The 144,179-nt window shown below is 36.3% G+C and overlaps 2 protein-coding genes across 2 annotated transcripts; one reads left to right on the top strand and one right to left on the bottom strand.

Moving 5' to 3' along the window:
- Window positions 1–27,244: 27,244 nt before the first annotated feature.
- Window positions 27,245–128,660, bottom strand: LOC149795651 (WD repeat-containing protein 91-like). The gene is made up of 17 exons (XM_089965475.1): window positions 128,523–128,660; window positions 114,530–114,794; window positions 112,158–112,280; window positions 109,524–109,606; window positions 101,440–101,567; window positions 98,242–98,608; window positions 94,246–94,377; window positions 86,966–87,218; window positions 82,309–82,340; window positions 78,317–78,411; window positions 68,155–68,251; window positions 58,026–58,120; window positions 51,358–51,520; window positions 45,027–45,135; window positions 42,225–42,337; window positions 41,497–41,688; window positions 27,245–39,504 (listed from the first exon to the last, which is right to left on the bottom strand). The coding sequence occupies exons 1-17, from the start codon at window positions 128,643–128,645 to the stop codon at window positions 39,346–39,348; spliced, it is 2,529 nt and encodes an 842-aa protein (XP_089821601.1). The 5' UTR covers window positions 128,646–128,660; the 3' UTR covers window positions 27,245–39,345.
- Window positions 128,661–134,986: 6,326 nt separating this feature from the next.
- Window positions 134,987–139,185, top strand: LOC149795650 (omega-amidase NIT2-like). Its single transcript, XM_089965474.1, has one exon. The coding sequence runs from the start codon at window positions 135,032–135,034 to the stop codon at window positions 135,857–135,859; it is 828 nt and encodes a 275-aa protein (XP_089821600.1). The 5' UTR covers window positions 134,987–135,031; the 3' UTR covers window positions 135,860–139,185.
- The last annotated feature ends 4,994 nt before the right edge of the window (window positions 139,186–144,179 follow it).

Raw genomic sequence — 144,179 nt, 5'->3', positions numbered from 1 at the left:
CAGTAAAGAAAGAAAGAAAGAAAGAAAGAAAGAAAGAAAGAAGGAAAGAAAGAAAGAAAAAATATAGAAAAGTAAGACACTGTTTTTGGTTCTGTTATTGTTTGCCGTATTATAGGACAAATATAATTAAGACTATCATACATTCTATGTCAGAAATGATCATTGCTTTCGTTCATTCGTCAATTTCATAAAATAACATAATCCAAACTGTCTCTAAATTAATAATTTTTAAATAGTGATTTAGTCCGAAAGTATTATTGACCACTTTGTAATTAAGTGAATCATTTAAATAAATAAATCCTCTCAAATTAAAACTGAAAACAACTAAAAGACTGTTTCCACATCGGATGTTAAGACAGGAATGCGTAATTCTAATATAAACAACCCTAATACAAAATCTTAAGACAGGATGAGTATCATCTTAATGGAAACTTCCATGAAACTGTAAACACAATTTGCTTCTGGAATCTTCTAGTGTCAGAATCAGTGCTTTATACATAGAACTCAAAACCAATTATCATGTTTACCCTAATATAATAAAATCTTTAATATATAATTTACTATCATAGACGAAAATTAGCCATGTAATATTTTGTTTATCAAACAGACTTTAGTCAAGGCCCAAACTCCTACCCTAAATTATGGACAAAGTTCAATTACACAAAACAAATTAATTATACATTACATATAAAATGGACAAAAACCAACACACAATGCAAACTAAATATATATGACAGCGGTTTGTTAATTGTTGGGAATTTGTTTTGCTATAATTTCTTATTTAATAGTACTAATTTTAAGATTATACATGAATTATATCGAAATTATAAAGCAATAACAAAAACTGGAGATGTATTTTAAACATTTAAAAGCATATATATCTTATGTACAAATATAAGTCAAATGTAAACATGGAGTCTGAAATACAGAATTATACGATTTAAACACTTATTGCTCACATTTATTTTATGAAAATCTCATGAAAATCGGATAAGAAAAAAAATTGTCGTGGCTTTGATTTATGTATGTTGTAGCAACTGCATTTGTTTTAGGTAGCTCTGCGGTCTTAGCTTCTTTACACACAACTGAAGTAGGTGGGTGGAGTCGAGAGGGTATGCCACCCACTTACGGTGATTTAAAACGGGCAGTAGATCAACGATTTACTACTGTATTGGCTCAGCAAGTTATAACGATCAGCTAAGCAGTGACGTCAGCAGAATGTCAGCGTTTAAGCAATCAGCTGGTTGTCAAGCTTCTCGCGCCATAACCGTGTCATCAAGTCAAAATCAGACAACCATATCTCAGTAAGGAACAAATTTCTTCCATGACAGTTCTTTGAGAATTAACCTGTGAAACAAATCTTTCAATGTTGAGTCTATGCTTTCAACATAAAATAAAATATGTAAAAATATTCCATGAGTACCCCATATAATGTACCGTTAAATCCACACAAAGAGGGGCTTTAGGAAACACATTGCCGGGTATTGGGTTCTGTTATATATCTGTACGAAATAATGATGGCTGTCTAGTTTTGAGAGGGAACTAACCTTATTCATATTTATTGACCAAAATTTAGAGAAACTTCAGGTCATGTGCAGACAAATGCATTTTTTGAACTGGACACGAATGAAGACGCTATTAATACAAATTTAATTTCACTCTGTCATAAAAGTGAGGCTTTACCCAAAAATGTCTTATTTTATGAAAATAGTATCCTTACTAATTATATTGACAATTCTCAATTGTACTTGGCAGTGTTCGTTTTCTTTTCCCTTTTTTCAAGCTGAATATTAATGATGAAATCATCATTAAAGACCGCTCTGGTGGTCTAGTGGTTAGAACGTCCGCCTCGGATGCGGTAGGTCGTGGGTTCGATCCCCGGCCGAGTCATACCAAAGACTTACAAAAATGGTACTAAAACCTGCCTCGCTTGGTGCTCAGCATTAAGGGGTTAGTGTTAGGACTGGTCGGCCTGGTGTCAGGATAATGTGACTAGGTGGGACATCATGCTACATATCTGCGGCATGATGCCCCAGTGCTAGACATCACTATGAACTGTCACACTGCAGACATCGTAGCGATATGACTGAAAAATTGTTAAAGCTATGTTAAAAATCCAATCACACACACATACATCATTAGAGCAAAACTTATTTCTTTGCTTGACATATTTATTCATAAGCTTCACAGAACAAACATTCTGATCAAAAACAAATCGTCATTTTGCAACAGTGTTGACTGGCTTTTCTATCAAAAACAAATCGTCATTTTGCAACAGTGTTGACTGGCTATTCTATCAAAAACAAATCGTCATTTTGCAACAGTGTTGACTGGCTATTCTATCAAAAACAAATCGTCATTTTGCAACAGTGTTGACTGGCTATTCTCCTCAAAATACATGTATACTCCAGACATATTCGCTAGCCCAAGGTCATCGATCCATGCCGTTTCACATTAACTGTGCATAATGTGGACCGACCACACTTGGCTAGCGAATCTGCAGACCATTGCGCAGGCAACTCTGGATATAGGGTCGCTTTTCTCTGGACCGTTGCAACAGTGGAACTCGGCAGCTCCTTGGGCAACTGAGCTGAATTTATCAGGACAATACTGCTCACCTCTATAGAAAGAATAGAATGGGGAAGGGGATAGAAAAGGTGCCATAAACTTTGCCTGCTTCACCTTAACCCTGGTTAGTATACCGTGGCAGAAAACCTAACAAGAAATTACTTTTACTATGGCTGTCTACTGATACAAACTTTTGAGAATGTTACCGAAAACTTTTATTATCCAATTTCATTCTCGTGGGGAAAAACACGGATTCACCTGTTCTAATCCAGACTGAGAGAGACACTGATCGCAGAGCGAATATTGTTAGCGAACGACAGACGTGCGAAATTTAGTAGATGGCAGATATATATATATATATATATATATATATATATATATATATATATATATATATATATATATATATATATATATATATAATTATGACACGTTAATAGTCACGAAACAGTCATCTCTAAACAAAATTGCTTTTCTTTCCAGATGTATTTTTTGGATACATCTTCCAGGATTTGTAATAACTATTGTTGTTTTTGAACATTATGATAGTTTTCTAATTGTAATAAAGTACTTAATTTATTATATCATGTTATTTTATGTGGAATGAATTTTTTTTTTTTTTTACAATTCTCTGTACCGTTAAGGACAATCCACTGAATCAGGAAGAAAGTCCCTAAATGTGTGATAAATATCCTGTGAGGCAGCTGGACATGGAACACAATTAATTTTACTATATATTCTCTACATTTGTTTCTCAGTACAAAACTTTCCACTGCGTGACAATCAATACAAATGATATGTTAATCTAATATACATTCAAAGATGACTTCACGGTGAAGTTCTTGTACAAGGTTCACCGGCATTGTTTGAAAGGGCTGGGCTGTAAACAAACCAGCGTGCAATGGAACACAGATTTCACTTCCGGATCATCACCAAGACCTTATTACTCACTGTACACTGTTGCCGAAACACACACAGACAACCACACCATAATCTCATATTCTAAAGAATAAACAATTTCCATTAAATCCATACCAAGAATCCCTAAATATATCTCTTGTATCAACACCAAAAGGAATAAGGAAAAATGCTCTAATAATAGACTGGGACTACATTCGTGGGTACTGAACCGAAACTATTAATTGTGACCTGATTCCAACTGTCACGGTGTATCTTAACTAACCAGTCGTATCCTGGTTTTGATGCAGGAAACTAGTGAAACTGTTACCTCCCTTAGTATGCCATTGAGTAAGGCAATGGGTTATACTTCACGAGTTCTTTTTGATTTTTTTCAGCAGAATCTACATACACATATTCTGCAGTTTGCTTTAGTCTATGATACCAGTTTCAGTGTCGAGATATACATTATACATTATTCTAAAATATGATCTCTATCAGAAGATATAATGTATGCAACTTTAATATAAAATTAGTCTGAAAATATGCATTGTACTGTAACATGGCTGGCTAGGTAAGCACCATTTCCAGGACATTATCCAGCACGATGTTTGTACAAGATATTATTCCAACTTTCCACGACATTATTAAACACGACGTTTGTACAAGATATTACTCCCATTTTCCACGACATTATCCAGCACGACGTTTGTACAAGATGTTACTCCAATTTTCCATGACATTAACAAACACGACGTTTGTACAAGATATTGCTCCCATTTTCTACGACATTATCAAACACCACGTCCGTACAGGATATTGCTCCAGTTTTCCACGACATTATCAAACACAACGTTTGTACAATATATTACTCAAATTTTCCACGACAGTCAAGCACGACGTTCGTACAAGATATTATTGGTTACAATGAGTCATCCTGAGCAAGCTTGACTACTTTCAAGTCATATTACAACGCCGTCGAGTTAATATCCTCCTGAGACAAAATAGGAGACAGCATGCTTGAGAGTGAAATTAAAATCTACAATATCTGAATTAGGATCTGAACTATCCTCATCCAGCCTTGACAATAAAATAAAATAATTAAATAAATAGTTCGCCCAAATTTGTATTGCAGGGTAAAGCTACGACAACTTGTGTCATGAATTCCCGATGGCATCCGTAATGCATGGAACAAAACAATCACCATGCCCCTTTATAAACATGACTGGACCACACCCTTAGACCCAGATGAAGAAAAGCGAGTACTCACGTTTTGTCTATGAAAATAAGTCTGTATGTGTGATACCCGTTTGTAAATTTTAAAATAGTCACTTCATTTATAAGTTTATTTATTACAAGGAGGATTTATTTATCTTCTCAATTTCTGTACATCTATAAATTGTTGTTAAGGAAAAAGATAATATTGCGAAACAACTCAACATAAACATTTTAAATTTAAGTCCTACAGTTATCAAATTCACCATAAAAATCCGTGACGGTCTTGAAATCTCGTGATTGCATGTGTCAGAAGGTCGTACGATATGGCTTTTATCCTTCTAAATCTTTTTTTTTTTCTTGTCAATGACGAATATTGAATCCAGACACTGAACAACATCTTGGGTTACAGCACGAAGTGATTAATGTGTGAACTATGAGTGCCATAGCCGAGTGGTTATGTGTGAACTATGAGTGCCATAGCCGAGTGGTTATGTGTGAACTATGAGTGCCATAGCCGAGTGGTTGTGTGTGAACTATGAGTGCCATAGCCGAGTGGTTATGTGTGAACTATGAGTGCCATAGCCGAGTGGTTTAGATGGATCACATCTGAAATCGGAAGTCGTTACAATTTTTTTGGTTTGTTTTTTCTTTTCTTTTTCAATTCTCCATCGTCGTAGCGGAAAGAAAAGTCGAGGACCATCGTGTTAAGTAACAAAAATAACACTTACTTATAAGGGACCTGCGTGGTATCAAATCTGTATTTGCTTGTCGATATGGCTAAGTTGTGAAAATAGTCACTCACTTGGAAACAAAACATTTTGGAGGATAAATGAAAAGCAGAAAGAAGGAAAAAAATTAAGCATAGAACAAAGAGGAAACGTGAGAATATAAATCTACTTCACCTTTTTATTTAAAAAGGCATTGTAAAAGAAAATACTAAAACACAATAACAGAACAGCAGTTCTATTTTACGTGTAACAAACATCTATATTACATTCTCCCTTTTGACTGTTGGTAGTTAACATAACCCTTTGTTCATCCACCATTAATGTTTTCCAATCTCTTCATTCATTCTCAGGATCAAACCCTTCTTGTCATACACACAAGTACCTTGCAGTATTTTGTCAAATATTAAAATAACATCTAATAAATTTCACAAATCCTCTTATACTCAACTTGAAAGATTTTGTTTTTCTGTTTTTTAATCTTTCAAATGCTTCATCAAAAGCAATGTTCAGTTGAATGGGTACTGCATATGTGTTGTTTTGGGGGTTTTTTTGTGCAAAGCAGCACGTTCCTTTTTTCTTTTACTTATTCCAATAATTTATTTGTATAATTTATCCATGTGAACAATGTGAATACTTGTAATATAAACAATGCTGCCCACTGCAATGTTAATCTAAGATGAAATGTTTCACAGCTAAATTTTATACTACTAATCCAATATACCTTTTGTTTTGGCAACGTTTGTCTCAAATCCTGAAAGAATACTAAAAGTTTCCAAAACGTCGAAAACCGAATTAGCTGAAGAGTAGATACTATCAAAGATTATTGTTGTGTCCTCCAGCAGCAGATGGGGCGAACCCTATAACTTTTAGAAGCCTCCAAATGCCGAAATAAGCCCTTTAAAAAAACGCGTTGACGCTTTATTGTAAACGTAATTGTCGCCGTTGTTGTTGCGTTTTGTTGTCGTCGTCCCCAGAGGGGGCGAATCCCTCAACTTTTAGAAGCCTCCAAATGCCGAAATAAACCATTTATGGAGGGCTACCCCTATGCCGTTGTAAACACAATTGTCGCCATTGTTGCTGCGTTTTGTTGTCGTCGCCCCCTCTGCTGCTCTCTATAAAAACAATTTATCCAAAAATCGTATCTAACCCGACTCGATACCGTGTCCGAGGATCATGTAAATTTATTGTTATAAATCCGTGCGGGGTTGATTGGGCATGACTAAATAAATTTCTAAACTTAATTATGTCCATATCACCGCTGCACCAAGTCTGATGTATATTTCGTAACGTGTGTGTATCAACTCCGTTAAATACCACAAGGATATTGCAGTTATCCCTGATCACTTTAGGAATTTGAGTATATCGTTGGGTTACATAAATCACATCAGTGTTTTTGTGCCTGACTCTGGAAAATATCCTGGCAGGATTTGATTGTTTTTCCAACATCACATCATCATACACGACTAAATTATTAATGAATCCATCAATATCATCTATGGATGGTGCTTCATTAATGTCAGTTATAAATTCAACAACATCATCACCGTTTTCATTTAACGATTTTGCACTTTCATTAAGATCTTTTAACACTTCGTAGCATCGTTGATCATCTACGGATGGAGCTACCAGATACAACTTATCCCACTTCATCCACTTCATTGTTAAGTTAAGTAACAACTGCGTCTTACCACTCCCAGATGGGCCAATTATAATCATACGAACAGAGTTTGTGCTGCGTGATGCTTAACTGGTTCTCGTTTCCTTGTAGCAGAAAAGTCAGTGATCTCCATTAGATATATTATAAAAGAATATGGATTTATATTGTGAGAAATGTAGAGCACGTACTCCAACTGCAGACATAACAACCACTACAACAAAAAATAATCGACAAGCGCTTACAGGCAAGTGTGAACGATGTGGTACAAAGAAATTTAAATTTATCTCCCTGACTCCGTCAGGTGGAGCGCCGAAAAAAAAAAGCGAGGAGGTGATATTGCCGCCAAGTTAGCCAAGCTACCCGAAACTCCGTGGGCGAAATATCCCGGAGAAAAACATCTCCCAGGATATAATTATTGTGGTCCTGGAACCAGACTTGATATCAGGCTTGATGCCTTAAATCAGCCCAATCCAGGTGAGTATCCGATAAACGCTATCGATAAAGCATGTCATGTCCATGATGTGGCTTACCGAAGTAAGGATCTACAAGATAGGCATCTCGCGGATGTGAAATTAATTCACGCGTTAAATTCCATCACTGATAAATCTTTTAAAGAAAAGTTAGCTAGCTGGTTAATAAAATCTGCAATGAAATCTAAGCTTGTATTAGGCGCTGGTAATTAATTATAATGGAGTCAATTTATTATTCCCCAAGAGGATACAGGAGAGGTAGCGCAGCAGTCGGCAAGCTTGCCAACGCAGCAAAAGTTACGCGTGATACTGCTAAGAATTGGTTATCCAAACAGGCAATATGGCAAATTTACCAACCACCGCCTAAACAAATTCACTTTGCACATTTCAATGTTAGTGTGTCAAATGAAGTTCACCAAGCTGATATATTATTTCTACCACATGATACCATTCGTCGCAAAACATACAAGTACGCGTTAACTGTAGTTGATGTTGCAAGTAGATACAAAGATGCGGAACCGTTAACGACTAAAACAGCATCTAAGGTTGCTTCTGCGTTTGAACGAATTTATCAACGAGGTGGTCTGCGATGGCCAAATCTATTACAAGTTGATCCTGGCAAAGAATTTCAGGGTACAGTATCATCAACGATGACGCAACATAATATCACCATCAGACGAGGGCATACTGAGATTCATCGTGATCAGGCAATTGTTGAACGATTTAATCGAACACTTGCTGAGCGGTTATTTGGATATCAGTACGCGAAGGAGTTCATTCAGGACAAGAGATCACACGAATGGGTCGCAAGATTACCAGGTGTGATAACTGCATTAAATAATGAAATGACTCGAACAACCAACATGAAACCTATTAACGCAATTACCAAAAAACATATACCTGTACAACGAAGTGGTTTTTCAGCACAGCCAGTATTGGGTAATGTCACTGTGAGATATTTATATGAACTAGGTGAACTTGAAGGTGGTAAAAAAAGAGCGACTGATCCTATCTGGAGTATTACCACACACAATATATCTAACATAACTAGATCTACTGGTAGACCAGCAATCTACAGACTGGATTCAACTGCTCCTCAACGTGGATTCACACGTGAACATTTACAAGTAATTCCCAAGGACACACAATTACCGCCCAAATCACTTAATTAGCACCCAAGGCGCTAGCGCCTCTACGTCGATTACACTCAAGACAGGTCAGCATCACATTATCGCGTGTATGACCGCAATTGTTATCTTTTCTGTCTACGGTGAATTGTCTTGGATTTTTATTACACCACAACATTATACAATTACAGCTCGCACAGTGATTATTCTGCTGTTGTTTCAACGCCATGATAAATTTAACATCAAGGTCGAAATCGCAGTTATTTTTTTTTTTGTCACTGTTTGTAACCGGCGAGTTTTTTTCTTATTATATCATTGTTATTTTCATTATCATCAGCCATTGACTCTTCCAAGACAATTCTTCGCAGTTGAGATATTCTTCTGACTCTGGACACAGATAAGTAAACTAAGTTTGACCACTCGATGCGATCATCAACGATCCAAACAGTTGTATCACTGATAGGTAGTCCTTGAGATGAATGTATCGTCATTGCGTATCCTAGCGTCCACGGGGATCTGTTCATTTTTAGTGCATCTTCAACAGCGTTGATATCAACTGCAACAATATCATTTAATACTAAATTCTGTTTCCTTGACTGTCCTGGTATATCAACATCTATATTCTGTATTCGTGTATCGGCTGGTCTATAACACATTGGCACTGGCAACATTGGAAACTTTTCTCGTTGTAATTGAAATAACTGCTGTTGAAGTGTGTCTCTGACTATCTTTCTACTTGCCACTATCAAATCGTCTGGTTTCCACGTTTTCCAAAAGTCGCTCATTGAAGTCTCTGAAATTATTTTACGCATAATTTCACATTGAATTTTATTCGGTTGTAATCTGATTAGTGTTTTAAATTCCTTCAACGTTGCATCAAGTGCTCTATGATCATCAGACACTTCTTCATAATAATCAACAAAATATTTTAACCACAAATGCGGAGATGGACCAACAAAAGGTTGTGGCTGACCGTGATCGCCGCACATTATCACAGCTGTATTTTTTGTTAGCAGCCAATCTAGGAACAATTTTAATGTTTCTAACGGTACCGTACATATTTCATCCAAAATTATAATCCTCGGAATATATTTTGTTCCCATTCGATCTGGAGTCCATACACCGCCGCTGTATTTGAAAAAGCTGTGATAAGTACAAGAATTAACTCCTCGTTGTTTCATCTCCCTGGCGAGTCTGTGTGTAGGTGTTAGCACAATCATATCTGAATTTCGAAATAATTCAATCGCTCGAGTTGTCTTACCAGAACCACCCGGTCTGCTCAAATAAACGGTCTTGTGTCTGGTAATTGGATCATACACAGATGGTGCAGAAGACATTTCTGATAATTCTGATTTACAATAATTATCTTTGATAGCCACATCAGCGGATTCACAATAACAATGTAACATTTCCTTTTTTATTCTCCACGAACTCCATGATTCGTCGTTGCTTGTAAAACGAGCCAGTGATTCTGAATATCTTTTATTGATATAAAATGAATCCGTTGCAACTCTAACTGTGGTGTCGGAGAATCTATTTATCATTGATAGCAAGTTTATAGAAACATAAGCCAGCATCGAAGATCTTAAATGTGTGTATTGAGGTGATTCTCCATTATTATAACTTACAATTGTACCTAACTTTTTCCCGTCGGACAAGAAAGCGTCCTCCCGATTACAAAATATATTTCTCGCAGCGGCATCAGCAATTATAAAATTTAATTCAGCGTCATCGATAATCAATCGTGAGTGATGTAGTTTATGATCATATGCACCACCTTGAGTAAATTTACCGATTATTCTTCTCCCGAGATCCTTTGCTGTTTTTTCACTATTGCTGAGTTTAATCTTAAGAACTTTAGAAGCTTCTTTAATAATGACATCCATGGGAGTATTTGGACTCTCTTGTGCATATTTTTCAATGACTTCATCGAGGTTGATACGCTCCGGTGTCGGTAACCAAACCGAAGTCTGCGGTCGATATGATATGATTGCTTTACTGTCAACGATACCAGTATTCGGCTGTCGAGCATATATCTCAGCAACACTATTGGTACCCAGCGCTTTTCACTAAAGTGTCTGCCAAACCAAACGTAACGGCACGGATGAAGCTTTTCCGCGAACTCAAACGACGTCACACACGCAAATCCTGTCAGGGAAAAATCGGGTAAAGGACCGTTTATAGTAACTCGTGTCATGGAGTTCGTGGGATGTCCAAATCTTTTAAAGTATTCGTTACACTCGCCCATCCCGAGAAAGCTTCCCGGATAACACGCAATCATATCCACGGATATCATCTCGCTGTGGTCATACTTAGCATTCCACAAACCGCCGTGTCCATACTCGACACAACTCAATTGTATATCTTCGAGAAACTCACTTCGGGTTGGTCTCCATGAATTTCTTTCTCTGGCGGTGTGAGCGGCAACACTTGGAACTGTAAAACAATTAGTTAATAACTGCTCAGTGTTTTCTGAATATTTCTCTGCGAGTTTTTTCATTTGTTGTTGCAGAGACTCCGTCCGGTATAATTCACTGTTAGATCTTACAAATTGATCATACTCGCCATCTTCGGAGCTTTTAAACAACCACATCGACACAGGGTCGTTTTTGCTTATCTGTTTAATAAAATCAAATATATTTCCCGAATAATATTTCACAACACGATCCCGCGGAAATATCGTAACTGCGTTAGTCCAAGCGTGAGCGTTATGGTCAATGATATTTATTGGAGCTCCGTTTTGATTATAATTCGATTTGTATAATACTTCCTCTGTTATCGTTGTTACGGTTATGGAAAATCTTAGTGTTTTTTCTAGCTCGGCAACATCGTTTATTGATGCTCCTGTATTCTTGACTTTTTCAGCCCACGCTGCTATCTTGGAACGTCTTAGATCAGTTAGACCGTTTCCGCGCATCGCATTTTTAAAATGTTCCATTACTCGCTCGGCTACACAATTCAGCCTTGACAATCTCATTGGGATGAGTTTATTGATTTTTGGCGTTTTTATCGGATAGATTCCGTAAATGACCGTGGTCACATGATACCCTCGAGCGTAATATGGTTTATCAATCCCAGTCAGCATTCCTGGTTTGGAATCTTTACTTAACAGAATGGTTTTTCCATTAGCAAGGACAGGGTCATTTTTATCACGGATAATCCACGTATCGGAATCTGCTTGCACAATAAATTTTATTCTGAAAAAATATTTCTGATTGAGATAATCAATAATTGTTTTCGCTCGTGCATCATTCATTGTAGCGTCCTTGACAGTCAACATTGACTTCGTCAACGACACCTTCTGTGTCGCGTATTATTTTAAATGTAGACCATACGTGAGATGCACCGTCGTTACGAAATTCTTTTTTGGCATTTCTGATAATATCAAACAGATCTGTCAGGGCTTGTCTCCGCGAGTCAGGGGTTAGTCTGTCAAGATCGAATCTAGAAGCTTTCCCGGTGCCAATGGCAGATAATCTTTCAAACTCCTCCATATTATATTTAAGACAAACATTTAAATAAGAAATATTATATATATAATGAACCGGTGCAAGTGGCTTCAAGTTAGATCTGTAACTGTTTGTAATAAATCCTGCAGAAAAGAATTCTGCGGGAGACATTCCCAAAACGTCTGAAGGGGGAGTTTAGGGCCAATACCCTGCCTGCGATGTGGTGTTGGGGTCCGGGGTAAAACACAGTTATGTGCAAGTTTCGCGGGAAAGAGATACCGTGAACTTAAAAGATATTATAACAAAAAAAAACAAAAAAAAAAAAAACGATGTTGCGCTGAAATGTGAGCGCGATTATATTACTAAGTTTCCAGACAAATTATAAATTAGACAAATACATTATTATATAAACGAGCCAAGAATTTGTCCCACATCCTATCATTAAGAATTACGAAGCGAATCGTGAGGGAATAGTTAGGCAATGTAGATTGAAAAAACCAGTTGGTGTTGTTAGTAATGCTGTTTATCTTAGATTTACTGTTGGGAAAAAGAGGTATCATAATCACAGGGTCGTGTTCGAGTGTTTCTTTGGAGAGATCAAAGACGATCTTGTAGTTGATCATATTAACAACAACAAACTTGATAATTCTCTTCAAAATTTACAGGCTATCACACAACGCCGAAATGTTGCACGTGGGAATGCTGGGGGAAAGAGAGAGTCTAGGTCAGTTAAATCTTTCAACATAAGTATCAGTGAAGAAAAAATATTTCACTCAATGAACTTAGCTGCCAAGTATTTTGATATTTGTGTAGCCTCAGTACGAAAAGTCGCAGAAAAAATATACAAGTCTGCCATCTCAAAAACATGTGGACAAAAGATTGTTTTTCATTATTGTTAGGTACTTCACTAAAATCCTGAAGTTTTTTTAATGTAAATAGCATTAATTAAGGGAGATAACTCCGTTAAGCATATCTCATGCAATTAGTTCCCCCAGCCCTTGTCAAGGTGATTGTGCAACACTCCTTGAGATTGTGCAATACCCAGAGCGGTATACAATTATTTTTTTAACAATTGCTTCACAGTCTTTAACACTTCCGCGTTTGTCAGTACAAGTAAGTGTTATAGACTGTTAAAATTTAGAATTGTTAACGATATACACTACAACGGTAAACGGTTCTCCGTGTACAGGTAACACGGTCTCCAATTACTTCCCTTTTGACTTCGTCAAGGCGACTTTATCAAAAACTGTCAACACGCCCGGGCGTACAATAAGTAATATTTTTTTTCACAAATAAAATCGTTGTTTTATTACATTCGCTTGGTTTTATGGTTCAGCTGTATTTTTTCTGCGATTATATTTAAGAAAAGAAGTACAAAAAACCGAGTGAGCTATTTTTGAACTTCCAAGTTTCAGTCAGTTTATATACTATAGCGTCCGAATTATGTACGGGGTTTCGAAACCCAACAAAGTTGCACAACTTTCCGCGTTATCACCCTGACGGGGTGACATTTTACACCCCGCGGGATTGATTTTGGGGGAGGGTGTGCAACTTTGTTGAGCGTAGAATATAACCCCGTATCTGTCTGTGCCGTCCTTAGTTAAAAAATACTATATGTTGTACTGTCCTACTGTAAACTTGCTAAGATGCGGTGGCACTTTAGAAGCTTACAAATGTAAATACTATATGTTGTACTGTCCCTATATGAACCTGCTAGCATATCATTTGGGTAAGCTAGGGGTTCAACATGGGGAATGTTTCGTCTTTCGTAGACACGCCCTCTAGACTGTTATTTGACAGGTTAGGGGCTCACATGGAGGTTGTGTTTCCGCTCCTGAGTTTGGTAGCCTAGCATTTGATAAGCTAGATACTCAAAGGAGATGTGGTGTGCAATTTTTTTTCTTTTAAATATATAATATTTATAGGTATATGAATTACGAAAATATCAATGATGTGATTGTTGCTATTAAAAAATTAGAAGAGCGCGGATTTAATATATCACTAAATCCTGAAACAATTATGTCTGATTTTGAATCACTACATGAGACTAAATGCGCAGGGAGTTATATTCTGCCTGCTCAGTACCGATTTATAAAGATGATCCAGACGAGTTTATATAAATCGCTGGCTACAGTAGAAGAAGCACAAATAAATGAATTTGTTTCATTGTCTCGTGCAATTGAAAAGATTAGGTTGGAATTAGCTCAAGAATATGAAACAAGGAAGATAATAAATACTCGTGTAAGGAAGCTAAAAATTGTATGTCCGCTGATGTAATCAAGGAAGAGGAAGTAAATATCTGACCTTGATTTGAATACCTCACCTTGATGAAATCACCTTGATGAAATCAAGGATACCTAGAAATGAAATTGAAAGTAAAAAAAAATAATATATATTTTTTACTTCCTCATAAGGAGACTTGTATCAGTCCGATAATATTTTCCTTAGTCGGCTGGGTTCAATGCAAGAGTGAGCATAATTGAGAATTTGATCTCTGTCGCACACAACTGAAATAATATGCTCGCGTGTGAGACTATCTAACTGCTGCTGTGTTAGTAAGAAGTCTTCGTCTCCGTATTCGTCAATAATGAATTTAACGTTAATTTCTTCTTGTGCAAATGCAGCCCTAACTGTTTGCTCAAGCGCTTGTTTGTCATACACGAAAACATTTATGTGGTGGTACATATAGATTTATGAATCTAAGATCTAAATACGCGTATATATTCTAAAATGTGATGTATACCGCAATGCGCGATCACAATATGATCATTTTTTAGTCGCTGTAGTTGCGTATCAGTCAGTATAAAATCGTCATTACCGTATTCATCAACAATTATTTTTTCCTGGGTAACTTTTCCAACACTGACTGCTTCATCAAGAAGTTCTTTGTTATGTATGAAACATTTTACACGGTGGTACATATAGATTTATGTATCTAAGATCTAAATACGCGTATATATTTTAAAATTTGAGATATACTGCAGTACGCGCTCACGATATGGTGTTTTTTTAGTTGCTGTAGCTGGTTATCAGTAAGTATAAAATCGTCATCACCGTGTTTACCGACAACTATCATTTCCGGGGTAACTTTTCCGGTACTGACAGCTTCATCAAGAAGTTCTTTGTTATGTATGAAACATTTCACGCGGTGATACATTATATAATACTTGCTTCATTAATTGTGAAATCGTAAACGATTTTTCAGTAAAAAAAATATATATATATATATTTTTTTGCATTTTACTGTTCTGCGAAGACCGAAAATCGCAAGATTTGGGAGTCGAAGACTTCTACGATTGAAAGTCCTTAGGACTCTACTAGAAGACTAATATGTAGTGTTTCATTCCGTAAATCAAGAAGATGACCAGACTGGTCTGTCAGCGCGAAATTTATTCTGGTCAGCCACGGATTATGATATCGTAGATAGACCGGATTGATCGGCTCTTGCACAATCAGAAATCCAGGTGGTACATCTTTCGGACTAAATGAATAAAGAACAAATCCTTGCTGGGCTTGATTCGATACTGTCGTGTCCGTGCTGTAACTGCCATCAATAACATCACACACAAGACTGACCGCGACCACTTCAGTTATATTTACGATGCCCGGAGATACATGTCTGCCATCACCCGAAAGGCTATTGTTATGTCTGAGGATAGTTGGCTCCGGTAGTGATCTTCTGTAGTGTGCAAGTATGTCGTCAAAGGACTCATTGATTAGATCACTGACAGATTTCTTCAGCTCGGGCACGTTATATCCGGGAAATTTAGAATTCGGCAGAGTGGCTTCCGTCAGCGAGTGATCGGTTAGAAATTGTTGCTTAAGGTGAATGAAGTTGTCGTCAGTGTAATTGATTGTTGCCTGAATTACTCGCTGGTTAATATATTCCATGTCGGCTGCAAGTTGATTTAATATTTCAATCCGCGTGATGATTTCGCTGCGTGAACTTGTTATATCAAAAAGATGTTCTTGGAAGCTCTGCCGTAGTCGCTCTAGTTGTGTTTTATGTTTTTGATTAATGATTTTAAAAAATCTAATAATATCTGATAGTTCAAGACCAACACTACGACTTTCTCCGGGACCTCGTTCATAAATAAATCCCCACAGAATCCGGTCCTCACTGTGACCATGATCAATCTCACTACCCAACGTTGCACTTTTTATGTCATCCAGACGCGGTTTATATGATGGTGTAATTTCATGATATGATTATTTGTCAATGATACAATCAGACTTTTTAGGTTCTGGTGGTATTGGTGGCGTCGGTGGTGGATTTTGAGGCCACCCTAACACTGTTCTGATCGAAGTATTATGTATATCCACGGCGTAGTCTGGGGTGCTTATTTCGATGGCAGAAGACAGTGTTGGCTCATGAACAGTTATTGTTATCTTAGATTCTTTTGTTGTGATATTTTTTATTCGACGTTGCAATTCCTCATTGATTTCTTCGATTTGATAAGACCCGGTTGGTAACCCAATGACGTTCCAGTCGGGAGTACCATCGGGTTTATTTTTATATGCAAACACAAACGAATTATTTGCTGGCAATCCACCAAACGATTTTGATCTGATATTGGGCCAACTGTGATATACTCGTAATTGTGCTAACGCGATCTCGTTTACTGGAATCGCAGTTGGAAAATTAATACTGAATTCTGGTTTAGTTGAGGTTACTGTTATTAAAGAAGTTCGTTTCAGGCTTGTATTTGCGACTATATCAAGCAGAGCTTGATGGAGTAATTCCGTCATTATTTATCTTTTGTCGCATCAAATGACCAGTGTAGTCTTCATACATCTTTGCCATTTGCGCGAATTCGGAATCTGATATTGTTGTATCGTCAAGACTTGATGATATCAACGACGACAATTTCGAGTAGGTGCTCGTGGCCGCATTGTTTAACTTTTCATATTCGTGCAATTTTGTTAGCGCGCACGAGGATATTTTTTTCGCGATAATATTAGCAACTCCTGCAGTTGTCGTTGATGTTGAAACTGTAATTGTGACCGCGATTGCAGTTGTCACTGGTGTTAGCGCTGATAATAATACCCACGTAGATGCAACTAACGCGGACACTGAATACACTATTGTGTCTAGGATGATTACACGCCGCTTGTATTTTTTTATCTTTGCTGTGCATTCATTAATAGTATTTTTAACTCTGACTGCCATTCGCGTACTTGATCATATCTATATTGCTGCGCATCCGATGCTGACTTCATTAACGCCATTTTATTATTTTACGCAGTAACCAATTGAGGCGTTTCAGCTACGAATTCCAAACACCACCAGTACGATGTTGAGGTTAATTTCTTGTCGGCGGATTCCAGTATAAAGGTTTCTTCAGTTCCGCTATTTAATATGATAGTTACAACCCCGGAATACTTGTCGGTGGAATGTCACCAGGGATACGTTGTGAAAATTTCAAATTTTTCAGCACTGAACACAGACAGCCTGTATGCGCCAGTAACTGCTGCGGTATATTTGATAGTATTATTTTGTTTAGACCATGTTGCGAATCCAGATGATACTGTGTATACTATGTTGGTAATATGCCCTGGAGTAACTCCAGATGGGATTTTAATCAAACCGGTTTTGTTAACGATCTCAGGAATCCCCGTTACGATATCCTGCTGTGTTTGTTTGATCGTGTCAATGTTGGTCTTGATATCAGCAAGTTTTATGTCAACGGTGTGCGGAGTACCAAAGAACTTCTCTGTGGTCTCATCGGTTTTTCTAAAGTTTCTACGGAGATTTGTAAACGCGTTTACATGAACATCATACTCGGCTCGCAACGTGGATAGTTTACCGTCAACGGTGTCAACATAATTTTTTGTCGCGGCATCTTCCGGGGATGTTGGATCTCTTAATACTTTTATTTTGTTACCGTTCATGCTGAGTTCACCTGTCATTGTATCACCGGTCTTTTTTACACGTTCCCCTGCAGCTTTTTGCGTATCATCTCGCAGCGCCGCAATTGATATCAGCGAATCTCTGATTTTTCCGCTGTCATTGAACACAGGGATGTTACCCGGAGTGGCTCCAATAACCCTACGAATTATTTCATGCCATTTGATATCACTGGTTTTTAGTTTTCCGTGTCGGTCCTGAAAAATAACAACCTCATCTGGGTCTATCCCGGTCAGACTTAAAAGATTATCGATTTCATCTTTGGTCGCATATTTTGATAAATCTATATCAGCGCGCTTCACTTTTCTGTTGAGAAGAGATCTTCCGTAAATATCAACCATTATTTGATAGGAAACTGTTTAAATCGACCCGCGGTATACTCGTGCACGACTTTGTGAGGTGGTTTGGTTGACGCTGATATCGCATCAAGGACATTCAATACTTGTTGACCACATATCGGAGGATCAGTTAGTGTTTGTGTTGGCAGCGTTAAGTACCAAACTTTTGTCCCTGTCTTTGACGCGGGGGACGTCTTTTGTATATTTTAGAAATTCAACTGGCGGTGCTAACCCATACGAATCAAAATAAATAATTCCACGTGGATCGATCGCGAAGCAACCCAGTGAGTTCCTGGACCATCGCTGTTATCAAGATTGGTAATTCCGGTTTCTGGATTATTCGGTTGTCGTGGTAGCTGATCTCGCATAAAGACGCCTCTAAACTTTTTTTATATTTAATTGTTTAACAGCATCAAGCAAATCAAAATTTGACATCGGTAGAAAACCAGCGGTTTTCAAAACCGTTTTGGGTACCACGATGGCGGAGTTCCTGGAAGTCTTAGCCCGCGTCCCTTTTTTTTGTATCCTTTCCCTGTGGCCTTTTTCAGTGCCATTCCAGCAGCGGTTCCAACAGCTCCTAACGCGGCTGCTTTAGCAACAGCTGGGGCAGCAGCAGCTATCAGTGCTGGTATTGCTGCGAGAAGAGGAAATATACCACCGGTTTTAATCATGTCGCTGATGGCTTTTGGAGCTAAATCAAGTCGAAATCCAGTTGCTGACTGCTTTGCTTTATTAAAGTGATTAAGTTGTGTTTTAGTCAGCGATATCTTGTTTGGACCGCCAGTAATCTGATCATTTTTTAGTGTTATCGTTGCCCCACATGCGCTCGCGTTTTTCGATTGTAATTTCTTAGCCTGACCAGGAGTCAGTGTGACATTAACGTGACTGTATGACATTTTATTTAATACGAGATTGATCTAATTGTTACATATTTTCCACTGGTGCATCAACGAATCTCATTCGGCCGCCAGCACCTTCAAGCAACATTGCTTTATTGCTGTGAATGACCGCGATTGCTCTGTAATTAGCTATAGCTCCTGCTGCTGCTAGGTCTCTGTTCACGGTAGCTCGAAAGTGCACATCAACGACAGACTGTCTAGTTAAATCAAGATGCTCTAGTGAGAAGTAATAGATTGGATACTGAGATATAAAATCCAATTGTGATATTTGCAAACCAGTATCAATATTTAGATCACGCGCTAAATATTTCGTCAAGCGTTGATATTCACGTGCAACATGATTATTACCAAAATTTAACAGTATGTTCTCAGACGGTTCTTGATGTCCGTTTATTCTCAGAGAAACGTCAGTGATACCAAGTTGATCAAATATCATATGTGAGTATGTTTGTGAGCCTACTCGTGTAACATCCTGAAGAGCAATGAAAATATGTCGCGCTGCAGAAACTCCCTGCTGTGATGCTATGTGCCATGTAAATAAGCCGTTATTGGTACCTTGAATACTATCTGTGGTTGTTGTAAGCCACGATAACAACAATTTACCACCTTGATCCATAAAAGAAAGCAGTCGCTGTTCTTCAGTAATTGCAGGAGTCATTACCGGCATCCACAGTGATAGTTTTGTTATTTCTACCTTACCAGCGTCACCTAGAGGTCGCCATAAAGCATCATTATCGTTATTTTTTCTAACAAGCACGACCGTATGTTTTGCTCCAAAAATTACCTTTCTGACATCTCGGCAAAATCCAAAGATGTGCGATAGCGGAATAGCACATGAAAAATTTCTACGATTACCTTTCAACATTTGTCTATGTGCAGAGAAACCTAAATTAAATTCTGCATTAGCACCATGAACCACCGGCCACACATCAGCGTCAACGTTATTGGCATTATTTCTTGGTCGTCTAATATTGCACTGATCACTGTTAGGAAAATTAGATGCGTCCTTGGCAAACATCATTGATGGACCAGCTGATCTTGTATAATCATCAGAATATCTTGCTAGACCAATTATTGTTGTAGCAACATCGACATCCTTCTGAATCGATTCAATATTTTTTCCATCAATCATGTAGATAGCACTATCAAACAAGGCCATAATTCCGTTATTGACAAAGCCGATTTTAACATCATTCCCGTATACTGTATCATCTGTTTTTATAATTTCACCTTCTACTTCAATAAATGCTTCAGCGGGCAAGAAATATCTACTTGTATCTTGAACCTGTAATTCAATTCGTCCTCGTTTATTTGGTTCTCGTGCGTCATAAGAATAATACTGATAATCACGCACTGATTCATTTTTAAGAACCGGTTCGTCTGTGTCGAATGCTGGGTCGGATTCCCGTTTAAACATTTTATTATAGAAGTTATCGTCTAAAACGAAGACCACTTCCCGCCACCAAACTTGTGTTTATTTGTTCAGGATTTATCAGCGCTGCTAGTTTTTGATTTGCGGCTTCATTTATTACTTTACTAACATTTGCAGGCATGTCTGCGGTGGCTGGTAATTTTACCGGCGGAGTTTTTTAAGGTTTGCTAATTAATCGTGCTAGTCTGTCCTTGATTGCCAAGAATGCTTTACTGGCAGCGCTACCAACAGCCCCAGTATCTTTATCTTTAATAACGTCAATAGCTTTCATTGATAATTGTTTTGCGATTGGTATTGCTTTAGGTGCCATCCTCGCGAATAAACCCCGAACAACATCACCAAGTCCATTTCCATAAGTCATCCTATATACGGGTACTCGTGAGTTTACAACCCTGACCATAACTGGTCTACGATGAGAATTGTGTACGATCATTTTATTTAATTAGCTATTTATCTAATTAGTCGCTGTCAACAAGTTCATCAATAAGTTCTCGATAAATGTGAGCATCCATGATACCACCTTGAAATAATCGCTGACAGATATCAGCCGCTTCATTAATTATTTCTGGCGAGTTATTTCGAGCCCGCGCTCCTCCTATAAGAACTTCTAACCGTGATACATCATTAATGATATTATCAGGACAAGTAAGACCACTTCCCAAACCACTGCCAGTTGCTCCTTCTTCTGTTGTCTTCTTAAATAGTCTTAAGGGCGATTTTTCTCCTTTTGCTTTTTCAGACCTTTTAAGTTCCGACAGCGGTGAAGAAGACTGTTGTTGTTCTATCTGTTGCAGAGGTGGAGGAAGTTGATATGAAGGTTCCTGCTGGGGTTGTCGTTGTTCTAGTTGTTTCAGTGTTTCTTCATAAAGTCTCTTTACTTCTTCATCAAGACTTCTGTATTCTAAATCATCATCTCTGGCTTGTTCTTTTTTTTTATATACGATATATCCACTTAATAAGATTATCATCAGTTACTTTTTCATTTCCGGGTTTTGAGATACTAGATTTATTAAATATACCAATTAATATTTTTTCAGGCAATTCTTTTATTTTAGTATATCTAATATTTTCGACAAAATCCCCCCTAAATTTTGCAATCAGTCCAATATTTTCCTTCATTGGTTTAGACGCGAGTTCAGTACGAATTTGTTCAATGCCTTCGAGTATTTCTTCACCGGGTTGAGCTGCAGCTATGTCAGTTGGAAGGTCTCGTAAAAGTTTTTTTGTTTTTTTAGTTCTCGCTGCTATTTTTTCAGTCTGCGCGACAGTTTGTTTTAGCACGGGAAGAATACCTATTTCATCTCCCAATAAAGCTCTTTCTGTGACCGCCGCAGCTTTCTCAGTAGCTGTTGTGACGGGTTTAAATAATTGTTCTGCGCCTGTTGCAAATTCAACTTGTGCTTCTTGCCGCGCTTGTAATTTTTGTCTTACAGAATCTCTCACAGGAAGAAATTTTTGTATTGCTTCTAGTCGCTCTCGAGCTAATTTAGCGGAATGTGCTTCTCCAATGTTGGCCATTATTGTTAACTTAAATTTTTAATTCACAGCAGCAGAGGGGGCGACGACAACAAAACGCAGCAACAATGGCGACAATTGTGTTTACAACGGCATAGGGTTAGCCCTCCATAAAGGGTTTATTTCGGCATTTGGAGGCTTCTAAAAGTTGTGGGATTCGCCCCCTCTGGGGAAGACGACAACAAAACGCAGCAACAACGGCGACAATTACGCTTACAATAAAGCGTCAACGCGTTTTTTTTAAAGGGCTTATTTCGGCATTTGGAGGCTTCTAAAAGTTGTAGGGTTCGCCCTTCTGCTGCTCCTCCGTAAATTGTGATATTAAATATTCAGTATATCATCCGTAAATAAGTGTGACTGTAATATTAAATATTCAGTGTATCAGTCTTGGACCCTTTAATGTCTGTATTGTTTTATAAGAATATAACTTGATATTTATGCACATAACGCTGGGTCACCATGTCTGCACCATCAGTTAATGATCAACAATTAAGCAAGACAACCACGCTGCTGTAGTGCTTATATTGATAAAAGGTTTTAATCTAATGATGTATCATTAAACCCCAGAACTAAACAATGAATGGGCTTTATGAAAAACTCTTCGGGCAGGGATGAAACAACTGCGACATGGCATGGTTGTTTGAGCCGGTTGGGTCTCAGGGGGATTTTCACGGTAACGTCTATCACTAGATAGTTCACCCAGGACTTGTCCCATATTAAATGGGCTATAAGAGTTAATTTGCATGTGTGACCCTCAACACATACATTATTTTCGGTACTGGGTACCAGAACCGCGACAGTGGTGGTGATGGGTTTTGAGAGGGAAAGGGGCGGGACAGTATCGGGCGGCCTAAGCGAGGTGCGAAAGGTGTCGCACCGGGCCCGCAAATTTGAGATTTTGTTAAAAACAGAACATTTGAAAATAAATTTGATTTTGAAAAATAAACCTGTATTTTTCTATGAATATTTCACATAATTTCTTCAGTGATATGGGCTTAGCCTCCAAATCCCCCCAACTGACTTACAGTACATCCATGGCCCAGGCTTCTGGGTCCGGGACTGGAGAGATAATGGTGGGCCGTTTGCCATTCCACCTTAGTCGCAAACAAATTTATAATTTGACGCTTAAGTGTATAGACCAGACAGCCATGGAATGACGAGGCTTTGGTGCGGACATGCACAGACAGGTGTCTTACGAGATCCAGCTTCATCACGTGGTGCACATTTCTCTTAATAACCATGGCTATTCTAGCTGTGGATACTCATGCATGATCGATACCCGATTTGTAGGCTAGTCAAAATATCGCGAGAGATGCCAGGTATAGAACAGACGAAGTGCCGATCATTATTCGCAAAAACTTGGTGGTGGCATATTAAAACAAATATTTAAAAAACCTGTTATCCACATTGTTGAACAAAAATGTTGTTTTTTATCCAATGATGATAGCTCAGTGATAAACGTACACAAGTGCGAACGACATAGCGTGATTAAAATGAACCGAGAAAGCAGCTGTGGTCAGGGAGATAATGTTTAAGAGTTTCTTCCCTTGGCTGCATGTTATATTAGATAAGACAGACGAAATGTTTCACCATGTCGAGATTGCTGTTTAGAGGTGTGTGTGTGTGTGCGTGCGCGTGTGTGTACGTACTTGTATTTTTAAAACAGCTTTAACAATCCGAGTCATATTGCTTCAATGTCGGCAGTGTGGCAGTTTATATTGATGCTTAGCACTGGGGCATCATGCTGCAAACATGTAGCGTAATGTCCCACCTAGTCACATTATCCCGACACCAGACCCTACCAGTCCTAACATTAACATCTTAATGCTGAGCGCCAAGCTGTTAGTACCATCTTTCTTTGGTATGACTCGGTCGGGGCTCGAATCCGCGTCCTACCTCATCCGAGTCGGATGCTCTAACCACATACACCACCGAATCGGTTCGAGAAGACTCATAGCGTCTTAACATTACTGCGGTATTAAGATTAATTTACTCAAAGGATAACTCCTAATATGTGGTCGTCTACTTTGAATTTCCTGTACTCTCAAAGGATAAATCCTAATACGTGGTCGTCTACTTTGAATTTCATGTACTCTCAAAGGATAAATCCTAATATGTGGTCGTCTACTTTGAATTTCCTGTACTTTCAAACGATAAATCCTAATTTGTGGTCGTCTACTTTGAATTTCCTGTACTCTCATCCACAAAAGTGTACGGAATTTCGTAAAATCACACCATAATTCCATGCAACCGCACATTCCATGCGACATTTCGAGCGAAATGTTCCTTCCATGTATGTTTTCATTAATCAAACATTAATCGGCTGTGAATTTTATTTAATTCCCCTTCAAAGTCAGTTACCCTGCTGTATTTCACATTTTGTAAAAGGTTAATCACATGACCGATATGGCATTACGATTACAAAAAACAACACATGTAATATCTTTTTACTTGTACCTTTTAGGCAAAATTTGAGACAATACAACGTTTCAGATGTAAGATTTTACAAAATAGCCATAATTTGACTATTAATTTTCTCCGAGTTACATGTGACGAAATGACAATCGAAAAAATGTTGTGTAATTGTTCATTCATTAATTAATAATTTTCATTTCTATTTCATTATTTGAAATCAGATATTCAGAGCACATACTGATCAGTCGGTCAATCAAGCATAAAGTCCGAACATTAAAACACACTTTTTACTCATTACTCTGCTTTCCAGAAAAATACTGTAATTTTGTCTTTAATTCTGTTTATTCATTTTTTCAAGTGTACAAATAATGACATAACATGATTAATTATAATTTTCTCAGGCACCTAAAAATGTGCACAATTTTAGAAAGAATCTCGTTATTGGTGTCATAAATTATAGAACGAAAATAATTATAAATTGTATGGATCGATGGTGTACGAATAATGAGTATGACAACTTGGAGAGTGTACTAAACTTGTAGACTATACAGTACACTTAATAATCTTGGAATCTGACATGGTCAGATATTAACTTAAACACACCCATATACCCTGTGCTTCATATCTGAACCCACATCAACACCCATATACCATTTGCTTCAGATCTGAACCCACACCAACACTCATATACCATATGCTTCAGATCTGAACCCACATCAACACCCATATACCATGTGCTTCAGATCTGAACCCACACCAACACCCATATACCATGTGCTTCATATCTGAACCCACACCAACACCCATATACCATGTGCTTCATATCGAAACCCACACCAACACCCATATACCATGTGCTTCATATCTGAACCCACATCAACACCCATATTCACAGCCTAAAGCAAACAAGGCATATATAAACTCGAGTGCATGTGAGTGTCAGCAATTGTTTGTAAAGGCAGATCTCTGTATCTTTAGAATTCCAGTGAATGTTCATCTGAATTTAACAGAAAAAAAAAAGAAGATTTGCAGTTTTAAAGCATCGATCCTGGTGTGGAATATTTTTTTATTTCTGCATCATGCCGGTTCTGATGAAACATCTGATATCAAATGAAACTACTATGTTAACAAACATTAAATCTATTGTGATTTTGTGACAAAAACTGCTAGTGGAAAATAATACGTGCTTCACTTCTTGACCATTCCATACAATAAGTTTTATATAAACAGTAGTTTCTGGAAATGGCATTTCATATTGCAAAAATATTAATAGGCCAAAATGACACTGATGACATTGAAAAAGTCCTTACAAGTGGGACCTTGTTTTGGGTTTAATGCCATTTCTCAGAGCAAGAGAGGCTATACATGGCGGCCAGTATTATAGGTAGAGGCATAACCTGAGAAAACTCCGGTATGAAACATCAACCCACAAAAAGCTACTGGTAGCTTTCTTACATACCCATATTTACTAAGCCTGAGACTCCAACTTATGTGGACAGAGGTGAGATGACAGTAATCATTAAAGGCAAACACTTTTGACCACACTGGCCTGTCAGGCCCTACAAATGGGTTCTAACGTACCATCTTACTTCAAACAATGCTGATGTTAATTATATTTCAATAGAAAGGAAATGCCACATTTGGTGGCAGAGCTAACAAAATCCTATAGCTTGATGCCCGGAGCCCTTCTATTTTTTGATTGGGCCCGCCCTGTATTCTAAGTGAGGTGTCCATAGGGCTTGTTGAAGAATTTGCTTTTTTTCTGAGGAAACTGATCCGGTTGATTAAATGTGTAATCTAAATCAGATCACCAGTGTCCTACATGAAATTGAGATCTGAAATTGAAGCATGGCGTGTCATGCCAAAAATATGATTTTGTACTCCCAAAGCCCCCTACACAATCGTGATTCAAGAATACACAATTTTCAGTAATCTTCCAACAAAAAAAAAAAAAAAATAATAATAATAAAAACCCCACCCGATTCCGTATATGCATGTATAAACGGTAAACAGTCCTGATTGCAGCTGATGTAAAACTATCCTTGGGGCAGTTTACACAGTGGCAATTAATGGCAAAGAGGTCAGCTATAAACCACCACTTCGCATATTACTTAAATGGCTGACAATAGCTAGTGAGAATTATTTGAAGGCTGCAGTGAGTGAGTCCATTTTACTAATTTGCATAGGTATGATCAAGAAGTGGAACAACCCATTATAGGTAATCAACGAGATCCTAGACAGTGTACAAAAGTTATTACATACCATTGCTTTGATGAGAATGTTTAAGCCATACGTGTTATATTTCAGTTGTCAGAATAGTGTTCAATTTTTGAAGCCGATTTAGGAAGTAACTAGCTATCAGTAAAGCCCAACAAAAATAAATTTCAGGACGGGTAAGAAAATTTGGGAACTCCGCTGGGTTTGGGGTTATTTTTTACCAGATCAGTTACTCCACTCTAGTGTGCCTGGTTTCCCATCCTCTCTAGTATCTCCATTTTTGTCAATCATAAAAATATTTTTCATATTTATCTGAAAACCTAGCCTAGCCAAATCTTTCTTAGTAGTGAAACCAGGCCTGACACATACGACATATAAGACAAAATCAAAACAAAGGAAAGCAAAATAGATCAATGTGTATTTTTAATAACATGTTTTTGCTTGTAATAATAATAAAGTGACCCATACAAAAACATAATATTGCACAATAATTTAAAAACAAAGTTAACTTATCTTGTACAACTTTGAAGAAGATTTAAGTTGATCACTGATCATACGTTTTTCAGAGTTTTTGAGAAAAAGCAAATTTGTTAAAGCAAATTGTTTCTCTCCAAGAATATAAGCTTAATTCCTCCAAAATCCAACCATCCTAAAACGGTTAAATTCATCACTTCCATGCATATCATATAGACAAAAAAGGTCAGTAACTCTTTGCCCATTACCTCCCCTGTTGCAAGTTTTAAGCTGATTGATATATCAACAAAAAGTTTCGCATGGGGGAGAGAATGTAAAGTTTAAAGCAAGGTAAAATTAAATGTACATGTTTAATTTAAATTATAATTTAAAATTTGCTTAGTCATTCAGATACATTTCCTAATATCAAATACATAAAGATTACAGGCAAATCTGGTGAAAGCATTGTGCCCATGGGGAGGCTGTGTTGTCTTGAACTGGATCTGGTGGTCATCTGGGCAATAGCTAATGGACTGACCAGATTCAAATTTTGTCTCTGTGACTCTGCATCCCAGCCAAAAGCTTCTGTTACATCTTAGATCAAATTGTTAATCTAAAAATAAGGCTTACAGAGACTGCTCTAATTTCATGAGCTGAAATACCCATCAGGCAACTCTGATCTATTGAGTGCACCAAGCATATACCCCATGCCCCAATGACAGGGCTTGATATTTCAAACATTTTCACGAAGAGTCATTATCTTGTTTCATGACTTTTTCTGTGCATTTCAAGTAATGCTTGAAGGCATGGACAGGAACCCGTATGGTCGCTTCTCTCAACATGCCTACCAAAGTAATGCTTGAAGGCACGGACTGGATCCTGTATGGTCACTTCTCTCAACATGCCTACCAAAGTAATGCTTGAAGGCACGGACAGGAACCCATATGGTCGCTTCTCTCAACATGCCTATCAAAGTAATGCTTGAAGGCATGGACTGGATCCTGTATGGTCACTTCTCTCAACATGCCTATCAAAGTAATGCTTGAAGGCATGGACAGGAACCCATATGGTCGCTTCTCTCAACATGCCTATCAAAGTAATGCTTGAAGGCATGGACTGGATCCTGTATGGTCACTTCTCTCAACATGCCTATCAAAGTAATGCTTGAAGGCATGGACAGGAACCCATATGGTCGCTTCTCTCAACATGCCTATCAAAGTAATGCTTGAAGGCATGGACTGGATCCTGTATGGTCACTTCTCTCAACATGCCTATCAAAGTAATGCTTGAAGGCATGGACTGGATCCTGTATGGTCGCTTCTATCAACATGCCTATCAAAGTAATGCTTGAAGGCATGGACTGGAACCCATATGGTCGCTTCTTTCAACATGCCTATCAAAGTAATGCTTGAAGGCACGGACAGGAACCCATAGGGTCGCTTCTCTCAACATGCCTTGAAGGCACGGACAGGAACCCATATGGTCACTTCTCTCAAGATGCCTATCAAAGTAATGCTTGAAGGCACGGACAGGATCCTGTATGGTCACTTCTCTCAAGACGCCTATCAAAGTAATGCTTGAAGGCATGGACAGGATCCTGTATGGTCACTTCTCTCAACATGCCTACCAAAGTAATGCCTGAAGGCATGGACTGGATCCTGTATGGTCACTTCTCTCAAGATGCCTATCGAAGTAATGCTTGAAGGCACGGACAGGATCCTGTATGGTCACTTCTCTCAAGATGCCTATCAAAGTAATGCTTGAAGGCATGGACAGGATCCTGTATGGTCACTTCTCTCAACATGCCTATCAAAGTAATGCTTGAAGGCATGGACTGGATCCTGTATGGTCACTTCTCTCAACATGCCTATCAAAGAGAGAGAGAGCATATAACCACTCTGACGGTAGTCTAATCTTGGCTAAAGCGATCAGCAAACATGTCTTGTATGACAGAAGCTTCAGCAAGGTTCCTTGCTAAAGGTTTGAATTTATCTTAATTTGGCTATGTCAAAACCCATGAAAAATCCCAGTTTGAAAACAGGGTTAGGGAATTGGCTAGCATGTCTGATAGATCCTTATTATGACTAATATCATTTCTGCCATTATGCCTAAATGTGTCAGTTATCATGGAGTGGTAGCCTTTGATGGTAACTGGGCCAACAATTTCTCCCTGTAGAGACTGGGAAAAAGGTCTGCCAGTTGTGAGATTCAGGCACTCAAAGGGATGATGTTGCTGACTATGAACCAGTCCTGAATGCATGGCATTGTTCCTCATAAACCTTCAAAATGGAAGGCCTTCTTGCTCATGAGATTCTTTCCACAATCAAAGGTTTAAATTCTTTCTTTGCAAGGCTCCCTGACAAAAGCCAAGCCTGATGGAGAACTTAATCCAGACAGCAATGTAACACCTGTGACCAAAGTTGTTTGAGAAGATTTGGCTGGGCGGATCTATTGCCAGATCGAGTACATTGTTGATACAGGACTTGACCCATCTGAGAAGCACAACCAGAATCAGCTTGAAGTTCTGACCCCTCAACTTCTGTATTAATTTTGGTAACAAGACCTTGGGTGGGTAGGTAAAGGTCCACAACCCTTCTGAACTGATTGAAAGTGCATTAACAGACCAAGCTTTCTCGACCCAGAACTGGAGAGACTAAGGTGGGGAATTTGTAACTGCATCTTGTCACAGAAAGGTCGAACAAATCTGTTAAAGACCAATTGATGAATGAACCATTCAGTATGAATGATCTGACCCTTTCTTGACAGAGTTGGTCAAGATACTGAGTATGCCAGGAATGTGTCAATCTAAATTTTGATACCGTGTTGGAACCACCATTACTGAAACTGTCACACCAGAACATACAGGTCGGGTGATTTTTGGTAAACCCCCATCCCAATTTAGGAGGTCACCATCACAGAGTTATCCGACATGATTAGAATTTTTTCCAGCAGAGATGGTCCTTCCAGAATGAAAAACATTGGTTATAGCCAAAATTTACGGTAGGTTTATGTGAAGAGCCATTCATTCTGGTCCCAACTTGTCAAAGACCATATCAAGGTTTGGCAACAGGAGGACTCCCCACCTACCCAAACTGGCATCCACTGATACTGTAACTTCTGGTTTTGGTTTTTCTTGAGGAATTCCTGTCTCAAGTCAACGATGGTTGCACTACTGACTCAGGAAATGATAGTACCTCATTGATGATCCTGACTTTTTGATCAAGTGGCCTGGAAAAGCAGTGCCATTAAACCAGCAAGGTCATCTGTATGGGGCATATGAAAAGACAGCCCAACAGGATTAGATCTGCTGCTGTAGTGAATAATACCAACGAGCTGAAAACTCTCTTGCTGTAATCCAGTTCCTATTGGAAATGGAATGCACAAGTTCAATGATTCTAACCAGGTGAATGTGGGGAAAGTCATACAAAATTTACACTGGTAGAAACTCCATATCCAGGTAGACAAAACACTGGGATGGATGAAGGTTGGACCTTTCCCCAGTTCACTTGAAAGCCAAGATAACTCAAAAGGGGTAGGGCAGGAGATTGTTTCTACCCTTGAAAAGAATACAATTTACCATGTTTTTTGGAAGATGTGGTCGAAATATGCCACCGTTGCTGTGGCTAAGTAGACTGGAACACGGTGACAATGCAGCCCATAGGCTTATGCTTGGAATAATTAATAACTGGTAAATATTCCCTCTGTATGCAAAATGAAGAAACTTCCACAACATCATGTGGATAGGGACATGCAAATACGCATTAATAAGATCGAAACTGATGGCAAACTTGTCCCTTCTGATGGAGAGCAGGTTCTCTATTGCCATCTCTGTCTTGAATTTCGGTGGAACTATTTACTGATTGAAGCAACTTGGGTCAATAATTGACCTGAGCTTGCCATTGGCCTTTTTGCACTAGGATGAGCCTGGAATCCCCATCCCCAAATTGTGGTTTCTGAACAATTTCCACTGCTCACCTGTCCATTGATAACCAGATTGTCCACCTGTCCATTGATGACCAATTGCCCACCTGTCCACTGATGACCAGATGGCCCAACTGTCCATTGATGACCAGATTGCCTGCTGCATAATTTCATCTGTCTCCAAATTTGACAGTGTGTCTGTCATGAGAAGACAGGAAGAAAGAGAAGAGGGATGGATAAACAAAATCTGAAACCCCTCTGAAACTTGGATCTTTCACTAATTTTGCATTAGTGAGAGTTGAACTGAAGAAGTCTGGTGGCCACTGCCAGGCCATCTGTGATTGGTCAGGGAGGTGAGTCAATAGCAAGAGTTTGGGGGCTTGGGATCCAAGAAACCATTTCTTGGCCCATCTATAAGGCTGCCTCTTAAACTGTTTGGGTTGTTGTCTCCTGACATTTGATTGGGACTGAAACTGATTCTGGACTGTGAACAATCCCTTCCCTTTTTGTCTCCAATCATCTCTTCTTCAAGACTGATTGGGCTTAAATGACTAGAAGCTGGGCAGGAAGTTATAGGGGCAGTTCCAGAGCTACCTGCTTTTTGCAATCTTGCCTCCAAAGAAAAATAACAACCCAAATGTTGTCGTTTTCATCCTCAATGTTAGGACACATTGCCATTTGAGTGACATGGAATGTAGACATGCATCACATCATACTAAATTCAAATCAACTGGCAGAAATCAGGTCAGTGATGTCAAGGTACGCTCATTGCCTGATCTCTTTTTTTGGCAAGCCAAAAATTCACAAATCAGGCAATATTATATGATGGAAAATTAAGATCTTGTTTAAAAAAAATCTACTTGCCTGGACTTGAAGGTCATGCCTGGACATATGGGGGTACTTATGCCCACTGGGATGCCAAACAACTGGGGGACATGCTGTCCAAATTACCTAGTGATGTTTGAGATAAACAGGAATAAATTTTACTTGGAGTAAGTAACAGAATTGTTGCTTCCTGTACCAGTCGATGCATCTATAACTTGAACGATGATGAAGAAGACTGTAAAATGAGAAAACCTTGCTCCTCCACTTCCACTGATGTGATGAGATCAGATGGCTTCATATATCTTACCTTTTATAGCATTGGGGGGGGGGGATGGGGTTGGTAACCCAACAACGTTCCCCCACCAACCTTGCAACTGATTCCATCTCAAGGTGAATACTCAACACGGCTCCTTATTGCGCGATCTGCCCTTCTGTTTTTGACACTCTTCGACTAAATTGTTGACCAGATATCTTCTGACCACATGGTGCATATACTGCATGTCAGTGATGAGGTATAATTAGTGCATGCAATGCATGTGTCATGCATGTCCCCATTTGCCTTCAATTTCTTACAACACATAAAACTTTTCAATGAAATAACGAGAACAAAATATTAATTAACAACTCAACAACAACCATTACTGACTAAGTGAGCAAACAACTAGCAGAAAGTGCAAAAATAGGAATTACAATATGCAACAGTGATGCCATGTTGAAGCATGGACAGAATAAACAAAGTCTGTGAGCTTGACAAATTCACAAAACATTGGTCAAAATAAAAAATAACATACACCACCTATAGTAGATCCTTATTACACAATAAAAACCCAAATTCTGGGTTAGATGGCTGAAAACCATGGAGATAAAGCAGGATTTTCTGGAGGTATACAGTACGATGTTGTACTGCAGCAAGGGGAGGTAATGTGGAAGAAGTACTGCCCATCATCTTTTCTGGAAGGCCTGATTTGGAATGTAGCAGGCTTATATTTCTAATATTAATGTCATTGTATTTGACAGAGAAACTGTAAATATACTGCATCAATACAAGCAGACAAAAATTTATATAACAGGGAAAGTTGTTGCTGCAAATTTTTCCATTGTAATAAACACATTGAATTCTGAAAAATAAAAAGGTACATTCTATTTAAACAAAAATGGAGAATAAAAATCCCCCCTAAACATGTGCAAAACATATACATCTTTAATGTGATCAAAAAGGCAGAAGTCTCAAATGTACAAATAAAATCCTGATAACCCCTGAAACAAGTGTCCCATGAAGTGACTGACACTCTACTGGGCAGAAAAATGAGGAATTCAAGATAAGATCATTTTTTCTTTTTAACTTTTGTGTTTGTTTGAAACCACTCTGTTATTCTTCAGCAATAAGATGATTTCCAAATAAGCTGCTGTCAAACACAATGGATATGGCACCATTTTTAATTAGGATTTGCTGAAAAACCCTTCATAATGATCATCCATTTAGGGGAGGTAGCAACAACAAAATTTTAAAGACAGTCATAAAATGCAAAAGTGCAAAATTTGCTTAAATGGTGTTAGAATTTAGCCTGATCATCAACAAATCTGCCAAATGGTGCTTGGGTAATATTAGTAACAATGGGCAAGAAGTAAAATTTTGAAAAGTGAAGCACAAAAATAACCAACACCCTAAAACAACAGTCAGATGAAGCAAAAATTATTCAAATGCCATGAAAATCAAAACGTCATCTGGTTAATAGAACATGCCTATAAAACTACAGTCATCTACATTATGTGGTATTCATATCAATTTAAGCATTGGATTACTACTACTATCTATGGATTGGTTATCTGGGGAACCAATCAGAAATCCCCCCATTCTTAAGGTTAACCTTGAAGATAAATTTTAATTATTTTCTTTTTAAATTTTTTTCCCCACTGAAACTGTTATGCATATCAAATCTTCAACAGTCTGAGTATATTAATACCATTAGTGTTTCCCTTTATCCTCATTTGTGCTTCAGAGACTCCCAAATGTTTTATTTGACCCCCAGTTTTGATACCAAAGTTTTTTTTTGTACTCAGTCTGACCCCCAGTTTTGACACCAAGGAGATTTTTTACTCAGTCTTGCACCCCTAGGGGATACACTGTACAATGTACAAATCACACTGTTTTTCCAACTACTGTCTAGTCACATCAATCTGTTATCTAGTCACATCAATCTGTTATCTAGTCACATCACTCTGTTATGAATGGGGAGGATCAGGCATTTTATCAATAGAAAATTAGAAAAATAAAAAAATATATATATATATACAAAAAAAAACAACATATATTATCCACTATTGCCTGTTGAAATTTAACATTTTTAAATTCCATATTATAACTCGTTATATGTCCTGCAAATATTATGAATATTGATCACTATACGATATTTTGAATGCAACAATATAATAATCCTAAATTTTGTATTTGACATGTAAACGTTCATAAACCTTTTATATAAACTATACAAATGTTGTTGTTGTTGTTGTGGGGTTTAACGCCATTTTTCAGCACACGATAGGCTATACATGGCGGCCAGTATTAATGGTGGAGGAAGAACCCGGGAAAACCCCGGAAAGAACCACCGACCTACGAGAAGCTACTGGCAAGCTTTCTCACATACCCACATTGGCTGAATCCTAGACTTGAACCGCCGCAGACAGAGGTGAGATGGCAGTGGTCCGTAACAGAAACTATACAAATACTGCATTACAACTGAGTGTTAGAACACAATGCTGATCAATAACTACAAAATGAATATATTTTTATTTAATGTGATCGTATGAAATTTTCACAGTGGCATATAATTCTGAGTTCAGTATTTAGTAAAATTAAACATGAACGTTAAGCCTGATCTACATGACAGATCAGGATGTAAGACAAACATAAATTTCTAGAGAAAACCGCTGTGTCTGCTCAAGTCACTGAATCTAAATTTCCCAACACTGACCCTGTTTTTAATTGTATACATATCAGTAATACAATGATTAGAGACCATTATCAAACATTTAGGGATGAATCAACACATTTTTCAAGGCTGACAAAAAATATCATTCCAACAAATAATTATACATCCATATCGTATGTAGAAAGCTATACTATGTACTCCAAGGCTGAAAAACCATCCAGTAATTCAGTGTTACTGAGGCACACAAGTGACAACAAGGACTAGATCAAAGAAAAAGTCCCATCCAGTTATTCAGTGTTACTGAAGAACACAAGTGACTCCAAGGACTAGATCAAAGGAGTGGGTGTGTGGTTCTAAATATACTCATTTACAAAAGACTGGATGGAAGAACATTATTCCATGGATACCACTCTTCATGGTTCTTTGTTCATGGCGCTCTAAATAAACTGTACAATAATTTTCCAAAAAAGATATTTTTATGTCACTAGAGAATTTATACATTAAATTTGTAAACAATTTTGAGAAGCAAATTTTTAAGTAAATTGTGTCTCCAATCATGTTATGTTATGGACATTAGCCTGCTATCTTGCGAATCCAGCCCTACTAATAGATTAAAATTATCTTTTTCTGTCTATCTCATATAGACAAAAGACAAGAACTCTTGGCCATTATCTCCCCTTGCCACCTCTAGGTGTCACTAGTTTTTGAGCTGTGTGAGGATGCTCAGATGGTGGGGAGGTTTTGAGGTTTTTAAGTAATATGCTTGGCCAAGTATCCTCAGAGAAACACAATTTACTTTTAAAAAATTTGCTTTCTCCTTCAAATATGTTTCCCAATCACATTATGTTGGAAGAATAATAGGAAGAGGGAATACTGAACATCTGACCTCTACCATGGGTATTCTTCTAGGGAATGATGGCTGGATTCCCCATGCAAACAATAACCCATTTTCCTTATTACTTAAGCAACACAGTCTTGGGTCACTTGAGCTGTGAAGGCCCTCTGAAATGACATGGATCACCCAATCATTCTGAGTGACCATGGTGATCCAGTGAGCCTGAAATTGCAGGAGGCAGCCACCCACAGGTGGGTGGTGGAAATGGTAGGTCAACATTTAGAGTTAGGAGGCTTAAAGGCTAAGAAACTTTCTTGATGCCTTTGTATAGATGGGTCTTAGCTTGGTTAGACTGTTGTCTCCTGGCATTGGGCTGGGATCTTTACTGCATATCTGACTGAAAAGATCCCTTGTCCTTAATTTATTTATCCTCCCTCTGCAGTGGTGGGGGCTGACTGTTTCTAAATGCCAGTGTGGGTTAAGCAGTGAGCTGGAGGGGCAGTTCCTGAGCTGCCTGCCTCCGAAATTCATGGGGTCATCCATAAAGCTAGGGAATGATGACGCTTGAGTGATGTGGACCACACACGTGTCACATATCAGGTTGAAGTTGGCTGGAGCAGTCAACCCAATATCCTTTAAATCTAACATTGAAGACATGGTGACCAGACTAGCTTGGACATGGACTTGGAAAACAGTGACCAGACTAGCTTGGACATGGACTTGGAACACACTGACCAGATTAGCTTGGACATGGACTTGCAACACACTGACCAGACTAGCTTGGACATGGAACATATTTTTGTCCATTTTTGTCAACAGAGGATTGAACATGTAAACTGCTGCCATTTTTAAAAAAAATTTTGGGGGGGTCATGGGCACGGAGATCAGCACTGAAGGTGTTTGAGTGAGAATTGTACAAGTGAGCTAGGAACATCATTGCTACTTGGCTTCCTGAAAAGAAAGCCATAGAATTCCCCAGGTCAGCAATTCTACCCAACAGGCGGTCACTGATCTCTTTAAGCCAAATGGGGAAGGAGCTGAAAGGAAGGCATATCTTCCTCCAGGACGAAAACTACAGTTGAGTAGCAGGCCATTCTCAAGTTGCCAACACCCTATAAATTTCTCAAGTTGCCAACACCCTATAAATTTCTCAAGTTGCCAACACCCTATAAATTTCACTGACTGGTGCCTTGAAGCTATATTTAGTCCATTCCATGGTCGGATCTGAGTACAGCTGACAGTCCTGACCTAGTTCCACTTGTAGCTCTGGATGAGCCATAGCTGGTGGCAACAATGACTCCTTCCATCCTCTTGGAAAATTGCACTAACTCTCCCATGTGGATAAGCAGTGAATATATGGAAGTCCAGCACTGCCATAACCACCAGCTGGTTTGCCTGGCATATGGTCGGCCTGGATGCTAGCAGTATAAAAGATGGTCTGGCTATCACTGGTACAAGAAGCTCCAACGGCCTGGCTAACTGGACATATTTCTCACTGAAATCACAGTCATAGTCAAGGTATGTAACCGATGGCATGGCTAAATGGATGGATATGTCACTAAGATCCTTGTAAATCATAGTTGGCCAGACCAACTGATCAAAAAGTACCTGTGCTGGGACAGTTGGACGGCCATCTCCGGCACAGGTGGCTCCAAGGACCTAGCTGGATGGACAGATTTTTCATTGAAATCTCCATCATATTAAGGTAATGTTCTGACGGTACAGCTAAGCTGATGCAGGGGTCAAGCTAGAATTGAATTTTAGGGAGAAGTGACTTCTCCTTTTGGCAGCAAGAAGTGAGAGCTGAGAGGAAGAAGTGGAAGCAAAGCAAGACACTAAAAATATATATATAAAAATAGTGACATTCTAACTCATAAAAAGCAACATGAGGTCAACGACAGCATGGTGTAACATGATCTTAAACAGTCCATGAACGTGACAAAGTCACACAAATTGACAGAAATTGTAAAAATAATGTATATGCTGTAAAAGAAAGATTGTCCAACACAATAAAACCAAAATGAAAGTTTATTTTTAACACTAAGATGGAATCGGTTGTCGGAGGTAAAATATTCAATTATCAGTATAGCCGTGAAGCTAAAAAACTAGCAACACCGTGATGTGGCCAGGGGAGGCAATATACTACAAGAGTTTTTGCCCTTTGTCTATATGAGTGAGGCAGAAAAAGATGATTTTCATCTTTTAGTAGGGCTGGATTTATGAGGCAACAGGCCAATATCCCAAACATAATGTGAGTGGGGAACATATCTGAAGGAGAAATTACTGTGATTTCCATTTAACAAATTTTCTGCTATTGGTTCAAGTATCACAATCAATGGGCAGATAACTTATTATCTAATCGTTTATATCAATCAGATTTGCCTCAATTGACATAAGGCCCATGTTGCTGAATTCTGTAAGACCATAAAATCTGGACATATTATTAGTAATACTACTTATATTAGGTAAAAAAAGAATGGAAAACTATGCCATAAGTGTTGAGGGACTGAAAACATTACTTTCATAACAGTAGAACAACTTTCAAAAGAACTATCAATTCAAACAAAATCTGCCATTAAATATACGCTATGATTATTACTGGCCTAACTTAACTTAATTGTCTAATTTAAATAGGTATTTACTAATTACTAATCATTTTGAAATGAAATTAATATAATTATCATTTTATCAAAATGGAATCCCAAATAAATTTACACAAAGTCAAAGTACTACAAGTAAGGCATATTTGATCTGAATTATTTCAAGAGTTCTCTTCAAATGAATGATGGCAGTATATGATCTCTTTCCTTATAACAACTGTTAGGTACATGTCATACAATACTATCTGTTATATATTGGATTCAAGGGCGTTTGTATCCATAGATAATGGTTAATAGTGGAGTTTCCATTTCATAGCACTGGCATTGCCTTTTCATAACATCTCAATCCTATGCAAGCACTCAAATTTAAACAACAATTCAGATTTGTGACACAACAAAAATAGCCCTTATTCATGATCATACTACATTTTTCATTAATAAAGAAATGTCCTTTCATTTAAATATGATACAATTTAAAATAAGAAAATTTTTGTGCTGTGAATATATGATACAAGTCCCTAGCATATTTTTGTATCAAATACCATAAAAAATGTGCACTTAAAAAGTATATAACAAAAAATGATTTTTGTTTTTTGTTCTTATGAAATTAATTTGGAATGAAAAAAAAATTAAAATGTAATTATATACTTAGTGTAAATAGTACCTACATGATCTTCATAGATTAGTCAACAAACCAGACCTTTTGATAGGCCATAGGCCAGTGATTCATATGAATATATGAAACAATGTGTCTGATAACTGAAGAATAAACTTTGACAGATCATCCAACTCCTAATATTACCATCTGAGCAAAACAAACATTTACACTGCTCATATACTGGCACTTATTTTTATTTATCAACTGAAGAATGTTTAACTATGTGATAATTCCTTTCATGAAATATTCCTGAATTACTGTAAATCTTAATTGGGGAAGCAGTGTTTAGTGTGAAAGTAATGTTGAAATCCTGATCTTGCCATCCATTGAGCCAGTCAGGGCCACCTTAGTGTCAAGGTTTGGTGAAAGGTCAACTGTAGTGACTGCTGACCTATGACCTTTCAACTCCATCACCTTGGACACACCTCTCATCTTATCTTGAACCTAAATGAAGAAATCAGAACAATATGTATTTTGTACAAAAACAACCTGATATGTATTTAATGCTTCTTTCATATAACATTGTTCAAATGATTACAACCCCACCCCCAAGTCACAAGAAAAGATGACATCATTATATAAGACTGCCTTTATATTTATTGAGAATTTGCACTTTTTCCTTAGTTATCACAAAGCTTTAAAATTTATACAATGTGTTATATGATGCACATCAAACACTGTACATCCACATGACATGTAAAGATACAGCCTGTCATAGGCTATACACAGTCTGGTATGACCTTGACCTTTGATCACATCAAATGAATTTGGCAAAAACTGCATTATAATGAAATGCTACATAAAGTTAACATCTTAAGAGACACCTGATTTGAATGGAAATTTTATATTTTCAGAAGTATCTATTATCATTATTAAATAGGAATGTTAACCTGAAAAATCAGAATCTGAAAAGAAAAATAGGAATACTTCAAATCTGTATGCAAACATTTAATTTTTAAATTTGACCTTATGGATCAAAGTAATTTTTGTTTAAAATGTGCTTTTTACAGTCTTCTTTTCTGACTACATGCCATGTGCTGATGTCGGAGGCATGCTATTCATCCATTGTTTTGTGTATCCATTCTGAATTTCTGTAGCATGTGTTTTTTTCATCATGGTAAAATCCTTACTGGTCACCTTTCCAATCACTATCTTTTCTTGAACCTTTCCGGGTGAATTATATCACTAAACTAAAAATGCTAATTTTAACTGGCCAATATTCAAATTTTCATTGTGTGATACATGTGCCTATATATGCTTTTACAATCAGACATTCTAAACATTTCATTGATCTAGACACACTGGTGTTTCAGCAACAGTTAATATACATAATTTTATTTCAATTAAAAATTGCAATCTGCCATAATTAGAATGGTTGGCATATGTTACAGTACGACTCACATAGCTCAAGTCACTGTATGCAGCTATAGGTGTCATTTTGGAGAATCTGACCACCACACAGGCTGGCAGACAACTCTTAGCTCCCTTTACTAAAAGTATTATCTGGGAGGGCTGGATTTGCGAGGTAGTAGTAGTTCTCCTAAGGTATGATTATGATTGGGTAATGTATCTGAAGAAGAAATATGGCTTCTAGAGTGTTCACAAGCTCAGCAAATAAGAGGCAAGCTCGCTCATTAACATGCATGGATGTCACTCATTAATATGCATGGATGTCACTTATTAATATGCATGGATGTCACTCATAACTAAGTTGCCAAAGATCTTCATAATTCAAGCATGGTTTTGCTCATTATCAAATTCAACCAAGAGTCTGATGACAGAAGCCTAAATCCCAAATCTGATGCAAAAAAATTAAATCAATAATGTGACTTCCAGAATGGCAACAAGTTCAGTCAATCAATTGCCAGGTCACTTAATTGGTATGCATGTATCTCACTCATTTGTCAAAGATTTTAATGATATAAGCAAATATTCCAAGTATGACAAATCAGGTCAGAAATATGGTACCACCAGAGTGGTAAAAAAAACCACTCAATCAGATATGCAAAATCACATAAATAATAGGCACAGATCTCACTCATATTTTAACTCATCTAAGAAACTGATGATATAAATGTTATGACCCTGTGAGCTAAAAACTGCTTCTCCAAACAGGAGCACAACATAAATGGCCATCAAAAGCATTATGAATTTCAATACATTTATCTGATTTTCATGGCTGTCAATAACATGCTACTGTTCAAGAAATATCCATTATGAATCTCAATACATTTATCTGATTTTGATGGCTGTCAATAACATGCTACTGTTCAAGAAATATCAATTTATGAATTTCAACACATTTATCTGATTTTGATGGCTGTCAATAACATGCTACTGTTCAAGAAATATCCATTATGAATTTTAATACATTTATCTGATTTTGATGGCTATCAATAACATGCTACTGTTCAAGAAATATCCAGTTTTTCTTACCTTATAGATAACACCTTTAGTTTCATCGCATGTCAGTAAGTATTGTCCCTCTGTATCAAAGGCAAACAGTTTCCCTTTTGGAATTTCTTTGTTTCCAATTGGTTCTGATGTAAGAAACTGTGGCACTGCACCAGAATGGATGTTCAAGTCTTGAATCTTTCTCCCAAGTCGGTTCATATTCCACTCACAAAACTGAAAGAAAATGATAACTGCTTATAAAAAAAACTTCAATTAAAGATGTCAGTTGTTGTAAAATTAATGCCTACTGTCCACCTTGAAATGGATTGTTCATTACATTATGTGTGTTTAATGCCATTTTTCAGCACACAATAGGCCATACATGTAGGCCAGTATAACTGGAGGAGGAAGAACCTGGGAAAACCCTGGTATGGACTGCCAACCCACAGGAGCTACTGGCAAGTTTCCTAACATACCCAGACTGTCTGTGAAAGCAAAAGACTCAAACACAGGTGAAAATGAGGTGAGATGGTAGTGATCAGTAAAGGTGAGCAATTTTGAGGCCCACCCGGGGAAAAACATTATCACTAGCAAAGCTAAAACAAATCCGCAATAAACTGTAAGCTTCTTTATTTTGCTAAAATGCCTTAATATCTCCACCTGTGGCAAATTATCAGACTTACCATTACAGATTATTTGCTCAGAGTTGGCAATGCTGGACTCTAAAGAATTTCTTTATTATTTAAAGTGAATCTTTACAACAGACTCACCTTGTCTTCCATACCCATACTGTAACAAGTAGTTTCATCTGTGCTGAACTGAACACCTCGCACTTCCCCAGCATGAGCCTCCCACTGGGAAATACATTTGCTCTGGTGCATATCTGGAATTTTAAACAAATACTGCCATTTGCTTGTCCTTTTTGCATTTGTCTCTTAATAGCATCTATTAAAGCGTCTATCTTAAAAATATACAATGAAAGATATATATCTAATTTCCATAGAAAATATTAACTATCTGAAGCTGAATGCAAGTTCCATCATAGTCAGGTCAGATGCCCTTTTAAATGTAATTCAGTCCATAGACAAATTCAGTCATTCTATCTACAATGTGTGTATACTCTTCTAACGATATACACGTACATCTTTGTAGTAAATTGTCTAGAATATTTTTACAATGAATCCAAGGAAAATAAACAAATGAACTATGGCAGGAAGAAACTCCTAAAGCTGCACACCATAAACTACAGACATGGTAATTTATTCATAGCTTCTGTTTGTATTGTATAACTGTGCCAACTAAAACCCAACACAAAGTTTTATGAGAATAAACAATTCCTGTACATCAGTTTTCTAATTCTGTCTGATTTTATCCATTTATCATCTTTTAACTGGTTGGGTTAGAAATTTTAGGTAATGTTAGCTTTAATTGGTCAAATAAGTGGAACTTAGTTACCTGCATGAAACATGGTGTGAACAAAAGTAATGTTAATGACACATTTTATGTCCACCCCGTTTAACACTACTCCATGTTGGCACTAGCAAGGCATCGGTAACTTCAGAGATTATTAACCAAAGGGTCTCAGTGACTCCAAATTTGATCAGTTTTGTGGTCTTGAGATAAACTTATTTTTTTTTAGTAGATTTACAATGACTGTGACCTCTGACCTTTAGACACCATAATCTACATTTATTACAAAAAGTACAAGTCATCCACAAAGATTAGTCACGGTACTCACTCTAGAGTAAAAGCTACTCTAGAAAAACCATTTTTCTTTGAGACACATGGCTCTTTAGCACTGAGTGTTTAACCACAAAATCAAAATGCTCCTTCCATACATTAAGTGCAAGTCCTCCTCAAACTTTTGTCAACGTATGTGGTCCAGAACTGTAGTTATTATGCAAAAAACCTCAACCATTTTCCTTCTTTCAGTCTGTGACCTTGACCTTTGACCTCAAATCAATGCACTTTTTTTTCCAACAAAAAACTCCTCCACATACTTTGGTGAAGGTACATAATTGATACCTGAAATTTTTGTATAGAAATTGTTTTTATTCTTTCAGCCAGAATGACCTTCAATTATCACCTTTTGACCCCAAATCAGTAATTTTCTTCCTTACACTAAGTGCAAGCCATTGAATAGATATATGACACAGAACTAATGCTATTGTGTTGTATTTCAGTCCCAGTGGCCTTGATCATTGACTTTTTTACCCTGACCTCAACATAATTCTTTCTTACTGCATATACAATGTCTAGTAGCTGTAGACAGTGGATAACTTAAGTTGTGCAAACTCTTTTTCTTCTTTCAGCCAGTGACCTTGAAGTTTGACATTTTGATCCCAAAATTAATAGGGTTCTTCTTTATCCCAAGTTCAAGCCATCCATAAAGTTTAGTAACTCTAGATGGTGAAGAACTGAGGAGCTTGTGCAGAAACCATTTTCATTCCTTCACTCAATGTCCTTGACCTTGGTCCTATTAACCCTAAAATTAATTAGGTTTTTTTCTTACCCCAACTGAGAGCCATCCAAGAAAGTTTGGTAACTGAAGCTGGAGGAGAGTGCCCTTGACCCTAAACCTTTAAAGTTTTTCCTTACCAAAAGTGCAAGCCATAGATAGAGTTTGGTAAATATTGATATAGCTATTTTGTGAAAATGCCATTAGTAACAAAAAGATCGAATGACAGATTGATGGAAAACAACATAACAATGGGAGCATAATTATGCTGGGCATATAAAAACCTTGTTCTATTTCCGGCACTGCCAGTTCTTCACAATAGCACCAATTCTGAAACTAGCCCCAACTGTAACCCATCATGACCTATTTTTGTGGTGACCAAACTCCTTGAAATTTATTACTCATGAAGTTTCAGAACTGTGAATATCAGTTTCCGATAACTGGAGCTAAATGCAACAATTTAACATTTATTCCAACAGAAGAAAGAAAGAATGAGATCAATAAAATCAATGTTGAAGAAGTGATGCCTACCATCTACACTTACAAGTCAATTCCAACTGCAAATAAAATCTGATCTGCCATTGTATTATGTGATGGTAGATCAGGGTCTATGTTGTTTGTTCTATTGATTACTCATAACAAACTGTATAGACCCAGACCAACTGGCAAATTATACGATGGAGATCTGGGTCTGTGTTGTTTGTTTTATTGATTACTTATAACAAACTGCATAGACCCAGACCAAATGGCAAATTATACGATGGCAGATCTGGGTCTGTGTTGTTTGTTTTATTGATTATTCCTAACAAACTGCATAGACCCAGACCAACTGGCAAATTATACGATGGCAGATCTGGGTCTGTGTTGTTTGTTTTATTGATTACTCCTAACAAACTGCATAGACCCAGACCAACTGGCAAATTATACGATGACAGATCTGGGTCTGTGTTGTTTGTTTCATTGATCACTCCTAACAAACTGCACAGACCCAGACCATCTGGCAAATTATACGACGTCAGATCTGGGTCTTTGCAGTCTGTAGGCGGACTCAATTTATATGTGAGCATATACAGCAGGTGTTGCTGCCGCTATCCAACCAATGTGAACAATTTACCAAATAATCTGATGACTCCATCAGCCGCCCCAGTAAGAAGAAGCTGACCATTGTGGTTGAACGAACAGCAGTTGACTGCCACTGGACCAGGCTCAAAGGAAAGTTGTCTCTAGTGAGAAAAATTCATGACAATAAAGAAATGTGTCGATGCAAAATATGCAACTGATGGGAAATAGGTAAACAGGAGCCATAATCCCTATAAGTTCTGTTGGAAAACAGTGAAAATCAAACTTGACCTGGGTCATCTTAATGAAAGCATTATATCCAATTTAATTTGATTTAATCCATTTGCCCTTCAACAGCCTTTAAGCAGAAAATATTAGTAATGGAAATTACATGAATTGATGTTATAAATATGGGTAACACAATATATACAGATATGAGGAGGGCATTAAAATGGAAGAAAGGTCAACATTTCTTGGAACAGTTTCAGGACTGTAGGTGCTTTAATGAAGTCAAGAAATTATAAATAAAACAGGAATTCTAATACTTTTGGACATTTTAACATATGTGAACTATTACTTATAAATTAATGATGTTTTCTTCAGCATATTTTTTGAGTACGTGAGTGTGTACTTATATGTCAAAACAGTGGTAAATATTCAATTTCTTGTGTATAGGATATAAAATTGCTTATGTATATCATAAGAAGAGGTCCAAATGAATCTGCGATCATCCACCTCGCATACATCTGCCTAAAAGCAAAATGCACAAGCAGTTGTGAAAAAGTGTTAGTCATCAGCATGGTTATTGTTAAAATTGTCTTCCAATGATAATGACTGCATATGTTACGAAAATAATTGTTTCAATGTTTCTCTAGTATTTCTATCTTCATCCATATTTGATGGGATATCAGCATCATTTGTCAAATGTAATTAATATATGGTCCCTATGTCAGGATGCTTTGCATCAAAGTTGTTCAATTCATTTTCCGCAAGATTTCTTTTAGATGAAGTTTTGTCAATGTTTTTCTACTTTGAGCGGTTGATTTGTATCATCTGTACAAATCTGTAAGCCATTAATCTCAGTATGCTTTCTACAGAGTTTGAAAAATTACGTTGAGCAGTGTCTAATAAGATTGATCCAATTCCATTCAGCAGTTCTGGTGAAGAAGTAACTGAAATGTTTTCTATCTTTAGTAATGGCAGCCATATTTAACCATGAAGCAGTACCATTTTTATAAAGATGAAAGGTCCCCATGTCAGGACACTTTCTTTTAAGTTTGGTCAAGTTCTATTCAATGGTTACAACATGATGTCATAGAGAGGTTTTACTTTTTTTGGTAATGGTGGGCACATCTGATGGTGGATTGGTAACATTTGTAAACGTCTTCATGCATGAATGTCTTTAGGTAAAAGTGGTCAAATTCTATTTAGTGGTTTTGGAGAAAAGTTATTGAAAGATATTTGTTAGTAATGGCTGCCATATTTAATAGTGGATCAGTATCTATTGTGCCAATCTGAAATCCCTCAATGCCCAGATGTTTTTCAGTCAAATCTGATAAAATTCTGCCGTGGTGTTTCTGAGGACACGTAATTGGAAGGTCTTTCTATTTTTTTAAATATTGGCTGTAATCTAATGGCAGATCAGCATAATTTGATGCATCTTCAAGCCAGGATTCTTTCTGGCGAATATAATCAAATTCTGTTGGGTGATTTTGGATAAGTTGTCTTTTTTAAAAATGTTACAACTCTATGGTCTTGAACTGTGTAACAGAAAAAAGCAAAACCAAGAAGCTTAAAAAATCAACAAATAATTTATTTCTCTCAGCTGCAAAGTGAAAATTTAAAAGACAACTGCAGGATTGTTGTTGTTGTTGTTGTTGTTGTTGGGTTTAACGCCATTTTTCAGCACATGATAGGCTATACATGGCGGCCAGTATTAATGGTGGAGAAAGAACCCAGGAAAACCCCAGAAAGAACCGACCCACGAGAAGCTACTGGCAAGCTTTCTCACATACCCACATTGGCTGAATTCTAGACTCGAAACTGCTGGATTGTGAATTAAATCCCAAATAATCTTTAATATCTTATCAAAAGTCCAAAAGTATAGAATATTCTGAATGAAATCTAAAAGTCTTGAATGACCTGATGTACCATGTGATGATCTTCAAATGTCCTAATGTACCATAATGACACAATCTAGCATGTTTTTGAATGAGTTCTCAATAATCCCAAAGTAATGTTTAGTTCAAACAGTCAATGAGCACTTTGTAATCCAATAAATAATTTAAATAATTAATTCTCACAAATTATATTACACCAAAAAAAAAAAAAAAAGATTCCACAGAATGATCTTAAGATAGGAATGAATAATTGTTTACAAAATCTCTTTATGTACAAACTTTACATGACCTGCAACATGATATATTTCCTATGTAAAAACCCAGGTCTTGAACTTAAATTCATGTAACTGTCTTGCTTACTTCAAAGAATCAGGACAAAAGTCTGGTAGGTACAAACCTCAATCATGGACAAAAATTAAGCATAAATAACATTAAAAACTTCTATCTTTAGTCACAGTGGCCATATCTGATGGCAGATCTGGTTAAATTGTGTAAATCTGAAAGCCATCTATACCAGGATGCTTTCTTTCAGATCTGATTATGTTGTGTAAATTTGAAAGCCATGTACACCAGGATGCTTTCTGTCAGATCTGGTTAAATTCTTGTTTAGTGGTTTTTGAAAGTTGTTGATGGTCTTTCAAGTTTTAGTAATGGCAGCTATATTTGATGGCAGATTGGTAACATTTGTACCAGTCTGGAATGCCTCATTTCTTCACATTACACTGGACAACAAATTTTTACAAAAGTCATGTTACTGAAATAAAATTAGTCAATTCTTATCAATTTTTATGTGCTGAACACAAATATGACAGTCAAATTGCAAAATTGGCTCTAGTTCTTTTGTAATCTGCAAGAAATTAATGTTTACATAACGAAATGCATTCCAATAGTAAAAGGTCAACTGTAATAGCCTACCTATAAAAAATCAAGTCATTGACTACATCTTAGATTTCTTCGCCTGTCTCTTGTACAGCTGTTCGGGAGCATCTCTGAGGAGTGTCCAGCAGTAGTCAGCCAGCATTGTAGTGGACCATTTTCCCTGGTATCTTTGTTCCATTGTTGCGATATCTTGATGAAAACGTTCGCCGTGTTCATCACTAACAATACCACAGTTGCTAGGAAAGAAATCCAAATGGGAATGAAGGAAGTGAATCTTTAGAGACATATTGCAGCCAAGTTTCTTATACTTCATCAACATGTCTTCTACTAGTTCCTTATAGTTTTCTGCCCTAACATTTCCGAGGAAGTTTGTAGAAACTAGGCGAAAAGCATTCCATGCTTGTTTCGCGTCACCTTCCAGCAAGTTGTTGAACCGGTCATCTTTGAAAAGCTCTCGAATCTGAGGACCCACAAAAACTCCCTCTTTAATCTTTGCTTCGCTGAGTCGAGGGAATTTTTCATGCAGGTATCGGAATGCTGGCAAAGTCCGGTCAATGGCTTTCACGAAGTTCTTCATCAAACCTAGTTTGATGTGAAGGGGTGGTAGCAAGATTTTCTGAGCCTCAACCAGAGCTGGGTGTTGGATATTCTTCTCTCCAATGGCTACATTCTGCCTGTGAGTCCATTCCTTCCTCATGTAGTGCATTTCCCTTGCTCGGCTATCCCACTCGCATAAGAAACACATGTATTTTGTATATCCTTGCTGCAGTCCCATTAAAAGGGCAACTACCTTCAAATCACCACAGAGGTGCCAGCTGTACTTGTTATACTCAATGGAATTCAGTAGCTGCCTTAAGTTATCGTATGTCTCTTTCATGTGGACAGCATACGCTACTGGAATAGATGGAAGAATGTTTCCATTGTGCAAAAGCACAGCCTTGAGACTCAGTTTCGAAGAGTCCACAAATAGTCTCCATTCTTGTGGGTCATGAGTGATTTTTAAAGCATTCATGAGGCCCTCAATATCGGAACAGAATATCATATTACTTTCCTTTCTGAAGAAAGGCTCCAATTGCTGGTGGCGCTTTCGATATGCAGTAATTGTGACATCTTCTTCTAGAAGATTCCATTGTTGGAGTCTTGATCCTAGCAATTCTGCCTTGTTCTTTGATAAGTCCAAATCACGAATCAGGTCATTTAGTTCTTCCTGTGTTATTCTGTGTGGGGTTGATGATGCACCACAGTGAAAATCTGGATCACTGCATGCTGATGGACCAGGAGAAGAACAGGTCGACTCACCTTTGTCTTCGTCAGATGAATCAAGAGAATATTCTGCTGGAGGTTCTGGAATAGGAAGTCCCTCACCATGTGGAACTGGTCTCAATGCAGACGGAATGTTTGGGTAGACTATTCTCGACTTCTTTCGCTTCGTTATTCCGCCGGAAAGAGGAGGAACCAAGCAGAAGTAACAGTCATTTAGGTGGTTGCTTGGCTCTCTCCACACCATTGGGACTGCAAACGGCATTGATGACCTTTTGCAATTCAACCACTGTGAAAGCTGTGTTGTACATGTAGCACAGCATATATGCGGAGCCCAAGGCTTGTCTTGGTCACCAACCTTGCATCCGAAGTAAAGATGATATGCCTTCTTCACTTGAGAATTGATACTTTTCTTCTGGTTGGCAAATGTCACTTCCCCACAAATATAGCAAAAATTGTCCGCGGTATTAACACACTTTCGAGGCATTACTGTTCTTTATTGTACGTAAATGGATAAAATAATAAGTTTTATGTAACAGTAGCTTGAACTGTCTCGCACAACATCTAAAATATTTTAAATGCTGAACCTATCTGATTATGCTTTATATAGTACACTGCTTACGTCAGCTTCAGCAGCCGCCTGGCATTAGTATAATAGGCCTACACATGTATAGTACACTGCTGACGTCAACTTACTTCAGCAGCCGCATGGCATTAGTATTGCATTGCATCAGAAAATGATGCAATCAACTGTGGATGATGTGAGCATGATGGTATTATGCAATGTTACATCATTATTCCGGATGTTGCTGCAGTCCTACTGGAGAAATTTACACAGTGAAACATAGAAAATGAGGTATATGAATATCTTCAAAACGAGAGCCAATACAAATTTTTCACGGTTATATTCGTGTTCGGCACACCAAAATACTACAGATTAGGGCCTTTTCAAGTCAGTAATGATTTCACTGTTGACCAGTGTTATTATGCTTTCTTTCAAGTTTAGTGTGTGTGTGTGATTTAATTTTTAACAGCTTTAACAACTTTTTAGTCATATTGCTACGATGTCCCACCCAGTCACATTATCCTGACACCAGGCCGACCAGTCCTAACACTAACCTCTTAATGCTGAGCACCTAACGAGACAGCTGTTAGTACCATGTTTATAAGTCTTTGGTATGACTCTGCCAGGGGTTGAACCTGCGACCTCCCACATCCAAGACGGATGTTCTAACCACTAGGCCACCAGAGTGGTTTCAAGTTTAGTAAAATTTTGTTCAAATTTTGTTCAAGAAGTTACTTTAAGATTTTTCTTTTTTTATTAACAGTCAGTAGCGGCCATATTTCATGATAGATCTGCATCATTTGTTCAAACCTGAAAGGCCTTTCTGCCAGGATGCATTGTATCAAATATGACTAGTGTTTTTTGATAAGTCATTTCAAAGGTTTTTATATTTGAATGATGGCCATACTTGTTGGAGGACTTGCATCATTTTAGAAAGCTCTTAACACAATGATGCTCTTTGGCAAATATTGGTTATGACTGGATTTGTGGTCTTTGAGAAGTATAAATAGCAACTGTTGACCTATGCATAATGCACAATGTATGACACATGACACACAATGTATGACACATGACACACAATGTATGACACATGACACACAATGGTTGCTGGACCATACTATAAAGCTCATATGATCTTGCAGCCAAATTAGAATTTAAAACTGAATGTTTTACCTTAACTGATACAAAATTGTACAATCTGAGCTTCATATATAGTCGTAGTAATTGGGCAGTTTATTTTTACGAAAGGCATCGTTTATGAAGCCAACTGAACCTCTAGGTAACATAGATGTACAAAATTTGGTTTTCAAAACTTCAGTATAAGCTGTCATAACTAGAAAGGTGATAAGTAGGCATGAAGTCAGGTGATTAGAGAACAAGCAGAAAACTGAAACATTACCTAGGTTCCCATTTTATGTTACAATTATGCAAAGTTTTAAAGTTTGTCTTGGCCAAAGAGCTAATTGGCTAAAATCTTTCACATCCTGATGCCAATGTTTGTTATCTGTTGAAGCAAACAAGTCAATAAAAAATAATCCATATAACAGAAAGAAGCAACTCACATCAATTTTCATGCTTTTTAAATCCCAAACTGTAAGCCTGCCCACTTTACTTCCTACAACTGGCCCAATGTGACCTCCCAGTGATCCTGTCCTTGTGCGATTATTAACTGTAGAGGAACAGACAAAGGTATGACTGTTCGGATTGGCACACAAACATAGTATCCTGAAAAGAAAAATTAATTAGCATACTGAAACACAGATTCTAAATCAAACAATCTTCTGTTGGTGAGTATGTGTATACATTTAACATCATTTTTAGTAAAATAAGTATATTTTATTGCTATAATTTACATTTATGAAACAAAATGCAATCACTTCATGGAATAAAGTTATTATAAATATATTTACCTGCAGATTTGGTTAAACACTGCCTAATTAACTGCCCTGTAGGTAACATTTGATTGAAAACATGGATTCCCATACGCAATATGATGCAACTGACGGGTAAAGTTCCAAGTCAAATAGTTGCCATAACTCCATTCCATATTTTGTTGTTGTTGTTTTTTATATGGGTTTAACACCGTTATTCATGCCCCCTATACATGGCAGCTAGTATATTTAGAGGAAGATACCAAAAATCCACAGGAAAAACAACTGACCTATGGGAAACTACTGGCAAGCTTTCTCACATACCCATGTTAGCCAAACCAGACACTCAAAAGCATATGGACAGAGGTGAGATGTCACTGATCTGTAAAAATGAATGCCTTAGACCACTCATATTCAATTTGGTTGTAAAACAAAATCAAAACTTGACCAAAGTCTTCCTAAATGAATGCCTAATATCAAATTTACTTTCAATTAGTGATGTTCCTCAAAATTAACTGACCTGGAATTAAATGCATAATAGATGTTATGGGTCAGGACAAGACTAGACATGGCAGAATGAGACGTGATGGACAGACATAAATAACACCATGTCTTCTATTTAAGAAACTGCCCTGTTAATGAAATCTTACTTCTTCTAATTTCATGGGTTCACTGAGGCTTATCTTCCTCTAACTTCATGAAACCAAAACCCAAACATGAAACCATTCATCAAACATGAAACTATATACCAAACATGAAACCATTTATCAAACATGAAACCATATACCAAACATGAAACCATTTATCAAACATGAAACCATATACCAAACATGAAACCATTTACATCTTTGGTATGAAGACATTTAAAAATGGTACTAACATCTGCCTCGCTAGGCGCTCAGCATTAAGAGGTTAGTGTAAGGACTGGTTGGCCTGATGTCAGGATAAAGTGACATGGTGGGACATCATGCTACATATCTGCAGCATTATGCCCTAGTGCTAGACATCACTACAAACAGCCATCATAGCGATATGACTGAAAAATTGTTAAAGCTAAATTAAAAATCCAAATCACACACACACACGCACACACATCTCTGGTATGACTCAGACAAGGTTCAAACCCACGACCTCTTGCATCTGAGGTGGACACTCGAACGACTAGGCCACTGGAGCGGTCAAAATCAAAGAGCAGGTAAATATTCTTTCTTTGATTTACATAAGAAATCATTAAAAATGAATCTGTCTTAAACAAGAACATTTCATTAACCTTTCTTTAAAAACAATAATGCTAAACAGGTATAAACGTGTGTGTGAATGAACATTAAATAATGAAAATATCTAAAACCTTATCAAGATCGATTGGTATTAAATTAAATTCATTATTTGTTACTTTGAAATGTCAGTTTTAAGTAGAGGTAATTTGTTAATCAGTTCTTCTGATCATAACATTCACTGTTTCTGGCATTATATATATACACACACATATCTGTATTGGATCAGTTTACTCACTGTTTCAGATATTATCCTTCTGACCTTTGAAACTCTCTCTATGCAGTAAGAAAATGTGTGATTTGGATTTGGAGTTTTTTTAAATGTAACTTTAACCATTTTTCAGTCATATCGCTATGGTGTCTGCAGTGTGGCAGTTTATAGTGATGTCTATCAATGGGACATCATGTCGCAGACATGTGGCATGATGTCCCACCCAGTCATATTATCCGGACACCAGGCCAACCAGTCCTAAAACTAACCTCTTAATGCTGAGTGCTTAGCAAGGCAACTGTGAGTACCATTTTATAATTCTTTGGTATTACTCGGCCGGGGTTTGAACCTGCAACCTCCCACATCCGAGGCAGATGCTTTATATATATATATATATATATATATATATATATATATATATATATATATATATATATATATATATATATATATATATAATCCAAATTATATAATTGTACAGGATTGTTTTTTCTCTCTCATATATTCTGACATTTTCTTATTACAGTGATAGAGTTTCAAAGGACTGTGGTTACCCTATTCCATGGAGTCATGTGAATTTTGCTTTGAGAATTGAATCTTCTTTCACAAACAGCTGTTTCTAAAGTCTGAACCACTGCAATGATGGCAAGTCTGAATATATCTGGGAATCGGTTCTCAGATTATGCATTCAAACTAAAGCTGTACCGATGTCACTTTTTGCCGATTATGCAGATACCGTGTATAGCCGACTATTAAAATTGCCCATACCAATTATGAGACCGATTATTTCATTATTATTTGTTTTATAACAATGACTAGTTCAGAAACATAAACCCATTAGTATAAAGGTATTTTGTCGTGTGAGTTATAACAAGGTTGTTTATGCGGCAAGTGAATTTGACCTTCTATACAAACACAAACAGAAACCGGATAAGCAGTACATTGCAATTTATAGAAAACAATGATCACACAAACATAAAACTTGGAAAACTTTAAAACTAAAACTGATAAAACTTATGGTTTGCCAATTCAAGATATAAATGAATGAAAATGTATTAAGCTAGTCTTTTAACTTATGTTCAGTGATGCAGGTCGCCATTATTAGATTTCAATAAATAACAAACAATGTTAATAACAATAACCCAATAATAATTAAAATTAATAACATGCATACTTTAAGACTAAAGTTAGATGTCACTGTACACTGGCTGCAGCTAACACTGAAAGAATAGTTGAGGTAGGTTGTATTTAAGCAACAGTAACATTTCTCCCTTCTCGCCAAGTAATGCTCTGAACAAATCTGGCCTGCGCCACTAAACAGCTGCTCGCTCTGAATGCTTGAAGCTGGTGCAGACAAATACCGTCTAGCTAATTTGGCTAAGCAGGGGAACTGAAACCTGTGAGTGCTCCACCAGCTGTATATGTCTTCTTCTCGTGGAAACAGAGGGATGGACAGATAATGGCATCATCCAAGTGGGTTGTTTCAATGACAGTATGGACAGGTTCGTCCCAGTCCACAGAAAACAAATCCTGGAGACGCGACGTTGATGGTCCAGTGGTGTTTGTTTCAGTTTCAGTTTTTCTTTTTTTGGTCTGGGGTTCCTTCTGCTTGTCAGCTGATACAACTATCATGCATTCTGCTCTAAGCCATTCTTTGGATATGGTCACAAATAATTCTTCATTGAATGGCGATGTTTGAATCGTGGATCCAAGATGGTCGCCAAGACAAGCGTCTTGTTGCTGGCAACGTCAGCAAAGTGTGTGTTTAGTGACGTCAACATATCATGGCGCATTGTCTGAATACCCAAATTTTCCTGCTGCTCTTTGAGGTTCTGTTGTGCAAGGATGGAGTGCCGGAACTTGTTGACTACGGATCGCGAAATCGCCGAAACATCTTTGACAGCTCATTGCAACAGAAATGTCATCACTGACAACAAGCTGCAGTGTGTGTGCAAAACAGCTGATGCTGTCGATTTCAGCCAGATGCATTGCTTTAACCATGTTTGCACCTCTGTCATGCAGAAGAACATGGATCTGAGTTTTGGGAATGTTGTATTCCTCACATAATTTGTCCAGTTTGCTCACCAAATATTCTCCTGTGTGTGATTAATCGAGAGGCGGTGCTGCTAAAATTACCTGTTTCCGCTGAAAGCATTCGTCAGCCAGTGTGCCGTAAGAGTCAACAAGGCTACGTTGATGGATGGGTCTGACCTCGCATCAGATCTCAAACTAAGGTCAGACTGGGCAGAAACTAAATCATGCACCATGCTTTGTATCACCTTACGCATGTCAGGTATCAAAGATGTGGAAAAGTAGTTCGAATTTGGAATTTTATAGCATGGTTCTGCCTTGGCCATCAGACGTCAGAATCCAATGTCTTCAACAACGGAACATGGTTGCACATCTACTGCCATGAGCTCTGCAATAGCTTTGTGCTAATTAACAGCTCTCGGGTCGTCAAATGCAAATGGCTGCTTCTGGTTCAGCATGGCATCAATAGTCAGAGTACGAGGAGTTGCTGCAGATATTGAGGTTAACTGCGCAGCATTCTTTTCTTTTTTTTATCTGCCAGAAACAGGCCATGTTCGATGATGTGCATGCAGCACAAGTGCTGGACAAGATTTTATGTTATATAGTTTTTAGAATCCTTTCCACCTCTGGAAATGCATGCTTTGCAAAGTGTACAAGTAATTCCAGACTAAACTTGAGTGTTTTGAGTTCGAAATTATGCATAATCTTGTTAGTATATTTAATAGTGTACAATCACTAGTCAATATTAATAATCCAATCGATTTGCTCTCTTGAAACAATGCTTTAAATCAAGTAAGATACTACTAAGTTGTCCACGTGGATGGATGGATGCACACAATATGCTGTGAGTCGCATACTGAAGCAGCTCAGTAGCTTGGGCATTATCGCTGGCGCTGGCATGACAATATCAAAGCTGCATAATATTTGTATATCAGCATTCAGCTGCTTCAGCGTCCAACTGCTATTCATTGATTAGCAGCATTGCAGGACTGGTTAAAGAACAGATTAGCTATAGTGAGTCATAGTTTTGTAGTAGTTGGAAATTTCGCTAGCTATCTAATCTGCCTAGCTATTTGCTAATGTGTATGCTGGAAGTTCAACAGCCACACCAGGCCTTATTGGTTGGTTGGCTGCTGTGATTGGGATGAGTGCATGAATAGTATTGATGATTTGTTGTGTGCAGACAATCAGTGGTAGTTTACACAAGCGTGTTAAAAAGTATTTACTTTTAAGAATATACTGTCTTTCAATTACCCCCCCACCATATCAAATGTTTATTCCTTAATTTCCACTATTTAATTCTGATTTAAAATTCAAGCCATGTCAAGATAAATGTTATGACTGACTTTATATTTTGGAAATTTGTTTACATCAGCACCAATTATTTATGCCGATACTGATTGTTCTAATAATCAGCCTGATTATGAGGATGGCCAATTAATCTGAACAGCTTTAATCCAAACATTTTTCACAATTCATGCATGCTGTTCCTTGGATATTTCTGTCGACATACTAGATTTTCTGCAAGGTCTAAACTGTAGTAAACAACATCATGTTTTTTTTCATCTGTATCACTGCTTTTCTGTGCTACATTCAGTTAGCAGCAAACTATCAGATCATCTCTAGTTTCACCCTTATAAATTATCTTTCTGTCTCACTTACTTTCCAAAAGAAATCAGTTGTATTTTGTTTAAACCTGACACTGTTTTTGCATTGAAACATTTTCCTAATGGTTGACTGATGGATCAATTTATCAATTTACTATATGTCTCCAGGAAACAATTCAATCAGAATACTCATCTGTTTTGGCAATACTCCGACAGATGTTTATCATAAAGGTGCATGCATTAAAACAATACTCTCCATAGATATAGCCTTAATTGAGATATAGCCATAGATATAGCCTTAACTGAGATATAGCCATAGATATAGCCTTAATTGAGATATAGCCATAGATATAGCCTTAACTGAGATATAGCCATAGATATAGCCTTAACTGAGATATAGCCATAGATATAGCCTTAATTGAGATATAGCCATAGATATAACCTTAATAGAGATATATCCATAGATATAGCCTTAATAGAGAAATTGCCTTAATAGAGATATAGCCATAGATATAGCCTTAATTGAGATATAGCCATAGATATAGCCTTAATAGAGATATAGCCATAGATATAGCCTTAATTGAGATATAGCCATAGATATAGCCTTAATTGAGATATAGCCATAGATATAGTCTTAATTGAGATATATCCATAGATATAGCCTCAACTGAGATCAAGGAGAAAAGTAAAAAAGGAAAATGATCTGATTAACCTCATTAAAAAACAAAAGAATAATACATTGGGTCTGAGAAATTGCAGGAACCACAAGTAACTTGCACGATCTTTCCCCCAATGGGTATGAGAAATTGCAGGAATCACAAATAACTTGCACGATCTTTCCCCCATTGGATATGAGAAATTGCAGGAACCACAAGTAACTTGCACGATCTTTCCCCCATTGGGTATGAGAAATTGCAGGAACCACAAATAACTTGCACGATCTTCCCCCCAATGGGTCTGAGAAATTGCAGGAACCACAAATAACTTGCACGACCTTTCCCCCATTGGGTAAGAGAAATTGCAGGAACCACAAGTAACTTGCACGATCTTTCCCCCATTGGGTTTTAAAAGTTCCATGACTCTGGATCATTTATGCAGGAAAACTGCAGTGGCCTGGCCTGGCAGCATCTCAGTAAAATGGACCACTTTGTACTGAGGCAGTTTACAGTGAGGAAGTACCATCAACCAATACAACTCTAATATCCACAAATTCATAACAGTCTATCAATCACTTACCTAGGATAACTTGGGTCTCCAGTTGCCTCATAAAATGATTTCATCTCTTTCACATCAAATAATCTTATATTCCCTGATCTGTTTCCCAGAAGTAACTGAAATAGCAAGAGGAAATGAGTGACAGTTTAATAACCTAAGAATACTGCAAGGTCCTGTACTCATTCAATGGCAGTTTAATAACCTAAGAATACTGCTAGGCCCTGTACTCATTCAATGACAGTTTAATAATGTAAGAACACTGCTAGCCCCTGTACTCATTAAATGACAGTTTAATAACCTGAGAATACTGCTAGGCCCCTGTACTCATTCAATGACAGTTGAATAACCTGAGAATACTGCTAGGTCCTGTACTCATTCAATGACAGTTTAATAATCTGAGAATACTGCTAGGTCCTGTACTCATTCAATGGCAGTTTAATAACCTAAGAACACTGCTAGCCCCTGTACTCATTCAATGACAGTTTAATAACCTAAGAATACTGCTAGGCCCTGTACTCATTCAATGACATTTTAATAACCTAAGAACACTGCTAGCCCCTGTACTCATTAAATGACAGTTTAATAACCTGAGATTACTGCTAGGCCCCTGTACTCATTCAATGACAGTTTAATAACCTGAGAATACTGCTAGGCCCTGTACTCATTCAGTTACAGTTTAACAACCTGAGAATACTGCTAGGCCCTGTACACATTCAATGACAGTTTAATAACCTGAGAATACTGCTAGGCCCTGTACTCATTCAATGACAGTTTAATAACCTGAGAAAACTGCTAGTCCATGTACTCATTCAATGACAGTTTAATAACCTGAGAATACTGCTAGGCCCTGTACTCATTCAATGACAGTTTAATAACCTGAGAATACTGCCAGGCCCTGTACTCATTCAATGACAGTTTAATAACCTGAGAATACTGCAAGGCCCTGTACTCATTCAATGACAGTTTAATTACCTGAGAATACTGCTAGGCCATGTACTCATTCAATGACAGTTTAACAACCTGAGAATACTGCTAGGCCCCTGTACTCATTCAATGACAGTTTAATAACCTGAGAATACTGCTAGGCCATGTACTCATTCAATGACAGTTTAATAACCTGAGAATACTGCAAGGCCCTGTACTCATTCAATGACAGTTTAATAACCTGAGAATACTGCTAGGTCCTGTATTCATTCAATGACAGTTTAATAACCTGAGAATACTGCTAGGCCCTGTACTCATTCAATGAGTTTAATAACCTGAGAATACTGCTAGGCCCTGTACTCATTCAGTTACAGTTTAACAACCTGAGAATACTGCTAGGCCCTGTACTCATTCAATGACAGTTTAACAACCTGAGAATACTGCTAGGCCCTGTACTCATTCAATGACAGTTTAACAACCTGAGAATAATGCAAGGTCCTGTACTCATTCAATGGCAGTTTAATAACCTAAGAATACTGCTAGGCCCTGTACTCATTCAATGACAGTTTAATAACCTAAGAACACTGCTAGCCCCTGTACTCATTAAATGACAGTTTAATAACCTGAGAATACTGCTAGGCCCTGTACTCATTCAATGACAGTTTAATAACCTGAGAATACTGCTAGGCCCTGTACTCATTCAGTTACAGTTTAACAACCTGAGAATACTGCTAGGCCCTGTACACATTCAATGACAGTTTAATAACCTGAGAATACTGCTAGGCCCTGTACTCATTCAATGACAGTTTAATAACCTGAGAATACTGCTAGGCCCTGTACTCATTCAATGACAGTTTAACAACCTGAGAATACTGCTAGGCCCCTGTACTCATTCAATGACAGTTTAATAACCTGGGAATACTGCTAGGCCCTGTACTCATTCAATGACAGTTTAATAACCTGAGAATACTGCAAGGCCCTGTACTCATTCAATGACAGTTTAATAACCTGAGAATACTGCTAGGCCCTGTACTCATTCAATGACAGTTGAATAACCTGAGAATACTGCTAGGTCCTGTACTCATTCAATGACAGTTTAATAATCTGAGAATACTGCTAGGTCCTGTACTCATTCAATGGCAGTTTAATAACCTAAGAACACTGCTAGCCCCTGTACTCATTCAATGACAGTTTAATAACCTAAGAATACTGCTAGGCCCTGTACTCATTCAATGACATTTTAATAACCTAAGAACACTGCTAGCCCCTGTACTCATTAAATGACAGTTTAATAACCTGAGATTACTGCTAGGCCCCTGTACTCATTCAATGACAGTTTAATAACCTGAGAATACTGCTAGGCCCTGTACTCATTCAGTTACAGTTTAACAACCTGAGAATACTGCTAGGCCCTGTACACATTCAATGACAGTTTAATAACCTGAGAATACTGCTAGGCCCTGTACTCATTCAATGACAGTTTAATAACCTGAGAAAACTGCTAGTCCATGTACTCATTCAATGACAGTTTAATAACCTGAGAATACTGCTAGGCCCTGTACTCATTCAATGACAGTTTAATAACCTGAGAATACTGCCAGGCCCTGTACTCATTCAATGACAGTTTAATAACCTGAGAATACTGCAAGGCCCTGTACTCATTCAATGACAGTTTAATTACCTGAGAATACTGCTAGGCCATGTACTCATTCAATGACAGTTTAACAACCTGAGAATACTGCTAGGCCCCTGTACTCATTCAATGACAGTTTAATAACCTGAGAATACTGCTAGGCCATGTACTCATTCAATGACAGTTTAATAACCTGAGAATACTGCAAGGCCCTGTACTCATTCAATGACAGTTTAATAACCTGAGAATACTGCTAGGTCCTGTACTCATTCAATGACAGTTTAATAACCTGAGAATACTGCTAGGCCCTGTACTCATTCAATGAGTTTAATAACCTGAGAATACTGCTAGGCCCTGTACTCATTCAGTTACAGTTTAACAACCTGAGAATACTGCTAGGCCCTGTACTCATTCAATGACAGTTTAACAACCTGAGAATACTGCTAGGCCCTGTACTCATTCAATGACAGTTTAACAACCTGAGAATAATGCAAGGTCCTGTACTCATTCAATGGCAGTTTAATAACCTAAGAATACTGCTAGGCCCTGTACTCATTCAATGACAGTTTAATAACCTGAGAATACTGCTAGGCCCTGTACTCATTCAGTTACAGTTTAACAACCTGAGAATACTGCTAGGCCCTGTACACATTCAATGACAGTTTAATAACCTGAGAATACTGCTAGGCCCTGTACTCATTCAATGACAGTTTAATAACCTGAGAATACTGCTAGGCCCTGTACTCATTCAATGACAGTTTAACAACCTGAGAATACTGCTAGGCCCCTGTACTCATTCAATGACAGTTTAATAACCTGGGAATACTGCTAGGCCCTGTACTCATTCAATGACAGTTTAATAACCTGAGAATACTGCAAGGCCCTGTACTCATTCAATGACAGTTTAATAACCTGAGAATACTGCTAGGTCCTGTACTCATTCAATGACAGTTTAATAACCTGAGAATACTGCTAGGCTCTGTACTCATTCAATGAGTTTAATAACCTGAGAATACTGCTAGGCCCTGTACTCATTCAGTCACAGTTTAACAACCTGAGAATACTGCTAGGCCCTGTACTCATTCAATGACAGTTTAACAACCTGAGAATACTGCTAGGCCCTGTACTCATTCAATGACAGTTGAATAACCTGAGAATACTGCTAGGTCCTGTACTCATTCAATGACAGTTTAATAATCTGAGAATACTGCTAGGTCCTGTACTCATTCAATGGCAGTTTAATAACCTAAGAACACTGCTAGCCCCTGTACTCATTCAATGACAGTTTAATAACCTAAGAATACTGCTAGGCCCTGTACTCATTCAATGACAGTTTAATAACCTAAGAACACTGCTAGCCCCTGTACTCATTAAATGACAGTTTAATAACCTGAGATTACTGCCAGGCCCATGTACTCATTCAATGACAGTTTAATAACCTGAGAATACTGCTAGGCCCTGTACTCATTCAGTTACAGTTTAACAACCTGAGAATACTGCTAGGCCCTGTACACATTCAATGACAGTTTAATAACCTGAGAATACTGCTAGGCCCTGTACTCATTCAATGACAGTTTAATAACCTGAGAATACTGCTAGTCCATGTACTCATTCAATGACAGTTTAATAACCTGAGAATACTGCTAGGCCCTGTACTCATTCAATGACAGTTTAATAACCTGAGAATACTGCTAGGCCCTGTACTCATTCAATGACAGTTTAATAACCTGAGAATACTGCAAGGCCCTGTACTCATTCAATGACAGTTTAATTACCTGAGAATACTGCTAGGCCATGTACTCATTCAATGACAGTTTAACAACCTGAGAATACTGCTAGGCCCCTGTACTCATTCAATGACAGTTTAATAACCTGAGAATACTGCTAGGCCATGTACTCATTCAATGACAGTTTAATAACCTGAGAATACTGCAAGGCCCTGTACTCATTCAATGACAGTTTAATAACCTGAGAATACTGCTAGGTCCTGTACTCATTCAATGACAGTTTAATAACCTGAGAATACTGCTAGGCCCTGTACTCATTCAGTGAGTTTAATAACCTGAGAATACTGCTAGGCCCTGTACTCATTCAGTTACAGTTTAACAACCTGAGAATACTGCTAGGCCCTGTACTCATTCAATGACAGTTTAACAACCTGAGAATACTGCTAGGCCCTGTACTCATTAAATGACAGTTTAACAACCTGAGAATACTGCAAGGTCCTGTACTCATTCAATGGCAGTTTAATAACCTAAGAATACAGCTAGGCCCTGTACTCATTCAACGACAGTTTAATAACCTAAGAACACTGCTAGCCCCTGTACTCATTAAATGACAGTTTAATAACCTGAGAATACTGCTAGGCCCTGTACTCATTCAATGACAGTTTAATAACCTGAGAATACTGCTAGGCCCTGTACTCATTCAGTTACAGTTTAACAACCTGAGAATACTGCTAGGCCCTGTACACATTCAATGACAGTTTAATAACCTGAGAATACTGCTAGGCCCTGTACTCATTCAATGACAGTTTAATAACCTGAGAATACTGCCAGGCCCTGTACTCATTCAATGACAGTTTAATAACCTGAGAATACTGCTAGGCCCTGTACTCATTCAATGACAGTTTAACAACCTGAGAATACTGCTAGGCCCCTGTACTCATTCAATGACAGTTTAATAACCTGGGAATACTGCTAGGCCCTGTACTCATTCAATGACAGTTTAATAACCTGAGAATACTGCAAGGCCCTGTACTCATTCAATGACAGTTTAATAACCTGAGAATACTGCTAGGTCCTGTACTCATTCAATGACAGTTTAATAACCTGAGAATACTGCTAGGCTCTGTACTCATTCAATGAGTTTAATAACCTGAGAATACTGCTAGGCCCTGTACTCATTCAGTCACAGTTTAACAACCTGAGAATACTGCTAGGCCCTGTACTCATTCAATGACAGTTTAACAACCTGAGAATACTGCTAGGCCCTGTACACATTCAATGACAGTTTAATAACCTGAGAATACTGCTAGGCCCTGTACTCATTCAATGACAGTTTAACAACCTGAGAATACTGCTAGGCCATGTACTCATTCAATGACAGTTTAATAACCTGAGAATACTGCTAGGCCCTGTACTCATTCAATGACAGTTTAACAACCTGAGAATACTGCTAGGCCCTGTACTCATTCAATGACAGTTTAATAACCTGAGAATACTGCTAGGCCCTGTACTCATTCAATGAGTTTAATAACCTGAGAATACTGCCAGGCCCTGTACTCATTCAATGACAGTTTAATAACCTGAGAATACTGCTAGGCCCTGTACTCATTCAGTGACAGTTTAATAACCTGAGAATAGTGCTAGGCCCTGTACTCATTCAATGACAGTTTAATAACCTGAGAATATTGCCAAGCCCTGTACTCTTTTAACATTTTAAGCATAAAATCTAAGCTTAAACTCAAAGACTGAAAATGCGGACATCCTGTAATTTTACTTACAAGTCATAGAACATATTGGATTTGTACCTCAATGGATTAAAGTCATGTTTGCTTATTAGTCTTCATTAACTGTATGCATCTGCAATTTTCACTCCTCAAAAACTACTCACTTGTAACTTGGATCCAACTGCAAACACCCAGATCTGCTATTGCCAAATGCATTTGTAGATCAAGGCATGCGTAGTTTATTACCATAAGACTAATAGTAGAACAAACAATATAGACCCTGATCTACTAGCATGTTATGTGTCAGCAAATCTGGGTGTATGCTGTTGGATCCAACTTATAAAATGCGAGCATATATGGTATAATTTTAGATTTTTTTTTAACAACAATATTATTGTCGTAGAAAAATGTGTAGATATGTAAAGGGATCCAGTCATTTCAACACAAAAATTAATGTTTGTTTGGTCTTTAAATTCATGATTTTGCAGGTACTTAACTTAGTGGATTTGTACAGGGGTCCTATCATTTGTACACAAAAACTGATGTTTGTTTGGTCTTTAAATTCATGGTTTTTGCTGGTACTTAAGTTAGTGGTTTTGTATTGGGGTCCTATCATTTGTACACAAAAATTGATGTTTGTTTGGTCTTAAAATTCATGTACACAGTATTGTTGGTTTATATGGGCCTTTCAATGCATGGATTGATACAGGGGTCCTACCATTTCTGCACAAGGATCACTGTTTGATCTTTAAATTCATGGATTTATACAAGGGATCCTACCATTTCTACATAAAGATCATTGTTTGTTTGGTCTTTAAATGCACTTATTTATACAAGGGTCCCTACCATTTCTACATGTAGATCATTAGATCATTGTTTGTTTGGTCTTTAAATGCATGGAATTATACAACAGTCCCCATCATTTCTAAATATAGATCATGGTTTGTTTGGTCTTTAAATACATGGATTTATACAAGGGTCCCCATCATTTCCAAAAATAGATCATTGTTTGTTTGGTCTTTAAATGCACTGATTTATACAAGGGTCCCTACCATTTCTACATGTAGATCATTAGATCATTGTTTGTTTGGTCTTTAAATGCATGGATTTATACAACAGTCCCCATCATTTCTAAATATAGATCATGGTTTGTTTGGTCTTTAAATACATGGATTCATACAAGGGTCACCATCATTTCTAAATATAGATCATTGTTTGTTTGATATTTAAATGCATGGATTTATACAACGGTCTACATCATTTCTAAATATAGATCATTGTTTGTTTGGTCTTTAAATGCTTAGATTTATACAAGGGGTCCCACTATTTCTACATATAGATAATTGTTTGTTTGGCCTTTAAATGCATGGATTTATACAGGGGTCTTTACAATTCTACATAAAGATCATTGTTTGTTTGGTCTTTAAATGCATGGATTTATACAAGGGTCCCTACCATTTCTACATAAAGATCATTGTTTGTTTGGTCCTTAAATGCATGGATTTATACAAGGGTCCCTACCATTTCTACATAAAGATCATTGTTTGTTTGGTCCTTAAATGCATGGATTTATACAAGGGGTCCCCACTATTTCTACATATAGATAATTGTTTGTTTGGCCTTTAAATGCATGGATTTATACAGGGGTCTTTACAATTCTACATAAAGATCACTGTTTGTTTGGTCTTTAAATGCATGGATTTATACAAGGGTCCCTACCATTTCTACATAAAGATCATTGTTTGTTTGGTCCTTAAATGCATGGATTTATACAAGGGTCCCTACCATTTCTACATAAAGATCATTGTTTGTTTGGTCTTTAAATGCATGGATTTATACAAGGGTCCCCACCATTTCTACATATAGATCATTGTTTGTTTGGTATTTAAAAACATGGATTTATACAAGGGTCCCTAACATTTATATGAAAAGTTGTACACCATAAAAACTAGCAAATCCAAATCCAGAGTAATTGTAATCAGACATAGTAGGATTGTTTCTTAGGAGTTCAGTGTGACCTCCCTAGCAACCGCAGGTAAAAAATGTTCAGCTTCTCCAAAACAGCAGGGCAATTTGAATTAAGTTTCACAGGAATGTTTCCTTGATCATGCTCTACCAAGAGTATGTCTGGGTTGCGTTCCCTGGCCGTGTGACTTCCATAGCAACCAGGTGGAAAATCTACTTTCAAATTCTTTTCCAAAAAGGCTGAGCAAATTTGGATCAAAGTTGCTAGTAATGTTTGTAAAGCACTCATCAACCAAAAAACTGTGTCTAGGTGACTTCCTTAGCAACATGCTTTCATTATAATCAGACAGATAAAAGAGTATCCATACAAAATGGATGCTCCCCATCAATATGATACAATTAAATAATAATAATAATAATAATGGCTTTATTGAAAGAGGGTGGCACAATTAGTTGGACAGAACTTGTTCTCTTTGTGCAGGGCCTTAAAATTTCACTTTTAACTCCCGGGTTCTGGACCAGTAGAAGCCTAAATTGCCCAAATCTACTTAAGCCAAGGAATGGACCAACAGCTAAGTCTGACAAGCAAATATTTTCTACAGCGCATTAACATAAACATAAGCCAGGAAGAATAACAAAATTATTGCAATCTCAAAATTCAGACAAATACTTTATTGTTTATTCAATCATAGAAATGTTTTACAAACCATACCATATCAAAATTTTCAAATCATGTGATCATGCCTTCTCTTCGTAGATCCTCTTTTAATCTCATTGATGTAGTTAACTAAAACTTCAAGATTAAAACTTCTCAGGATACAAAATCTCAAACACCCCCCCAAAAAAGAACACATTTCCCATCCAATGCTTGCTCTGTGAAACAGATGGAAAAACACTCATAAAGTCAATTTATATGCAGTAAATATTTAAGCATCATTTTCACTAAATATTCACAGATTTTTTGGGTCCAATACACGTTAAATTCTCAAAGGACATGCTGTTTCTCTCTGTGGAGTGTGTTATTCCCCCCCCCCATGCCCTTCTTTCACATTATGGTCAGCTGTGCTCAGACTGCGCAATAGCTAAAGGTTAGACTCAAGCCTCTTCGACATACTTCAAAGAGACCGCCTGTTCTACAGTGAGTGAAAGCACTAGCAATTGATTGATAAATAAACAATGACCTTTTTTCTTATAATTAAAAATGCCTAAAACAGGTGTGAATTTATTCATATCAAGGAAAACACAAAAATAAATTTCTGAACTCCTGGTTTACGGTGATGTACTTTGTGAATCTAGCCATAAGGGGGGGGGGAGCATTTAATTCCTGAATACCACGAAATTTACGGTGGCATTATATGTCAGTTATCTTACATTGCAAAGTACGATCGTAGTATTAGTATTATTAACTCATATATATCCAACATCTGATCAAAATGATCATAGATGAAAGTAATGCCTTCATAAAAATGACAGAACTTTCAACAAAAATGAAGAAATTTCTAACACTGGAGGAAAGATATTAATTGAAAGAAGTGAAGTTAACTTACAGATAAATAAAGATTACTTTAGTTAATTTTGCAATTCAAATGCTAATATGTGTACACATGGTCTTCACAAATAAATGTGAATGTTTCATGAGAGATGTATATCTATATCTTTGTATAAAATTATTTTTCATGTTTTCATTTGAATATAAGCAATATTTCAACAAAGAACTATTGATAAAGATTACAATTAATATACATTGATAGTGGGTATTTTTCCTTCTAAAACAATACTGTTACTTGAACTTGGAAACGTGCCATTTGCACAAACCTGTTACGATTGTTATGATAGACCCCTTTTCTTAAGAGACTGGTTTTTGCTGGCAGAAAGAGTGGTCTCTCTCATCACAGGTTTTACTGTATCTCTGGTCATTGTAATTGCTTTGGGTAAGTGTGAAAATGGCTTTTGTTCTTAGCCACGGGGTGTTCCAGTAATAAGTCAGAATTTATAACAATGAATTTAGTCAATCATTTTTTGGTCCCATTCACTATCTATTTGCTCTATTTAGGCATTTAATTCTCAACAAAAGTGTCATGTCTTGGAGCAACTTTGCAAATGAACACATTCCTGGTAAATATTGTCTTTTTTTCTCCCTCTGAAAATCCCTGTAAATGTCCAAGAAGGAGACTTACCCATCTGTCAGACTTGTTGGCCCATTCCAGGGAAAGGAATGCAGACTTGGACATGACAGTAGCTGCAGTGACTGGCTGAGGACTCCATGTCCACACCCTTGGAAAAAAATTAATATTGCAGTGACTGGCTGAGGACTCCATGTCCACACCCTTGGAAAAAAATTAATCTTGCAGTGACTGGCTGAGGACTCCATGTCCACACCCTTGGAAAAAAATTAATATTGCAGGTATCTGAACAGTGCAACAGAAAAAATTATCTCCCACACAAATCAAGTCACCCATATGACAAGTCACTTACCCACAAAGCATAATACTACTTCCTACGAAAATTATCTCCCACACAAACCAAGTTGCTCTTATAACAAGTCACTTACCCATAAAGCATAATACTACCTGCCATGAAAATTATGTCCCACACAAAGTCACCCTTATGACAAGTCACTTACCCATAAAAAATATTTACCATGAAAATTATATCTCACACAAACCAAGTTGTCCTTATGACAAGTCACTTACCCATACAGCATAATACTACTTACCATGAAAATTATCTCCCACACAAACCAAGTTGTCCTTATGACAAGTCACTTACCCATAAAGCATAATACTATTTACCATGAAAATTATCTCCCACACAAACCAAGTCACCCTTATGACAAGTCACTTACCCATAAAGCATAATACTAAATAGTTTTTATGAACATTCCCAAAAACTCAAAAGACCTCTTTGACAGGTCACTTTTAGGGATCTTTGTAATATTAAGAGAGGCCCATTGGCATCTTTGTAACATTCAGGTAGGCACATCTTTTTAATATTTACACAGGCTATAGGAATACAGCCATCTTATTTCTAATAGTTACACAGGCTCCAGGGGTGACCTGACAAAAGCGCGCAAGACAAACGTGTGCTGACCTAAGCACGCAGCGACAAATGCATGCAGGACATTAGCGCACAGACATAAGCACGCCTAAGAACGTGTGGACAAATGTTCTTACAATATAACGCATTAAATAAATAAAAGATATAAATTTGCTAAAAAAACATTGGTTTGTTTGCTTAGAATGTTTATTACTCTATACACAGCAGGCACCCTATACACACTTGTTGTGAAATGTTAACAAACCTATTATTGACTTATTAAAATAATGAAAAAATAGAATATTGTGCAAAACTAGCCTGATGTATGTATAAATCATAAGTAGTTGTTGTTGTTGTTGTTGTAGGGTTTAACGCCATTTCTCAGCACAAGATAGGCTATACATGGCGGCCAGTATAACTGGTGGAGGAAGAACCCCGGAAAACCCAGGGAAGAACCACCGACCCACGAGAAGCTACTGGCAGGCTTTCCCACGTACCCACACCAGCCGAGCCTTGGACTCGAACCCACGCAGACAAAGGTGAGATGGCAGTGATCCGGAACGGTGAACGCTCTAGACCACTCGGCCACTCGGGGCCCCAAATCATAAATAGAAATGTTAGATGTTAATGTTATGAGCTATTCCTCACAAGTAATCTTCTAACGGTACTGTTCCATATTTTGGGACCAAAGCCTGGAGACAGCGATTAAGACGAACGTGCTTTGATTTCGATGCCTCTGATTGTCTGATGTCCGAACGAAATCTTTCAAATTTCAATTCCTAGTGATCTTGTTCTTTATGAAAGTGTTCAATTTGCTTGAATACTGATTTATGATGACAATTTACCATCTGTTGAAATGAACGATGCCAGGCTTCAACTGAGTTGTTGCTGCATGGCAGGTTGTTGATTACTTGATCTCGGATGTTCACAAGTTGTAAGGCAAATCTTGGATTTGCACGTCAACCTTTTCTTTGTCAACCTGTATAGGTGTCTTACCAGTAGTTGACCAATGCTATCATTTGTGGACGACAACTATCAAACAAATCTGCGAAAGCTGCAAGAACATCAGCTAGTGGAACGAAGCTTAGAGCCAGCATCATACTGACATGCATTCGTAAATTTTCATCATCACGGGATGCAGTTGCAAGATTAAAATCTTGAACCTTGTGCCAAAGATTCTGACAGAGGTGAAATAAACATCCAACCAATCTTGTTCCAGGAAGACACGATTACAGGTGATGTGGCTGGTTTTCTCATAGTCCAACATAATACTTGATGAATTCAGTGTTGGTTGCAATTCTTTCAGTTTTTCTAGGACACGTTCATAGCTTTCTTCTGATTTGTCTGGAAGTAAGACGTACACCAATGGATATGAAGAATTGTCGATCAGTGCATGCATTGTAAGCACCTGACAGATATAGTTGGTGCAACTTTGAATCTGCTATCAATGAAACAATGATCGTGCTGTTAAGAAGATTCAAATTCAATGCGGTTCCAAACCTACAAATTCATCTTTTGTCATCTTCACCGGAATCCCACAGCATGAAATCTTTGTTTCTTGTTATCTGTTGAAGTGTATTTGGAATGACAATATCAGCATCAGAATTCACCGTACTGTAAGGAACTGCAAGTTGTTTTCGTTGTCGTTGAATTGTTCATTGAGATACTGTATATTCAGGAAGATAACTGGTTACTTTCAAGAAACTCCAGCTGTTCTTTGTTGGATGATCCTTTTGCTTCTGCGATAGATTTTTCTCTATGACTGTAAATTTGTTTTAGATTTTAAAAAATTAGGCATATGTATTTAAAACATTTTCGAACAGATCACATGCATTGCCAATTAACACACTTCAATGGTAAATTATTGCCGATCAATGGAGGGTTAAATTTATTTATAATTGACCGAAACAAGAATAAATGGAAAAGGTTGAGCAGACACCTTAAAGTTCAATCTTACGGTCTTCTTTACAATTTAACTGTGTGTATCAATTAAATTAAATGGTTGAGAAGACTGAGAATTAATGTACTATGAGAAAAAGTTAGTTGATCCACACAGTTAAACTGTAAAGAAGACCGTACAATTTACTTGTGTGTATTGTCTTCTCAGTTAACATTTTTTTATTGTCTTCTCAACCTTACCTTTGTATACATAAGCGCTTTTGTTAGGTTGTTTATCATTGCTTGCAGTTGTCGGCACGCTTTTGTCAGCACGCTTTTTTCTTGCGCGCTTTTATTATGGCGCCGGCTCCAGGCATATAATCATCATTTCTTTAAACATTGCTGAGACCTATTTATGATATCTGAGACCTATCTATGATATCTTCAGGATAAGTCCTGATATCAATTACAAGTACACCTGTCTCTAAGAGAGACACTCAAAGACAAGCATACATTACATACGTGTCCACTAAAAAAGGGTTTCTCATTACTACAAGTTGTCATGTTTTCATGGAAAATCATTAAACAAAGTTCCATGTATAATTTACAGAACTAAATTCCTACCACGTGGAGTATAATGATAATTATTCCAATTTCCCTGTGACAGATTACAGACACATTATTCACAAGTTAGTTTTAAAAATGACATGACAAACAACTATTTGGTCTAGATCACAACAAGTGTGGGCCCTGACCTATGATGACTTCAATTACACTGACCTATGACTTCAATTACACTGACCTCTGATGATTTCAATTACAATGACCTATGAAGACTTCAGTTACACTGACCGATGATGACTTCAATTACAATGACCTATGATGACTTCAGTTAAACTGACCTATGATGACTTCAATTACAATGACCTATGATGACTTCAATTACATTGACCTACGATGACTTCAATTACAATGACCTATGATGACTTCAATTACACTGACTGATGATGACTTCAATTACAATGATCTATGATGACTTCAGTTACACTGACCTATGATGACTTCAATTACAATGACTTTGACGACTTCAATTACAATGACCTATGATGATTTCAATTACACTGACCTATGATGATTTCAATTACAATGACCTATGATGATTTCAATTACACTGACCTCTGACTTACTGTCAGATTTATTGAAGGTATTTGATATTATCTGATGAATATCTATCTGAAGAATGCAAAACATAAGATGGAACCATCTCTGACAACATTTTCCAAAAGTTAATGCCAAACAGAGGGATTGCACAGTGATTAAAAGAGGTGAAATGATTTACCTTGTCTGCGTACTGATTCATGATAGAATGCCTATAATATAATATGATACATTATCCACACACGTATCAACTTGATGGTCTTTCCATCTTTAGAAGGTTTGTCAGAGGTAAGGTGGTACCATTTTACATCTGTTGACATACCGGTTGTATTTCCAGTCTGCATATTACAGACATAAACATATATCTATTCATATGCCGTTCTCTTCGTTGACAAGATATAAAAAACCCCACATCCAAACCTGTTAGTTGTCAGTGATTTTAACCGAACCTTTTAATTATATGCAGGGCTCCTCTTGGTCACCACTCCTTTCCTTTGGCACTGCAAGAATGCTTTAAAAATACCCAATTACCATTTTCATGATTTTACTTACATTTGGAAGGCATCACAGAGTTATCTTCAAAACAGAATAAATAGTACAATTTCCCTGTGCAAGGAAAATCTTATTTAGAACAAGTCCAGAGTGTGGGAGCAGAGTTAACTAATATTGGCTAGATTTGGTATCTATCACAGTGTACTTCCTGCAGACGCATAACAACTACCACAGCCAAGGTCCATCATTTCTACTACTCCCATTCTAGAAATTAACAAGGTGGCTATAATTTGTTCAGTTTGAAATCTGCCCCCTTGTGAATTCTGTGATAATTCTCTTTTAAAATCATGTTGGTACATTCCATCGCTAAGTACATACATCAGAAGGAGACACTTGTTTGATTAAAATTCATGCTGGTACATTCCATCGCTAAGTACATACATCAGAAGTAGACACTTGTTTGATTTAAATTCATGTTGGTACATTCAGTCGCTAATTACATACATCAGAAGATGACATTTGTTTGATTTAAAATCATGTTGGTACATTCAGTCGCTATTTACATACAGCAGAAGATGACATTTGTTTGATTTAAAATCATGTTGGTACATTCAGTCGCTAATTACAGACATCAGAAGGAAACACTTGTTTGATTTAAAATCATGTTGGTACATTCAGTCGCTATTTACATACATTAGAAGTAGACACTTGTTTGATTTAAAATCATGTTGGTACATTCAGTCGCTATTTACATACATCAGAAGGAAACACTTGTTTGATTTAAAATCATGTTGGTACATTCAGTCGCTATTTACATACATTAGAAGTAGACACTTGTTTGATTTAAATTCATGTTGGTACATTCAGTCGCTATTTACATACATCAGAAGGAGACACTTGTTTGATTTAAAATCATGTTGGTACATTCAGTCACTATTTACATACATCAGAAGGAAACACTTGTTTGATTTAAAATCATGTTGGTACATTCAGTCGCTATTTACATACAGCAGAAGACGAACTTGTTCGATTTAAATTCATGTTGGTACATTCAGTCGCTATTTACATACATCAGAAGGAAACACTTGTTTGATTTAAAATCATGTTGGTACATTCAGTCGCTATTTACATACATCAGAAGGAAACACTTGTTTGATTTAAAATCATGTTGGTACATTCAGTCGCTATTTACATACATCAGAAGGAAACACTTGTTTGATTTAAAATCATGTTGGTACATTCAGTCGCTAATTACATACATTAGAAGTAGACACTTGTTTGATTTAAATTCATGTTGGTACATTAAGTTGCTAATTACATACATCAGAAGGAAACACTTGTTTGATTTAAAATCATGTTGGTACATTCAGTCGCTATTTACATACAGCAGAAGACGAACTTGTTCGATTTAAATTCATGTTGGTACATTCAGTCGCTATTTACATACATCAGAAGGAAACACTTGTTTGATTTAAAATCATGTTGGTACATTCAGTCGCTATTTACATACATCAGAAGGAAACACTTGTTTGATTTAAATTCATGTTGGTACATTCAGTCGCTAATGACATACATCAGAAGGAGACACTTGTTTGATTTAAAATCATGTTGGTACATTCAGTCGCTATCTACATACATCAGAAGGAGACACTTGTTTGATTTAAAATCATGTTGGTACATTCCATCGCTAATTACATACATCAGAAGGAGACACTTGTTTGATTTAAAATCATGTTGGTACATTCAGTCACTAATTACATACATTATAAGTAGACACTTGTTTGATTTAAATTCATGTTGGTACATTAAGTTGCTAATTACATACAGCAGAAGAAGACATTTGTTTGAGTTAAATACTTTACATATCATCTAACAGCCTTCTGCACAAAGTTCCTCTGTTACTTTGTATCTATCTGGATCGAGCCTGGATGCCAATACTTCTGGTGTGTCATGCAGTGAACAAGCTACATTTAGTTCTAATTGGTGAAGATAATGACTGATTGGATGTGGCAGTGTTCCATCCCATCTGATGGGGTGGTCTATTAACCTCCTGTCCCGGACTGGTTTGGTTGCTATTGTAACTCATCAGAGGAAATAGTTCCTGTCCCAGACTAGTCTGGTTACTATTGTAACTCATCAAAGGGAATAGTTCTTGTCCTGGACTCGTTTGGTTACTATTGTAACTCATCAGAGGGAATAGTTCCTGTCCCAAACTGCTTTGGTTATTATTGTAACTCATCAGAGGGAATAGTTCTGGTTGATTCATTTGTTAAACTAATTACTTTTTTGTCAGTGAGAGGTTTATATACCCCTTTGTCACTGGTGTCACTGGTGAAGCTGGTATTGCTACTGGTTAGGTCATGCGACTATTGTGTTGTTGGAAATTATTACTGTAGCATTCAGGTTCCGAAATAAACCATTGTCTCGTAGCCTGGTTTTGGCTACATAGAGAAATATGTTTTTAAAGATGGTTATAAATAAAGAAATGACTAGAAAACTCTTATGACTTTTTGTATTTCAGATTAACAGACAAAGTTCATTTCTGTCATGCAATACATAACACTGCCATGCTAATGTACAAATTATAAATGGAAATAATGTTTGCAAGTGTGTCACATTTGATAATAGATTTTAAGTCCTTGTGGAATTATAAGACTGTCTATAGGGTTGACATACAGTTGGGGTGTAATTTGTTCAGAGTGTAACATAGTTTCATAAGGCTTATTATCGTGTTCTGTGTAAATCTAATGGCCTTTAGTTACAATATGTGGTTAAGAACTCCAAACTATTCTTGGGGTCATTAGGTGCTCAATAACAACCCATTTTAGAGAACCATTTGCCAGACTGCATGGACTCAATAATCCCGCTTAAGCTATTTGGGACTGTTCGTGTTATTTCTGTTCCGAGTAGTGGTTCTATCTAATCCACTGTTCGGTTCAAGAGGTCCTCAATAAGAAACTCTTCATGTGAAATATTTTTCAAAAAGCTTTGGGTACATCCTCCTGTTAGTATAATTTAGCACTGTTTATCATCTATTCCCATCCTTCTGGATGTTTCATTTTTTTATTTCTGTTGAGTATACATAGAGCACTTCAGTTTTTTCTTGTGGTTAAACCGAACTTCTTTTCTTCTGAAGATTTTACTGCATACAATGCAAGATAATCCGATACCAATGTGTGTAATCTTGATATGTTGCACTAATGTTTGGCAGTGTTTAAAATTTGCTTTACAGTTCACACAGTGGTTATACATTTTGCAATGTAGAGGTTGTTTAGCAGACTGATTGTGTCATAATTTACTGTAAACCAACAGATAAACATTGTTATCTAAATTATGATTGCTACCATCCATACCACTATAAAATATCTGGTCGATTTTGTCAACTATTAAGAATTAGATAAATCTGCACCAAACAATCAGACTTTGAAAAACACGCCTCCTTTTGTGAAAGAAGAGGCTATCCGAATATGATCTGAGTTTTTCTAAAAGCGAGCTGGACTGATAGTTCAGAACGACTAAAACCAATTCAAAAAATCTCAAAGCATTGCAGTGCAATACCGACCATCTTCACATATGATAAAGATAATTATTTTCTCAAACATCCAATGAAAATCTCCAGCCTATTGCCAGACTGGGTCTACCAGGGATTTTCCAAGATCAAGTGCTATTTGCACTGAGGATTGGTTGTAAATTTAGTAAGCAACTAATAACAGCCAAGTTTTCTAGCAAATATCCAGGTGTAAAGGGTAATAAAGTATTAGATCGGTACTGTATTAGTTGCGGTTTCAACATGAAAATGGATATATCTATAATCTTTAGAAGCCAATTTACAAACATAAATCAAAACTAAGAGGGTACTGTACTATTTGCTAAGCCGCATTAAATGAGGCAAACAATACATAGGTGAGACTAAACGGGAATTCCATGTGGGACTAAACGGGAATTCTATGTGAGACTAAACGGGAATTCCAAGTGAGACTAAACATGAATTCCATGTGAGAATAAAAGAACACTTGAAGGAAGCCATAATCATAAAAATTCCTCAATGCTGAAGCATTTTAATTTATCTGATCACACACAGACTGTGTTAAATATCAGATATTAGAAATTATTAAATCTGATTCTGAGCTCTCTAGTCACACTATTTTTAGGAAAGATAGAGAACTTTTTTTGGATATACCATTTACAGCTGGTAGGGATTAACATCTCTGTTTAAATTGGAGTCCAGTCATTTTTGACTTAGTTCTGATTGGTGGTTATTGTTCTACACTGAGTTTGAACAAACAATAACCACCAATCCGAACTGAATGAAACACATTTCACTGTGTGACACACTGAAAGTGTGGCCATCAAACTCGATCCAAGTGGACAAGATTAAAACAACAGAAACATTTACATAAAAGTGGTAATTAAACAATTAAAGTATTTAAATTGCATATGGGGAATAAATGTGTATTATCTTCATGTTGATATAAGTTGTCAGTGGCTGAGCATGCTGGTAGGATGAAATAATTAGCATGAGATTGGCAAAGTTGGGAGGAAGGCAGATTTCAAACCATGTGAGTTTGCCACCTTGTGTTCATTTGTTGAAAGAAAGTGGGTGTTTTTAATAATGTTTCTATTTTACTGTTAAGAAATAAACAAACAAACAACTAATAAATATTCATCACTTCTGAGGAATTAAGTAACTTGCACAGTGCAAGTACCATTTTGTATATTCATTTTACCTCTTGTATCAAGTTGAAAAAAGTACTGATGCATTAATATATCAACCCGATATGACTAATAGGACTGAACCATTCGATTTGCAAATAGTCATGAACATTTCTCCTCAAAAACTGTCTGAATGATCAGAATGGTACTGTCAGTACTGCGTGTCTCACGTTTGTTGTGGACAATGCAGTTATCATGTTCATTTATTTGCTTGGTTGAAAGTTTATTTTGCGACTAAATAAATTCATCCACTTTGTCTTCTTTATCGTCTCAAGTTTCAAATGGACCAAACAGATTGCTTACTTCATCCATAGCCAATTCTAATAAATCAAAACCTCTTGAGTCTACTACATTATCGTACACTGTTTACAATTAAAAGCAGTTCCTATTTTTTGACATGGTCATACAGTATGAAGCAGACAGTATGGAAAAATACTGCACGATTCTGACAATGTTGTTGTTGTTGTAGGGTTTAATGCCATTTTTCAGCACACAATAGGCCATACATACATGGCAGCCAGTATTAATGGTGGAGGAAGAACCCAGGAAAACCCCAGAAAGAATCACCGACCCAGGAGAAGCTACTGGCAAGCTTTCTCCCATACCCACATTAGCTGAATCCGAGACTCGAACCCATGCAGACAGAGGTGAGATGACAGTGATCCATAACGGAGAGCGCTTTAGACCACTCGGCCACTTGGGGCCCCTTCTGACAATGTAAACTTAATGGAGAAGAGAATGAGTATATAGTAACGTACAATTATACACCTTTGGTTTTATGAACCAGTAAACCTTATATTGACCAATGTAAGGGGAGGTAAATAGCGTTAAGTTTAATTGTCACTTTCACCTCAACAAAGACCTATATCTGCTTCATTCCATGATTTATTATAAAACTTTTAAACTCAACTGTGAGAATGCCATTTCACCTGGATGATGCTATGATTTCAATATTAAGATAACAGTGAATGATGTCATAATAATGCAGTATGATGAATAAGTGCAAATTATATAATGTTCTGTAATCTAATGAGAGAAAAATACATATGATTGTGTACTCACTTCACAACCCCATCCACATCCACACTGGCTACATGCTGCCCACTGTTGCTGAATCTACAGTAGGATACAGATGATCTGTGCTCTGTGTACTCCTCCTGCACAAACATATACAGACAAGAGTCCCTTGAAAGAACTGACACTCTACTGAGAAGAAAGAAATTCCAGCAATTCAAGATACGACCATTTCTTCCTTTTAACTGCTGAGTGTTGAAACCATGTGTGCTATTCTTTAGCGATAACAAGTGTCTCAAATTAGCTGCTGTGGTGGATATATCTGATAGCAAATTGACATTTTCATTTAGGACCAAGCCATCAACGTTAGAAGTCTTTTGGTGAAAACCCTATGTCAATACGACCATCTATTCAGGGGAAGTAGTGACAGCAAAGTTTCAAGACAGGCCATCATGGAAGCCATAATGGATGCATGATTGGCAACATTTTTCATTCAGGACCAACATGATACCATAAAAAAATCTATTAGTGAAAACCCTATGCTGATATAATCATCCACTTGGGAGGAACAGAGAAAACCCTATGTTGATATAATCATCCACTTGGGAGGAATAGTGAAAACCCTATGCTGATATAATCATCCACTTGGGAGGAATAGAGAAAACCCTATGTTGATATAATCATCCACTTGGGAGGAATAGAGATAATATTTTCAAGATGACCACCATGGTGACCATACTGACAGGGAGCATTAGTTTCACTCAGAACCTTCTAAAGATGAAAACCCTATGTCAAAATGACTTTATATTTAAAAGGAGTAATGATAATAAGATTTTCAAAATGGCCAGCATCATACTATATATCATACCAGCACAATTTTGGACCCACAAGACATCATACTTAGTGTTCTGCTGAAAATCACATGCGACTTTCCATTTTGGAAGGGTAACAATAACAAGATTTTCAAAATGGCTGCTGTGATGACCATACTGGGTATCAGGTTTCCATTTAGGATCAACTAAACATCATAAAAAGTCCTCTGGCAAAAGCATAATGTTGATATGACAAGCCATCTAGCAGAAGTAGCCTTAAGAAGATTTCATGATGACCACTGCGGTGGCCATATTGGAGGTCAGATTGGCACCATTTTCATTTACAATCAACTATATATCCTATTATGTCCTTATGTGAAAACCCCATGTCACTATGACTTTCCATTCAAGAGGAATAGCAAAAAAATAGATTTTCAAGATGACTGCAATGCTGGCCATACATTCAAGAAAAGTGATAACAATGTTTTCAAAATGACCATCATGATGGCCATATTGGATGTCTGAGCAGCACCATTTATATTCAGGACCAGCTATATATCAAATGAAGTCTTTCCATGAAAACCCCATGTCACCAGGGCTTTCCATTCAGGACCAACTATATATCAAATGAAGTCTTTCCATGAAAACCCCATGTCACCAGGGCTTTCCATTCAGGACCAACTATATATCAAATGAAGTCTTTCCATGAAAACCCCATGTCACCAGGGCTTTCCATTCAGGACCAACTATATATCAAATAAAGTCTTTCCATGAAAACCCCATGTCACCAGGGCTTTCCATTCAGGACCAACTATATATCAAATGAAGTCTTTCCATGAAAACCCCATGTCACCAGGGCTTTCCATTCAGGACCAACTATATATCAAATGAAGTCTTTCCATGAAAACCCCATGTCACCAGGGCTTTCCATTCAGGACCAACTATATATCAAATGAAGTCTTTCCATGAAAAACCCACATCACTATGGTTTTCCATTCAGGACCAACTATATATCAAATGAAGTCTTTCCATGAAAACCCCATGTCACTATGGCTTTCCATTCAGGACCAACTACATATCAAATGAAGTATTTCCATGAAAACCCCATGTCACTAGGGCTTTCCATTTAGGACCAACTATATATCAAATGAAGTCTTTCCATGAAAACCCCATGTCACTATGGCTTTTCATTCAGGACCAACTATATATCAAATGAAGTCTTTCCATGAAAACCCCATGTCACTATGGCTTTTCATTCAGGACCAACTATATATCAAATGAAGTCTTTCCATGAAAACCCCATGTCACTAGGGCTTTCCATTCAGGACCAACTATATATCAAATGAAGTCTTTCCATGAAAACCCCATGTCACTAGGGCTTTCCATTCAGGACCAACTATATATCAAATGAAGTCTTTCCACGAAAACCCCATGTCACTATGGTTTTCCATTCAGGACCAACTGTATATCAAATGAAGTCTTTCCATGAAAACCCCTTGTCACTAGGGCTTTCCATTCAGGACCAACTATATATCAAATGAAGTCTTTCCATGAAAACCCCATGTCACTAGGGCTTTCCATTCAGGACCAACTATATATCAAATGAAGTCTTTCCATGAAAACCCCATGTCACTAGGGCTTTCCATTCAGGACCAACTATATATCAAATGAAGTCTTTCCATGAAAACCCCATGTCACTAGGGCTTTCCATTCAGGAGGAATATCAATAACAAGATTTTCAAGATGACACTGGATCAGCACCATTCTCATTTAAGACCAAACAGACATCATTACATGTTTTTCAGTAAAATCCCCATGTTGATATGAACATCCATTCAGAAGATTTTCAGATTGGTGTCCACATTGGATGTCTAAACAGCACCATGGTAATTCTCCAAGTAGTTATTAAACTGCACTGAATGAGTACTGAGCCTAACAGTATTCTTAGGTTATTAAACTGTCATTGAATGAGTACAGGGCCTTGCAGTATTAGCGATAACAACCTTGTGCTAATGGATAGACAAGCTTCCAGACGATGGACCATCCTATACAACCTTATGTTAATGGATAGACAAGCTGCCAGACAATGGACCATCCAACAAAACCTTGTGTTAATGGATAGACAAGCTGCTAGACGATGGACCATCCTATACAACCTTGTGTTAATGGATAGACAAGCTGCCAGACGATGGAACATCCTACACAACCTTGTGTTAATGGATAGACAAGCTGCCAGATGATGGACCATCCTATACAACCTTGCGTTAATGGATAGACAAGCTGCCAGACGATGGACCATCCTATACAACATTGTGCTAATGGATAGACAAGCTGCCAGACGATGGACCATCCTTTACAACCTTGTGCTAATGGATAGACAAGCTGCCCAGATGATGGACCATCCTATACAACATTGTGCTAATGGATAGACAAGCTGCCAGACGATGGACCATCCTACACAATCTTGTGTTAATGGATAGACAAGCTGCCAGACGATGGACCATCCTATACAACCTTGTGCTAATGGATAGACAAGCTGCCAGATGATGGACCATCCTATACAACATTGTGCTAATGGATAGACAAGCTGCCAGACGATGGACCATCCTACACAACCTTGTGTTAATGGATAGACAAGCTGCCAGACGATGGACCATCCTATACAACCTTGTGCTAATGGATAGACAAGCTGCCAGATGATGGACCATCCTATACAACTTTGTGCTAATGGATAGACAAGCTGCCAGATGATGGACCATCCTATACAACCTTGTGCTAATGGATAGACAAGCTGCCAGATGATGGACCATCCTATACAACTTTGTGCTAATGGATAGACAAGCTGCCAGACGATGGACCATCCTATACAACTTTGTGCTAACAGATAGAAAAGCTGCCAGACGATGGACCATCCTATAAGCTCTTCTGGTCTAAGACTTGTAGAGCAATAAAAATAAATACCAATATCACATCTTCATTCAACTTTTTTAAACATGAGTCATCTTCAAAAGTATATTTACATGTATGGATCAAGCTTGTTCAATATTTTGGATTTTTGATTTTGTGACATACTATCAATTCTAAAAGAATGCCTGAATTCTGCCAGGTTTCATTCAGAAATAAATCATTTTAAACATTTTAAGTTCAAGCATTTAACTTCCAACAAATCTAAAAATTAATTGGCTGTTGTGAGAAATAACTTCTGTATAAGTGTTCCAAAATACTCACCTGGCTTAACAATAAAAAAGGGTTTTCTTTCTCTGAAAAGATAGAAACAGAGTTGACTGAACATCACTAAAAAAAGTTTTCATATCCTCCTCTATGATTGCATACTATAGTCTATTTCATGGAAATATAATTCTGCTGCTTTCTAACCATTTGATTTCTTATAAAGAAACCAACCATGCTGTAAAACATGAAATTTAATAAATTATGTTTTAATGAAGTCACATGTTTACATTATTTTAAAAAAACTACTTCTGGATCACATGATAGGTTGCACCTTTTGCTGCTTTTAAAATCAGTTTGGATGGATTTGCCAAGCAAACCTTCTTGTGTGTACTCATAGTTTCTCTGTTGGCAACAATAAAGCTCAGTGCATCTGTGCTCATATTATGATGTCACTGGAGCAAACCACAGAGAAGGCCTACTGCTGTCCAAACTGAGTGCCTGAAACATGATAACTGCTGTGAATACCTGCAAAAATTGTGGGAATAAAAACTAATTATTTTACCCATCATGATGCTCTTGACCCTACTTAGTGGTTGAGAATTACCCATCTGAACTTATGAATCAGCTGAGATATAGAATATGGGTACCATTTACCAGAAATAAAGTGGTGTGAAAAAAGTGTTAACATAATTTCTTTTGCCAGATAACTTTGTCTCAGAACTACAAACTGTTATGAAATTGACACATTAAGAAAACTGGAGAAAAGGATGAATTACAATGATGTGAGGATATCAGAGAAACTAAAATGAAATCAAAGATATTGGCATCTCTGCTGTGGAACCCAGGAATATCTCTAAAGTCAAATCTTAGTGTGCCTATGAAGTGAACAAATGTCTCCTTTGTAAAGAAAGTGTCAATCCTTGTTGCCATTTAAATGGATCTTTTAGAATGTCTGTAGCAAAAGGAACCCCTGATGAAGGCAGAAGGGGCACTGGACAGGGTCTAGTGGCCCTCTGAAACAACTTGTAACAGCCAGGGTTGGCAGAGCCGAGTCCCTTTCATTCCATAGAAAGTTTTGAATAGCTTGACCAACAGAAATGTCCTTCCTGATTCTCTGATCTCTCCTAGGAAACGAGGGTAGGGCTCTGGGCCTGTTTTTTATGAGGTTTCACTAAAAAGCATCTCCTTCCACAAGCTGAAGATTAAGAGACACTGGAAGTGTGTGCTGAACTACACATGAGCTACACAAGAGACAATCCCCCAAAAATACCAGACAGTGGAGTTCTCAATGGAATAATTAAGCTATGTTCAAGCTGCTGAACAAAATCCACAGAAACCAAGTTGAACATGGACCCTATCAGTATGATAGTTCAAAACAGTTGTGTTCATGGAAAGGTTTCAAGTTCATTTATATCCCTGTCATCAGTTGGATCTTGATGGTTAAAGGCTGGTGAATGTGTTTTACAGCATGCCAAGTAAAAATTAATGGAATTCACTGGTGCAAGTTGAAAGGCCTGTTGACACTTGCATCTTGAAGTGGGTATTCAACACAATGAAGCATGTTTGTCACTCAACCAGACTGTGATAGTTGCTTGAATGACAGATGAGCTTTCCTGACCAAGATATCAAGCAATAAGGGAATGGTAAGAGGTCATTATTGGCAGCTTTAAAAGGGGGACTGAACTCTGATGGGAGAAACTGGAAAGCCATGTTGATCAATGTGCAAAAGGATACTATCGGATCAAGCAACAAAAATGGCACTTGTAAGCACAAATTGTTGCAAATTAAAGAGTGGGTTCATAGGAGAGCCTCTGCAAAACAGACTGTACTACATGAGATGATGAATAAAGACTGAAAGTCTGCCGATGTTGCAACACAGGTATATCCGGGTATTCACTGTGTGCACTACCGACAGTCCAGAACTGGTATCGGGCCCCAGGAAAGTTGCTGGGTGGAAACAAAAATTTTCTGTTGAAACATGTTCTTCATAAATATGTACTGAATCATAATAACTTTGGAGGACTATAACCACCTCGCAAATCGAACCCTTCCAGATAAAACTTTTAGCTAAACGGAACTAAAATGTATCTGCCCACCAAGAGTTATGTCCCCTTGGTAAAAGGATTGGCTCCAAATCTCATGAATATTTCAGTTACTACTGAAGCAGAAGGCATGCTCTCTATAGGAATGTAACTGCAGGGATGCTGGAACGGTTTTGTGTATTATAACTGTTAAGTATTCGCAAAGAAACACATTTTATTAAAAAAAATTTGTTTCTTCTTTGATTACATTACCCAATCATACAAGAATAGGTGAGAAGTGGATCATGTCAGCTAGAGAACAGTTCTGGTCAAATGCTATGCTCATGGCAAATGCTACGCTCATGGCAAATGCTGAAACATGTAAAAAAAATTATTTGAGCTGGGGTTATTTCTCAATATGCAGAGTGAATAATGGACAATCCTGGAAGAAAGGGTCTGTACTGAGTTATCTACCTGTTCCTGTTTGGGAGGTAAAATAAAGCATGATCTCCTGCAATGCAGTGGCTCTGTCACTTAAAATACCACTTCAAAGCTCGAACTGGATCTGGTCTTGAACTGAAGTGTCCAGAGTAGACAGTGATTTTCATTACAAAAGTCTGGTTACCTATGGACAGGAGTATGCTCTTGTCATGAGTGAATCTGACCAGTCTTGTTGGAACTGCATGTAATTTAGGTCCACTAATTAAGCATATATTTTGCTGATTCTGCTTGTCATAGCTAATGTGGGTCCAGTAAGAAAGGTGAGTCAATGATGCCCTTGCAAAGGGGGGGGGGGCTTCATGAGTGATAGTGACCCATCATGTTGCAACTGTAAAACTTGACGGTTCCACCAAGAAATGTAGTGCTGATTTTGCCTGCTGACTGCCAAAGTAGTGATAGGTGAACTAAATGATTTCATGAGAGCAGTTCAATTGGTTTCCTGTTTAGCCAGATTAATCCCCATGAAAATTCCACTTGGGCAAGCATCCAGTATCAATGGCCAGGTAAAATCCAAATGAATAAAAGATAGGTCTTTATTTATGTGAAATCCCCTCTTTTATGATAACACAGTGTGCTAGTGATCATCAAACAGTAAGTTTAACTGTGATGGGTGCTGTTTCTCATCAAAGACCCTAGAAAGTTCCTGCATAGAGAAAAATGAGTCTGATAATTATATTAGCCAGCCTATGATATGTTGAACTGAAACCTGGATTGTCACTGAGGACAAGACATTTAGAAAATCCCCAACAAAGGTCTGAGTACTTGTTTTGCTTTGCTATCTGAGATCAGTCACCACAGTGAAGTTATTTGGCAGGATGAGAACTTTATTCCTGTGTAGGTTCACCAGCCACGAATGATACGCTTTCAAAACTGGTGTCCATTTTGATGATGTGGACATGCAAATGAAGATTGGGAGAGGGTGGGCCACGCCAGTATGAAAAGGTGGGAGACTTGCTTGCTCCAGCCCTTTGTGTGCACATCCATAGTGATTGTGATTGCTGGAGGATGTGTTTGCAGAGGCATTGCCAATATGGGTCCAAAATGCCTTCATGATGCAACCTCGAATGGTTGCCAACTGAGTGAGATGGTCCAACTGTCAAGGTTCAATCTCCACTTGGACCACATAATCATTATGAGAGCTCAATAAAGCGACCAAGGAATAAGTTGTCTGATGCCATAATGAGCAAAACTTGGTCAGTGAATGAATACTGTAGTAGATGGATTGGTCCAAATAGCCAAAAACTTACTATTGCATGAATTCAAACTCTCGTTCCTGGGGAACACATTCTAGGAGTCCAGACCTAGTCAACCGAATCTTGAAATGATACCACGTCTAAGATGCTGCTGTTGATGGGCGATCGAGAATGAAAGGAGAGTAACACCTAAAATCAAGTCTTGCTCCAAAATATAACTAGGCTGTTGTTTGGAGCCTGTTGTAGGCAAATCACAGAACTTGTGGGAGCCATTCAAGGGTGGTTGTGAAATTATGTCTCTTGCAAGTCCACACTGATTGCGCAGACAACGTTAGGACCCATTGTTGCATTCTAACTCAGTCCCAAGAGCATAACAGTAGGCTGAATGTGCTAAAGTTGAGGACAAACTGATTAGTGCTCCACTGACAGAACTGTGGCCACAGGCATAGTATGGGCGCTGAACATGATACGGAGTCCCTACAAACTGGTAGGGTCCCCATGTAGTCATGGGAAATTTGCACCATTCAGCCATGAAAGATCGGAGACTTCACCTTATTGGGATCTGGGATAAGGTTGAAATGCAAAGGTGGATGGGGGTGGAGGACTGTATGTATGTCATTGAGATAGAGGGACATCCCTGTGATCTCGTTGGTTGCCTTGCACATCCCTCCGCTGTTGCTGAGACTGAGGGGGATGGTGGTATGCTGTGAATTCTGTCATCCTGATCTTTAAATCGGGGAAATGATGATGAATGTTGCAAGCATATATTAAGGCAAGGTTGGTCTGTAAGGTGGAGGTAGAGAGCATTGTAAGGTGTAAGGTGGAGGTAGATCATAGGTCACATCAAAGTGCTGCTTGGCTGCCAAAAAATATTCTTCTCCAAAACCTTGTTTTAGTTACATAAACTAAAAGCTTAAAACATGCAACAATTTAGCAATCCAGAATTTCTGACAGTTAGCACTAACAAAGAATTGAATGACAAATAGAAACTGCTCAAACCTTGTACTGGCAGTTTTACATCATCAGATTTCTCAGAAACAGCAGATGATGTCAACATTGGCTGAGTGGCTTTTTCTACATCAAAAGAACTAATTGAAGGAACAGAATCCAGCTCAGTGGGTTTATCCTGGGTAATGCTGGACTCTGCAGTAGTAGCTAATGCTTTCATATAGCTCCATGTAGATTCAGAAGGGTCTGGCTCTAATTTGGTGGCAGAAACGGGATACTCATCAGCTGATCCATATGGCAAGGACTGAAACAAAAGAATAAAGCATACATAAAACAGTGATAACACAATCATTACATATCTCCACAGTCTCAGGTTTGATCTCCAGTTCCACTACATTCAAGAGGGTGTATAACATTTTGTGATGGCTCATACATATACAGCTCTCCCCCACTATAACTTGGTAGCTGGGGTCCATAACTGCCAACCACATTATGTGCCAAAAATGAAGAAAAAAAACTTGTGAATATACTTGTGTTCTGGGGCGGAGGTGTAAACAAAACACCAGTCAAATATATAGCAATACTGTTAGTTTATGTAATAACAAAAATTTCACTGCATGGCATTTATACATTTAATCGTGTCGATAATATTTTGAAAAGTAAATGAAAATATAATACAAAACTTCAGATTGCTTTCTTTCAACTCATATTGTTGTACATATGAGATCAGATTGTGAGTAATTTTAAAAACAATGATGTGAACACCACATTTTAATAAATATACTAGCCAGTTATAATTTATACAGCTGCATCAAGTTTAAAGCGATTTAAATATTGAAAAAACATCATCACTTTCTTAAAAAAAGATTAAGTTTAAGTTGCACTTGAGGCCAATGCAGCCTGATGTTAAAAGCTTCATTCTTTTTTAATTTGGAGCTCACCATCTCATATTTATCACTTCTACACCTATTTTTCACTTTTATACCAATTTATCACTTCTACACATATTAATCACTTCTACACCTATTTATTACTTCTACACACTTATTTATCACTTCTACACATATTTATCACTTATACACCTATTTATCACTTCTACACATATTTATCACTTATACACTTATTTTTCACTTCTACACATATTTATCACTTCTACACCTATTTATCACTTTGACACCTATTTATCACTTCTACACCTATTTATCACTTCTATGCATATTTATCACTTCTACACATATTAATCACTTCTACACCTATTTATTACTTCTACACAGTTATTTATCACTTCTACACCTATTTATCACTTCTACACCTATTTATCACTTCTACGCATATTTATCACTTCTACACATATTAATCACTTCTACACCTATTTATTACTTCTACACACTTATTTATCACTTCTACACATATTTATCACTTCTACACCTATTTATCACTTTGACACCTATTTATCACTTCTACACCTATTTATCACTTCTACGCATATTTATCACTTCTACACACCTATTTATCACTTTTACACATATATTTATCACTTTTACACATATTTATTATTTCTACACATACTTATCACTTCTACACACCTATTTATCACTTCTGCACATATTTATCACTTCTACACATATCTTGAAATAAAATAAATGAACATCTGTAACAAGTGCACTAATTAATGTCAGAGTACTGTTAAGTCATTTTTTATCAATAAAATACCTTGTTTTCAGTTCATAATATCAGTTACATACATGTACAATGATTCAGCAATTTCAAACATGGAATAACAGAAAAAACCCAGACAAAATGACAAACTTACATACATGAATGTAACCCATTTAAAATCCAATGATATTCAAAACATAAACATTTGTTCACAAAAAGTACTCTTCCAAAGAGTTTAAACACTATTCACTCACATGTGCATTCCTACTAGAAGTATTTCATGATTTTATATTCGACTGTTCTTTATTTTGCTTCATTTTAGGAAAGTCTATCATATTTCTCAGATGCACAATTTTCAAGGGCTAAGTGTCCCAGCTTTCTAGCCACAATAGTCCTTTCTCAAATGCAAATATGGCTTCAGAAACATCATGGGGTATTTCAAAAGGTCATCCTGGTCACTATCAATTAACATCACGGGGTATTTCAAGAGGTCCTCCTGGTCACTATCAATAAACATCATGGGGTATTTCAAAAGGTCCTCCTGGTCACTATCAATAAACACCATGGGGTATTTCAAGAGGTCCTCCTGGTCACTATCAATAAACAGCATGGGGTATTTCAAAAGGTCCTCCTGGTCACTATCAATAAACATCATGGGGTATTTCAAGAGGTCCTCCTGGTCACTATCAATAAACATCATGGGGTATTTCAAGAGGTCCTCCTGGTCACTATCAATAAACATCATGGGGTATTTCAAAAGGTCCTCCTGGTCACTATCAATAAACATCATGGGGTATTTCAAGAGGTCCTCCTGGTCACTATCAATAAACATCATGGGGTATTTCAAGAGGACCTCCTGGTCACTATCAATAAACATCATGGGGTATTTCAAGAGGTCCTCCTGGTCACTATCAATAAACATCATGGGGTATTTCAAAAGGTCCTCCTGGTCACTATCAATAAACATCATGGGGTATTTCAAGAGGTCCTCCTGGTCACTATCAATAACCATCATGGGGTATTTCAAAAGGTCCTCCTGGTCACTATCAATAAACATCATGGGGTATTTCAAAAGGTCCTCCTGGTCATTATCAATAAACAGCATGGGATATTTCAAGAGGTCCTCCTGGTCACTATCAATAAACATCATGGGGTATTTCAAAAGGTCCTCCTGGTCATTATCAATAAACAGCATGGGGTATTTCAAAACGTCCTCTTGGTCACTATCAATAAACATCATGGGATATTTCAAGAGGTCCTCCTGGTCACTATCAATAAACATCATGGGGTATTTCAAAAGGTCCTCCTGGTCACTATCAATAAACAGCATGGGGTATTTCAAGAGGTCCTCCTGGTCACTATCAATAAACATCATGGAGTATTTCAAAAGGTCCTCCTGGTCACTATCAATAAACAGCATGGGGTATTTCAAGAGGTCCTCCTGGTCACTATCAATAAACATCATGGGGTATTTCAAAAGGTCCTCCTGGTCACTATCAATAAACAGCATGGGGTATTTCAAAAGGTCCTCTTGGTCACTATCAATAAACATCATTGGGTATTTCAAGAGGTCCTCCTGGTCACTATCAATAAACAGCATGGGGTATTTCAAAAGGTCCTCCTGGTCACTATCAATAAACAGCATGGGGTATTTCAAAAGGTCCTCCTGGTCACTATCAATAAACAGTATGGGGTATTTCAAAAGGTCCTCCTGGTCACTATCAATAAACATCATGGGGTATCTGAAGAGGTCCTCTTGGTCACTATCAATAAACATCATGGGGTATTTCAAGAGGTCCTCCTGGTCACTATCAATAAACAGCATGGGGTATTTCAAAAGGTCCTCTTGGTCACTATCAATAAACATCATTGGGTATTTCAAGAGGTCCTCCTGGTCACTATCAATAAACAGCATGGGGTATTTCAAAAGGTCCTCTTGGTCACTATCAATAAACATCATGGGGTATTTCAAAAGGTCCTCCTGGTCACTATCAATAAACAGCATGGGGTATTTCAAAAGGTCCTCTTGGTCACTATCAATAAACAGCATGGGGTATTTCAAAAGGTCCTCCTGGTCACTATCAATAAACATCATGGGGTATCTGAAGAGGTCCTCCTGGTCACTATCAATAAACATCATGGGGTATCTGAAGAGGTCCTCTTGGTCACTATCAATAAACATCATGGGGTATTTCAAGAGGTCCTCCTGGTCACTATCAATAAACAGCATGGGGTATTTCAAAAGGTCCTCCTGGTCACTATCAATAAACATCATGGGGTATTTCAAAAGGTCCTCCTGGTCACTATCAATAAACAGCATGGGGTATTTCAAAAGGTCCTCTTGGTCACTATCAATAAACATCATGGGGTATTTCAAAAGGTCCTCCTGGTCACTATCAATAAACAGCATGGGGTATTTCAAAAGGTCCTCTTGGTCACTATCAATAAACAGCATGGGGTATTTCAAAAGGTCCTCCTGGTCACTATCAATAAACATCATGGGGTATCTGAAGAGGTCCTCCTGGTCACTATCAATAAACATCATGGGGTATTTCAAAAGGTCCTCCTGGTCACTATCAATAAACAGCATGGGGTATTTCAAGAGGTCCTCCTGGTCACTATCAATAAACATCATGGGATATTTCAAGAGGTCCTCCTGGTCACTATCAATAAACAGCATGGGGTATTTCAAAAGGTCCTCCTGGTCACTATCAATAAACATCATGGAATATTTCAAGAGGTCCTCCTGGTCACTATCATTAAACATCATGGGGTATTTCAAGAGGTCCTCCTGGTCACTATCAATAAACAGCATGGGGTATTTCAAAAGGTCCTCCTGGTCATTATCAATAAACAGCATGGGATATTTCAAGAGGTCCTCCTGGTCACTATCAATAAACATCATGGGGTATTTCAAGAGGTCCTCCTGGTCATTATCAATAAACAGCATGGGGTATTTCAAAAGGTCCTCCTGGTCACTATCAATAAACAGCATGGGGTATTTCAAAAGGTCCTCTTGGTCACTGTCAATAAACATCATGGGGTATTTCAAGAGGTCCTCCTGGTCACTATCAATAAACAGCATGGGGTATTTCAAAAGGTCCTCCTGGTCACTATCAATAAACATCATGGGGTATTTCAAGAGGTCCTCCTGGTCACTATCAATAAACATCATGGGGTATTTCAAGAGGTCCTCCTGGTCACTATCAATAAACAGCATGGGGTATTTCAAAAGGTCCTCCTGGTCATTATCAATAAACATCATGGGGTATTTCAAGAGGTCCTCCTGGTCACTTTCAATAAACAGCATGGGGTATTTCAAGAGGTCCTCCTGGTCACTATCAATAAACATCATGGGGTATTTCAAAAGGTCCTCCTGGTCATTATCAATAAACAGCATGGGGTATTTCAAAAGGTCCTCCTGGTCATTATCAATAAACAGCATGGGGTATTTCAAAAGGTCCTCCTGGTCACTATCAATAAACAGCATGGGGTATTTCAAAAGGTCCTCCTGGTCATTATCAATAAACAGCATGGGGTATTTCAAAAGGTCCTCCTGGTCATTATCAATAAACAGCATGGGGTATTTCAAAAGGTCCTCCTGGTCACTATCAATAAACAGCATGGGGTATTTCAAAAGGTCCTCCTGGTCACTATCAATAAACATCATGGGGTATTTCAAGAGGTCCTCCTGGTCACTATCAATAAACATCATGGGGTATTTCAAGAGGTCCTCCTGGTCACTATCAATAAACAGCATGGGGTATTTCAAGAGGTCCTCCTGGTCACTATCAATAAATCCTGCTTCCTGTTGATCAGGATCTAAGTTTTCTCTTTTGGTTCCTGGTAAGAACTGGACATTTGTCAGCATCAGTCTTACATTCTGGTGCCTGGTAAGAACTGGACATTTGTCAGCATCAGTCTTACATTCTAGTGCCTGGTAAGAACTGGACATTTGTCAGCATCAGTCTTACATTCTGGTGCCTGGCAAGAACTGGACATTTGTCAGCATCAGTCTTACATTTTGGTGCCTGGTAAGAACTGGACATTTGTCAGCATCAGTCTTACATTCAACAGTTGGGCAGTTGTCACCAGTTTTGATCCAGTGCTGAATGTCGAAAAATGAGTTCAAATGTCCCCTAAGCACAGCCTAAGCCTCTTCAACGTCCTGTGAATGCCTTAAATCACAATCCTATTGACAAAACAAGCCTTCCTTTTCCCAGACATTTCCATTACGAGAGTAAATGTCTTAATTTAGTCATAAATACTGAAAATACTGAATTCACTTGTAAATCTGATGTCACCAGAAAGTAATACTTTAATTGCTTAAATGGACCTTATTTGTAGTTACATTATGCAAATGAATATCTATCACTCCTGGGCTGCATTGCAACAGATTACAGAAAGTGGCAACAAGTGCAAAAAGACATACTGTCTCTAATTCTTTCTGTGAACTGTTGCATTCAGGTATCAATAAACAGTGGTTGACAATAAGAATGTCTTCTGAATAATAAGCGAGCTGTGTTCACAGATATTATGTCACTGATCAGCTGGGGCAGCTTTAGAGCTAAAGGCAAATTCAACAGTCATGCGTACATTAAGCCAAATACAATAGTTCATATGGACCAATTACAACTATGGCTTGCTTATTAGAGACATTGGTAATTTTAGGTGTGCTTTTTAGGAATACAGTATCCTGAATACATTAGTGGTTAATTATAGTTAACCGAGACTGTAAAAAGACATTCTGGTATGTCCAAATCAAGTACAGTAGTTTTAATGTAAAGTTTTCAGTTGACAGATCTTGAATTTTTTTTTTCATTAAAAATTTAAATAATTTGTATAATTCTGATTATAGGGTCCATAGTATTACCATGTTATATTCAGAATTGCATTATAGCAAAGCACTTATAAGAGGGGAGATCTGTAAAAAACTACACAAAAAAAAAAAGAGTTAAATATGGTGCAGAGATATGTCAAAGTTGCCAGGCTGAGATATATTCATCTGCCATAGCAATCAAGTTCTTTCCAACAGCTTGGAAAAAAATACAAATCTGGTTATGTATTAATTACATTATCACACTTTTATGATTTCCAAATGGTTTTAATTCTACGGGGTGAATGGAATTAAAAACAAATTTCATATTTATTCTTAAGTTTGATTCAGTGTATCTAACAATATATATGTATGGACTTCAGCAAAGCAGTTTAACTGTTCAGGTGCATGATATGTAAATATAAACTGAACATTCATATTGAATGCTGTTTCAACTATTTAAGATTAAATGGGTATGTATGGACAGCAAAAATTGATGGATAGAGAGAGGGAGGGATAGATGAATGCATAGTTGTACTAATGATTTAATTAGATTCTCTGGAGTACCTTAAACAGTGACATTAGAAAAACCCAGAATGATAATTACATGTAAAACCCAGAATGAAAATTACATGTAAAACCCAGAATGATAATTACATGTAAAACCCAGAATGATAATTACATGTAAAACCCAGAATGACAATTACATGTAAAACCCAGAATGATAATTACATGTAAAACCCAGAATGATAATTACATGTAAAACCCTGAATGACAATTACATGTAAAACCCAGAAAGATAATTACATGTAAAACCCAGAATGATAATTACATGTAAAACAGAAATGCAGTATACCCGAGATTTGTTTATTCTGCTGGAAGATGACGAGTCCTCGACGTGCTCTTGTACTTCTGTCATGGTACACACTTTGGAATACTCAACTGACAGAGATCTAGTGGTAGTGCTGGGTCCTGTCTCTGACCCCTTCTATATAAAATCATAAAAAGCATGGCTATATATGCTGCATTTATTTAATTTGTATTGTGTTATTGACCTTTACATATAATTGAGAGTAGGCGTTTGGGGCTACCTGACTAATGTCTTTTCTTGGTAAACAACATATTACAAAGTTAATTTTTGTCTATGATTGTAGATAATTTAAGATAATTATCACTTGCAGGTAAAAATGTTGATTTGGACTTGAGTTCAGGACATTGGTTTTGCCCTTGGGAATTCCTGGTGTACCTGATGTTTGCCATGTTTTTTTAAATTAAAATTTAACTGAAAGACCTGTTCATGTTTACAATTTAGAATATTCTGGAAATTAACTTTTGACCCTCATCCTGGTCCTCTTATTGTTTCATAGATTTTTATATTAAGGTTACTTACATCATAATTATTTATTCCTATCTTAACATCTGAAATGGAATCAGTCTTTTAGTTGGGCTCAATTTAATTTGAAAGGATTTATTTATTTAAATTATTCACTGGAATTATTAAGTGCTCATTAATACTTTTGGACTAAATCATTATTTTTAGGATTATTGTGAATTTATTTATAGACATTTTGGATTATATCACTGTGCTACATCAACACTCAGCACATCAACAATATTCAAGGCTATTGGTACATCAGCACATACAAGATTGGAATTTATTCGAAACTGTACTTTTGAACATGTGATAGAACTTATAGGACTATTTGAGGTTTAATCGACAAAACTGAATGTTCTTTTTAATTTTTCACTTTGTATTCTAGGAAAATAAATTAATGGTTGAATTTTTCAAAACTTGTTGATTTTTGTTCTTTTCTGTTACTTAAGATGAGAGTTGTAACTCATATTAAAGAAAGCAGACAATGATACATTATGCTTCAGTGTCTTCCTTAAAATCAAGGAGTTTCTTGATCTGATTCTCAGTATTGAAATTCTAGGCAAAAACCCAGTTACATTAGCATATATGTTAATAATTTGTTTTAGTTCCTATAAGGATCATTAAAATATACAGCTTGAGACAAACAAAAGTGGTTTATTTCTCATAACTGCATCAGGCAAGAATAAACATTCTGTGAATATGAAGTGAATTATAAAGAATAAACATTCTGTGAATATGAAGTGAATTATAAAGAATAAACATTCTGTGAATATGAAGTGAATTATAAAGAATAAACATTCTGTGAATATGAAGTGAATTATAAAGTATTCACAAGATATTCTAGCATCTTGTAACAAAGACAGATGAAAAGAAATTATGATTCCAACTACCTCATTTCTAGAGACTATTTACACTAATCACACAGTCAGGTAACTGAAGTGATCAGCACTGAGACTGTTTAAGTGTAAGAATGAAAACTGCCGTGTATTGTGGCCTTCAGTTTTGTATGCAATGGGTTCATTCAGGATAAATGTTCCTAAAACATATGTACAAAGGTTGATTCAAAAGTACATAGACTTTGCCAAGACTCCGCATTTGTTGATACAAAATTGTTGTACTTTATAATTCATTATCAAAACATATGTACAAAGGTTGATTCAAAAGTACATGGACTTTGCCAAGACTCCGCATTTGTTGATACAAAACTGTTGTACTTTATAATTCATTATCAAACAAAATCGACAAAATTTCATGAAAATATTTTGATTAGAGTTTGAAATATAAAAATTTCTGTTATGGCAAATAAGGTTACATTGTGAAGCCAAAGAAAACATGATAATTCAATAAATATTTATCAATGTTACTACTTTATGAAAAATCCTAACAGAATCATGTAATTTTATTATCAAATGAATCACCTTGTCATTACATTGCAAAATAACATAATTTTGCTTTGTTGGCTAGTGTTTTAAATACATATGCAGTTCAACATACAGAAACGTACAAGTACAAATACATGTTTGAAGGAAGAGCGTTACAACAAACCATCATTCAATTTTGTGTCAAGAATGGCATATTGCTCCTTGAAAGAATGAAATTATTCAGAATGGTGTCATGAAAGACGATCTTTAAAGTCTGCTTGTATATAAAGGCAATTTCATGAAGGATGGTTATCAATTTATGAAAAAAATGGAAGATGCAATCCTGCCAAACAAGGCAGTCAATATTTCTACATAAGCTTGGCCAGTTTTCAGGTTTTCAGTCAGGTGTTACAAAATATAATGTACTGCTAATGTGAATCTGGAAAGCATGCATTTAAAAGTCCAGAAGTGTGATTCAAGACTGATGTGCCAACGGTAAACATCGTGTTCAACTCATAAGTTTGTAAGGTTTACTTTAACCTAAATTAACTACAGTACAGTTTCACAAACTGCAGTTCCAAACCCTAAGGAGCTCAATCGCTTCTTGATATCTCACAACTTGACTCAATCCTTTACCAAAAAAAGGTGTGGCAATGGCAATCATCTTTCCAGACATGTGATGTACTCAAATCAACACATGGTGTCCACTAAATGTAAATGTTACATTTCCTGCTTGTTTCCTCAAGAATCTTAATATTCCATTTTATTCTTCTGTACTATTAAAAAAATTTAAGGTGTGACCTGACCCTTTTGTCCTGACTGCTTTCTTGTTTAATAATCATTTAATAATCTAGGAAAACCAATAGCTTGGTCATGCAGATGTTTTACATTACAAAATATGTGCAGTTAATAGCATCTGAGGTACTCTGATAATGTTAGTCTGGTTAGTAAGGGTGATGATGTACTGAATTGACCAATAAAATGTCACTTTAGTGACAACAAAGGAAACTCTACAAATCACAATATTAATGATGAACTAAGTGTAACACATGTAAAGAATCCACATGGAGGAACTGCAAAAAAGTATAGTTAATACAGGGTGGCTGCCTTGGCAATAAAAAAACAGTGAAATGCTGGCGAGAGTGACAGAATCTAGTTCCTAAGAATATTGTGAAAGAATGGACAAACCATCTGGCCAGCATTATCTTAATGGATGAGACATTATGATCCCGAGAGAAATCAAGAGTGAATTCAGAACAAAATATGATTCCCACCTCCAAGACTGATCAGAAAACTTATTCTTCATAGTCATATATATCAACAGGAATGTGCTGAACCCTACCATGCACAAAGACAGTAAGAATGGTGGATATTAGTCAAGGGTATATTTAGTTATTTACACAAGTTTTATTTATTTATTTTGGAAATTGTTTGACTCCTGGTTTATTTATTCTTCCTACATTATTGATTTCTTTTTAAATCACTACATTATATTTAAACCTTTACTCTTTTTCTTTCAATATCTTTTAAGGTTATCAGAAAGTAAAAGTGAATGTGTTGGGGAAGAAATAGGCAAGATATGCAACTTCCCAACTATACAGATACAAGTTGGACTGGAGATCTTACTTCACATGCCATATTATCCTGTGATTTTGCCCATATCCCCACTAAAGCGGGAAAAAGATGTCTGGGTATTTTACATGAAATATAGGTGGCTACCAACAAGATTTTATCCACATTGGACATTAGCTAAATTATGTGATGCATACCAGGAATGGATACATAGATTTGAGAAATATTTGGTGGCACTACTTAGAAAGAAAAAAAATGAATTAGAGCTAACATGACCTTTCATTACAAGTCACTGACTCTTGATGCTGCACTCTGGACACTTAGTCCAGTCCACTTTTTACCATAATTAAAACAGATTTTCAGTATGAACTTGACATCATAATTTAAAGAAATTCCAGTTATGTTTAAATATTTTGAGTATCAGGTAAATTTTCAAATATGTTAGGTGGCTTATGTTGTTTTTGATACAACCACTGTCACTGAACTTTTTGATCAACCCTCATATCATCTAACCTTAATAACAACAGACATGAGGACTTTATACCTTTTCAGGTTCCTTCCCTCGTAAAGTTTCTGAGGTAATTCCTAGTAGCTCTTTCCTCTGCATTCCAAACTCCTGATTCTTTTTTAACTTCTGATTAGTCAGTGACGATTCAGGGACTGGTGTCAAAGTCTTGCATGCTGTCATTGAGGATGCCACTGCTGCTGTCTCACTTGGTTGTGACTGACTCAGTACTGGTCTTGTTTTTTTTATCGTCTTCATAGAAATTTTATTGGTTTTTGGTTTAGAGATTGGACTGGAGCTTGGTTTAGCAGGCTCCTCCTTCTTCTTTGTGATGTTTGACCCAATCACACCAGGGAAGGGAAACCTTCGAGGAGATCTGGGTTTCTTTTCTGGAAGAGCTGTATCCCTGTATAAATGAAAAGATGAAAGAGCCATACTTAGGCTGTAGCTTTAATTTACTTTTGCATCCCATGAGAATTCTTTGAAGTCCTTTAGGTAGCATGGTGTTCTATAATTGCAGTGCACTATTTCAACTGTACTGGCTGAAGTACAGAGCCACGTTATTCAAATAATGATCAAAGAGACTTCTGGATAAACTTATTTAAAAAATATAGTAAACTGCCATTAGTAATAAGCTTTTTATATGAAAATTTAACACAATATTTTAAAACTGGGACCTTGTCTGTGTTCAGCCATGGCTCACCTTGGAAGCCCTATGGTATAATATCATTGAATACAGAGCCCTGTGGTATAATAATATCATTGAATACAGAGCCCTGTGGTATAATATCATTGAATACAGAGCCCTGTGGTATAATATCATTGAATATAGTGGCATTTTACACAATGTGCATTTTGTTTGTCTTTTATTTGTTCCATCTGAATTCCATTCATGATTTCCTTTCACTTGTCAACTGTTTTTCATTTACAGTCTCAGAATGCATTCAGATTTTGTGTTTACTGCTTTCATTCATCATTTCTGTCGAGTTTTAATCATCTCTAATGAAATGGAAATGCATTTGCCAATGTTGACTTTCTGTTTTCAAGACTGTTTAATCATCATATAAAACCATGATGTAATGAATAGCAAATACATAAAATGTACAAAACAGCATTAAATTTATGATAAAATGTAACCACAATTAAAAGAAAAAAATAGTTATAGAATATTTGTCAACAAATTGGATTTATTTCATTTCATTCAAATAAAGATTGTAAAGACACAACCACTGGTGATGATGTCATCACATCAATTGTGGTTGTTGTTCATACCTGCCTCAAAAAGAATAATGCCATGGCTGGAAAGAGTGAAATATTGTAAAGAATCTGATCCTACATTATCTCAAGATAGAGCTGATCCTGGAATACTGTGTAACACTTTATTTTTGTGGGTTTGCATGAAAAACAAGTACTCGTGGGTACCTAATTTGTTTGATCTGTCATCTTAAACAAAAAAAATGCCTATGCCTCTGTAAAAGATTATACTGACATTCATTTCCACACATTTATCAGCAAAAATCCATGAATCTACAGAAATTAAGTTCATCAATTAAGTTACTAACTGCTAACACCTGGCATAAATGTAAGGGTCTTAAAGACTGCTGATGTCTTTTTCCACACATGTCTGAGCTACCATATTTAATACCACCATTGTATCTTAAGTAATTAGGTTATCATGTATTTTTAATTTTTAAAGACAGCAGTCAAAATACAATGTTCTCAACAATTCTGGCATATGAACAAAACCAATGACTGTTTTTTCAAAACAATATTTGTCATATATATAAGCAGTTCTGCCAAAAGTGAATTTCACCTCAAAAGTTAAAACACAATGGCACTGACACAGTGGTCAGTGACACAGTGGTTAAAGAGTGGAAAACTTGAAGCAAAATCTCCTACTATTGTGTGCCTTCCTGATTATTTGGAATGCTCTGACTGGAAAGAAACTTTATCTGCAAACCACAAATGATGCTACTGAAACTCTCCAAGACTTCCCGTAAGACAACCACATAAGAGCTAAACTGCAAGATATGAAAATGGAATCTCCAAAGCAGCAAGGAAGTTCAGTGCTGAGCTTGGGAAGAAAAGGTCAGCAAAACAACAGTCTGCAGTATTCAGCATCAATATATTAAATTCAAGACAGATGGTACAGCTGACAAGACAAGCTTGCTGAAATTGACCCATGGGAACCCCTTGTTACTGGATGACCTTGAACTTAATGGAAAATGGGATTTTACCAATGTGTATGCCTGCTGCATGTACAGGTGAAGTTGCAACCCCTAGATTTAACTAACAACTTTTACAAGGTGGAACTGAAATCATGTACAGGTAAGATGCAACCCCTAGATTTAACTAACAACTTTTACAAGGTGGAACTGAAATCATGATTTCACGAGTGCTATTGAACAGTGGAGATGCACACTGAAATCCAGTCTCAGTTGACCTAACAACGTCTATCTTTAAGCCAATTTATGCTAATAGGCTTATCAGCACACATGTGAAACAATCACTTCAAAAAGACCGGACCGAAATGGACTTTGTGAAAGTGGGACTAATCTGATGACTGTTTATTTAGCAGTTAGTTGATACATGCAAAAATGTATTTATAAATGGAAATTATATGTGCTTTGGGAAATAAAAAGTCATTACAATCTTTCACATGTTTTCATGTTTATGAAATTTTGCATTCAAATTAAACTGTAATCAATTGGTTTCAGTGTTCATCCATGTACTTATCCAACTTATCTCATATTCTCAGCACTCTCGGTAACTGTGGCATTAAAATAAAGAAAAAAAGATGACGCCTTTCAACTGCAAATGATGAAGAGGTGGGGGTAGGAGGTTGTGTGAATGTAAGCATGGCGGATATTTCATTGCAACTTTAAATTCATGGTCTAGTTCACCCATAAAAACCAGAATTTAAAGTGTCTCACAGTATCATGTGAAAAGGCTTTTGGCTGTGGAAATTAAGTGATAGGCTGCAAAATAAACATTTTTCAAACCCATTAATGAAATGCATTTGCCTTTTGTTGTTTTCATTTAGTACTCATTGCTCGGAAATTTGAGCTACCTGTCATCTCCAAAATGCATGTCATTTTGTTTTAACTGAATTATTCATGCCATTTGATTTTGTTCTGCATTGCATTTAATTCATTCTGCATTCTGCTTTTGTTTCACTGGTAAAATTACTCATTCTGGGTTTGTAGTTAGCATTACTCTATGCATGTGAATACTCACTCTCCTAGGGCTGAGAAGTCATATGCAAGTACAGAGACATTTGAAACTCTTTCAAGACTGGTTGTGGTCTGCTTCATTTCAAGGGCTGAATCTTGCTCCTGTTTCTGACTACTGCCAGCTGATCGCAGCTAAAATAGAACATGTCCTCTCATTATATTTTAGTAATCACAAAACATACATCTGTAACTGGCTGTTCCTTCTTAATCTGAGACAGTATAAATCATTACATGCACAGTGTGACCCACCTACAGCATGCTCTGTTACAACACGAATTCAGATATAACACGGTTGTCGCATGGCTTCCCTAATTTTATATACATGTAGTTTTCTTGTACACAAAATTATTTTTTCTTTCTTAAAAGTATGAAAAGTAACAAGTAAGAAGTTCATTATCATTTCTGGGGAAGAAATCATTATATAAATTCTAACATAAGATGATCGTGGCCTGGCTCCTGCAATTTTATATACATGTATTTTTCTTGTACTCGAAAAAAAAGGTTTTTCTTCTTAAAAGTACAAAAATAACATGTAAAAAGTTTATTCAGGGAACATGCTGGGCTTCGCCCCCCAACATTATTGACTGTTTAAACTTGTATATACAACTTTGGGTTTGGAGTGAAGAAATTCAGAGGTACATGTATTATGAAAGGAAGCCACAAACTTGATATAAAATGCACTGGAATTTATCTATTGTTATATTCTCCTTATAAAAAGCTTATTAACTTTCTTACTTAAATATAGATTGCTGTCAAAGTGTTTGTTTCATTGCTGTGTAAGATTTTTTCTCAATTTATCAAACATAGTGATTTAAATTATTTCCTTTGAAATTAAATTTAAAGCTGACCACAGTTGTAATGTTTTCTGTTGCTAGGTTCTTCCCTGTCTATTTATTGCTTAGTGTATGACATGGGTCCACATTATTATACCAAAAATAAAGTATTTGCAATGATCCAGTCAGAGCAATTGTTAAATAGATAAATAACGGTGGTAATGCATTTACCCATTTGTCCAATACTAACAAAATTGTGTGCTCCTTAAGTATCTAATTAGACAGGTATCAGAGAAGAATCAATGGGATTATATGACACATTGTAATAACTCAAGTTAGACTAACCAGTGCATACTGCTGACTCGGCAAATATTTCTGTATGTTTTCTTCTACAGGCAATTAATGCATAAATTAAAATTATGTTCATGGAAAACATTCCATATAACCAACAATTACATACACATAGCTTGCCTCTACAAAGTGTTTTGCAACTTCCAGTCACTGCAAACATTAATTAAATGGAGATAATACATTCATACTAGAAAAATAGGTTCCTGTGACTGAGCATGCATAAAAAACAAAAAAAAAGAAAAGAGAAACATTTTTAAAAAAATATTTCCACAATGGCTATGGTGCCATGATGGAAGTCAGATAAGCATCACTTCAATACATGTAGTTATATACTGCACAGTATTAACTAGAAATCATATCAAGTTGTTATTTCTTGTTTTATTTAAAGTGAAAACCCCATTTCAATATGACCATATGTTCTGGAAAAGTAGCTAGGGTAGGTCTGACAGGCACCATTTTCACTTAGGACCATATAGACATCACAAGAACAAAACTCAATGTCAATACAACCATCTGTTTGGATGGAGTAGAGATAACAAGATTTTCAAGATGGTCACCATGGCAGCCAAATTTAAAGGTCACTGTCTATACTCTAACATTTTTCTTTTTACATCCGATTTATATTGCATGATTAAAAGTAGTTATACTCACACAAAAGAATAAAAAATTATCAAGTGTAAGGAAGAAACAATAATTTAATTGCTCGAAATAGAAGTATACAGCGCTGTTACTTCCCATTAGCTACGATTTCCTACCTACAGAGGATGCCAACCAGACATGACATGCATTTATCCCTACAACAAGAAGTACATGTTTCTTGTTGTCGAAAAATAAAATGCTATAAACTATGGATAGGGAACATTTTGATGAAACTATTTAAAACTAAGTTACTGTTCAGCCTTATTTCGATGTGCATGCATGACGCACTAGATTGCATCACTTTCAAATCTGTTCCATTGTTTCAATTTATTTTCAAAATTCCCGTTAATACAGTTAAAAAGGAATCAATGCTAGCTTCCCTATGTTGGCCGACTTGGTAAAAAAGAAGAAATTGGCACACTTAAAAGAATCCAAAGGAACCAAAGTCGGTTTCCTTATGTCAGCCAACTTCATTAAAAAAAAACTGGCACACTTAAATCAGTTTCCAGGATTGGCTTGCTTTGTAATAAAATAACCTTTGTATTTGATATCTTGTTGGTAAGTAAGGAGTTTATTGCTCGCTTCCAGTTGTGTTTAATCATTACCCAGGCCTCTATTTCTTTGCCATATGTAATCATAATTGATACAAACTGACATTGATGTCAGCAGGGTAAATAGTATACACATCAATAAATTGCTTCAATAATACTTTTTTGACCTAATCAAGTAAAACGATTATCATCTGCACTCACAGTGGATCTATTTTAAAATAATGATTTTTATTTGTGAGATACCATCATATTGTTAACCTGGATCCAATAAAATCTTGGTCATTTTGCACGTTATAATGTATCATGCGTGAATGGCAGGTGCCTTCAAGCAATTGGGTGATATTCCCATCTCTTTTGTGATTTTGTTACCTGACATAAGCAATACACACTACAGTAAGGATGCATATGTCAGTAGACATCCACTACATATAAAGAGTTTGTGGATACATTTTTTCTTTAATAAATTTTGCATGATGAAAAAAGAAGGAGTAAATGATAACAATGCAAGGTTATTTTATTTCTTTCATTTTATTATTTTTTAAAATTTATTTCTTTTATTTTCTTTTATTTTCAAATAAGTGTTTTGTTATCTGTTTTACTGTACATTTATCTATTTTATGGTACTGTGCAGTGGGGGGGGCACAAATTCAACACAAAATTATTTTGTTTTTTAAGTCTTGGGACATGTACCTTAATGAAATAATGCTTCACCATAAGTTCTGGGACAGAAAAAAAATATATAATTTTAATGTGTCCTGATATATATATATATATATATATATATAATTATATGACTGATTCTACAGACTTGTACACCTATAAATGATAAACGTCCCAGAGTAATACATCATATTACTTTTCTTAAACCCTTTTGAGTTCATACTGGTAATAATAATATTAAATAAAGAGTTTGATCAAAGTCTACACTCTGCACGTTCAAAAAATATTATGATTATTTTAAACATTACTATTTTACATCTGCAGTAACATTACTGTACTGTATTCTTTATTGGATATATTTTACTTACGCTCTTTCTATCCCCCTTCTGATATGCACCAAAAAGCTTTCTACAAGATTTAGAAGGTCGAAACTTCTCCTCAGGTGAATAAAGTGCAAGTACTGAGTACCAGTCATGCTTAGACCCAACTTTAATTAAAAAAATGGATTTAGTCTATGTCATCTCTCTTTGATGCAAACTAATTGGTTCAACAGATACTTTTGTTAATAAATTCAAGTGACTGAATTTTTATGACTGGAAATACTGGCATTTTCCCAAAATGTACCAGCCACAAGTCTGGATGCTAGAAAAAAAAATGTTTTGGCAACATCTGCCACTTACACCACATTCCATCTGCCATGAATGTCACATCCCTTTGTTTCAAATTTCAAATTTTGTAAAATTACTTCGTGTGATTTTTCTTAAGTTCTTTAAGGTTTTCTAAACATTTTAAATTCTAGTGACAGTGGTCACATTTGATGGTGGAGTGGCACCATTTGTATAAATTTGAAAGCCTTATGTGTAAGGATGCTCTCTGTCCAACGTTCTCAAAATTTGTTTAGTGGTTTCTAAGAAAATCTTTTTAAAGGATTTTTGATTTGTAGTAATGTTGTCCATATTTGGCACTCAAGGAATTGAGGTCCAGTAAAATAAATTCAATTCTAACTGCATCCCTGTATGTACCTTAATTGGCTAAATTAGAACTCACAAACATGCAATCAGTGTGATAAACATAAATAAACTAGCTAACCTCTATCTTGAATGGTCAGTTCTGTTTAATTACAAGTCACTGTTCTTTCACATGCTTTATGCTGAGGCTGAGTTTGAACTAATTTTTTGAAGTGTGCATCAGAACAGTTTAGTGGTTTGGTCTGGCTAAGAGACCTTCAAGAGTTTTGCCACAAAGATAATTCTGAGATCAGACATCTAGTTTTTGTCTATCCTGTTAAGTTTTAATTAGGACATTTACTGTAGTTAACACTGCCTTATTAAAAAAATGTGTGGCATTCAGGGTTCAACACCATTTTTCAGCACATGATAGGCTATGCATGGTGACCACTATATTTGGTGGAGGAAGAACCTGAGAAGACCCCGGGAAGAACCACTGACCCACAGGAAGCTACTGGCAAGATTTCCCACATACCCATGTTGGTGGAGTCGAGAATCAAATTTACACATATTGAACTGAGATGTGTGAGTTAACTGTAAAGGTAAGTGCCTTAGTACACTCTGTCTCCCAGGACCCTCCATACTAGAAAAGCATACAATCAAAAGATGCCAATTACCTCAAAATTTAATGTAATTTACATGCAAAAGTAGTGCTAATAATTTTATTTTCTGCATATTTATATCAGCAAATCACTTGGATTTCTCCAACAAAGTACTGTATGTCTTAGCAAGCAAAATAACTCCTGTGAATAAAATTATTAAAAATTAATAATTTGTAAAAAAATTGGTTTAAACCAGCAAGTTCTTACATTCAGTATGTTAAAACATACCTAATATTTAATATGCATACAGCCTTTAAAATGTGTGAGTACATGACCAAACTGCTCTGCTTACAGACTTATCTTTCATAAATGATTAATTAGCAGATTAAAACAAAATTGCTGTTAACAATGTATTATATTCCAGCTCCAAGTTTAATACATGTCGGTACTGTAGATAACTGAAATTTAAGTGACCATAACTTTTGATCTTTTAAAATGCTTCCTCCTTACCCTAACCACAAGCCATATATATTATAAAGTTTGGTCCAGATCTGCAAAACTAATGTTTTTTGAGCAGAAAACATTATCATTCTTTCAGTCTGAGACTTTGAGCTCTGACTTTTCATTCCAAAATTAATAGGGGTTCTTCCTTACCCCAAAAGCAAGACATATACATACAGATATGAAAATGATAAATTTAAAAAATTTCCTTTAGTGTCTGTAAATTCTCATGTACATACCCCCACCCCCAGAAATTTCTTCAATATTGGTCAAAGTCTTTCATAAAATATTGGTCAAAGCCTTTCATAAAATACTGGTCAAAGCCTTTCATAAAATATTGGTCAACGCCTTTCATAAATTATTGGTCAAAGCCTTTCATAAATTATTGGTCAAAGCCTTTCATAAAATACTGGTCAAAGCCTTTCATAAAATATTGGTCAACGCCTTTCATAAATTATTGGTCAAAGCCTTTCATAAATTATTGGTCAAAGCCTTTCATAAAATACTGCTCAAAGCCTTTCATAAAATATTGGTCAAAGTCTTTCATAAAATATTGGTCAAAGCCTTTCATAAAATACTGGTCAAAGCCTTTCATAAAATATTGGTCAACGCCTTTCATAAATTACTGGTCAAAGCCTTTCATAAATTACTGGTCAAAGCCTTTCATAAAATACTGGTCAAAAATATTGGTCAAAGCCTTTCATAAAATACTGGTCAAAACAATTCATAGATTATTGGTCAAAGCCTTTCATAAATTATTGGTCAAAGCCTTTCATAAATTACTGGTCAAAGCCTTTCATAAAATATTGGTCAAAGCCTTTCATAAAATACTGGTCAAAGCCTTTCATAAAATACTGGTCAAAGTCTTTCATAAAATATTGGTCAAAGCCTTTCATAAAATACTGGTCAAAGCCTTTCATAAAATATTGGTCAACGCCTTTCATAAATTATTGGTCAAAGCCTTTCATAAATTATTGGTCAAAGCCTTTCATAAAATACTGCTCAAAGCCTTTCATAAAATATTAGTCAACACCTTTCATAAATTATTGGTCAAAGCCTTTCATAAATTACTGTCAAAGCCTTTCATAAAATACTGCTCAAAGTCTTTCATAAAATATTGGTCAAAGCCTTTCATAAAATATTGGTCAAAGCCTTTCATAAATTATTGGTCAAAGCCTTTCATAAATTATTGGTCAAAGCCTTTCATAAAATACTGCTCAAAGCCTTTCATAAATTATTGGTCAAAGCCTTTCATAAAATATTGGTCAAAGCCTTTCATACATTATTGGTCAAAGCCTTTCATAAAATATTGGTCAAAGCCTTTTGTAACTTATTGGTCAAAGCCTTTCATAAATTATTGGTCAAAGCCTTTCATAAAATACTGGTCAAAGCCTTTCATAAAATATTGGTCAAAAATATTGGTCAAAGCCTTTCATAAAATATTGGTCAAAACAATTCATAGATTATTGGTCAAAGCATTTCATAAATTATTGGTCAAAGCCTTTCATAAATTACTGGTCAAAGCCTTTCATAAATTACTGGTCAAAGCCTTTCATAAAATACTGGTCAAAAATATTGGTCAAAGCCTTTCATAAAATACTGGTCAAAACAATTCATAGATTATTGGTCAAAGCATTTCAGAAATTATTGGTCAAAGCCTTTCATAAATTACTGGTCAAAGCCTTTCATAAAATATTGGTCAAAGCCTTTTGTAACTTATTGGTCAAAGCCTTTCATAAATTATTGGTCAAAGCCTTTCATAAAATACTGGTCAAAGCCTTTCATAAAATATTGGTCAAAAATATTGGTCAAAGCCTTTCATAAAATATTGGTCAAAACAATTCATAGATTATTGGTCAAAGCATTTCATAAATTATTGGTCAAAGCCTTTCATAAATTACTGGTCAAAGCCTTTCATAAATTACTGGTCAAAGCCTTTCATAAAATACTGGTCAAAAATATTGGTCAAAGCCTTTCATAAAATACTGGTCAAAACAATTCATAGATTATTGGTCAAAGCATTTCAGAAATTATTGGTCAAAGCCTTTCATAAATTACTGGTCAAAGCCTTTCATAAAATATTGGTCAAAGCCTTTTGTAACTTATTGGTCAAAGCCTTTCATAAATTATTGGTCAAAGCCTTTCATAAAATACTGGTCAAAGCCTTTCATAAAATATTGGTCAAAAATATTGGTCAAAGCCTTTCATAAAATATTGGTCAAAACAATTCATAGATTATTGGTCAAAGCATTTCATAAATTATTGGTCAAAGCCTTTCATAAATTACTGGTCAAAGCCTTTCATAAATTACTGGTCAAAGCCTTTCATAAAATACTGGTCAAAAATATTGGTCAAAGCCTTTCATAAAATACTGGTCAAAACAATTCATAGATTATTGGTCAAAGCATTTCAGAAATTATTGGTCAAAGCCTTTCATAAATTACTGGTCAAAGCCTTTCATAAAATATTGGTCAAAGCCTTTTGTAACTTATTGGTCAAAGCCTTTCATAAATTATTGGTCAAAGCCTTTCATAAAATACTGGTCAAAGCCTTTCATAAAATATTGGTCAAAAATATTGGTCAAAGCCTTTCATAAAATATTGGTCAAAACAATTCATAGATTATTGGTCAAAGCATTTCATAAATTATTGGTCAAAGCCTTTCATAAATTACTGGTCAAAGCCTTTCATAAATTACTGGTCAAAGCCTTTCATAAAATACTGGTCAAAAATATTGGTCAAAGCCTTTCATAAAATACTGGTCAAAACAATTCATAGATTATTGGTCAAAGCATTTCAGAAATTATTGGTCAAAGCCTTTCATAAATTACTGGTCAAAGCCTTTCATAAAATATTGGTCAAAGCCTTTCATAAAATATTGGTCAAATTCTGATAGGAGATTAGGAGAGGTAGCATTTCAAAGAAGTTGCAAATAACAATTATGAAAAAAGTGAACGACACAGGGCAAGTGAAAGACCATACCATAAACTCAATTGATGTTACAGCCACATGACCTAAAAACTGTGAGTGTCCTTGTTGACATGAAATTAGTAAAAAAAACAAACCTGTTTTTTAAGAAGTTCATTTTCCTCTTGCAGCATTTTCTGCCTCCTGTGGTCATGTTCAAAATTGAGCAAGGCTGGCTCTGGTGGACATGGTCAAGGATTGACTATCAATACACAACATTCACACCATGCCATTAGTAAAGCATATCACACTGATATTACACAACATTCACACCACAACACCATGACATTAGTAAGGCATATCACGCTGATATTACACAACATTCACACAACATCATGCCATTAGTAAAGCATATCACACTGATATTACACAACATTCACACCACAACACCATGCCATTAGTAAAGCATATCACAATGATATTACACAACATTTACACTGTAACAGGCTATACATGGTCACCAGTATTAATGGTGGAGGAAGAACCCAGGAAAACCCAGGAAAGAACCACTGACCCACGAGAAGCCCTGGCAAGCTTTCTCACATAGCCACATTGTCTGAACCCAAGACTCGAACCCACGCAGACAGAGGTGAGATGGAAGTGATCCATAACGGTGAACGCTTTAGACCACTCGGGGCCCCAGACAGATCATGGTCAGCCAAATTAATTTATATTATCAGACAATGAACACAATCTGTGTTGTGCTTAGGTGTGTAGAAGTGTCTAAATAATGGGTTATCTCTCTTTGTCTGGATATCCCTTAGGTATTCCTCTAAACTCTATAAATTACCATTTTCCTATGTACTGTTACCTTCAAGCAAAACAGTTAAACAAGGAAATTGTGTTTCTAGTGGTAAAATAACTTCTCAAATCAGAAACCTGAGGTTACTGTATATACCCCCTTATAAGTTGAGTCAAACTGAGGTTACTATATACCCCCTTATAAGTTGAGGTTACTGTATATACCCCTTTATAAATTGAGTCAAACAGAGGTTACTGTATATACCCCCTTATAAGTTGAGGTTACTGTATATACCCCTTTATAAATTGAGTCAAACTGAGGTTACTGTATTTACCCCTTTATAAGTTGAGGTTACTGTATATACCCCTTTATAAGCTGAGGTTACTGTATATACTTTATAAGTTGAGGTTATTGTATATACCCCTTTATAAGCTGAGGTTACTGTATATACCACCTCATAAGTTGAATCAAACTGCTAACAACAAAGCTCTTGATGAACTATAACATAATGCACCTGCAGATCAGGGTCTGTATTGTTTGCTCTGCTCATTATTCTTTACAAACTGCACAGACCCAGATCTGTTGACAAATTACGCAACAGTAGATCTGGGTCTATGCAGTTTGTAAATGGACTTAACTTATAAGCAAGCATATAAAGTAGTACGAGTTTTCAATGTGAGCCTACTCCAACCAGCTGCACCTGTGTCAGATGGCCTAAAGCTATTGCATAGGTTGCTTAGGAGTATATAACACCAAATCAACAAATTACAACAGTATGTTAAATAAATTACATTAGCACTCAGTTATTTACCTTTTTTGACTTACAATGGCAAGTCAGGGACCTGGAATAATCAGGCTACCACTTCAGCAAATGTAAGGAAATGGAACTAGCTTCCTTCAGGCATCTTTATAATTTCTCACTAAAGCATGGTGTCCTGAATCAATTATAAGTAGTTTGACTCCAACATCAGTAAAATATTATGAATTTTTCTTATTGATTTTGTTAGTATTATTACCAACTTTGTGAAAAATAAACTTTGTTCTAGAGATTTATCATGATTGAGATGCTGAACTCACTGAAGCAAAGTCTGTTTCTTCCTCCATAGCCCTCAAAGCTTACAATCTGCTCATATTTCTTTTGAAAAATGTCCCAGTGTTATGATTCAGAAATTAAAAACTAAATGTTTAATAATAAGTTTCTTATCATGTGAGGAAACTTAAATGTCTAATACTAACTCTCTTATTATGAGACAAAAACTTAAATGTCTAATACTAACTCTCTTATCATGAGACGAAAACTTAAATGTCTAATACTAACTCTCTTATCATGAGACAAAAACTTAAATGTCTAATACTAACTCTCTTATCATGAGACGAAAACTAAATGTATAACGCTAACTTTTTTATCATGAGAGGACCGGTCCAGTGTCTAAGTGGTTAGAGCGTCCACCTCAGATGGGGGACATCATGGGATTGAACACCAGACTGAGTCATATCGAAGGCTTATAAAAATGGTACTAGCAGCTGTCTTGCTTGGTGCTCAGCATTAAGAGGCTAGTGTTAGGACTGGTTGACCTGGTGTCAGGATAATGTGACTGGATTGGACATGATGCCACATGTCAGTGGCATTATGTCCCAGTGCTAGACATCACTATAAACTGCCACACTGCAGATATCATAGCAAAAAGACTGATGTTTTTTTTAAAAGCTACATTAAAACTCCAAATCATACACACATTGACATGAGAGGAAAACTAAATGTCTAAATGTATAACACTTTCTTAACATGAGGGGAATACTAAATGTCTAACACTTTCTTATCATAAGAGGAACAGTTCCTATTGCAGAATTTAACAGCTACAAACTCTGTCATCATCTAATATGATGTACACGCTTGTGACAAAAAATGTAAGAAACAAACATTTCTATGAATATCATAAATGAAATTTCTTAATATAAAAATAAGTACATATTTCTGCAAAAAGGATATGCATGGCCTGAAGAACTACACTGAGAAAATTATGCAGAGATAGGAAGAATGTGTCCTGCCACTGGCGAGAAAAATACATGGAAAAGTGACTATTCTCTTCACGGTCGTGCACAAATGGAAAAGCTGAAAGTAAAGCGGTACATGTTATTCTTTTTTTTTAAAGATGTAAATCTTTCTTGAAAGAGTACTTAATTAATTCAAACATGTAAGAAGATAACTTTAAAGTAAAAGAGTTCTTTGCAACTTTTGCTGCCTTTAAAAAGTTACTAATTCACAAGAAACAAAGGAGTTCCAAAGTGCCCAAGATCACTCACATGACAGTGACATCTGCCTAATAGCCATGAGAGTGACATCTGCTTAACAACCATGACAGTGACATCTGCCTAATAGCCATGACAGTGACATCTGCCAAACAGCCATGACGGTGACATCTTCCTAATAGCCATGACAGTGACATCTGCCTAACAGCCATGACAGTGACATCTGCCTAATAGCCATGACAGTGACATCTGCCTAACAGCCATGACAGTGACATCTGCCTAACAGCCATGACAGTGACATCTGCCTAATAGCCATGACAGTGACATCTGCCTTACAGCCATGACAGTGACATCTGCCTAACAGCCAAATACAAGAGCAATTCATCAAGAAATATGGGTCATTAAGATACTGAAATTTTGCCCAATTTGTTGACTGCATATTTTATGTTTCAAGTTTTCTTCATTTCACTGTATCTTCATCCAAGCAATATCATGTCTCCAACATTGAAAGGCCTTGAATGACAAGATGCTTTCTGTCAAAGTAGGTCAAATTTCATTCTGCTGTTTATGAGATAAAGATGTTCATATGTTGTTCTGGTTTTTCTTTTACTAATGTGACCATATTGGATGGTGAATTGGCCTAATCTGTCCAAAATTTAAAGCCCTTCATGTCAGTGTGCTCTCTCTCATATTTGGTCAAATTCTGTTCAGTGCTTTTTGTGAAAAAGTTTTTTTTTAAACACATGCTATTTTTAGTAATTGTGGGCAGATAGGCATCATTTTCACAAATCTGAATGACTTTCAATCCAGGATATTATTTTGTCAAATCTGGTTTAATTTTTTGGGAGGTCATTTCCAAGATTGATTTATTTATTTTTTTTATTAATGGTGGCAGTATTTTAAGTGTTGCATATCAGGCTGCAAACAAAAAAATGTTATTTAATCTGCCTGAAGGAAGCTTTGGGTCTTCTAACGATGCATTGTTATTCTGAAGTTCCAGAAAGACACCGGTAAAGTGACTTTACAATATGCCCATCTTCAGGTGATAACATTTACCAAGTTTCATGGCAATCTATCAAAAACTGTGGCACTAGTTGTGCTAATGAAATTCTGTCATACACTACATTAAGTTACAAGAGATTCTGTCATACACTACATGTACATTAAGTTACATGAGATTCTGTCATACACTACATGTACATTAAGTTACATGAGATTCTGTCATACACTACATTAAGTTACAAGAGATTCTGTCATACACTACATTAAGTTACATGAGATTCTGTCATACACTACATGTACATTAAGTTACATGAGATTCTGTCATACACTACATGTACATTAAATTACATGAGATTCTGTCATACACTACATTAAGTTACATGAGATTCTGTCATACACTACATTACGTTACATGAGATTCTGTCATACACTACATTAAGTTACATGAGATTCTGTCATACACTACATGTACATTAAGTTACATGAGATTCTGTCATACACTACATTAAGTTACATGAGATTCTGTCATACACTACATTAAGTTACATGAAATTCTGTCATACACTACATGTATATTAAATTACATGAGATTCTGTCATACACTACATTAAGTTACATGAGATTCTGTCATACACTACATTAAGTTACATGAGATTCTGTCATACACTACATGTACATTAAATTACATGAGATTCTGTCATACACTACATTAAGTTACATGAGATTCTGTCATACACTACATTAAGTTACATGAGATTCTGTCATACACTACATTAAGTTACATGAGATTCTGTCATACACTACATGTACATTAAGTTACATGAGATTCTGTCATACACTACATTAAGTTACAAGAGATTCTATCATACACTACATTAAGTTACATGACAAAAAAGGGCAATAACTCCTAAAAAGAACTGCAAAAAGCAAAGTGATTTGTCGACATGTGCATATTCAGCAGATAACCATTATATTTACAGTTTCATGACAAGCCATCAGAAACTGTGGTAATAGTTCCACTAATGAGACTATGAGAAGGATGGAATCAAATGGATAGACGGATGTTTATATACCCTTTGCCTCATCATTAGCAAAGACAATTTGACATACCAAACCACTCTTTAAACTCAGATTGAGTCTGAAGTGTCTCAGTCATCTTTTCAAAAAATTCGATAATTTTATCTTGTTTATTGCTTTGTGCTGCATAGACAAGGTAGAACTTCAGCAGGCCAACTTCAAGCTTACGAATGCTGCTACAAAATCTCTGCTCTAGACGAGAAAAGAGACGATGATTCAGGAAATTCCAGTAATCTCTCAAATTTGCAAGATCATATGAGCCAATATAATACTGAATCTGCTCAGTCATTTTGTCAACCTGAAATATAAAAACAAATTTAATTTAACAAATTTGTTTTTAATTATCAGTCAATACAACAGAATACAGGTAATTTAATTCTGACACTTGAAATCTTGGTAATTTTATTGCATCAATAATTTTCTGAGGTATGTTACTATGACAAATTAGTTGAACAAGTTTACCTATAGCTACAATCACGAGCACAGCAAATATATATATATATATATATATATATATATATATATATATATATATATATATATATATATATATGCACATTAGTTTCTGTGAAATCTGAGGACTGCAGGAATATCATATTATCTGCAATCAAATATACAAGACCCCCTTTCTGATGAGTACACCTTTTATTTTGCCAGAAAGTAAAATACTTTAACATTTAGCACAATCTAACAAACATTAACAATGAGTTTAACCTTGAGTGAGGACTGACATACAACCAGACTGACATACAACCAGACTGGCATAATGATTTACTACTACAATGAAAGTGATGGCATTAGATAATCAACGACTATTTGCCTTCCATAAAGTATAAGGGAGCTGCTATATTTTAATCATTATTTGCTTAGCAAAGAAAGTAACATTTTAAAGATTTCAGTGACAGGGGACAGAAAAGGTTGAATAACCTATTAAAAGTAGGATAAATCATGTAACTGTTGGTAGCTCTGTGATTTTTTGGTTTTTTTTTAGCGAGACTACATTCTGCCATCAAGAGAAGGAGAGAGTGACATACTTGTTATGTTTTAGAGATCATTGGCGTATTTTTTAGACTATGGTAACCTGCAGGACCAGGCTAGACAGGCCACAATAATTATGAGTTGCCTCCCTTACACATTTCTTAAAAAATACATATATCCAACTGATTTAAATTTTGCATGCAGAATGTGTCTAAAGAAACGAGCTGTATAAAACTGTTTCAAACACTGCGCAATGCATCCAAGATCGGCATAAAATGGACATGTAAATCTTAAATATATATGAATACACAAAAGCCCTACTAGTTTATACAACAAATATTCATGCCTACACATATGCTCTTCTTGTGTACAAACTAATCTGCACAGAAGCCCTCCTGGCATATAAAATAAATATGCATTCCCACACAGAAGCCCTCCTGGCTTATAAAATAAAAGCTGTCAAATTGGTATCAATTTCATTACATCTTACGTCTTTGAGTGAAAAACACATTTTGATTTGTCCATCCATTCAGGATTAGTCACAACAAGATTTTCAAGATGGATAATGGCTGTCAATTGGCACCACTTTCATTAAGAGTAAACAATACATCTTAAGTCTTTGAGTGAAAAACACATTTTGATTTGTCCATCCATTCAGGAGAATAGTAATATCAAGGTTTTCAAGATGGCTGCCATTGTACACCATTTTCACTTAGGACCATCTAGACATGGGATGAAGGTGTGTGTGTTTCAGGTTTTATGACAATCTTCCATGTAGTTTATGAGCAATAGCAATAACAAACTTGTGCCAACGAATGGTTGGACAATGGACAACAAACCAGCCCATAATTTCTTTTGTCTAAAAATGACCTATTTTTCCTACCTTTAATATATTTTTCAAGACTGCATATGAAACACTTCAATGATATAGCTTTTTCATATCTGGTCTGGTGACCTGTGTTATTACCATAATCACTATTTTTATTAACCAATTAGATTAAAACCTATACCTTCACATTTGGGAGACTGAACAGTATGGCTGAAGAAGATCAATGTGTTCTGAATGATTTGTTTCACTTTCAAATTTCTGAAAGCCGCATTTCTATTGGCCAATTCAAAGGTCACCAGAACATGACCCATAAGCAGTTGCTGTCAGATCTTCATGTAGGACAGTGGAGATCAGATTTCAATCAGACTGCAGAAGATTGAGCAAGCAGAACCTTGCCACTTTTGTTTAAACATTAATTATTTCACCACCAATTGAATGTTGTAACAGTTATTGCTAGAAAATGGAGTCAATAATTGGACAATACAGAACTCCCTCATTATAACTCTGTTCATGAATGTTCTAGAAAAATGGGGAAGTGTTTATGAACAGACTGTTACTAGAATTTATTATTTACAACATCACGACCACATACTTTGTTGTCTGCAAAGATCTTAATAGTTTAAAAATCTCACCATCAGTAATAGGAAGCTTTAGTTCTTCAACTTTAAACTGAGAAATATTTGCCTGGCAGTAATGTTAACTTAACTAAAAAGTAGTCACATTTTTAAAATCATCAAAAAAAGCTTCCAGTGTCAACCTGTGCACAACAGATTTGTTACTACTGACATAATGATTTATAAGAGATCAGGATGATCTTGGATCATCTGTACAAAGACTTCTCACTTTGTTACTTTAGAAAGATTTTTGAATTTGTGTTTAAACTATTCCTTGCTGAAATGTACAATAGTAGTATGGCTTTCCACAGCTTTGAGAGATCAATATAGATTGTCAGCAGTATTATAAGCATTACTATTAAAAAATCATTTCATACTGTTATGTATATTTGTGAGTTTAACTTTTGTCCAAGATTGTAAATTGTATTTTGGATAATGTAAAAAATCATTTCATATTGTTATATTTGTGTGTTTAACTTTTATCCAAGATTGTAAATTGTATTTTGAATAATGCAAACAGAATGTTTACAAAGACAAGTTTGGTTCATAATTATAAGTTGTAAACAACTTATTTATGTAGCAAAAGTTTATGGTTTACAACAGAACAAGGTTTATCTGTTGGAAATCTTCACATTCTATTATGTTATACGTCAAGTGAAATATTGTATATATTTTTGATAAATAAATAAACAATTCCTGTTTTAGGTCATTTTGTGGGAATCCTTTTTTTTTATCAGAATTTACAGTTGTGTTCAGATATAATTTAAAATGAATTTTTTATTTTTATTATTCATTGGAATTACTAAGTGCTTATTGACTATTGAACTATTACACTACTTCAGAATTATTGTCAACTCATTCGAAAACATTCTGGACTGCATCACTCTCATCCATCAGGACATTCAACACAATAGGAATTCTTCAGAACATTTTTGGACTTGTTATGGGACATATTTGGGATTTAATTCACAATGTTGTGTCTCTTGAATTTTCATGTACTGTTGAGAAATAAATTACTTGCTGATATTACTTAAATTGCCGGTTTCATTCTTTTTCTTTTTTTTCCCTTTCTTCTACATAATTTCCAACCTAGAGTCATAGCAAGATAATAACACAAGGCTTTCTGGTCTTACATTTGTGAAATTATATGCCTAAAAAATATCACCAATATCAACAAACAACTTCGTTCTATACCATTCAGCCTACCTTGAAGATTCTTGGAATGATCTTTATTTGGGCATTCTTATAAAACTTGATTTGTGGAATAATAATAATAATAGAAAAATAGCGATGACATCACAATGTAACAAACTGGAGCCACCATATTTTGTTTAGTTTCTTCTTTGGATCTCATCACATGCCACAGGAATGATGGTAGAGCCCAGTCAAGGTTCTCATGGGCTAATCCGTTCAGATAACTGAGGGGGTCAAAACATTGTTTTGGTAGTTGATATAATTTAAAAAAGCGAAAGCTGTGAGGAATGAGTCTTAGAGAAAATTTTGATCACTGTATCGACTTCTGACACTCTTAAAACTGGTATATCAATACTTTCTTACTGCAATACACAAGATTATCAAAGCTTTCCACCGCTCTAAGATGCCAATAATTATTTTTAGCTTTACAGCAAGCTCTATAGTCATCTTAGTTATTAGCTTTTACAGCAAGCTCTATAGTTATCTTAGTTATTAGCTTTACAGCAAGGTCTATAGTTATCTTAGTTATCAGCTTTTACAGCAAGCTCTATAGTTATCTTAGTTATTAGCTTTACAGCAAGCTCTATAGTTTTCTTAGTTACTAGCTTTACAGAAAACTTTCTAGTTACCTTAGTTACTAGCTTTACAACAAGCTCTCTAGTTATCTTAGTTACTAGCTTTACAGCAAGCGCTATAGTTTTCTTAGTTACTAGCTTTACAGAAAACTTTCTAGCTATCTTAGTTACTAGCTTTAAGCTCTCTAGTTTTCTTAGTTATTAGCTTTACAGCAAGCTCTCTAATTATCTTAGTTACTCGCTTTACAGAAAACTTTCTAGTTATCTTTGCTATTAGCTTTACAGCAAGCTCTCTAGTTATCTTAGTACGAGCTTTACAGCAAGCTCTATAGTTTTCTTAGTTACTAGCTTTACAGAAAACTTTCTAGTTATCTTAGTTACTAGCTTTACAATAAGCTCTCTAGTTATCTTAGTTACCAGCTTTTGCAGAAAGCTCTCTAGTCATCTTAGTTACTAGCTTTACAGTAAACTTTCTAGTTATCTTAGTTATTAGCTTTACAGCAAGCTCTATAGCTATCTTAGTTATTAGCTTTACAGCAAGCTCTCTAGTCATCTTAGTTATTAGCTTTACAGCAAGCTCTCTAGTTATCTCAGTTACTAGCTTTACATCAAGCTCTCAAGTTATCTTAGTTACTAGTTTTACAGCAAGCTCTCTAGTCATCTTAGTTATTAGCTTTACAGCAAGCTCTCTAGTTATCTTAGTTACTAGCTTTACAGCAAGCTCTCTAGTCATCTTAGTTATTAGCTTTACAGCAAGCTCTCTAGTTATCTTATTTACTAGCTTTTGCAGAAAGCTCTCTAGTCATTTTAGTTACTAGCTTTACAGCAAGCTCGCTAGTTCTCTTAGTTATTAGCTTTACAGCAAGCTCTCTAGTTATCTTAGTTACTAGCTTTTGCAGAAAGCTCTCTAGTCATCTTAATTACTAGCTTTACATCAAACTCTCTAGTTATCTTAGTTACTAGCCTTACAGGAAGCTCTCTAGTTATCTTAGTTATTAACTTTACATCAAGCCCTATATTTATTTTAGTCATTAGCTTTACAGTATACTCTCTAGTTATCTTAGTTACTAGCTTTACAGCGATCTCTAGTCATCTTAGTTACTAGCTTTACAGCAATCTCTAGTTATCTTAGTTACTAGCTTTACAGCAATCTCTAGTCATCTTAGTTACTAGCTTCACAGCAAGCTCTCTAGTTATCTTAGTTACTAGCTTTACAGCAAGCTTTCTAGGTATCTTAGTTACTAGCTTTACAACAAGCTTTCTAGTTATCTTAGTTACTAGCTTCACAGCAAGCTCTCTAGTTATCTTAGTTACTAGCTTGTTTACAGCAAGCTTTCTATCTCAGTTACAAGCTTTCACATCAAGCTTTCTAGTTATATCAGTTACAAGCTTTACATCAAGCTTTCTATCTCAGTTACAAGCTTTCACATCAAGCTCTCTAGTTATCTTAGTTACTAGCTTTATAGCAAACTCCCTAGTTATCTTAGTGACTAGCTTTACAGCAAACTCTCTAGCCACCTTAGTTACTAGCTTTACAGCAAGCTCTCTATCTCAGTTACAAGCTTTCACATCAAGCTTTCTAGTTATATCAGTTACAAGCTTTACATCAAGCTTTCTATCTCAGTTACGAGCTTTCACATCAAGCTCTCTAGTTATCTTAGTTACTAGCTTTATAGCAAACTCCCTAGTTATCTTAGTGACTAGCTTTACAGCAAACTCTCTAGCCACCTTAGTTACTAGCTTTACAGCAAGCTTTCAGTTACTAGCTTTTACAGCAAGCTTTCTAGTTATCTCAGTTACAAGCTTTACAGCAAGCTCTATAGTTATCCAGGTTACTAGATTTGCAACAAACTCTCAAGTTAAATTAGTTACTATCTTTACAAGCTCTCTAGTTATATTAGTTACTAGCTTTACAATAAACTAACTAGTTATATTAGTTACTAGCTTTACAACAAGCTCTCTAGTTTTCTTAGTTACTAGCTCAACAGCAAGCTTTCCAGTTATCTTAGTTACTAGAATTACAGCAAGCTTTCTAGTTATCTTAGTTACTAGAATTACAGCAAGCTTTCTAGTTATCTCAGTTACTAGCTTTACAGCAAACTCTCTAGTTATCTTAGCTACCAGCTTTACAGTAAGCTCTATAGTTATCTTAGTTACTAGAATTACAGCAAACTCTCTAGTTTTCTCAGTTACTAGCTTTACAGCAAACTCTCTAGTTATCTTATCTACCAGCTTTACAGTAAGCTCTATAGTTATCTTAGTTACTAGCTTTACAGCAAACTCTCTAGTTATCTTAGTTATTAGTTTTACAGCAAGTTTTCTATCTTAGTTACTGGCTTTACAGCAAACTCTCTATTTATCTTAGCTACCAGCTTTACAGCAAGCTCTCTAGTTATCTCAGTTACTAGCTTTTACAGCAAGCTCTCTAGTTTTCTAAGTTACTAGCTTTACAGAAAACTCTCTAGTCATCTTAGTTACTAGCTTTACAGCAAACTCTCTAGTTTTCTTAGTTACTAGCTTTTACAGCAAGCTCTATAGTTGTTTTAGTTACTAGCTTTACAGCAAACTCTCTAGTTATCCCAGTTACTAGCTTTTACAGCAAGCTCTATAGTCGTTTTAGTTACTAGCTTTACAGCAAGCTCTCTAGTTTTCCTAGGTACTAGCCTTTGCAGCAAACTCTCTAGTTTTCTTAGTTACTAGCTTTACAGCAAACTCTCTTGTGATCTTAATTACTGGCTTTACAGCAATCTCTCTAGTTATTTCAGTTACTATCTTTTATGGCAAGCTCTCTAGTTTTCTTAGTTACTAGCTTTACAGCAAACTCTCTAGTTATCTTAGTTACTAGCTTTACAGCAAACTCTCCAGTTATGTTAGTTACTAATTTTACAGCAAGCTCTCTAGTTATCTCAGTTACTAGCTTTACAGCAAGCTCTATAGTTATCTTAGTTGCTAGATTTGCAACAAACTCTAGTTTTCTTAGTTACTAGCTTTACAGCAAACTCTCTAGTCATCTTAGTTACTGGCTTTACAGCAAGCTCTCTAGTTATTTCAAATACTATCTTTTACAGCAAGCTCTCTAGTTTTCTTAGTTACTAGCTTTACAGCAAGCTCTCTAGTCATCTTAGTTACAAGCTTTACAGCAAGCTATAGTCATCTTAGTTACTAGCTTTACAGCAAGCTCTCTAATCATCTTAGTTACAAGCTTTACAGCAAGCTCAATAGTTATCACTGTTATTAGCTTTTACAGCAAGCTCTCTAGTTATCATAGTTACCAGCTTTACAGCTAGCTCTAGTTATCTTAGTTATTAGCTTTAGAGCAAAATCTCTAGTTATCCTAGTTATTAGCGTTACAGCAAAGCTTTCAAGTTATCTTATTAGCTTTTACAGCAAACTCTGTAGTTATCCCAGTTACTAGCTTTCACAGCAAGTTTTCTAGTTATCCCTGTTACTAGCTTTACAGCAAACTCTCTAGTTATCTCAGTTACTAAGAAAACGCTTCAGCATGTCACTCTTATGATTGTCTTATGAGATGCTTTCAAAATCTGTATCCCATAACACAGAAGCCAAGCTGACTTTTGGAAAGAAATTGATCTTGAAGAAATACATGAATCAACCCTTTGCCTGCCATTACAAACAATGGTGCTTTATACACAGATAAATGTCTTAAGGTCACATGACAAATGGGGGTTAAACTGTTTCAAAAGAAATTCAACAATCCATACAAAATAATGCAAAATTAGGCATGTTCTAAAATAGTTTATGTCTAAGGTAAATATAGATAATTGTTGCATTTTTTACACTTAAATAATTTTTCTGACAATTTTGAAAGAATACTCCATGTAGCATGATGTATTGTTACTCTGATACACTGTTCAATAGGGGGTTTCACAGTTGCAACAGAGTTACTAATCGTAGCGCCTAAAATTACCTTCCTTAGCTCCAATGCGCATGCCCACACAAAATTTCCAGTTCTGGATAGTTCACCGTTCTACATATGGTTAGCAAAACATAAAGTCAACAAAGGAAGGTATCTTAGCTGTACTACAGATCATTATGGTTAAACCAATTAATCAATTATATATGTCAAATATCTTTTGTTCATGCTAGGATAATAATTATAGACATTAAATCCGATAATTAGAGTTAAGTGTCCATACTTAATTATATCAGATAATTAAATATTTTCTTTCCATACTTAAATGATATCAAATAATTAAATTAAATACACTGTCGATACCTGATAATATAGATTCATTATCCATAATTTCAGATACATTTGTAGGAACATTTCACTTTGGTCTCCGATTTAAAACATTTATTGCACATTTTTGGCTATATAACTTTAACGAAAGCAATCTCAACAATTTGCATTTTTCATATGTTGATATATCCTTCTTTCTCAGTTACTTTCTCAAGGCTAATAGTTCATTTATAACATGAGTTAAGAAAGTTTTAAGACAAGTTTGATAAGAAAATTATAACACGAATTTGATACGTCAGCTGATTTGTAATGCTGAATATTTTAAACCAGAAATTTAAAAAAAAAGAACAGAGTATTTTATGTATTCAGAGGAACTTAAAGCAATACTTACATTAGCTATCATAACGATAAAGGGGTGCAATTAATGCAGATGGAATATTTATTCATATTTGGGTGTAAATATCGTACAATATTCCGATTAAATAATATCCCCAATGAGTATTTTTTTTGTTTCATTTTCTTTTTGACTTTTGAAACATCAAGTATTGGACAGTACATGCAATAACTTTCAGCATGATTTTTCTTTGCTTATGCTGACACATAATAACTCTCAAATTCTGATTGCCACCAGCAAACTCATCTAGAACAGCCTTCTTAAAATTAGTTTAATTCTGTTTAACTTCCCTTGCATCAAATATGTAAGCTTTAAAGATCCAATTATTTCACAGATTCTGTCCTATTACTTTGGTTCACCTTTTAAATCAATATTGATGCACGTGACCGGATGTGAAATTGCAAACAGTACGTTTTAAAAAAGAGACTGCTTGTACGAACATGCTCTACAAGTCAATAATAAATGGATACTCACAAATATTCATACTTGTTGTCTTTATCTATCAGTCACTCTTTCTATCTTAGCATCATTTATACTCGTTTTTAACCAGAAGTATATTTATGTACTATATGTTTGCGAACACACATTCATTCGAGGATATACATACCCATGCATCAGATGAAATGAGACAGACATACATACAGACAGGCAGATAGGCGAGAGCTACAAATGTCCTATACATGCATAGTGTGTCTAACATCGATATTTCCCGAAATTGTATACTCTAAATTTCCAACCGTTCAAGGAAATAAAATTAAAATAATCATCAAGGAGACTTGTACATGTGCCTGTCTGTTCAAGCATGGTTGACATTTGTGCATTTTAGAAAAGCTCAAGTCATTTCATGAAAAATATAACGAACATTAATAGAAAAGCAAGTCTAAATCAATAATAAAAGAATCTAAAGAAGTTAGAAATTTTTTTATCATTGTCGTTCAACCTCCGTTTACTGTTATGATTGAAGCTGTAAAAAAATAATCATATTTTCATTATTCTTCAAGCGAGATAAATTGCAAAAACTTTTTATGCAGCGATACACTTACGCACAATCAAATAATACAAACTAAAGCATAAGGTAGTAATGGAAAGATAATGAAGTTCTGAAATGGGCAGAGCATATTTATTTGAAAGCTGGGAGTAGCGCAAGTTAGTGAGAGAAAAAAAGATGTAAAAACAATTGATCAAATATTGATAGAATTTCTTTTTAAGATAGTGATAATCCTGCTTGCATAATGTGAGTGGTCTGTCACATTTTCTTGATCTACATCTGCCATCTTAATTGACTGAACTATCTGGAAGTGAGTTGTACCGAGATGCCCTCTGGTGTTTTCAAGGGGAGATACTAAACGTGAAACCCCCTATAGGAGCTCTCTCAGATGTCAAAACATGACTCAAGACCAAAAATATGCAACAATGTGGTCTTAATTTACAACAGACGGTGTATTAAATGAATGTCCTTCTAAACAGTGACTGTCTGACCCTGAATGAACTCTACCTTATGCAATGCGAGGGCACTCATAACTGCCAGCCTTATGTAATGGGAGGTCACCCATAACTGCCTGCAGAGACACTCATCAATAATCTGTGAAGACTCAGAATATCCATTTTGTTTCTTTGTAATGATTGCTCTGACTGCAAACCTCATAATGTTTACCCATACCCATGCATCATACACCATGCTTTTACATAAACAGGGAAAGGTCAAACAACAGACAACAACATAGCAACATCGGTCAACTTTAAATTAATATTAAGGGAAATAAAAAATAAATCTCAATTCTGAACATTCAATAAAATGAGACAAAAGCTCTTTTCAAGAAAATTCTGACAACAATCCGTTTTAAATAACAAAGTTATTCCTCTTTAATAAGATATGTATGGTCTAACTCCTCATCATGGGTTACCTCCCACTGGTATAAACGACTGCCACAATTGTGAATTTTCTGGTAAAAGGCCACTAGAAACTTTTTGACTGTATTTACTGTAATAATGTGGTTTACGTACAGAACATGAAGATTTTGCATCATGTCAGAAGAAAATGCCATGATTATATTGCATTTGGCAATAGAGCACTAAACATATTAGTCTGATAAATTAAACCGCCAGATCTTTGTTGATACTGATAAATGATATGTGGTTCTGATGTCACCGGTTTATTAAAATGTGCAATTTTGCTACATGCAGATCTTTCCAGAACACACCTATGTAAAGTTTAAACACTTACTGCTATTTGGTAACAGTTATATCTAGCGTAAAGTTCAAAATAGATTTTATCTGGAAATATATGTACATATTGCCAAATGAACCTTTCTGCCGATCGTAGTTCAACTGCCTTGAGAAAAACCAGTAAGTGTATAAAATGTACATCAATATGTGCAGACAGAAGTGTCTGCATACTTTCACAGGTTTTAATGAATAGGCAGTATCAGCCCTGAAACTGCCAGTCAATATTATTATAGTTGTGGGGCTAATTTATCAGTCTAAAGATATTAGAAACTCGGCACAACACACCACAATACATAAAAGATGCCCCAATATAATGTGACTGAGCTACACATTTAGTCTGATTTGATCTTGGGATTTCAACATACATCAGTGGCTGTTTGGTGGCAGTGTGTGATGTGATTTGGATTTTTAACATAGCTTTAACAATTTTTCAGTCATATCGCAACAATGTCTGCAATGTGGTAGTTTATAGTGATCTCTAGTACTGGGGCATCATGCTTCAGACATGTAGCATGATGTCCCACCCATTCACATTATCCTGACACCAGGCCGACTAGTAATAACACTAACCTCTTAATGCTGAGCGCCAAGCGAGGCAGCAGTTAGTACCATTTTTGTAAGTCTTTGGTATGACTCGGCCAGGGATCGAACCCATGACCTCCCACATCCGAGGCAGATGCTAACCACTAGGCCACCGGAGTGGTGTTTGATGGCAGAACTCAGTCAATGGAAATAGTAGACTAATACGTAGATAACCTGGCACTCAATGTTTTGGCAGCGATATAATCTTAAAGAGTCCAAGCTGTGAGGAAAAAGCTTGGAGAAAATGTAAAGTGATTCCAAACTGCTAGGATTTGGGTTTGTCAGATTTGGCATCCAAAATGAAATGTTTCCTATTGCACTGGTTTTAAAATTAGGGTAGGTAGGTAGTTTTTATATTTTGTTTTGTTTTTTATAATTATTATATAATAATGATTAATATTTATAATGTACTGAGTGTTTCAAGTACTGAGCTAAACTAGCTCAATTAAATGCACAAATCAATTTTGTGAATTTGTTTTATTTATAATTTTTAAAAAAAATATTTTACCCTGGGGGAAAAATGTGCTAGGGAAGGAAGTGAAAGACAGGAATGATTGTCCAAATGGAAACATGCATTATTGTTGTTGTCCTTAATGCCATTTTTCAGTTTATGGCAGGCTATACATGGCAGACATTATACCCCTGGGAATACCCCAGAAAGAACCACCTACCCACAGGAAGCTAATGACAAGTTTTCTCACCTACTAATACTGGTCAAGCATAGATTCAAACTCAAGCAGACACAGGTGAGGCAACAGTCTTGAAATGCACCAGTCAAAAGCTAATAAGACTCAACAAACTGGCAATCTTACACTTATCCTTTCCAATTTCAACTTCTGTCCCCATTTCAACTGTCACATGAACTGTTAAAAAAGGTAAATTATATGAGTGCACTCTGAGATTTGTGTATGATGATTGTACAAGTATTTATCACAAACACTTACTAAGGCAAAAATGCCAAACCTGAAGGTGTGCAGATGTAGGTCCATTGCATTTGAAACATCAAGAATTATGAATAGAGCTGTACCAAATAGTGGTTTTAACTATTCAGTGGGTATGTGAGAAAACTTGCCAGTAGCTTCTTGAGGGTCAGTGGTTCTTTCTGGGATTTGCCTGGGTTCTTCCTCCACCATTTATACTGGCCACCATGTATAGCCTATCTTGTGCTGAAAAATAGCGTTAAACTCTACAACAGCAATAAAAAAGGAATGGAATTTGTCACATACTGGTATTATGAGATAGGGCTATAAATAAATTATTTATTCTGCACATAAAATTGGTTATTTACAAAAACATTCTTTTTCTTTCGATACACACAGACGTCTTGAAATACTTCAATTTTCAATGGGGATAATGGTTCCAATACATTTGCTAAGATGACCCCCACGATGGCTGACAGGGAAGAAATTATAAAAGTCTACATGTGCAAAGTATATATATTACCATTTTCCATTTTCTTATTACTGTCCTTGTCATTATGGACTTTCTTTTTTCTACAGCATGCATTTTAGTCCTAAACTAGTACTTCTGCATGTAAGACCAACACAATTTTTGTGTGCATCCTTGATGTCCTTACCTTTCATTTTTAGTTACCTAATTAGACTAAGTGATTAGAGCATCCACCTCGGATGCGGGAGGTCATGGGTTCTGGCCCCAGCCAAGTCATACCAAAGTCTTATAAAAATGGTACAAGCAGCTGCCTTGCTTGGTACTCAGCATTAAGAGCTTTGTATTAGGACTGGTCGGCCTGGTGTCAGGATAAATGTAACCGGGTGCGGTGATGACCTAGTGCTAGAATTAATATAAACTGGTCCCGATTATTACATTATGTCTGTCAATTTTCATTTGTCAGAAGAAAAAAACCCAACCCCAAACCATTTTTAAATATAACGTATGCAATCCACAGTCTAAACTGCCACACTGCTGACATAGTAGCGACATGACTACACTTGTTAAAGCTACTTTAAAAATCAAACACACACACCTAAATAGTATGTTATCTTTTACTGACTTTTTAAAACGCTTTCATTGCTTATAAGTTATAGGCTACGTATTTTGTCCCTTTGCATTTATATTATGTCTTGCAAATCATGCTGAATTTAATGTCATGTACGTGAAAAGCTCATTACAGTACAGCTTTGGTTGAAATGTTTTATTCCACGACTATAAATAAATCTCTCATCTACATTTCCGATGCAATGCCTTCTACATGTAAGACGTACTAAGAGTTAACTGATTGTATAAAGTACACAAGTGAGCGCAATTAAAACAACAAGTATTCACTGCACAATGTAGACCTGAAGGCTTTACACAATGTATGCCTTGGGGGAATATTATGACAGCTCTGGTGCATCGGTTACCGAGACATGATTCTCACAAAATTATATTCTACTAAACAAATTCTGGTGATCTCCTAAATCTTTTACTGCTTACTCTAAAACTCTTTTCTCTTTCATTCTTGAGCTCGTTTTCAAGGACTTTTAGAGTTGACGAAAGACCCCTAAAAGCTAAATAATCTTTGATCATATCGTCTACGCGAGAAGTGGCAGCCGCCATTTTTAGGTCTACCCTAAATATAATACTGGGATAAGAACATCCCTAAACACAGAAAATAATGCTGGCTCATTGGGACCATGGCAGCCTGAGCCTAATTACAGGCTGATTCGGCCCAAATGACAGACTGATTCTGAATATGTGAATTTGTGAAATATGAAAAGAAAAACAATGGAACATACATACCTGATTTATTTTAGTAGTTATTACTGTTTTCACATGCATAGCAATATAACGTAAAAAGCTTGACATTCAGCTCTTAAATTCAAATCCGATTGTTATTAGCACAAAATCTGAACAAAAAAGATATGAGCTATCGCTTTTAGAATTTTTTACCAAAATACTTTTTCAATGTTTCAATAAAGAAAAAATAAGTTAACTTTTCATAAATCAGACCAGTATCAACACTATCGAACAATAATGCATATAAATTAACCCAATGTACTTACTGATTTCTAAAGCAAATCGTGTTTTCATCATTATAGTTACAACTACGAAAATTCTATGAAGAGTTATTGATAAGTAAAACGAGAGAATAAGTACTTTGCAGATATCATTAAATTGGTAACTATTGCTATCGTTGAATTGTTGTCTTTTAAGTCAAATTTAAAACCAGTAAACCAACTAAATTTTTATCTTAGCCTTTGAAAATCAGACAATTTCTAATTGTAAGCGCATATTAAATCCATTCAATATTGATTTCCGAATTTATATTGTTTGTACATTAATACGTACATAGTATTACATATACAATATAAATAATAACACTACCATGTAATCAATGTTCGCATTATATGTTGTGTTTTATAATGGCATACAAGTCAGTAAATTGGAAAATTACATTAAAAGTGTTTAATTAAAGTGGCACTGGTCAAACGATATTAGCCAATTCAGGACTAGATGATCCCACTACACTGGTCAACAGTGAAATCATTACTGACTTGAAAAGGCCCTAATCTGTAGTATTTTGGTGTGCCGAACACGAATATAACCGTGAAAAATTTGTATTGGCTCTCGTTTTGAAGATATTCATATACCTCATTTTCTATGTTTCACTGTGTAAATTTCTCCAGTAGGACTGCAGCAACATCCGGAATAATGATGTAACATTGCATAATACCATCATGCTCACATCATCCACAGTTGATTGCCTCATTTTCTGATGCAATGCAATACTAATGCCATGCGGCTGCTGAAGTAAGTTGACGTCAGCAGTGTACTAGACATGTGTAGGCCTATTATACTAATGCCAGGCGGCTGCTGAAGCTGACGTAAGCAGTGTACTATATAAAGCCCAATCAGATAGGTTCAGCATTTAAAATATTTTAGACGTTGTGCGAGACAGTTCAAGCTACTGTTACATAAAACTTATTATTTTATCCATTTACGTACAATAAAGAACAGTAATGCCTCGAAAGTGTGTTAATACCGCGGACAATTTTTGCTATATTTGTGGGGAAGTGACATTTGCCAACCAGAAGAAAAGTATCAATTCTCAAGTGAAGAAGGCATATCATCTTTACTTCGGATGCAAGGTTGGTGACCAAGACAAGCCTTGGGCTCCGCATATACGCTGTGCTACATGTACAACACAGCTTTCACAGTGGTTGAATTGCAAAAGGTCATCAATGCCGTTTGCAGTCCCAATGGTGTGGAGAGAGCCAAGCAACCACCTAAATGACTGTTACTTCTGCTTGGTTCCTCCTCTTTCCGGCGGAATAACGAAGCGAAAGAAGTCGAGAATAGTCTACCCAAACATTCCGTCTGCATTGAGACCAGTTCCACATGGTGAGGGACTTCCTATTCCAGAACCTCCAGCAGAATATTTTCTTGATTCATCTGACGAAGACAAAGGTGAGTCGACCTGTTCTTCTCCTGGTCCATCAGCATGCAGTGATCCAGATTTTCACTGTGGTGCATCATCAACCCCACACAGAATAACACAGGAAGAACTAAATGACCTGATTCGTGATTTGGACTTATCAAAGAACAAGGCAGAATTGCTAGGATCAAGACTCCAACAATGGAATCTTCTAGAAGAAGATGTCACAATTACTGCATATCGAAAGCGCCACCAGCAATTGGAGCCTTTCTTCAGAAAGGAAAGTAATCTGATATTCTGTTCCGATATTGAGGGCCTCGTGAATGCTTTAAAAATCACTCATGACCCACAAGAATGGAGACTATTTGTGGACTCTTCGAAACTGAGTCTCAAGGCTGTGCTTTTGCACAATGGAAACATTCTTCCATCTATTCCAGTAGCGTATGCTGTCCACATGAAAGAGACATACGATAACTTAAGGCAGCTACTGAATTCCATTGAGTATAACAAGTACAGCTGGCACCTCTGTGGTGATTTGAAGGTAGTTGCCCTTTTAATGGGACTGCAGCAAGGATATACAAAATACATGTGTTTCTTATGCGAGTGGGATAGCCGAGCAAGGGAAATGCACTACATGAGGAAGGAATGGACTCACAGGCAGAATGTAGCCATTGGAGAGAAGAATATCCAACACCCAGCTCTGGTTGAGGCTCAGAAAATCTTGCTACCACCCCTTCACATCAAACTAGGTTTGATGAAGAACTTCGTGAAAGCCATTGACCGTACTTTGCCAGCATTCCGATACCTGCATGAAAAATTCCCTCGACTCAGCGAAGCAAAGATTAAAGAGGGAGTTTTTGTGGGTCCTCAGATTCGAGAGCTTTTCAAAGATGACCGGTTCAACAACTTGCTGGAAGGTGACGCGAAACAAGCATGGAATGCTTTTCGCCTAGTTTCTACAAACTTCCTCGGAAATGTTAGGGCAGAAAACTATAAGGAAATAGTAGAAGACATGTTGATGAAGTATAAGAAACTTGGCTGCAATATGTCTCTAAAGATTCACTTCCTTCATTCCCATTTGGATTTCTTTCCTAGCAACTGTGGTATTGTTAGTGATGAACACGGCGAACGTTTTCATCAAGATATCGCAACAATGGAACAAAGATACCAGGGAAAATGGTCCACTACAATGCTGGCTGACTACTGCTGGACACTCCTCAGAGATGCTCCCGAACAGCTGTACAAGAGACAGGCGAAGAAATCTAAGATGTAGTCAATGACTTGATTTTTTATAGGTAGGCTATTACAGTTGACCTTTTACTATTGGAATGCATTTCGTTATGTAAACATTAATTTCTTGCAGATTACAAAAAAACTAGAGCCAATTTTGCAATTTGACTGTCATATTCGTGTTCAGCACATAAAAATTGATAAGAATTGACTAATTTTATTTCAGTAACATGACTTTTGTAAAAATTTGTTGTCCAGTGCTACTAGCGCTCGCAGTTAAATTAATGAAGGACGTAATGATAAAAGAAAGTAATTAACAAACGGGGATAAGTTAAGATGGTATCAAAGGGTAAAATCAAGAAATGCCAACGTAAACAGACGAGGAAGTGTCAGATATGATTGATGGTACTGTGGAAATCCTACGCTGAAAACCGAAACTCCACCAATCAGATACCGAAGTTACGTGTAAGCATTTATGGACCATGCTTCTTTTTCCATTGTTATGTTGTATAAACAAAATTATTGTAAACAATAATATGCTATTATTATCTTTGCTATTGTACATTATCCAATTTCAATAAAAATACGCATACAGTTAAATAATACATTTCAAATTCAGCTAATGAAAATCCATTACGGTACATATTGTTTTTGTATATAGATTTATTTAGTACAAGTAAATATTCAACATAACCTATTTGTAAAAAGACACTAACATTCACAGACTATTATACATCGAAGATAAAAAGTGGTCAAAACATTAGCACACCAATCTCTCTCTCTCTCTCTCTCTCTCTCTCTCTCTATATATATATATATATATATATATATACATACATACATACATACATACATACATACAACAAAGTAACTACTTTGATTTTCATATTTTCATTTTATATAACAAAACCATTATCCATTCCTCTCTCTGATATTCTATCGTTTTATTTACTTTAGCGATAAAATTTCAAATGCATGTGGTTATTCTTAATTGGACTGACCAGACAAATCTTAGATGGTATTAAATCAAGTATTAATATAATCAAACAGGTGATATTTAAAAGAGTAATGAGTAATATGAATCCAGTCCAACGTCTTTGAAAATTTAACAGGAACTTACAGGATTGTGAATTAAATCCCAAGTAACCTTAAATGTTCTATAACAAGTCAATAAGTTTAGAATGTTCTAAATTAATTCCAATATTGAATGTGCTGATGAAATAATAAACTTGAATGTGCTGAAGTACCAATAGTCTTGATACATCACAATGATATAATCCAGAATGTCTTTTAAAAATAATCCCAAAATAGTTTTTTAATCCATATAGTAAATGGGTAATTTGTGATTCCAGTGAATAATTTTAATAAACAATTCCTCTCAAGTTAGATCTGAACACAACAATAAATAATTCCAGATACTGAACTTAAAATAGGAATGAATAATTGTTTATTTATGGCAAAGTTCACTAAAGTGTAATGAATGTAAAGTTTCTACAACATTTTATTTTCATAAATAAAGTCAGGCGTTCAGCTCAGATCGAGGCGTACATCTTTAAAAAAGTGACAGAAGTCAGGTGGGCCAGAATTCTACCCTAAATCACGGACAAAGGTCAAGCGCACAATATAAATTACAGATATATTACACTACTACTACTACTACTACTACTATTGTGATTAAAATGAAGTTACCAAATTCTGTCCACGTTTCAAATATTCTGCGCGCGATCGTTAAGAGCGTCGGTTTATTTTACACTTATTTTTTGATTATGAGTTATTAACATAAGGAGGTTACTCAAGGAGGTTTCACGTTTTGATGTAAAATGAAAGATATGCGTAAAAAAACTTTACAAACTTGCTTATTGACGTCTTTGGTTCAATAGTAAATTGGTAGCATTGTCTGTTTTTAGTTGTATTTAAGACTTTAATTGATGTTGATTTGAATGGTCCTTCAAATTACTGCGACTGTCCCCTGTTTAAACAGTACTGTTGAATATCGCACATTTAAACAAAGTTTTCGGACATGATAAACCACTGGATATTAACTTAAAGAGACCCTAGCCAATTGCGCCTGTCATTAGTGGGCAATCAAGGATGAAAGACGACATTAGCACGTTGTTTAAAAGAAACCTATATGTTATAAAAAAAAAAAGAATAGAGCATAACAACACCTTTCTGTGATAAAGAATAATACTCAATACATACACGTATCGCATATTTAGTAAATAGTTATAATATATTGCAAGCCATCATCGTGTAATATAAATAAGAGAGAGAGAGAGAATTTCGTCACCCAAAACGACATAACATTTGCAAGATTTTCTTTTTTTTTTTTTTCCACGGACCCTTTCAACCGGTAATGACAGTTTAACATCCTAAATTTCATGAATCATAAGTACACTTTTTGATTAGATATTCTTCCAATAATAGACATGTTTTACAAATGTTTAATTTCATCATTTTGACGATTTTCTAAAAACAGATATCCAATTTCCTCCTTGTTCATGTAAGAGGGCGTTTATAATACAACACGCATTGCCTCTCTAAATAATAAGGCTAAAAGAAAACCAAACGTTTTGCAATTATACTTTTACCAATAAATATTAATCTTGGTCATTAAAATAAATTTAAACAAATTTAACAAGAATGTTGATATTATAATTTTTTATTAAAATGATAAAAGGGAATACTGACACAATTGAACACCATTTTATTCAATATATATATATATATATATATATATATATATATATATATATATATATATATATATATATATATATATATATATATATATATATATATATATAATAAAAAGGGTAGAGTAATTCAATATTTTAAATATTTTTATGATCTGTAATCAATGTGAAGATGTGAGTGTACATAGATTATCGTATTCTCTCTCTCTCACACAGTTTACGATGCTATTTAATTACGCTTTTCTTTAAAGGTAAAACTGAATATTCCCTGGCATAATTCATTGGTGGATATTTCGTAATATACTTATCGGTGAAAGCAGTTTCACCGTGAATAATGGACAGTTTACAGGAGTTTAAATTTTTAACGCTGTTGATTTTGTATAGGAGACAGCTGCTGATCCATCTCCTCCGCAGATGCAATATATTTTCGATTTGCTTGCACTTGTCGTGGTGAAGAACAACTTTCGAGTAGAACTTACATAAGAGCAACTACGTATTAATAATAAGAAAACAGCAACAGGTGACCAAAGCACTGGTTTTGGCCGAGTTCTGTTACGGTCACTGTCTTGGTTTTACTTTCAGATTATACATATTCCCTCAAAGGTAGACAACTTCAGCGAGAAGACTGGTAGGAAAGAAAAATGACAAGCTTTCGATTAGCATTAATTCAGTTGGCAGTCACCGCTTCAAAGTCTGACAATCTAGCACGCGCTGCTAAATTCATCGGAGAAGCCGCCAAGAATGGAGCGAAGATCGTTGCACTTCCAGAGTGTTTCAATTCGCCATACGGAACAAAATACTTTCCTACTTATGCGGAGAAAATCCCGGGAACATCAACAGAAGCCCTTTCATCCGCTGCCAAGGATAACAACATTTTCTTGATCGGAGGCTCGATTCCTGAGGAAGACGAAGGGACGTTATATAATACATGCATGGTCTTCGGTCCTGACGGAACGGTCCTGGCTAAACATAGAAAAGTACATCTATTCGACATTGATATACCTGGGAAAATCCGATTTCAAGAATCAGAGACCCTTAGCCCTGGGAACAGCTTCTCGTGTTTCGATACACCATATTGTAAAGTTGGAGTCGGCATTTGTTACGATATCAGATTTGCTGAACTTGGACAGGTATATGCAGATAAAGGATGCAAGCTTCTGATGTACCCCGGCGCTTTCAATATGACAACAGGTCCCGCTCACTGGGAACTTCTGCAGAGAGCACGTGCATTGGATAACCAATTATACGTAGCAACCGTGTCTCCTGCACGTGACGAAAGTGCAGGCTATGTGGCCTGGGGTCATAGTACGGTGGTCAGTCCTTGGGGTGACGTACTAGCCACCACAGACCACCAGGAGGCCATTGTATATGCAGATATTGATGTGAAGAGGGTAGAGGAGGTCAGGGAACAGATTCCAGTGCGGAGGCAGAAGAGAAAGGACTTGTATGAAGTTGTATCAAAGGGTTGATGAAGTATTGCAGTATTCTGACTGATGTGTCATGAGAAAATATGAAATCAGGAAAGAAATAACGCCAATCAATAACAAATAGTGACTGATAATTTGAAATGATTATCTACAGATTTAATCAGACTTAATACAGCGTGTTAAGCAGATTTTACAAAGAAACCAGATCATGTTTGAATTTTCTTAGTTAAAAAATGTAGCAGTATTTTTCTCTATCCTTTATCTTGTTATAATCGGGGGGGAATATATGTGGACCATTAGCTGATTTTTGCATCAGTGATTCTGGCAGATTATTTACATTTTAAATTTCTTAGTTGACTTGTATCAATTTACAGTGATCATAACAGAATATTTTTTTGAATCTTGTCATTTTCTATTGAAAAATGGAACAATAATATTCTAGTGAGATGCACAAATTGCCATAATACTTATACTTTGCTGGTCAAATGTTATATAGTTGTATCAGTACTCAGAAAATCAGATGGCCAGATGCCCAGGCCCCTCCTCTATTCTAAATTAGGTGCCCTTTGAGCTTGTGGAAAATCTAATTTACATGAGAAAACTTCAATTATGCAGATTAAATTGCAGATTTATTTTTCTTCAGGATGTTGACCTACCATAACACAGCATTTTTTTTTAAAATATGATTTTTACTTGCAAAATCCATGACATGGTCATGTTTCGAAAAATACAATTTTTAGTAATCTTAAAAAATAGAACAAACAGTACCAACCTTTAGTTTATGTCTATTACACATAGGATGTATAGACAGTTGACAGTCATGATTGGAACTGATGTAAATCTATCTTTGGGCCGTTTAAACAGAGCCATTTTAAAGGCAAAGTGGTCAGGTATAAATATTTCATTTATTACTTAATGCTCTCACAATAGCCAGTGTGATCATTTGAAGACTGCAGTTGGTGAGCCCATTGTAATAATTTGCATAGGTAATAAAGATGAAATGGAATAACCCAATATAGGTAAATCAAACAGATGCTAGAGTCATGTAGGTGAACAAAAATTATTACTTATCATTGCTTTAAATGAGAATGTTTAAGACATCTGTGTTAAAGATTATTGACAACTTTGTGAACAGCTGCAATTCAGATTTTACCTCAATATAAAATGGAATGCATAATTATTTCAGTTGTCAATTTAGTGTTCAAGTGATTCATTTTTTAAGGCGATTTAGGAAGCACAGCAAGCGAAAATAAATTTCAGAACTCTCAGTTGCCTGAGTTTTACTTTGTGAAGCATGCCAGGAGTAAAAGGGAGGGGGAGCATTTAACTTTTCTGATATGGCAAACAACATATCGACATATGTCATTCTTGTGTACTATGTCTGTCAAAATAGGAACACCACCTATATGTAAAATATTCAGCACCTGAATTAAACATTCCAGCTAGTTCTCTTTATATTTGTTATCTTTATCTTGTTAAAATACTAAGTATTAACTGATCATTGCTTTTCAGGATGATTTTAGCCATGAAATAGATCGATAAAAGGACAGTAATAAGGACACTCTTGTATTTGCACATTTGGTTTGTGTTGATAAAGCGTTATTACATGTACTGGACATAGGCATTTATTGTAATGGGCTTGTTGAATATGAGTCTGAGCTTGGTGGAATTTTTTAGTCACCAGCCCTAGGCCTGTGTCAAAATAAATTTTTCTTTGAGCACTGTGTATATAATCAGATTTGTTATGTAATTAATAGCATTGATTTCTGAAAAGTGTTTTTATCCTTGTTTCAGATAGAGAGAGACTATGCTATTGAGTGGCATATCATCACATTATAGTGTGTATGTCTTGAAAGGATAATGTTACTTTTGTGTGATGCTTATGATGAGCTAGGGAGAATTTCTTCCATCTTTAAGTGCCTATGTCCCTCCCCACATCTTTATTACTGTAGAAGGTGGTCTATGATTAGCTGGCAACTGAACCTCTTATGATCTGTACAACAATGCCACTACTTGCTTTACTTGATCTCAGATGTATGAGATCTGGAAAATGTGTATGGTACTAGTAATAGGTGGAGTACTCAGAAATACTTCTGTAGAAATTAACTTATGTTTGGAATACACCACACCCTGTTTCTGTTTTCCCATCTGTAAGTGTATGATGCCACTCCAAGTCAAATGCAACATATGGTAATGACAATGAAGCAGTCAAAAATATAACTTACTGCCTGCTAACTTTTGCAGGTGAGAAAGACTGTTATTTTGTACATTGACAAAGCAAGCTGATAATTTTGGGAGTTTAGGTTCTGTTTTACAGGTTAGTGTTTTTCACATGACTTGGTTTTTAAGAAAAAGAATTTCCCTTGTTTTACTCACTGGTTATCCTTGTTATTTAGATTAAAGACCTTGTATGTCTTAGGTTATGTTAAAATAACTTTTAATGTTCCCTTTTTTTTTTTTTGGTGTATGACAGTTGGGTGTAGTTTGGGTTTATATATACAGCTTGGTCTTACTTGAGATGTGTACCTGATAGATCCTCTTGGTAATTTTATCTTCCTGTACTACAGAGGTAAATAGCAAAAAAGTAAGCTAGCAGATAACCTCTTGTATTTTTTATATTTTATAACTTATTGCACTTTCAGAAGTTAGTATTGCCTACTGTTAAAATTCATTCTCCCTGTTTTAATAATGGCTAACATTAGTGGACAAGTGAAAGTTAATTTTATGAGCACGAGGGAGCAGCCATTTTGATCCGGTATCGGCTTTAGGCAGCACGTTTCCAGAATACAATCTATACAGAAATTACAGTCATAGCACATGACGGTAGCATAGAGGTATGCCAACATTCTTTCAATGTGCTTCTTGCAAATGCACACAACTTTACATTATAGATACCAGTCCCAGTTTCAGAACTACTTAATAATTGTAGAGTAAATTGATAATGATCCGTTGACCAAACAGGTGTTGTTCTAATATGATTTATTTAGGTTGTATAGCTGTTATGTTTCAGTTTGCAAATATCAAATCCTTTTGAATACAAAGAGCAAAACAGGCATAATTATCTTGTTTTCATATGTACCATCAATATTAATACACCATTTTATTCAGATACTCGTAGATCATGATACGACAAAAGAAAAGCAATTTCACAAATGTTTATATTTGTCATTAGGTTTTGCTCTACAGTTTTGCACAGGGTTTCGTTTTTAAAGAATTTCCCAGGTTTTCCTCACAGGTTATACTGGTTATATAAACAAGGCCTTGTATATCTTAAGTATTGTTAGGGGAACTTTTAATTCCCTTTATTTTAGTGTATGATTGTTGAATATTACATTTTTTTGGTTATAAAATGTACAACTTGTCCTTATTTCAGATGTGTACTTCTCAAAAGGCTGCTAGCCCAACAGTGGGCTGGGTGGGGGGGAACAGACATTTTTACCTTTTTGGGGGACGTGAATCGACCACCCACCCACATGAGGCCCCAGATTTATTATCATCTGTGCCTTGGAAAGCTGCTCCACACAAGGTAGCCAATCTGAGCCTTGTATGGTGACCATACCTTTCCCCCAGGGACAACAAACCACAACCACCATAAGATTCATCACCTGGGCTTTGGAAAAATGTTGAAATCTTAATTGCCAAAGCATTGTATTTTAGCCAGATTGGCAAGGTTTGGGTGGTATTTTTAAATTCTCTGGATTCACCATTTTTTAAAACTGAAGAGCCACACACCTGCAACAAAATATTACAGCAATAACACCCAGTACATCAGCATGATATGTGCCAATCATGCATGGACACCATTCTAAGCTCAATGGAAAAATACTGGCACTGATTACTCATTCTAAGCTCAATGGAAAAATACTGGCACTGATTACTCATTCTAAGCTCAATGGAAAAATACTGGCACTGATTACTCATTCTAAGCTCAATGGAAAAATACTGGCACTGATTACTCATTCTAAGCTCAATGGAAAAATACTGGCACTGATTACTCATTCTAAGCTCAATGGAAAAATACTGGCACTGATTACTTATTCTAAGATCAGTGGAAAAATACTGTCACTGATTACTCATTCTAATCTCAATGGAAAAATACTGGCACTGATTACTCATTCTAAGCTCAATGGAAAAATACTGGCACTGATTACTTATTCTAAGATCAGTGGAAAAATACTGTCACTGATTACTCATTCTAATCTCAATGGAAAAATACTGGCACTGATTACTCATTCTAAGCTCAATGGAAAAATACTGGCACTGATTACTCATTCTAAGCTCAATGGAAAAATACTGGCACTGATTACTTATTCTAAGATCAGTGGAAAAATACTGGCACTGATTACTCATTCTAATCTCAATGGAAAAATACTGGCACTGATTACTCATTCTAAGCTCAATGGAAAAATACTGGCACTGATTACTTATTCTAAGATCAGTGGAAAAATACTGTCACTGATTACTCATTCTAATCTCAGTGGAAAAATACTGGCACTGATTACTCATTCTAAGATCAGTGGAAAAATACTGTCACTGATTACTCATTCTAATCTCAATGGAAAAATACTGGCATTGATTACTCGTCAGTATAAGCTCAATGGAAAAATAATGTATTGATTACTCGACCATTCTAAGGTCATGGAAAACTACTGGCACTGATTATTTTTGACAGAACAATTTGAAATATAAAAAAAAGCTCAACGGAAAAATACTGGCACTGATGACTCTGCTAATTTCTGTGCCTTATAAACACAATGAGGGATATTTATTTATTTCATTTTAGTTCTTTTGTTTTTCCTCCCTTTGTTGTTCTCCTGCTGCTAGAGACCCACCTGGATTTACTGTGTTGATCGATGACACGTCTTTTATGCGTGACTATATACATTCCGTTGCCAAATCAGTAACACTAGCATCTGTTACAAGTGTTTATTTTGTACTTGAATTTTCACAGTAAATACGTCCAGGCTGGATATTAGAGAATTCGAGAGTACAGTAAAATCGGCATATCTGACTTCGTCAGAGACTGTTTAAAACCAAACCAAATATATAGTTTAGTGTTTTGATAAATATCCACTTATCAATGATATTAATGAAAATATCTCTGAAAATTTTGGTGTGGCCAGTGCATTGAACATAAATGCATCACGGGAGAATTCCATGTTATTTTAGCTCAGTATAAATCACAGCGAGGTCCGGGCATTGTATCTCAGGGGTAAAAATATGGTACATTACTTTCTTGTAAATTAATAATTTCATATTACTTAAATTATGATCACGATTGGTTTTTAATCATGGATTTTCTGTCACAATAATCTTCAATGTCTTTTATTGGGCCACTATTTGTAGCATCCACAACTTTGCATCCTTTATGATAGTATCGTTTTAGCGCTCTGTATTTTCTACCGTGGTGGATGTGTGAGGAAAATCTGAGCTTTGTATTGAATGCTGAATATTTTTCTCTCACACCCACCCTGTATTTCACGCATGGTGTGGGCCCTAAACTTCCCCGTCGAACACTTGCAGAATGATGTCCACAATACTCATTACAAGAAGGTTCTCCTCATGGGGTGGTCGATCCCATCTTAAGCCACTTACAACTATTTTTTGTGTGACATTATTATATTCCATGATAATCTTCAGTTAGAGAAAAAAAATTTGTGTTAACTATGTAATGAGTAAGTGGAGTGTAGCAAAACAATTGCATGAACGGAACAATAATCTCACCAGTGTTAGACCAGTCTTTCCAAGGTCAATAATTGCCTAAGAAAATTTGTGAAATTAGATTAAATCATTAGAAACTACGAGCTACGAGAGAGTTTGAAAGGTTATCTATGATTAAACCAGTGACCGCCAGGTTTGATTTTGATCGAGTAGCCGATGAGGAAAAACATCCACCATATGATTTACAGTTGCATGAGCATCTCAGCAGCTAAAGAAGACTTGGGTGTGATGGTGCAGCTCATTTTTGGTCAGTGTTCTGGATCATTACGGTATTTTCATCGATGCTACAATGAATGACCAACAGGCATGGATGATTATTGATCGCTGGTGATAAAAAGTATTTTTTTTTTTTATAGAATTAAATATATTATCGAACACGGTGGTGGCCATGATGGCCCAACGGGGATTATCTGGGATAAACTACCCGGTTCAACAGTTACAACATCAGCATATTGTTACCATGGATAAAAAAAATTCTGCGCCGGGAATTTTTTCGACAGGAATTGACAGGTCATATTATGAAAAATGACTTCCTGTTACTGTGGTTGTTTATGTATCCATTGAACGAGCAATATATTAATGTTCTTTTACTGATGTGTGGTGCAAGCATGGTGGTGCAATGCATCCTGGCCACTGGTATCTTAAACTGTGTTGCTCAGCGGGTCACACCATTTTATGAACGCCCTACGAAAAAATGGATTAACAGAGTCACGAATAATAAAAAAATAAACGAATGGGCAGACCGTGTTAGGAAAAATGGAACCCGTATTGAAGACATCGCAGTGTTGGATTTAAAAAAAAAATCCGATAGTAGTATAAACAATAACTGACGAGGTTTTGCACAATTCCGGCGACTATAAAACAAGAGTCGCCTCTGTAGTGATAATGTAGCGCTAAAATACATAGACGACATAAATGTCCTAGAGGAGTTGGTAAATAATTGTTTTACAATCTCGTCTGTGGTTGCTCGTGTCGCCGGACAACCCTGAAAGACCATCTCGAGGATATATCGCATTCATGCATTGAATTAACAAATGGAGGTTTCTGGAAAACCAATTATAATTCTGATGTTGTAATTTCTGTTGATATGGTTGTTTGTTAACCCGCTAGTTTTCTTGGAGCTGGTGAATATGGGCCGTATATCTCCCCGTTTCATCATCCTACACACGAAATGGCCAGACTTGCAATAAATGGATCACTGCCGCGAGATTTCCACGGAAATTTCCGTTGATCTAACTGGATTTGCCGAGATGAATCATAAGAGTTTGCAGCAAACATTTATTCCAGTTATTGTTGCTTGGTTTGGTCATTTTAATAAACCAGATCCGAAGATAGACTGCTGTGCAAAATAATAAACAAGGTTGGGCTCCACTAGTGCTATTGAGATATATGCTGGATAAGGGGATATTGACATCGCTAACAGTTAGTGCGGTGATAATTTCATAAAGGCCCCCCCCCCCCCAAAAAAAAAGGTCTGGCTGCCAGAGGATGACGATATATCATTTGGAAAAGATAAGAGCCGAAAAATTATTGGCAAATTTACCCAGGGAGCCTCCTCTGAATAACAAGCGCCGCTGTACCAAGTTAAGCATGAACCTAGCAGAACTTTATTTTATAATTGCAGATACAGCAGCAAACGGTGTATTAGGAACAAGGGGGCATGCAAACTTTCCAAATGGAACCATGATAGGCATCATCGTCAGCATCGACAACGGCGATTCGCTCCAGTTAATTATTTGAGATCGTCGATGCTGGCATATGTAACAATAAACCTGTTTCGATGATTAACCGATTTCCAAATGAAGCTATTAGAGTCACCACAGATTCATTTTATATAAGTAAATAATAATAAAAAATACATCTTTAAAAAAAAGCTTCCAATGACGCATAGTGACTGCATTGCTCCATGGGGTCATTTGAGAATAAAAAAAACTGAGAAAATACATATTTATTCTGAACTTGCAGATTTTAAACCTCGTCCCGTATATTAATGTAACGAGAAATTATCAGAACAGTCAGTGGCGCCATAAGTAAGTGATCCTATTACACGACATAAAACAGTTTATTGTAATGGTTCTGGTGATTCTGGTAAGACAACGCATGCGTTGGAATTATTTAAAAATTCAGATTCAGTAGTGCTAACCCAACTCACAGGCTTGCTGAGGAAATGAAACATAGGGGTGTTAAGTATTGCACTTACTAAAGCTTGTTTTGTTAGCGCGGTGATGCGTGGACTCCAACGCAAATGGTGAGAAAGATATTCCTAAAATCATCATTTGGGATGAAATATGTACTTTGTCCAAAGAAATGTTAAAAATATTTTGTGGTTGGTTAGAAACAAAACAAACTGCGATTATCATGTGTGGCGATCAAGGACAACCTCCATTTACAGGAGAATCGCCATATATATATGGCTGCAAGATCATGACGACGTTTATGAGGAAATGTTGGAAGACCACAGGGCCAGCAATAGATCGATGTGAGAGAAAACGCGTTCATTCGACTTCAACTGACAAGATTCAGTGTGAGATAATGCGCAGTGTAATACCAGAAATGATGATTGATGATTGCTGGAACTTGTGGCTCCCCAATGATCTGATTGCTGCATCCAGGAAAATAGTTCGAGATTGACTTCAGCGTA

The sequence above is a fragment of the Sinohyriopsis cumingii genome, chromosome 7 (assembly GCF_028554795.1).
Source record: "Sinohyriopsis cumingii isolate HCF-2022 chromosome 7, ASM2855479v2, whole genome shotgun sequence".
Classification (NCBI taxonomy): domain Eukaryota; kingdom Metazoa; phylum Mollusca; class Bivalvia; order Unionida; family Unionidae; genus Sinohyriopsis; species Sinohyriopsis cumingii.
The sequence above is the reverse complement of the archived record's forward strand: the minus strand, read 5'-3'. Positions and strand labels throughout refer to the sequence as shown.

What these genes read in the sequence shown, in the direction of transcription:
- LOC149795651 (XM_089965475.1), bottom strand. Translation starts at nt 128,645, where the DNA reads ATGGCGGCTGCCACTTCTCGCGTAGACGATATGATCAAAGATTATTTA. An exon ending in GACTTCTCAGCCCTAGGAGA is followed by an intron (nt 98,609 to 101,439) that starts GTGAGTATTCAC and finishes TCATTTATACAG; the next exon opens with GGATACAGCTCTTCCAGAAA. An exon ending in GGAGACCCAAGTTATCCTAG is followed by an intron (nt 51,521 to 58,025) that starts GTAAGTGATTGA and finishes TTTTCTTTTCAG; the next exon opens with GATACTATGTTTGTGTGCCA.
- LOC149795650 (XM_089965474.1), top strand. Translation starts at nt 135,032, where the DNA reads ATGACAAGCTTTCGATTAGCATTAATTCAGTTGGCAGTCACCGCTTCA.